Raw genomic sequence first — 144,179 nt, 5'->3', positions numbered from 1 at the left:
CTTCTGGGACTCAAAGAGGGATTTCTAGACCAGTGTTTCTCCACTTTCTCCTGGAGGCACTTCTAACCAGTTGGGTTTGTTTATTAGATATCCATAATTATTATATGTAAGAGAGAGATTTGCATAAAATGGGTATGGAAATCTATCTCATGCATATTCATTGTGGTAATCCTGAAAACCCAACTGACTGAGTATGCTTCTAGGAGAGTTGGGAAACACTGTTCTGCACCACTACTGATCATATGTCAGAGGTCATTTTTACAACAGATGCTGTAACAGCCATCAAACAGATGTTTTTTTTATGGCTTGTTTTAAGAGCATTTCAGTTTTTTTATTCTTAAAAACAGGTTTTCAACAAAACTATGCCTTGTGCTCCTTGCAAAGACAGTCCAAATGTGTGGGGAAATGGCAAACACCCTCACAGAGGATCAACCGATGGGGTGAGTTTTGTATTAGCATATATGTAAGGCAGTGTTTCTCAGTCCTCTGCTGGAGGCACACCTGTCCAGTTACGTTTTCAGGATTGCCACAATGAATATACATGACATAGATTTGAATACCCTGGGTCTCCAAAGTATGCAAATCTTTCTCATGTATATTCATTATGAATATTCTGAAAACCCAATTGGTTAGGTGTGCCCTGACTACTTAACCAATACTAAGGGACTTGGAGTATTTTTTTTAGACCATCCCTAAAAGTTCCTTCTCCCAAGGCTTAGTAGGGGTCAGCTCTGCCCAATAAATTAGGGTGGAGCATGTGCAAAGTGGTTGTCAGTGGTTGGTGGGTAGAGTTGTGGAGAAAACTCTAAAACATCCTTTCTACTGAAAAATGTTTGCTTGTTGTGCACTATTTATACCTTTGAGGCATATCAATGTCATCCTAGAACTCCAGATATCAAACATCAACCGTCTTAAACTCTAACTTTAGATGACACAAAGAATGCATAACTTAGATAAAAGCCACAAGTTGGAAACATATGGAAACTGCTAATTTCACTAATCACTTAAGATGGTGTTTAAGAAATGAGACATACATGTCCAACATAATGCATTGCTGATGGCTGTGAAAATATTAATTTTGTTCTGCAATACATAATCTGCTCAGAACAGAATGGTTATGCTTATGCTTTCCACAAACTGTGACTGCTGGAAGCTGAATATGTTTTTGTCTGATGGGTGGGTTAGTGCCATTATCCATCATTTACCATACACTTGCAGTAATCTCTCAGAACAGAGAGCAATGCTGAATTATCTTTTCCTCAGGCAGAGAAAGAAGAAAACAGCTACTTGTACTCAAACAGGATACCAGAGAAAAAGCAACAGAAACAGTAACAACCAGAACTGACATGACAGTGTGCTAAGGACAGCAATGGTACTTCAAAAGCAGGGGAAAACACAAAAACACTGCACTGAATCAGTTGTTTAATTACATCCTCATCAATGACTTGTGACAAGGACATGATATGAGAGAGAGCGAGAAAAACTGAATTCATTAAAGTCCTATTTTATTCCATAATGCTGTTCTATATATTTTCTCCAAATAACAACTCATAGAACTTAGTGCACAAGTTAACTGTCAAATATGGACAAAAATGTAAAACTTCTCCATACAATGTCTTGTTTTATCACTACCAATTTGTTAAAAAAATGTATTATTCACCTATAATAAATAAGTTTGCAAGCATCAACACAATATCTATCAGGACCAGATAATCAAGAGGAGAATATGCAGAGTATGCCTACTTGTTGTCCCACAATGCAGTAACCCCTTTCACAACTTGAAATAGCAACCATATACTGGAGGACAAATGGAAAATAATCAGATAGGCACCAGGCATCTGCCCATACATTGTTCTGTGGTTCAGATTTTTATTATTCATAAAACTTTGGAAGAGAGTGGAGGGATAAAAAGAAAAAAATAAATGCTAAAGTTAAAATCAATCCTTTATCATTCATCTACCATCTAGATGGATTATAATCCACCAAGAAGAAAGGTACATGTGCATATATTGGACGCTAGTGATTTCCACCCCCAAAATGTTCATTTTTATTCAGTTTTCATTTGTTTTGGTTTTCATTTTTATTCAGTTCGTTAAAATATCTTTCAGTTTGGTTTGTTTGCCAAAGTGAAACAAAACATTAAACAAACCACCTCCACCTTCCACCCAAACAAAAACAAACTGAACTGCTAATAAAAATAAAACCTGTCCCCTGGCAGAAACCTACCCTGAGCGGTGCTTGGCCCCACGGCCTAGCCCTGGGCTGGACTCGGTGCCAAGGCATAGATCCAGAGCCATGTTTTGGACATGTACAAGGGCAAGGGAGCTCCCACTATAGCCCCCTCTTACTTCCTGCCCAGCTCCAGCATTGGGGGCAACAGCACTGCCCAATCGGTCCAGCACATATTCTGGCAGTTGAAAGATGGCACCATACGCCTGGGGACACCTTCCTCTGGTGTGACAAGCGCCAATTTGTTGTAGGGCTGTACATTTCTATGCCAGTACAACAAAATGGCACCAGCTACATGTGAGAGAGTCTATAGGAAACTCCCTCAGACTACCTTAAGGGACTGGGCACAACTGTCTCGCCTGGTCAGCCTTAAGATCCAGACCCACAAGAAATCCTGGGTGAACGAAGAAGCCCCTCACCAGAGTATAAGAACTCTGGGCCTAGAAGGATTAAACAGGCCCCAGGAGCAGAGATGAAGCCATTCTATGAGAAGACATGTTATGTTTGATGTTTGACTGCTATTAGAACCACAAGGTGAGCTACATTTGCTTTCTGCTTTTGCTTTTACTGTAACTAAAAGTGCACATAAGCAAACAACCAGAGTCTGCCTTCTTTGTTCCCTGGCTATCTCCCAAGTCACTATCATCCAAGTTAGCACATATGGTAGCAGAAGTGGGATCTTCTGGGCTAAACGGGAAGCACAGGCAGAAGCCCACAGCCACAGCACAGAGAAAAGATTGCAGATGGTGCCCCTGAAGATGTAGCTTATACATCCTGTGCCATCCCAAAATAGAATTCCCTTTAGCCAGCATCTTCTGCACATCTTGTAAGAAAGAGGGCTCTACTGTAAAAGCCCCAAATGGCTAGCACAAAGTAGACAGATAGTGCCTGGCCCTCAAAAACACAAATAACTGCTTGGAAGGGATCTGATAAAAGTTTTGAATAGATTCAAAAGATAAACAAGTAAAGCGTCCCTCCTCGTATAGGTCAGAAATCCAAGCTATACCACGACTTTGCCAGTGATGGAAGATGGATGTCTATGCCACATCAGGTATCAAGTCCTTGTTCCCTAGTAGAGGTGTAAACAATGCCAAACCCCATGTCTTGCAAAGCCAGTGCCAAGCTAGTGCACAAGGTCATAACAGTTTATTTGCATTCACCACTTTCCCTAATTGTTTGTCAGCAGTGTGAATTAAATACGTAGGAGACCATGAGTAAACCATCCTATCCAGCAGACTTCTTTCACAATACACGTATTTGCCTAAGATCCACTCGCCGAAGAAGCACAGTTGGCATACTGCATTGTAATAGCGGAGGTCAAGGAAATCAATCCCCCAACCTCTCTCTTCCACACATTAATTTAGAGCAGCTAATCCTGGCTCCCCTCCCATTTCAAAGAAAAGAAACCAGAGCAGACCTAAGTCTTTTCAAATCTTTTACCGGAAGCTAGCAAGGAAGCATCTGCATTTATATAATATTTTGGGGAGGACTACCATTTCTACATGACCCTATCTTCCCAGAAAAGAGAGTGCTAAAGAGCTCCATGAGTGTAATTGCTCCTGATCGTTTGCAAAGACTTCTATAAAATTTGCATCATTCAGGGAAGAGAGGTTCCCTGGGATCCAAACTTCTAGATATTAATTGTTTGGTTAGACCAAACAAATGGGATCCATGAATCCACAGTGTCAAAGTTTAGAGCCAGTGCTTCTGATTTGGTGGTTTATTTTTAACCCCACAATTAAGTGAAACTGGGAAAAAATATCCTTGATTTCCCAACAAACAACAAGAAATCATCTGCAAACACAGCCAGTTTTAAAAGATGTTCCCCTATTATTAAGCCATGAGCACTTTTTTCTTTTCTCCACCATGTAGCTAATGGCTCAATCGCTAAAGTAAATAAGAGAAGAGATACAGGCACCCTTACCTGACCTCACACTACAGCCTAAACGGAGGAGATAGCTCACCATTTACAAGAATGTGTGTATTGGGGTTATTATACATCGCTCCCAGCCACTGTAACATGCTGCCTTCAACAACATTGTGATAAAGCCCAAAACATGAATTCCCATATCAAGGAGTCAAAAGCTTTTTCCGCATCCAAGCAGAGACTCATAGCATCTGAGAGTGATTGGTTGCTTAACTCTGCTATCAGGCATCAAATGTTCTTGACCCCATGGCGCCCTTTTACAAACCCCGTTTGATCCCCGTTTATTAGATGTGGAAGAATCATATTCATCCTTACCTGCCAGAACTGCAGCCATAGTTTTCATATCAACATTTATAAGCAAAATGGGTCTATATGACCCTACTTCTAATGGGTCCTTTCCCTTCTTAAGCAAGACTACAAATACAGACTGGTGAGATAACCCCTTGTTCTTTAACATCAGTGAAAAATGCAGCAAGGGTAGATATTATAATATTGTGAAGTGTAAGATTTTAAAAAATTCTGTACCTAACCCATCAATCCCTGCCGCCTTTCCCAATTTAAGATTTTGGATCACTCAAAAGATCTACCCATCACTTATAGGCCTATTTAACTTAGACACTTAGTCCTGCATAAATTTGGGCCAATGAAGATTCCTACAAAATTCTGCTTTGACTCCCTCAACCATTGTTTTATGACTATAGAGATCTTAGTAGAATTCTAAGAATCTATTAGTAATGTCCTCCAAGGAGTTCATTTGCACTCTCCTTTTATCCTTTATGCCTAGAATTAATGATCTAGGGCCTTTTATATGGATTAAATTAGCCAAGAATTTGCTAGGCTTGTTGCCATACCTATAAAGCTGATATTGGAAGTGGTGAAGTTACTTTGCAGCTCTTTCAAAAATCAGGTGGTTCAATGCTTCCCTTGCACAGTCAACCTCTCTCGTAGTCTGCTCTGATAGATCAGTAACATGCCTACTAGCTTGGGCATCCTTCAAAGTCCTTGTCATTGTTAATATGTCCACATTTCTAATTTTGTTCACTTTTGCAATGTATGCTATTATGTGCGCCCACAACACCATCTATCCAGCTTCCCAGCTTCCCAGAAACCTTACACAGAAACCTCATTATTAGAATGAATGGCCACATACTCAGCCCATTTGTGTTTTAAATATGCATGGAAGGCTTCATATAATGCTGGGCTTATTTGCCAGGAAAAAGCAGAATGCTTACATTCCCTAACTCCAGCCCTAGGGAAATAGAGATTGTGCCTATGGAGGAGCCTTGAACCCTAGAAAACAGACCCTCAGCAATCAAAATGTAGACCAAATGTGAGTAGGTTTTGTGAGTGTTAAAAAAAAAAAAAAGTGAAATCATGCTCCCTGGGGTCAAGGATTCTCTATATGTTCAGTAAACCTAGCTCCTCAAATACAAAATTCATGCCCATTCCCTCAGCCTTGGGCCTCAGAGATTTTGCAGGCTTACAATCCTCTGCACAGTTAGCAGCAACATTAAAATCCCCCCTCCCCTCCCCCACAATAAGCTTGTATTCTGGGAAGGCTAATAATTTAGCTACAATCTCTTTGAAAAAATGGCTGTGAAGTAGTATTTGGGGCATATAAATTACAAAGGGACAATTTCTGTTGGTATAATGTGCTAAGCACCATCATGTACCTCCCCTCAGCATCTTATAACTGATGCTTCACCTGAAAAGGCAGATGCCTATGAAGCAAAATAGCCACTCTTCGCTGCCGACTGGAAAAAGAAGAGTGTAAGCACTGCCCCACCCATTCTTGCTTAAGCTTTGCATGTTCTGCATCGTTCAAATGCGCCTCTTGTAAAACACAATCTGAGATTTTAAACGTTTAAATATAGTTAAGTAGCTTCTTGCGCTTCAATGGTGAGTGGATTCCATCAACATTTAAGGTGATGATGTTAACCCTCACGATGTTTATGTCTCTTGCACATCCACTGAAAATTGTGCTGAAAGCAAGATCACACACCAATCGTCCAGAGGGCCTCCCAGCTGAACCCCCCAGACATCCAGACTAACCACCCAGATTCTTGCCTTATTCAACAATTTATTTATTTATTTGTTTGTTTAATTTAATCTCTATACCGGTATTCTGGTACAATCAATAGGTCAGAACAAACAAGAACAATATTAAAAAATATGAAACAATCATTCACTAAAATATTAATAGGCTAAAACATTGCATAAAATCAATCCAATAAACATTAAAAGGATAAAATATTGCATAAAATAAATTCAATAAATCAATACATTAAGAATATAATATAAAATCATTAATGGTGACCAATAAGCCTCAGCTGACCTATCCCTGTTTTCTTAATATTAGCTGTCTCATCCATCTCCAAAAGCTTGTTTAAACAAATAAGTTTTGACTTTCTTTTTAAAACTTGGAAAGTTTGATTCTAGTCTGATCTCACTAGATAATTTATTCCACTGCACTGGGCCAGCCAGAGAAAAAGCTCTCTCCTGTGCTTTGCTTAAGTGTGCCAATTTAGGTGACGGGACAGCAAGCTGACCTTTATGATTCAATCTCAGATTGCATTGAGATGAGATGTAGCGCTCACCACACCCAAACACATAATACAGCATTCTTTCTGGTAATCACCCATACATACACATTCTCTCCCTCACTTACACTGTCCCCATTCCTATATCCCTCAATTTTTCCCCTCCCTTGTTGCTCCAAGGAACCACTACCCCTTCCCACCTCCTTTCCTTGCTAAGGGTACATCCTTGGACTACCAACCAGAATCCATAAAACACTAAGAATCTTGACTCGTCGTGATCCTTTATGGCATTCTAAAGCCAAGCCTGTCCGTAGAAAATCAGAACTTCTGTAGCGTTTTATAATGATGGCAAAAACTTTGTGCCATTTACCAACTTGAAGAAGGCTTGCTTAAGAAGATGGCTACCACCATTTACTTTCGTGCACGTGTTGCACTTCTCCTAATAAGTACTAAATATGATCCCTTTCCGAAACTGTAGGCTATCTCTAAGTTCCCTTAGTACCCTTGGATGTATCCCATCTGGCCCCATCACATTATCTACTTTGTTTAGTAATCTCCTCATGAACACAAATTCTTAAAATTGATTGAGGTTTACCTCACTTCCAATATTATTTATGTTTGTTTTGTGTGATCTTGCTCCACTCCTTTCCACAGTGAACACCAGAGCTGGTGGAAGGGTATCCAGCTGCCCTTAGGTGGTGATGACATCATGTGATCTCTTTCCCTCTCTGTCTCTCTCCATGACAAACGATCCCAGCTCCTCAAAGAAATACATACTCAAAACCGAAAATTGTCTTCCAGCTCCATGCCTCACCCACACCACTTCTCATCTGTCCTTTCAAAACTGATGCCTTTACTAGCTACTCTGCTGCCTTGCCTATTTCTGATGCCCTATGCCACCGTCTATCCCGTCTAATGCTTCTGCTGGCCCTGTAAGCATTGCACACACAACCTTTTCAAAACTTAGTAGAATTTACTATCTATAAGTTCTGATTCTTTTCCTGAGTTTGTCTTTTCCTTATGTTTTTCAGAGATTCAACACAGGATCCTCAGAATAGGTAAGTATGTGTTGACATAGTAATGATTCTTATGTGCTGTATACCAGAGTTCTGGAACTGAGTTTGAACAGTGGAGTACTCAAATATGAGGCAGTATAGGGATATATGAGCTCATGGATTTCTCCAGTAGTCCCTTGCAGGTTTTGCTCATCCTCTCTGGTACATTGAATTGGTCGTCACTGGGATGCATCCTCATGGTAACTGTTCTCCTGCCACTTGACTCTCGTTGTTGATCAGTAAAGTGACCTGTCTTCCTATTCTGAAATAAAATATTTTTTAAAAAACTGTTTACACTCTTATATTTTCATCCAAAAATCTTGAGACAGAGTGTTTCTTCACACCATAAGGATACCTTAGAGAAACTGTATTCTAAGAAAACAAATATAACAGAAGTGTTGCACTATTTCTGTTATGCTCAGGCTTGTGAACCCTTGGACCGATGGGAGGATAGTATACCTTAGGAAGTGGATCCGTAGGTTCTCCCATCGGGTGGAGAGGCAGAACAGAAGAAGTGACCAGCTGACCCTTGGCACTGGAGACTGAGGCGACTGTGGAGGCAGACGTAGAGTCGTGACGTTGAGGAGAGGAACTGTGTCTTTGCCACTGGAAGCCCGCGGTCCCCCCGGGAGGAGCCCGTAGGGACCCGGGCTGCTGGGACTTAGGTGGGCCCTTGGAGACAGTGGTCCAGAAGAAGTCCAAGGTCAAGTGCCGGAGGGTCATCGCTTACCAGTCCGAGGTCACACACCAAGGGATCGTCGCATGCCAGTCCGAAGTCACACACCAGGAATCACTGCTTGCCAGTCTGAAGTCACACAACAGGAATCACCGCTAGCCAGTCCGAAGTCACACACCAGGAATCACCGCTAGCCAATCCGAAGTCAGGAACCAGGAACACCAAGATGAGACAGGAACAAGGAACAAAGATCCAAAGTGCAAGAAGACTCACTGAAGCAAGCAGACTTAAACAGCGCTACAAGAGACGTTGCCAAGTCAAGGAATGAGCAGAGGAAGCCTCCTTTTATACTTCCTCCACTCAAGCTCATTGACAACAGCTGTAGGTAGTTAAAGGGGCCTGGCTCCTTTAAATCTAGAGAGGAGGCGCAGCCTCGCGCCTAAAGATGGCGGCGGCCATCTTGGATTTCATCCGCGGAGGAAAGACTTCCAGACGCCGCAAGGGAGGAGCAGGGATGGCTCCCCACCCGGTGGCCATCCTGGGGACCCGTGCTGGAGCAACGGGCACAGACTTAGGGGTTTCTCTAGAGGCTACCGCAGCGGGTTGCCGCCGCGGGCAAGGTAGGGGACCGCGGTCATGGTCGTCCACGGCCGCGGAACACAATTTCTATTCTGAATTTTCACAGCAAAGGTGAATTAATCCTCAGAGAGACACATTCCTGTATTTAGTTTAGTGTACACTCTCTCTCTGCCATTGTGCAAAATTTACAATTACTGTACATTTCTAGCAGCCTTAACTCCATTTTACTGCACAATTCTCCAATTCTCCTTCAACCTTTCTATCACATTTGGTGTTATATCCTTTGTTCAGAATCTTAGTCATGTGCTCAGAGAACAATGTCTTTTATTTTTCAACTCTCCCCAAATTTTTCACTTTTCTGCTTCCACTTAAAGAATGAAGTGTAAATGCACTTTCACTGGGCTTTCTATTTCACGCAGCAAATTCACTTTTCTTGGTTTAACTGATATCAGCACTTAACTTCCTGCCAAATTTCCACAGTTAGGAATTTTACTCAGCAATCTCTGCAAAGGAATCTCAGAATAGTTTTTCCTTCTTAAAATTTTTGAGCACCTGTCAGTAACTTAATTGCTATAGTATGAGCTTGCACAAGCTGCTTATCTGTCATCAACACATTAAATGACAAAGGGAATCTTCTTCTTAGTGTAAAGATTGTACTCACACTTTGCCTCTCAGTTGTTTCTTTTCCACAGCAGCTCTAAAAATAGGGCTGTTTCCCAATCAAAAGTTGGCTATCTTTCTCTCTCCCCTCCAAAAGCTCTGGTGTGTGTGTGTGCTCTCAGCTCTGCTTCCAGCTTGCTGCTAGCTACTCTTTTTCCCATTCATGAGCGGAGTCATCCCCCAGCTGTTTGCTTTGTCCCCATGCTGGCTGTACTGCTCTATTTACTGTTCCCTATTGCAACAATCCAGGGAGGGGGAACCTCTGTGCCAGCCTCAGTTTCCTCTTAGGGTCCATTTTAAACAGCAGCAGAAGCTGCCACCCTGAGAGAAGAGAGGGATATAAGTAATTATTAGCCCCAGACTACATTATCTTATGCTTTCTTGAATTCTGATATGCTTTTGCCTTTATCACATACAATCCTAAGCATGGGGTAACTTGAACAAAGCTGCAATTACGACCATATATAGCAGTGGTATAATTGGGGCATCAGGCTCCCAGGACAGCATTCAGGTAAATCTGCACAAAGTGATGGTTATAACCATAAATAGCAGTGTTACAACAGCATCGGGCTTCTAAGAAGGCTGGAGTGACCTGGATGAAGTAAGCATGGTTAAAACCAAAACTTCATTGAGCATGTATGTAGAGGCCGGATCCTTTTTTTTACCACAGCATCACTAATCTTGGTAACTATGGGGATTATTGTATGTTTATTATTTCTTGATGAATCACATAAGAACATAAGACTTGCCGTACTGGGTCAGACCAAAGGACCATCAAGCCCAGAATCCTGTTTCCAGCAGTGGCCAAGCCAGGCCACAAGTACCTGGCAGGATCCCAAGGAGTAGATAGATTCCAAGTTGTTTATCCCAAGAATAAGCAGTGGATTTCTGCAACTCCACCTTAATAATAGTTAATGGACTTTTCCTCCAAGAACTTGTCCAAATTTTTTTTAAACACAGCTATACTAATAGCTTTCACCACATCCTCTGGCAACGAATCCAAGTGCTTAATTATGCATTGAGCAAAAATAGGTTTTCTCATTATTTTTAAATGTAATAACTTTGGGGCATGTAACCTCGAAAACCAGCTCCAGCACGCACAGAGCCTATTTTGCATAGGCCCAGCGACGTGTGCAAGCCCTGGGATACGCGAAAGCGGCCCCTGTGCGTGCAATTGGGCTGCTCAAGACGTGACGTCACATGCCGTGACGCCAAACGTCGTGACGTCAAGCCTTGAGCGGCCCAATTGCACGCACAGGGGCCGTTTCCCCCTTGTGATGCGTCCATCTTCGCGGGCAGCTGGAGGCAGGGCAGCTGGAGGCAGGGGAGCCGCGATCATCTTCGCCGATGTCCGTGTCCGGAGGGGGGCTGCAAAAAAAGTAAGTCGCTTCGTTGCTTTACACTGCCAGTCCTCTCTTCCCTCCTCCCGAAGCAAGGCTGCTTTTCGCACCTTGCTTCGGGAGGAGGGGAGGGAGGACTGGCAATCCCGAGTGTAGGATTGCCCGTCCTCTCTCCCCTCTCTCTCTTGCTACTTATTTTTTTTCGCTTTTTTTTTTTTTTTTCGCTTTTTTCTGCATTCGTTGCTTTGGGGGGAGGGGAGAGGACTGGTGTTGCCCCGGAGACCAGCACCCATGGACGTGGCCAGGGCAGGTGAGCGGGGGCTGGGGGAAAGTTTGCCGCCTACCCTTACCCCTGTCTCTAATGCAGGGGTAAGGGTAGGCGGTAAGTTAGCAGGTTAAACGCGCGGTAAAACAGCAGGGTAAAAAAGCGATAGTCGGGGCGCGCGTTACTGTATGGGAGGGAATAGCTAATTCGATCGTTTACATGTAATATACATACCGCGGGCGGAAGGGGTTACCCGGTGATTTAAGGACGCGGTAAGAGTAGGTTAAAGGGGATAGTGTATCGTGGGTTGAACTAACACGGCCGAAAAGTGGGTAGAAAGCGGGTTAGGAGCAGGGTAACCGCGGCCGCAGTTTACTGTATTGACCTGAATGTTTTTCATCACACAAGTCTCCACAAATTTCTCACACGTCTGCTTATACTTAAAGAGCCCAATATTCAAAGCTACTTAGCCGGATAAGTATCGACTTATCCAGCTAAGTGGCAGCCACTGAATATCCAACTTTGTTCAGTGGTTACCACTTAGTCGATAAGTAACAATATTTGTACATGTCATTTAAGTTAACCGGATAAGTTAAGCCTGCCATAGAGCAGGTCTAACTTACCCCTAGATTTATCAAAATGCTATATTTATAGTGGAAATATCACCTGCGATAAAAAAGGCATATGATTAAGGTAATTAGCCTTCTCCTGCGTAGGCAATTTCTGCAAGATGTGTGAGTGAGAGAGAGAGTCAGTCTGACATTCTGTACCTCTGTAGAGGGGCACTTTGAATTGGGTTGGGTTTCGGAAAGTGGGGAGGGGATTTGGGGGGATGTTACAGAAACATTCTGGTGTATTCATAGTAAAATTGACATCACTAAAGATTTGTAGTCATTATAATGGATGAAAAGTACAACTAGAGGAATAGATTTGTATTGATCTTTGAATATTGGGATCAAATAATGCAATGTGAATAAAATTTCCCCGTGCTATCTATCACACACAGGACATTCCCTTTTCCTACATTAACAGATATTAGGACTTAAGGCATTGCCAAATTCCAGTTACAGAAATTTCCTCAGCCCTCTTTTCTCTGTTTCTCAGGGATACCCAAAAGCAGTTTTTCCTTACAATGTGCCTCTATGTATTTCTTTTGTAGCAGAAAGAGCTCTAAAATCAGCTCTGTTTTTCCTCAAATTCTGGCTGTCTCTCTCTCTCTCTCCAAATGATCAGTGTGTCTTCCCAGCTCAACCTCCTAATGCTTCTGCTTTTATGGGCTGAATCAGCTCCCTGCTGTTTGTTTACTTTTCTTCCCCCTGCTTTGTCCTCATGGCTTCTCTCTCCCCCCTGCCACCCCCTTGGCTCTGTGTTGCTTTCTTTTATTGTCCCCTGCCCCTGCAACAATCCATGGAGAGAAATCACTGCTGCTGCTGCCCCTCAGTATTCTTCTCAGGCAGCCCAGAAAGCTTCTAATTTAAGCTGCAGCAGCTACCGTACTACTCTGGGAGAAGGGGGTGGGAGGCTGAGTAAATAATTAGTCACCCTAGGCTACATAGCAGCCTAGTAACATGGAGGCCTTCCCCTTGAACAGCCTGCAGATTTGAAACTAGATCTGGGATTCTCTTAGTTTAATGTAATATATTTCAAACCACAGGCAGCTATAACACAATTATTATTTTTCTTGTTCCCATTATAAGCTTATCTGCAAGTGTGAGAAAATTGTAAAACTTTCCTGGTAGCATGGAGGCCTTCCCCCTTCAACAGCCTGCAGATCTGAAACTAGATCTTGGATTCTCAGAGGGAAACTAGCATTCGCGGTTTATCAAACTTTATTAAACGTAAACATTCTGTGGTCTTAAAGCTACCAGCTACTATTTACTGCCAGTAGAGAACTTGTGTGCAGCAATATAGCATGCTCTATTGTTAGTAACCTGGGTTGCACTTGCTCTGCTGCCTTACCTGTTTTTAACTTTGATTGCACCTTTGCAAACCTTCTCTAACCCCATCAGCCTGTCCGGACATTTGTCCTTTCCTTTCTGTTTACCTTTTGAATGCTAATCTTTTACCCTTACATTTCCCGTCACTTATTTTGAAAACCATGCTGCTTTTATTTCTCTTATTTTCCTAACAAAGATTTGTTGCCCTTGGAGAGAAGATAATCTTCAAAACTGGGGAACGTCTGCAGGTACATTTTACTCAGAGATTTTCCACTAATTTTGAAACCAAAAGACTGTGCATATATCCCAGATCTGCCCCAGCTTGGAATGTCTCTTTTGCATGCCCAAAAGTACCTCTGAAAGCAAGTTACGCACACAACTTTTGCATGGAATGACTGGTAGAGTTTCCAATGAGACATTTACACATGTGGAATACTTGTTTTATGTGTGTACTGTAAATGGCTTTGAAAATTACCCCTGCAATGGTATTTCCACCCTGAATGTTTCTCTCTAAGGTATCTCCCCACTTTAAGAGAGCTGGCACTCCCGAAATCCAGGAGGACAGAAAAGGTAGAATTAGGAATAACAGAACAAAATGTTTCTTCATGGAAAGGATAGTGGTCGCATGGAATAGCCTCCAAATGGAGTAGGTGGAGGCAAAAGTTGTATCAAGAGTTCAGAGCGGCATAGGGAAAACACAGATTATCTTTTGTGATGGGAAAGCAATGGTGAACATGGATTTTAAGTAGGGTTTGAGATATTGTAGTCAATCTCGGTTACTTGTAAGGGCACTGCCCAAAAGTTCTTGTTTTTTGTGAACCGATACGATGTGCGAACGGATATCGGTATAGAAGAGACTTTAAATAAATAAAAAAAAATAAAATAATCTATCTTTTATTTTCTTAAAATTCAGTTTATTATAAAGATTTTCCAGAAAAAAATAGATACTTCAAGAAAAATTTACATTGAGCATTAGAAGGACAATTTCCAAAGTGCTTTATGTATTGACTGAAAATTGCCATTCTTTTTCATCAATGCTGCAGGTGAGGATTAGAACTGGGGTCTTTTGTTGCACTGCACCCACCCTGTGGAATACCCTTCCTAAAGGAACTCATTTAGAAACAGATTAGCTATTCTTTAGCCTAGCCTTTGATACTTAAAAAGCCTTTTATAATAACGATGGCAGATAAAGATGAAAAGGTCCATCCAGTCTGCCCAGCAAGTTGCTTATGATAGAAACTGCTCTCCATGCAGGTTACCCCCATGCCTTCAGTTAAGGGTAATAGGCTCTTACTATGTTCTATTTGGTTCAAACAATGTATAATGAACAGTAGGGATGTGAATCAGGCTTCGGACAATTGAAAATATCGTTGATATTTTCAAAATCGTCAGAAATCGGGGGCTCCTCCGAAACGATAGGAAAACCCCACGATATTGATCGTGGGGGTTCTCTTATCGTTTTGGGGGAGGGCGGGAAAAACGGCACACAAAAATAACCCCTAAATCCAACCCGACCCTTTAAAACTAATCCCTTTGCTTCCCCCACCCTCCCGACCCCCCCAAAAACATTTTACAGGTACCTGGTGGTCCAGTGAGGGTCCCGGGAGCGATCTCCCGCTCCCGGGCCGTCGGCTGCCACTAATCAAAATGGCGCCGATGGCCCTTTGCCCTTATCATGTGACAGGGTATCCGTGCCATTGGATGGCCCCTGTCACATGGTAGGAGCACTGGATGGCCCGTGCCATTTTTAAAGGGCGCCGGCCATCCAGTGCTCCCTCCATGTGACAGGGGCCGGCCAATGGCACGGATACCCTGTCACATGGTAAGGGCAAAGGCCATCGGCGCCATTTTTATTAGTGGCAGCCGACGGCCCGAGAGCAGGAGATCACTCCTGTGACCCCCACTGGACCACCAGGTACCTGTAAAATGTTTTTTGGGGGGTCAGGAGGATTGGGGAAGCAAAGGGATTCGTTTTAAAGGGTTGGGGTGGGTTTTTTTGTTTATCGGCTCAGGCTCAGCCGATAAACAAAACTGCGATTGGCCCAATGAAAAAAAACCCACATGTGAATCGGAACTGGAATCTGAACCGATTCCGGTTCCGATTCGCATCTCTAATGAACAGTTACCAAATATTGTTTGTATGATAGGGTTGGATTGACTGTGGGGTTATTTTTAGGTTTAAATTATATATTTTATTTCATTTAGACTATGGTATTTTTCTTTTCTTTTATTGCTGTTTTATATGTGATTTTATCTTGTTTTGGTTCCCAAGAGACTCAACTAATTTACAATGGTTCTATGCATTTATGTTATACTTGGATGTTTGTTTTGTCTCTCTGCCTTGAGCTTTATAAGAAAGGTAATCTGTAAGTGTGATGTTTCATAGCTCTTAACTTACAAAGGTATGTGGTAAATTCATTTTTTTTAAGATTTGTGAACAGAAATATATCAGCTATCAAAAGAAGGGGATATTTGATTTCCAAAATTGGAGGATGGTCCTTCTAGCATTGAATAGGAGACAATACATACACATTTTGGGGTAGATTTTTAAAAACGGCGCGTTCGCGTACTTTTGTTCGCGCTCCAGGCGTAAACAAAAGTACGCTGGATTTTAGTAGATACGCGCGTAGCCGCTAAAATCCAGGATCGGTGCACGCAAGGCTGCCGATTTTGGGCAGCCGGCGCGCGCCGAGCCGCGCAGCCTGCCTCCGTTCCCTCCGAGGCCGCTCCGAAATCGGAGCGGCCTCGGAGGGAACTCTCTTTCGCCCTCCCCTCACCTTCCCCTCCCTTCCTCTACCTAACCCACCCCCGCGGCCCTATCTAAACCCCCCCTACCTTTGTCCGGGGATTTACGCCTCCCGGAGGGAGAAGTAAATCCCCGCGCGCCAGCGGGCCGCTGGCGTGCCGAGACGCGACCCGGGGGCGGTTCCGGAGGGCGTGGCCACGCCCCCGGACCGCCCCGGGCCAAAACCACGCCCCCGGACCCGCCCCCGAAACGCCGCGTCCCGCCCCCAAACGCCGCGTCGATTGGCCCCGCCCCCGACACGCCCCCGACAAAAAACCCCGGGACTTACGCGAGTCCCGGGGCTCTGCGCGCGCTGGCAGGCCTATGGAAAAAAGGCGCGCCGGCGCGCAAGGCCCTGCTCGCGTAAATCCAGGCGGATTTACGCGAGCAGGGCTTTTAAAATCCGCCCCTTTGTGTTTCATTTTAATTTTCATGTCTTGAATATGTCCTGTCCTCCCAACAAACATGACCAAGGTGAAAGTGAAATTGTAATCTTGAACATCTTATTAATATCTCTACATCTTTTCTGCCAGAAAGGATCAATCTGTGGACAATCTCAAAGCATTTGAATGACATTGCCAGCACAATGAAGTGTCCACTGATTTAGAAGAAAAAATGACATCGAAGTAAGATATATAATTGTTGAAATAGCTGATACTCCATTTTGTTTTTTCTGACATAAAGTCAATTTTTGAAATATTTACATGCTTAAATTGTCTGAAATTTTCTCTCCCTCAATATGGCATACATTTTTAGCATCATATAAGTGCAAGGCATTCCAGTGAGCATGAGGAGAGAAAAATAATATGCATAGATTCCACTTTCAACTTGAAACTATTTCCATGGAAAAGTACCCACACAAAAAGCAGGTACAAATCTTCAAGTGCCAGTGGTAAGTTTCAAAGTGAAAGCGCGTTCATACTTGCTCTTTGAAAATAGGTGGAAAGACAGTGATTAAAAAATACCTGTGGTCTTAGTTCCAACGTGGACAGATAGAGAATTGCTCTCAAAGCAACTTTATTGACCATGGATCAAACTAGTCCAGGGAAGCAATTGATATGTTTAAATCCTTGTTCCAATCCTTGTTCCAATCCTACAATAGTATGTAATTTTTAAAGTTAGCCTGGGAGCAATGATCCTATAGATATCTAACATCATTTGAGAGCATTCTGCCTCACCACTGTCCCTGTGAGCTTACAGATCCCGCAAGGGTTAGTATAACACAACTGTAAAATTGGAGGACCTAACAACATGTCTTAGCAGGAGGAGAGAAATCTGGTTTACCCCCCATATTGGAGCTGGAGGATTCAATTTTCAGGTATCCCTCTACAGATAAAGAACAACTCTAAACTGATTTGGCATTATAGACTGGGTAGAAAAGCTCTGCACACTGTTGGTTGAGTTTGTATATATACATAGGGGCGGATTTTAAAAGCCCTGCTCGTGTAAATCCGGGCGGATTTACGCGAGCAGGGCCTTGCGCGCCGGCGCGCCTATTTTCCATAGGCCTGCCGGCGCGCGCAGAGCCCCGGGACTCGCGTAAGTCCCAGGGTTTTATGTCGGGGGCGGGGCCGATCGACGCGGCGTTTTGGGGGCGGGACGCGGCGTTTTGGGGGCGGGCCCGGGGGCGTGGTTTCAGCCCGGGGCGGTCCGGGGGCGTGGCCGCGCAATCCAGAATCGCCCCCGGGTTGTGTCTCGGCACGCCAGCGGCCCGCTGACGCGCGGGGATTTACTTCTCCCTCCGGGAGGCGTAAATCCCCGGACAAAGGTAGGGGGGGGGGGTTTAGATAGGGCCGGGGGGGTGGGTTAGGTAGAGGAAGGGAGGGGAAGGTGAGGGGAGGGCGAAAGAGAGTTCCCTCCGAGGCCGCTCCGATTTCGGAGCGGCCTCGGAGGGAACGGAGGCAGGCTGCGCGGCTCGGCGCGCGCCGGCTGCCCAAAATCGGCAGCCTTGCGCGCACCGATCCTGGATTTTAGCGGCTACGCGCGTATCTACTAAAATCCAGCGTACTTTTGTTTGCGCCTGGAGCGCGAACAAAAGTACGTGAATGCGCCGTTTTTAAAAATCTACCCCATAGCTTTTTGCCCAGTCTATAAAGGCAAGTCAATTTGAGAATGTGTTGCATTTGACGGTTTGCGGGCTGACCCTGCGAGCCGACACTCTTACCTTTGTGGCCGGTACACTCTGGCTGGTCACTGCTGTCCCCAACGTGGCAGGATGCTGCCGATCCCTCTCATGGCAGGATGCTGCCAAACCCGCTATCTCCTCTCTCTGCTCACCCCCTTAGGAGCGTGCATGGCCAATGTTGGGACTCTTAAAGGGACTGCAGTGGGAAAGTCCTTGCAGCCCCTATTGATGACATCATTCCTTTCACCCTATATAAGGGTAGCTCTCCCGATGCACTCTGCCTCAGCAACAGGTCCAGCTTCATCTACATCTGCCCAGCCTGTTCCTGTCTTCATCTGTCCTGCCCATTTCTGCCTTGCCTACCTAATCTGCCTCTGCTCTGTCCATCCCACTTCTTCTCCCTCCATCGGATCCCTGGATTTGACCATTGCCTGGACTCGATATGCTTGAACGCTGCCTGCCTCTGACCATAGCCTGCCCTTGTACCACATCCTTGGTCACCAGCAGAGATCTTCACCTAAGTCCTGCTGGCCCTGAATCCCAAAGGCTCAACCCAAGGGGAATGTGGGCTGGTAAATTTGATGCTCCTGTTTTGTCTCTGCTTAACCTGGGACCGCCTGTTGGCAGTGAGAACATGCAGGTCTCCTCCCTGCAGGTAGAGCCAATCTCACCCCATCTCAAGGGACCACAGACATAACAGGGTGTTTCTTATCTGTAGGGGCCACGGAGTCAGCGGCATCAGACTGGCAGCTTTGAGCTGGAAGAAGAACGGCAGTGGCGGTGGAGATCCCCACCGCTATCAGGAGGCCCAGGGCTGGCTCGATCACCCTGGTGCAGTGTCGGGTGAATGAGGTTGGTCATGGTTTCCTGCGGCTGGCGAGTGTAACAGTTGCATAATGCATTCAAATAATGTGTAGGCAATTGAATGCAATTAAAATAACGTGGCTGAGTTAGAACTTCAACCACATTATTTTATCAAATTTCAGAGAGGTGTAGTTATGTGTTCTGAAAGACATCAGTTTGTTAACCTGCATCCCAATGTTCTTCGGGGGGGGGGGGGGGGGGGGGGGTCTATTAAAGAGACAAGCCACCAAGTAACACCACCAGCCAATAATACACAAATGTCTTCCGGGGGTCTTGGTAGACCCCACCAAGTCCAGGGCTGGTGGCCCCACAATAAAGAAAAATAAAGTAGAAATCATATGGCAACACCCCACCCACCTACCCAAGTATAAAACCACCCCTTCCAGAACCAAAGAGCCCCCGCCCCCCCACTGTAGTATGACATTGTGTTCTCCCAAGAACCTGCCTTTTCCAAAAAAAATAAGTCCCTGGTGGTCTAGGGTAGGCTCTCCCCCCTCCCTTGTGCTACAGTGTACAATCAATGATTTATTTTAAGTATGGGGAGATCCAGGGTGGGAAGAGGGACCAGGGTGCCCTAGATCACCAGGGAAGTTTGAAGCAAGGGAGGGGGAAGGGGAGGGGGCCTACTTTAGACCACCAGAGACTTTTTTAGGAAAGGGGTCAAGGGGAGTTTTGGGGGATCCAGAGTGACATACTACAGTGGGGAGGGGTCTATGGTTGAGGCAGGGTAAGATTTATGCTATGGAATGGCTTTTAAGTTGGGGGCGGGGGAGGCATCGTCATGCGATTTTTAAAGTTTTTTTTTTTACTTTTTTATTGCAGGGCTTCCTTGACAGGTGACTCCAAGGGGCAGGGGGACTGCCATCACGCACCTAGGTCCCCTTTTTGCCATGCGATACTTTTGTCACATATTTCCCCCACAATAAAAAGTCATGTGGCGAGACCACCATGATATTTTGTTATGGAGGAGCAAAATATTGCGGGAACACCTTCCACCCCCAAGATATTTGGGCCCCCTGTGATAAAATATCACGGCTTATTAAATTACCTCCTTAGATTGTAATTTCGCTGGGGATAAGGATATATGAATTACCTGAATGTAATATGCTTTGAAGTATCACAAAAGGCAGAATGTAAATAAAAAATTATTATTAAATACTAAATTATTATTTTCTGAATATCTCATTGATGGACTTTCAGAACATTCTCCTTGCAGATCTCATCTGTTGCCTCTGCTGGAATGTCCAATAATGGTTGTATTATTTATTAGAGATGTGGTTCGTTTATCATGAATTAGGCAATTTCAATGAAATTGCCTAATTCGTCGTGGGTCGGGGGCCCCAAACCCCGAAATGGATTTTCCCCGAACTTCGGGGAAAATCCGTTTTTCGGGTTTGTACGGGAAGAGGGGCACATTTTATTTTTTTTAATTAAAAACCATCCCAAGCATTACAATTAAATATAATACAACCCCCCCCCCCCCCACCATCCTGATCCCTCCCCAAGACTTACTAACATCCCTGGTGGTCCAGCAGGGTCCCGCGAGCAATTTGTCCCTCCGTGCCCGGTGTACCTGCCTCACTCAGAATGGCGCCGTTAGCCTCTGAATTACTGTGTCACAGGGGCTACCGGTGCCATTGATTAGCCTCTGTCACATGGCCATCGGCGCCATCTTGTGCTCCTACCATGTGACAGGCGGTGACCAATGGCGCCGGTAGCCCCTGTGACATAGTATGGGCAAAGGCTATTGGCGCCATTTTGATTACTGGCAGCCGACGACGAGATCGCTCCCCAAGACTTGCCAAAAGTCCCTGGGGGTCCAGTGGAGGTCTGGGAGTGATCTCGTCGTCGGCTGCCAGTAATCAAAATGACGCCGATAGCCTTTGCCCATACTATGTCACAGGGGCTACCGGCGCCATTGGTCAGCCCCTGTCACATGGTAAGAGCACAAGATGGCGCCGATGGCCATGTGACAGGGGCTGACCAATGGCGCCGGTAGCCCCTGTGACATAGTAATTCAGAGGCTATCGGCGCCATTCTGAGCGAGGCAGGCACGGCGGGCACGGAGGGACAAATCGCTTGCGGGACCCCGCTGGACCACCAGGGATGTTGGTAAGTGTTGGGGAGGGATCGGGATGGGTGGGGGGGGGTTATATTTAATGTTTTATAGTAAGTTTTAATGCTTGGGGTGGGTTTTTTTTAGCTTCGTTTTCCCGCTTTGTTTTTTGAACCGGTTTCGTTTTTCTCTCTTAGTTTTTTATTTGTTTGTGAAAAAAACTAACCGAGGAAAACCGAACTTTACCCCGAAGTGTCCGACTCAAAAAACGACCTGGTAGTAAAAAACGAAGCACATCTCTGTTATTTATGATAGTGGTATAACTAATGTTTTTTTGTATGACACAGGAGATGGTAGCACAAGGTGTTTCCTGTTATGCACCCCTTCTGTGCCTGGCCCACGCACGGGCCTGCTCACCTCTCTGGTTCCACAGAGGTCCCAGGTTGGCCTCCCTAGCGGTAGCTGCAAGCTCTTCCAGGCCTCGGCGTTTAGTGGCAGCGGTCACCGGACCTTCCATTATGCACCAGGCCTCACGCCAGAGCTCGGTGTCCTCAGTGGCGTTGGCCACACCCTTAAGCGCACGTGTGCGGACCGCCCAGCCTCTTGTAGGACCAGGGGTGGGTCCTAGCTCCACGGTGCGTCCTGATTGATTCCCTGATATAAGGAATTCCCTGCCTGTACTTCCTTACCTTGGCAATCGGGTTTGTTCTTTGCTAGATTGTCACTGCGTCTGAAACTTTTTCCAGTCATGTTCCAGTCTCGTTCCAGGATACTTCTGTTCCAGCCTTGTTCCTGCATCCTAGTATTCCAGCGACCTTCTGTTCCTGTGTTCGTCTGTCCGTCTCCCCAGGTAGTACCTCCAGACAGTTTCATTGGTACTGACCTTGGCTTGCTCCTTGACCTGACTGCCTGCTGCCTGCTTTCTGACCTCAGCCTGTTCCTAGACCCATCTGCCTGCTGCCTGCCTTCTGACCTCAGCCTGCCTGTGACCTTGTCTGACCTCCAGAACCTGACCCCTGCTTTGTTGACCACTCCTCGGACTGACCCCCGGATTCTGACCTCTGCCTGCTTGACCACGTCTCCAGATTCTGGCTCTGTTCCTAGCCTTGTCATCACCTACGCTGTTCTGGTCCTCCTTGCTCCATCTGACCTCCAATCTTGAACCTGACCGTGCTCCTCTCCTATCTGTGGGCACGCCTGTCTACCATCTTTCCAGGAGACCTTGCAAGGCCCACCTAAGTCCAAGCGGCCTGGGTCCCTACGGGCTCCTCCCGGGGGGGACCTCTGGCTTCCAGTGGTGAAGCTCTTCCTAGCCTCTGTCTCCTCCTGTGCTCTGCCCCCTGGGGGCAGGTGCTTCCTGGTCCCTACCAGGGAGCCATTCTCCACTGCTCCAGGACAAGGGTCCACCCCGGAGCGCAACATTTCCATCATGACTTCTGCCAGCAAATGTCATGGGACTATAAATAACAGTGGTATAAAGCTGTTTTCTTCAATTTCCTCCTTTCCCACCTCTGATTCGCTCTCTCATCCACTCTTCCAGCACTCTGTCCTCCCCATCTTCCTTCCCTTTCTCAGCCATCTGTCTCCCTTTTCTTTCTATCATTCACTGTAAGTGTTTTCCAACCTTTTCAAATCCAAGGCACAACTATATTAATAAAAATGTTGAGGGGCACACCATGCTCTCTCTGCTTCAGCGGTGGGGGTGAAAGAGGTTTTGGATTCAGATGACATCCAACACTGGGCCCTGAGTTTGACAGTCCAGGGTACTGATATGCAGACTGCCTGTATGGCCAAATCCAAAAGCAAAGCACATTTAAGCAGCATTGTTTGAATTATCAAGGTGTCTCACCCCATAAAAATGTTGATAATAGTATAACTACCCTTAACATAAGGCTTGGGGATAATCTGCATGGAGTGGCAGTTACTACCCTTAATAGAAACATGGGGTAACCTGCACAGAGCAGCAATTACTACCATAAGAAACTTGCTGAGCAGACTGGGTCGACCATTTGGTCTTTTTTCTGTCATCATTACTATGTTACGGAGCAGGCAGTGCGGGCATAGAGAGAACTCAAATGGCCAGAAGAACAGCTAGGGAAGCACGTAAAGCCCTAACAGTCTCCTTTCCATTTTAAAACAAAAGGAGATGGGGGTGAATACACACACAAACCCATCCCTTTTATATGCAAGTGCAGGAGAAGGGAAGACTTGGTATCATGTGGGCAGCCAGCTCTGTTAGTTACCTTGGCTGCTACATGTGGTTGCCAGACCTCCTCCACTGCTGCTGCTCCCTGCACTTAGAATGAATCACATCCAATGTGCCTTGTTTTCAGCACTTCAAAAGAGATAACATTTAGATGCTGTAGGTATTTCCCTAGCCTCAGAGGGCTTACAATTTAAGGGCCAGCTTCAATAAGGCTTTTCTCTGTAGTGAATTACCTACTAAGTTTGTACCTGAGGCAATGGAGAGTAAAGTGACTTGCCTAAAGTCACAAGGAGCAGCAGTGGGATTTGAAGCCTGGTTTCACTGGTTCATAGTCCATTGCTGTGACCAGTAGGCTAGTCCTCTGTTCTCTGCATCTCACAAAGCCTGGGGATAAGACGGAGGTTGGAAGGACTTAAAGGAGGAAGCTGAGGACAGAGAAGATGAGGAAGCGCTGATGGACTGTGTGTGCCGCACAAAACAGACCTCAGCTAATCCATACCCTGCATGCTGCTTGTTAATTCTCACACTCCAGGGCTCATGCTTTAGCTAGGAAGGAGAGGCATACATGACTATACATGTTCTCAGAAAGGAGCTCCCAGATGCTTAAGAATCACCCCTGATATCACTTGTTAGTGTGAGGTGCTGAGAACAAAGCCCAGGCACTGATCTAGATCTGAGCATCAGGCAGTGGTGACTTTTCCGTGGCACACCTGGTCAGGCCTGAAGGCACTCTGGTTGGGAAGCACTGCTGTGTACTATAGCTCCTCTTTTATCTCCCTTCCACTCTCGGACCTCTATTCTCCCCTTCTGCTCCATCTCCATTTTTGGGAATTTTCCAGATTTTGAACTTAAGGACTCTGGAAAAATTCCCAAGTTCTTCATTGCCTAAGCCTGTCCAAAAAAGAAAAAAGAAAAGAACAGGACATGGCAGTGCTTTTAAGAAGAGTTGTGGGAGCTGCTGTTTATATAACATGACGCTTCTCTTTCCCACTCCCTCCTAGTCATCATGAGATATGAGCTGCTAAAGAGATATAGATTCTCTCTTGCTTGTCTCTCTGCTGTTTAGGAGGTATGGGACATACTGGGAGAGGGAAGAAAAGCAGAGACACTGTCAGGCCGATTCAGTAAAAGTCGCGGGAGAGCGCCCACTCTCCTGGCGCGTGCACAGGCCACTCTCCTGTGTGCTCGATTCAGTATTTAAATGAGGGCCCGCGGTAAAAAGAGGCGCTAGGGACACTAGCGCGTCCCTAGCACCTTTATTTTGACAAGAGCGGCGGCTGTCAGCGACTTTGACAGCCGACGCTCAATTTTGCCGGTGTCGGTTCTCAAACCCGCTGACAGCTACGGGTTCAGAAACCGGACGCCAGCAAAATTGAGCGTCCAGTTTTCAAGCCACAGACCGATTTTACATTTTTTTTTAAATTATTTTTTTTTACTTTGGGACCTCCGAATTAATATCGCCATGATATTAAGTCGGAGGGTGTACAGAAAAGTAGTTTTTACTGCTTTTCTGTGCACTTTCCCGGCGCCGGCAGAAATTAACGCCTACCTTTGGGTAGGCACTAATTTCTGAAAGTAAAATGTGTGGTTTGGCTGCACATTTTACTTAGTGAATTGCATGGGAATAACTAATAGGGCCGTCAACATGCATTTGCATGTTGCGGGCGCTATTAGTTTCGGGGGGGTTGGACGCACGTCTTCGACCCCTTACTGAATAAGGGGTAAAGCTAGCGCATCGAAAACGCGCATCCAAACGCGGGTTAACAGTGCGCTACTGCGCTCTGCCGGAGCGCACTGTACTGTATCGGCCCGATTGGCAGGAAGAGGGCAGTGAGAAAGAAAGATGCACTGGGGGAAACAATTAAGGGCAGAGATATTTCAGAAGTGAGAGGAGATGCATTTTATTGTTGTATATCACTTTGGATGTTTTAATTTTAAATCAGGAAAGTGGTTTGTAAATTGTATCAAATGCATAAATAATAATGTACAGAAAGGCTTAGGGAATGGAGAAAACAGAAAAACATAGGAGAGGCAGACAAAGGAGCTCAGGGAGGGAAAGTTTGGACTCTGCATAGAAGACGAAGGAAGCGAAGCACAAATGGATCTGAGCGAGGTAAGAGAAACTGTAGAAGAGATTGAGAGTAGGGAAGGGGAGATGGCGGTAGGGAGAAATAAAAGCAGAAAAGGCAGGGAGAAAAATTATAGGACAGAGGAAAAATAGGGCATTAGTGTTTTCTGGTACTCGTGAGTGTGTCCAAAATTAGCATGAAGGTGCTAATGTACCTTTCCTTCAGATAGATGTATTAACATCCCCATAGGGATTTTTGATACTATCCTTTAGCTGAAAATGAGTGCATTGCATCTACTGCTTGTTAAATATCACAACAAAAACCCCCAAACGTTCTCTAAGTTCATTTCTCCTGTCCTTCAGTCCTTCATCATCTGTTTCTCATCCTCTCTCTGTCCTCCATGTTTCCCTCTTGTCTGACAATTCTTTCTCTGTCCCTTTTCATGATCTCTCCCCCTTCCCCAGCCCTCCCTCTCCTTTCCTACCCCTTCTTTCTATCTATCCCCCTCTTTCCCTCTCTTTCATTCCCCTTCAATTCCTTATCTTCCCACTCCTACCCCTACCCTATGTTGCTCTCCCTCCCTTAGTTCTTTCACCACCTCCCTGCATCTCTTTCGCTCACAGATTTCTGACCCTGTTCTCATGTCAGCCCTCCCTTTCTGTTTCTTCTACTAACTCGCAAATCCAGAACATCAGAATCTGCAGCAGGAGCAGCAGCATGGACTCCAGGGACAGAGATGCATATGCCTCGTGTCCCTGCTGCAGCTCTCACTCTTTTATCTCTGCACAGTAGAACTCCCTTTTTCAAACTGGAAGTACACTACCCATGGGGTGTTGAGGAAGTGGGGCTACTGTGGGGACACAGCGTGCTTACATACTCAGTCTCTATCCCCAAAGCATGCACTGTCTGTTCTGGGATACTGCAAAGATTGTCCAGGACGGGCTGCTGTTATAGGACTAGTGAGCTGGAGGCTACCTGAACAGTAAACAGACAGGGGCATGGGTATCAAAGGAATCTTCTAGACAGTTACTAATATTACTGCTGATCATTTCTAAAGTGCTACTAGATATACTTATTACTTAGCACTGTACTCATACATATAAAAAAACAGTCCATGCTCCATGGGGTTTACAAATGAGGCAAGGCAAACCTTCATACAAGATCTTAGAGACTTAGGCTGTCTACCATCATTCATTAATTAAATTTGATCATTAATGGCTAAAGCTAACCTCCATTTAGTGACCCTAGAGGTACAATAAAATACTCCATATTGAGTTCACAAGTCTTCTTGCAATGTGTGTATGTTTTTTTTTCCCATTTTATGGATACAGTTAGAGGCTCTCAACCAGTTCTCAAGCATTAGGTTTTCTTCTTGCTTCTCTAGGCATATTGGTACTTAAGATTATTGACTTATCTATCATTGAGATCAGGAGTTCACTGCCACTGAGTGACTATATATTGTTTTCCATTTTCTGTTTATTCAGTTTATGGTATTCAGTTTGATTGCAGAAGGTTCTCAGGTTCATTGATTTTGTCCATATTATAAATTAGTTTTTGCTTTCCATCACAGAGTAAGGTACAATAACATTTAGATGCATGCATTCATAAAGTTTTATTTATCAAGTGGAGCAAAGCAGTAAGAAGTCATTTTGTGCCAGAAATATGTCCATTTATTGAGTTTTCACTATGAGAATACTACTTCAGAGAAATGTCTGAGAAAATCTTTAGTCTGTAAGATAGAAATCTGTTATTTGTTGATGTAATGTAACAATAAATACTATACATGGAGGTTATAAGTCACTGTTTACAAGATACCAGGGTAAATACCTGCTTCTCCAGTGGTCACTTTGCTGAATTTTTGGTCTACAGGATTATAATACACTTGGATTCTTGCAATACTAGAAAGAAAAACGCTCAGACTTATGCTAATTCAACCCCTTTTATGTCTGTAATAGTAAGAATTAATATCCAGTTTGTAATAAGTGTATGTTCAAACAAATGATGGCCCATTGTAATTTATGTCTACATTACTAATGTATCAGAGGATATAATCCTTTTTTTCTTTAATTTCAGTACAAGTTGTTAAACATCTGAGATTCCCATGAAAAACCTGTCAATACTCCTGGGTACCTGCATGCATATGGCTTCATTACTTTCTGCGAAGTTGCCCACAGACTCACAAAATATCTGCAGCTTTTTAGTTGTGTAAAATACACTTTTAGGATAGTAGGAAAAATATGATCAAAGAAATGTTTGTCTATTTGCAAATTTTACAGAATGCAACTGCATTTTAACTATTACATTGATTTGGGCTCTACAACCATTAGATAAAATACTTTACTTCAGCAACCATTATGCAGGCACACAAGAAATAGTATATGCATTTCTTTATTTCTTGAGCATTAAGGACTATTTTAGAAGGGATCTCTGACCAGTCAGTTGTGATTGATATCACAGTGCTGACTGCTTTCAGGGAGGTTGATGATATTGCAAAGCTGTACTGCCAGTTGCAGCAAACTAGAGTAGCTTGAAATAAACTGCAAGTTATTTAACATGTTTAAGCACCATTCCATTCATAAATAGCAACAAAAGAATACTTAAGGCTTTCCATTAAAGGTAACAGGATACTCATTCCTTATTAATAATGGGAGTGGGCTTTTTTAAATATAACTAACCAATGGTTTTTCACCACTTAAAAGCTATATATATATGAGAATAAAACATTTATTTAATGGGTACAACCATTATGCATTCTCTTTATGCATGCGTATTTTGTCTTCTGCTGAAGGGCAATTTGTAATTGTCATTTTTCATGTCTTCTAGGTGCTCCCTTGTACTAAGTACAATCACTGTTGTATTTTTCTTTTCGTTTTTTCCTTCCTAATGAATGTAATGATTATGAAAGAGGTTGGATTGACAACGCTGGAGCCATAAATCCTCCATTTATGCAAGAATATATCACTTTTATGGTTTGTTATCGCAAACTGCATAAGAGTCTCCAAAAAGAACCCTGAGAATGATTGTTTCTGGCTGGAATTTATGGGTTGTTGGAAATGACAGAAGCCATATTACTGCCATAAAAATCTTTTCTTATCTAACAGTTGCCTGAAAGCAATTCATGTGTATTGCAATGAAAAATAACCATCTTTTCTCATTGTCTTAACTCCAAGTATCTATTGTATCCTGAATTATTCCACTAATTTGGAAGCATTCACCTGGAACTGATAAGTGAAGGTGTTGTACCAGGATAACATCATGTAGGTTTACTCATAGAAGCAAATAAACAGCTGTCATTGTATCATTAATGAATTCATCTTCTTTGTGCAGTTAATGAAGATATATTTTAGCATTTACAATCAGACTTCTGAAGCAGAACAGATATATATATTTTTCAATCAAGCTGGAAATATCTACATAATCAAGATGTAAGCTAGCTAGCAGGACAACCAACACTTTGATCTTTAAGGGAGAGAAAACCCTTAGAACTACCACGATTAAGTATAGGGAATGTCATGGCAAAACTGCACCCATTTCCTCTCAGCCACTACATCCCAGGAAATAAAGTGCTTGCTTCCCCTGCATTGAAAACATTTACATAAGAGGAATAAGGTTAATTGACCAATCAAATAGCTTCTAAAACTTAGGTCCACTATGCAGGAGACATTTGAGTCTAAGAAATCTGCATTGGGGCGCATTTTATATCATATACATCATTGTTTTGTTTTTTCTTTTTGACTACTTGGATTGAAGCAATTTCACTAACAGTAAAGAAAAAATGTTTTGCTTTGTTTTTTGCAACGTAACTTCACTATGTAGTTGCCAACAAATATATGTATATCACTTTTTATTCTTTTTTCCTTTTTGATTTTTACTTCTTAATAATTTATCAAAATGTAAGTAATATTATCATGTCTCTGCAGTTAAGTCAGAGACCGCCTGGTCATTTGCGGCTTTAGATGGTGTAAATCATACCTCCCCATAGTCTTTAAAAAAGAAATCGTAAGGCATTGAATATCTCATATCACAGTGGAGGAAAACTTAAAGAGTTGCATATCCAGGGAACTCGTCTAAGTTAGCTCGACGACGGCCGAAGTTTTGCGTTACCCACTTCATCAGGAGCCTAAGTATATCATCTTACAATTGGATATTCGTTTTACCTCCTTTCATGCTCCAACCTTCAGAAATAAATCAAAAACAAATTAATAACTTTGAAGAACTTAGCTTTTTTTGATGGCACAATGTTGTTGAATCCTTACATGGGACAATGTGTCTCCCGCTTATTTTTCAAAAAAGGAACAGAGGCCATTTTGCCAGTAGGCGTCAGTTTAAATCTTACCGTGCAAGTTAACGTAACTAATAGGACCTGATGATGTGTCTGACGTCATCCCGTGGCTCGTAACACAGACATACTTGTTTATAGAAAAACTTGTAAATCAAGACTAGCATTGAATCCATTCGGATATACTGTATTTAAATGATGTATCCATCTTTGCTCAGATCGTAACAGTTGGACATTTAAATCCCCACCACGCCAACAAGGACATATCTGTTCCAATACACATACCTGTAACTCATCAAAGACATGTGAAAAATCTTGACAATATGTTACCAGAGGGGCAGTAACTCGATTATGCACTAGACAAGAGCAGTGCTCTATAAGTTGCATCTTCAGGGACCGCTTTGTTTTGCCCACATAGAATTTATCACAAGGGCATTTAATAACATAAATCACCCCTGATGTCAAACAAGTAATGTGAGATTTTAAATTAGGTTTTTCAAAACTGGCATATTCTTCAGATTTATGATGAGTTTCACAAGACACCATGGTGTACTTACACACGAGGATCAAATTTGAAGGACCAACTTGTCTATTCTGACTCTACAATGGCACCTGTGCTCACCATTGGAGGCTCACATACAGCTTGTGGCACATGCTTAGTGTGCCACGTTATGATGAATATTTCCTCAATTTATTTTACAGCCATCTAGGAGACAGTGGGGCAGATTTTCAAAGGGTTACGTGCGTAACCCTAAGAAAGTGCCCCTGCATGCACCAAGCCTATTTTGCATAGGCTCGGTGACACACACAAGCCCCGGGACGCACGTATGTCCCGGGGTTTTCAAAAAAGGGCAGGAAGGGGGTGGGGGCGTGGGCAGGATACCGGTCAAGGGGCGGTCTGGGGGTGGGACCGAGGCCTCCGGCATGGTGGCTGTGCTGGGGGATCACACACCGGCAGCTGGCCGGTGCGCGCAAGTTATGCCTGCCAGAGGCAGGCATAAAAAGGACAACAAAGGTAGGGGGGGATTTAGGTAGGGCTGGGGGGGTGGGTTAGATAGGGGAAGGGAGAGGAAGGTGGAGGGGAGTGGAAGGAAAGTTCTGAAGCTGCTCCGATTTCAGAGTGGCCTCGGAGGGAATGGGGAAAGCCATCGGGGCTCCCCAGGGCTCGGCGCGCGCAAGGTGCACATGCTCCATGCCCCATCTCCTCCCTGTCGTGGCAGCCTGATTCAAATCGCTGCGATTTTTCTGAAAAAAAAGGAGCCATGGGACACCTGAAATGTCAAGATGCTGCGGAGTTGAAATCGCCAGCGGTCGCGTCGGGGAGCGGAAATACAGTCTGCTTCAGATTCAGCTTGGAGTGGCTGTGCGGCTAAAATGGCAGCTGTACACATTCTTGTCTACTTTTCTGCTCTCTGGTGCCTTCCCACTGCGGCAAATCTCTTCACCCTTACCATCGGGGACCTCCCTCGGCCCTAGGGTACTGAAAAATATTTTTTTTTTGAGCACCCAGTGCAGTGGACTGGCAGCTATTGTAGGTATGCACTGTCTTTCTGACACCCCTTTGTGCTGTATTCCTGTATACTAGTGTTAGACAAAGAATGCAGAGGACTTTGACTACATGCAGGAATGCAGCCAGCCAACACCCCAGACCCATTAGCTGATTGGTCTAATACATTCTCAAATCAGATGAACTGCACTTATCTAGAAACAACACTCTGAATATGCTCTGATTGGTCAGTATGAAGGGTATATAAGGTTATGCATATTACTAGAACATCGGGTGACTGGGTGATTATACCATTGTATAGACCTGTCACTCCCCGGAACAAACTAGCTCCTTGTGCTTTGTTTCGGTCCCTGTCCCTATCCCCTTTGTTTCTGTCTTTCTCTCGTTAAAGTTTTATATTACATATTGTGCATTGGTTTGTTTAGAATTAACATTTTTGGTAGCAGAAGGACAGGGTTTTCTTTTGCAGCTGTAATTTGACTCTCCTGATTGATCTGACCAGATGTTTGACCTCTTCACGGCATTTCAGGCTGGGGCTGTACCAAAATGGACATGTTAACGCCAGTGCTCTGAATTGGAATGTCCCAGGGACATCGTTTGGAGGAAATTGCCTAGAATCGGATGGCAGTCTGGGTGGGACTTCATCACGAGTGTAATTGTTTCATCTCCAGTTTGGTTCCCTTGAAGGGAGGAGGCTTATACTGGGGATCAGCTGCCAGAGTTTAGCTTTCACTGTTTTTTGTTTTTGTTTAAGCAGGCTGCCTCAGTCTCATTGCTTGATGCCCACCAATAACCGTTCCCTGCAACGGAGTTCACACACCTGAAGTACAGCTGGTGTGTATTTGGTAAAGGTAAGAAACAAGTCTCTTTCTTATAAGGGAGACTTATCAAATTTCTTCTTCTATTTACCCATTGGTAAATTGTTCTCATGTCTAAATTCTGGTCAGACAAATTGGGAGGTCAGAAACATGCTGTAGGGGTTAATTCAATAAGTCTGTTGGAATGTGTTCTCTTTGCAACATCCAGCTGTGCAGTTAGTTTGCCTCTGGTTTGCTATAAATCGCGTATGTTTAGAAAAGCTGCTTGTGTCTAATCGGTCACCGCCCTCATTCACTGTTGTGGGTGACCTACATTTTTCTCGCCGGTGTTTTCGGCAGGGTACCAAGCATTCACCATTAAAGGAGACCCTCTCACTTCCTTACTTTACCTGTTATCCCACACTCCCTAGTCCCCAACCCCCGGATGCCCCATAGCACCAGTTTTGTCCCCTTCTGTCCTCACTTTTTTTTAAACTCTGAATTGATTGAGTGTGTGGCTCACAGCTGCTCCTTTATCTCCCCAGAGGGTGCCCTACACTTTGTGTACTCAGTGGCCGCCCTTGATACAGCAGTAAAGACTGACGGAGTGTTTATGGCCACCTCTGCCATTTGTGCTTCTGCGGATACTGTTGCAAGAGGGGTCCTTATTTTTCTTGTTCTTCTATTTGGGGTAGATTTTCAAACAAGGCGCGTTGGCGTACTTTTGTTGGCGCTCCAGGCGCCAACAAAAGTACGCGGGATTTTAGTAGATACGCGCGGAGCCGAGCGTATCCGCTAAAATCCTGGATCGGCGCGCGCAAGGCTATCAATTACGTATAGCCGGCGCGCGCCGAGCCGCACAGCCTACCCCCGTTCCCTCCAAGGCCGCTCCGAAATCGGAGCGGCCTTGGAGGGAATCCTCTAACGCCCTCCCCTCACCTTCCCCTCCCTTCCCCTACCTAACCCACCCGCCCGGCCCTGTCTAAACCCCCCCCCTTACCTTTGTCGGGGGATTTACGCCTCCCGGAGGGAGACGTAAATCCCCGCGCGCCAGCGGGCCGGTTGCGCGCCGGGACGCGACCTGGGATCGGGTACGGAGGGCGCGGCCACGCCCCCGGACCGCCCCGGGCTGTAACCACACCCCCGGACCCGCCCCCAAAACGCTGCCGACACGCCCCCTAAATGCCGCGACGACCGGGCCCGCCCCCGACACGCCCCCCCTCGGAGAACCCCGGGACTTACGCGAGTCCCGGGGTTCTGCGCGCGCCGGTGAGCCTATGTAAAATAGGCTCACCGGCGCGCAGGGCCCTGCTCGCCTAAATCCGCCCGGATTTGGGCGGATTTAGGCGAGCAGGGCTCTTAAAATCCGCCCCTTTGTGTTTTTCTGTGTAGATTTTCTCTCTGCTTAGTTTTTATGTATCTTCTCGCTGTTCCATTTGCTAGATTCCGCTCGCCTAAGGCACCCATCTTTGTGGGGTGTGTCTTTCTACCACACGCTTGCTTCCGTGCTTCTCTTTTACTCTTTTGTGATTAGTTTTATTTGTTTTGGCTTCAGCTGTCTCAGCCTGTGCTCCGGCAGTTTCAAGTTACATGTTACTTTGCAGGGAGCTAGTGTGAACTTTCCTTACTTTCTTTTACAGCTGTTTGAATGTGTGCTTCGCACCCGTGGGTGAATTTGTAAGTTGTAATTTGTCTGATCTGCTGTTCCGGTTGTCATACGGGTGACCGTCGCCCGTATGACATAGTGAGGGCAAAGGTAGCGCCGGCGCCATTTTGAAGATTGGCAATGCGGCCCGCGTGCAGGAGGTCGCTCCTGGACCCCCGCTGGACTTTTGGCAAGTCTTGTGGGGGTCAGGAGGCCCCCCAAGCTGGCCAAAAGTCCCTGGGGGTCCATCGGGGGTCCGGGGGCGATCTCCTGCATGCGTGACGTCGGGACGTCGGGAGCCAGGAACCAAAATGGCGCCGGCGCTACCTTTGCCCTGTCACATGATAAGGGCAAAGGGCCACCGGCGCCATTTCTCTTAATGCAGCCGTGGCCAGAGAGAGGGAGATCGCGCCGGGACCTCCCCACTGGACCCCAGGTAATTTAAAACATTTTGGGGGGGTTCGGGAGGGTGGGGGATTTGTTTTAAAGGTTCGGGGTGGGTTTTAGGGTTTTTTTGGTGTGCCGGTTTTCCCTCCCCCTATTTAACGATACAATACAAATGCCCCTGACGATAAATCGGGGGCATTTGTATTGTATCGTGCACTCTAACGATTTTGGACGATTTTAAAATTATCTGACGATAATTTTAATCGTTCAAAAACGATTCACATCCCTACTTTCCACTATTTTTCCTGGCACTGAAGTCAGGCTAACCGGTCTGTAGTTTCCCGGATCGCCCCTGGAGCCCTTTTTAAATATTGGGCTTACATTTGCTATCCTCCAGTCTTCAGGTACAATGGATGATTTTAATGATAGGTTACAAATTTTTACTAATAGGTCTGAAATTTCATTTTTTAGTTCCTTCAGAACTCTGGGGTATATACCATCTGGTCCAGGTGATTTACTACTCTTCAGTTTGTCAGTCAGGCCTACCACATCTTCTAGGTTCACCGTGATTTGATTCAGTCCATCTGAATCATTAGCCATGAAAACCTTCTCCATTACAGGTACCTCCCCAACATCCTCTTCAGTAAACACCGAAGCAAAGAAATCATTTAATCTTTCCGCGATGGTCTTATCTTCTCTAAGTGCCCCTTTAACCCCTCAATCATCTAATGGTCCAACTGACTCACTCACAGGCTTTCTGCTTCGGATATATTTTTAAAAGTTTTTACTGTGAGTTTTGGCCTCTACAGCCAAATTCTTTTCAAATTCTCTCTTAGTCTGTCTTATCAATGTCTTACATTTAACTTGCCAACGTTTATGCTTTATCCTATTTTCTGCTGTTGGATCCTTCTTCCAATTTTTGAATGAAGATCTTTTGGCTAAAATAGTTTCTTTCACCTCCCCTTTTAACCATGCCGGTAATCGTTTTGCCTTCTTTCCACCTTTCTTAATGTGTGGAATACATCTAGACTGTGCTTCTAGAATGGTATTTTTTTTAACAATGACCACACCTCTTGGACAATTTTTACTTTTGTAGCTGCTCCTTTCAGTTTTTTTCTAACAATTTTTCTCATTTTATCAAAGTTTCCCTTTTGAAAGTTTAGCACAAGAGGCTTGGATTTGTACACTGTTCCTCTTCCAATCAAATACAAACAGTCTAACTTCAGTTAGTCAGCCAGAGTGACTCACTGCTCTCTTGATTAACAAATGTTGGTCCCTATTCAAACCCAATCACACTACCTCAACACCTTTCCAAGGTGAGTAACTGAGCTGAATTATTCAACTTTTTTACTTAGGTATACACTGCTCCTAGCTTATTTCTAGCTTCTGGCTACTTTTTGGGGTTGTTGTTTTTTTTTGTGGGTTTTTATTTTCAATACAAACACTCACTTTGTATTAAATACAAACACTCAGTTCTTTAAAAGTCTGCAGAACACTCAGTTCTGTAGTCTTTTAAAAAATAAGCACACTACCTACTGCTTACTAGCTACCTTATTGATTGACTATTTAAAAATACAAACAGTCTAACATGTTTATTCACTGCCTTTCTGACTATTAAAGGCACAAACACACAAACACACTAAATAATATTGACAAATAGTTAACTTTGCCCCAATACTTTTAAAAATAGACAATGTCCCAAGCCAAAAATGTACTGATTCCTTTCAGCCACCAGCAAGGTGATCCTCTCCTCTCAGTGTTCCCACTGGAATGTGGGTTACTGAGCTCTTCCCTTCTAATTTATAATGTGCTTCTAAGGTAAATTAGTACAAAACATTCCCTTTAGAGATTTACACTTCAGTTAGTTTTCCTGAGTGACTCACTGCTGTTCTGATTAACAAAGAATGGTACCTAATCAAATAAAACACACAACCTTAACACTTCCCTTGTAGTATATAATGTGCTTCTAAGGTAATTTAGTGCAAAACATTCCCTTAGGAGATGTACACTTCAGTTAGTTTTCCTGAGTGACTCACTGCTGTGCTGATTAACAAAGAATGGTACCTATTCACATCAAACACACAACCTTAACACTTAGTTAGTCAACCAGAGTGACTCACTACTGTCTTGATTAACAAATGTTGGTCCCTATTCAAACCCAATCATACTACCTCAACACCTTTCCAAGGTGAGTAACTGAGCTGAACTATTCAACTTTTTTACTTAGGTATTCACTGCTTCTAGCTTATTTCTAGCTTCTGGCTACTTTTTGGGATTTTTATTTTTTGTGGGGGTTTTTTTTTTCAATACAAACACTCAGTTTGTATTAAATACAAACACTCAGTTCTTTAAAAGCCTGCAGAACACTCAGTTCTGCAGACTTTAAAAAAATAAACACACTACCTACTAGAGATGTGCTTCGTTTTTTTCTGCCGGGTCGTTTTTTGACTCGGATACCTCGTGGTAAATTTCGGGTTTCTCGTTTCGTTTTTTTGAAAAACGAAACAAGGAAACCCGAAACCGGGCCAAAAAACGAAACGGCAAAGGAAGCTTAAAGAAAGCTTAAAGAAAACCCACACCAAGCATTTAAAATCAGTTTTCTATATAAATACAAACTACCCCCCATCCCGATCCCTCCCCAAGACTTACTAAGTACATCCCTGGTGGTCCAGCGGGGTCCCGGGTTCCATTTGCCCTCCGTGCCCGTGCCCGTGCTACTGCAAGCCGTGCTCTTTAAAATGGTGCCGAATAGCCTCTGAACTACCATGTCACAGGGGCTACCGGCGCCATTGGTCAGCCCCTGTCACATGGCCATCGGCGCCATCTTGTGCTCCTGTCATGTGACTGGAGCTGACCAATGGCGCCGAAAGCTTCTGTGACAAGATCCCCCTCCTGACCCCCCCAAGGCTTGCCAATAATCCCTGGGGGTCCAGCGGGGGTCCGAAAGCGATTTCGTTGTCGGTTGCCAGTAATCAAAATGGCGCCGATAGCCTTTGCCCATACTATGTCACAGAGGCTTTCGGCGCCATTGGTCAGCTCCAGTCACATGACAGGAGCACAAGATGGCGCCGATGGCATGTGACAGGGGCTGACCAATGGCGCCGGTAGCCCCTGTGACATGGTAGTTCAGAGGCTATTCGGCACCATTTTAAAGAGCACGGCTTGCAAGTAGCACGGGCACGGAGGGCAAATGGAACTCAGGACCCCACTGGACCACCAGGGATGTACTTAGTAAGTCTTGGGGAGGGATTGGGATCAGGGGGGGGGGGTGTTGTATTATAGTTTATTTAAATGTTTGGGGTGGGTTTTAATTAAAAAAAAAAAAAAGTGTCCCTCTCCCCATGCAAACCCGAAAAACGAAATTTACCCGAAAGTCGGGGAAAATTCTTTTCAGGTTTCGGGGCCTCTGAAACCACAACGAGTTAGGAAATTTCGTTGAATTTCCTAACTCGGGCGAAAAACGAACCACATCTCTACTACCTACTGCTTACTAGCTACCTTAAAGATGCCCAGCTTACTAGCTACCTTAAAGATGCCCAGCAACACCACATGCTAATGATGACGTGTGTACCCCTTTGAAGATCTGCCCCATAATGAGCAAAATGGATTTATAAGTGTAATTAAGTGTTGTGTCTGTTTTGGAAGTTTTCTTTTGTTTGCCATTCTGCTGAGGTAAGCAGCCATTTTCTTATGTTCTGTTACATAAATCTGTAAATAAACTGGTAAAAAGCAGACCAGACTCCAGCCTGGTCTGTTCTCCAGCCTACCCCAGTCCCAGACCGCTCCAAGGGCATCACATATGGTGTAAGAAATGGGATTACCTGCTCTAAGTGTCTGTACAGACAGGCACCCACACTAGCAGAAAAAAAAAATTTGTTTTGGAGCCTGGCTACAATGGCAGCCACACAGGAGTTTTTTTGTTTATTGGTACTGGCTAAGGAGAGAAGCTCTGCCAGAGAGAGGGGAACAAAAGAAGTGAGTCAGAGCTGGAGAAGCAGACTTTTCTTTTAATTGTTTATTTTCCTGAAAGAAGGGGAAAGGTTTCCGGCCTTGATGGGGCAGGAGCTCAGAATAGCCTTTGCAGGAACCTACCTGAGAAATGGAGCAGTTACTGCAAGCCCTGGTAGAGGGACAGTAACAGCTCCAGGCAGCCGCTCAGACTCAGTATGCACAGAACCAGCAGCTACAGCAATAATTGCAGAAATACATGGAAGCCCAAGCACAGCTTAACGTCCAATTACTATGAAGGACACCAGCGCTAGGAGTCACTGGGGTAGACACTGGCACAGAACAGAGTCCACCCCTACCAACACTGGAAATCCGGCTAACAAAGATGGGGCCCCAAGATGACCCGAAAGCATTCCTGGTCACCTTTGAGAGGGTAGCAAAGACCATGGCCTGGTCTAGGTCCCAGTGGACCATGAGATTGGCCCTACATTTAACCAGTGAGGCCCAGGCCGCATACCGTTCCCTTAACAACCAGTAAGCCCAAGACTATCTGGAGGTCAAGGCTGCCATACTTGATAGACTGGGACTGTCTAAAGAGTCTTATTGGAAAAGTTTCTAGGGCTTAACCTTTACCCCAGGAGAGAGGCCCCGGTGCTGGCAGTGGCTAAAACCCGATAATAAAAGGGGAGACGAAGTTGCGGAGGCTGTCATGGCGGAACAGTATGTGGACCTTCTCCCCTCCTGAGTTCATGAATGGGTGCAGAGACAGACAGCGGTGACCCTGAAGGATGTGGTTTCCCTAGTAGAGCGTTATTTGGATGCTGCAGACATAGGCCGTGGGTTTACTTCAGGAGAGAAGAATTCCCGAATAAAGGGCCTAGAGAAAGGAAGGAGAGAATTGAGGGGCAGAACCCTAAGCCGCTATATCAGCCGAGAAGTGGAGAGTCTCCCTACCCCCCAAGACCCTGATAACGCATCAGAGGGGCCTGAGGGCAGAAAGAGTAAAAACCCAGCAGCAGTGACGCCCAAAGGGACCTGCTTCAACTGTGGAGAGAGGGGCACTTTTCTCTTGACTGCTATCGAGTGGAGGATGAATTTATGGACGTCCATTTGGTGGCCCCTCACTCCTGCTCATTTGTGGACATTCCCCGCTTGGGGTTTGCAACCTTCTTGGTTCCGGTGGAGCTAGATGGCGACCCGACCCAAGCCCTAATAGACTCAGGAAGAGTAAAAACTCTCATTCGGAGGGAACTGGTCAAAAGAATACAGATTGATTATGAACAGACAGTGACCCTCACTTGAATACATGGTGACCCGAGACAATACCCGACTAGTCAAGTCCTGTTGAAGACTCCAGTGGGTCAAGCTACAGTAGATATGGGAGTGCTCCCCTGGATACCATATCCTGTGATACTGGGATGAGATTATCCAGACTTTGGGAATCTCTGAGCCCAGCTCATGAGGGGCCCAGATGACTCCAGCAAGGAAAAGACCTCAATTCCAGGGGTCTTTCCGTTAGAAGACCTGGACTTGTATATTAATAATCCTAAGACACCCAAGCCTCATAGACAACGTAGGCTAGAAAAGTATAATTATGTCCAATGTTTAGAGGCAGCCGTGGAGTTAGAAGGGGCTCCCAACCCCATAGGGGTCCCTCAGACTGGACAGGCGAGGGGAAACCCTGAGAATTTTAGGTGGGCCCATCAAGAAGATGGGACACTAAAAGGGGCCCGAGAGAATATACAGATGATAGATGGGGAAATAGTCTCTGGGGTGGAGGGTCAAAAGCCAGTGCCCCCCTTTTTTGTACTCAAGAAAAATCTAGTATACAGAGTAGCAAAGTGGAATCTAGAGGGCGAAATGGTTGAGCAGGTTTTGATTGAGCAAGTGTTACAGTTCACCCATAGTCATCTCTTGGGGGGCCACCTAGGGGAAGAGAAAACATGAAAAAAGTTTGTAGCCCAGTTCTATTGGCTTGACCTGTATTGACACGTTCAGGACTACTGTCAGTCCTCCCCTGCGCGTAGCTCCCCTAGTGCCCATGCCAACTTTAGAGACACCTTTTGAGAGGGTCGCTATGGACTTGGTAGGCCCCTTAGAAAGGTCTAGCCATGGAAACAAATATATCCTGGTCATTCTTGACTATGCAACCAGGTATCCAGAAGCTGTTCCTCTACGAGATATGAAGACTCAAACAATAGCCACGGCCTTTGTGGAGGCGATTTCCTGGGTTGGTTTACCCAAAGAGATATTAACCGACCAAAGTGATGAAGCAAGTTTGTGCATTATTGCAGGTTTGTGCATTATTGCAGGTAAAAACCCTGTGAACATCAGTTTACAATCCACAAAGTGATGGGCTCGTGGAGCGTTTTAACAAAACTCTCAAGTAGATATTGAGGAAGTTCATTGCAGAAGATGGCAAGAATTGGGCTTACTCTTGCCTTATATATTGTTCGCCATTCAGGAAACCCCTCAAAGTTTGACCGGGTTTTTCCCATTCGAATTATTGTATGGTAGAAGACCATGGGGAATCCTGGATGTAGAATGAGACACCTGGGAGGAAGAACTCAACTCTGGACAGAATTTGGCCGACTATGTGATCAAGATGCAGGAATGACTGTGGAGGGCAGGGGAGGCTGCCCGACTGTGCCTGGAAAAGGCCCAGGCTACCCAAGCCCGGCAATATAACCAGCTGTTCATTGGGTCTTCCAGCCGGGAGACCACGTACTATTGTTACTACCATCTTCAGAAAGTAAATTGCTGTCCTGTTGGCAAGGTCCGTATGAGGTACTGGAGAAGATGGGCCCGCTGCATTATAAAGTGGCCCAACCCGACAAGCGGAAGAAGGCCCAGATCTTCCATGTGAATCTACTAAAAACATGGGTTGCTCCGACTTGCAGTCTGGTCCAAGAAGAAGACTTTAGTCCAGACGTTTCACAAACTTCCGGGCCCCAGATGACCCCATATGGAAACCAACTCTCCACAATGCAGAAAGTAGACTAGATAAACTGGTGCCTCAGAATAAAGATGTCTTTTCGCCCAGGAGAACTCACTTAGCTTGTCACAACATTATTACAACCCCAGCAGTTATAGCTAAACAACGGCCCTACTGGATTCCCAAAGCCAGGAGGCAGGTTGTAGAAGCTGAGGTAAAAGAAATGCTTTGACTTGGGGTAATAGAGGAATCCAATAGCGATTGTTCCTCACCTATTGTACTGGTACCTAAACCGGATGGTAGTATCCACTTCTGCATTGACTTCCTGAAGGTCAATGAGGCTTCGAAGCTGGACGCATTGAATGCTTGGGAACTGCCTAGTTCATCTCCACACTTGATTTGACAAAGGGATACTGGCAAGTTCCTCTTACGCTAACTGCGAAGGAAAAGACGGATTTCTCAACACCGGGAGCACACTTCCAGTTCACGGTCCTGCCGTTCAGACTTCATGGGGCTCCAGCTACCTTCCAGCACTTGGTAGACCGCTTGCTATGCCCACATAAGGGTTATGCAGCGGCCTATCTTGACGACATTGTCATTCACAGTGGAGACTGGAGGACACACCTAAGGCAATTACAGGCAGTACTTACAAGTCTATGAAGGGCTGGACTGACAGCCAACCCCAAGAAATGTAAATTAGGGGTTTAAGAAGTACAATATCTGGGATACTCCCTTGGGAGAGGAAAAGTCCACCCGCAGGCATGTAAAATAGAAGCAATCACCTGAGCATCAATCCCACAGACAAAGAGTAAAGTGAGAGCCTTTATAGGTCTCATCGATTACTATTGACAGTTCATACCAAACTTTTCAGAAAAAGCAGAACCCCTCATACACCTATTATAAAAGAGAGCCCCAGAGAAGCTTAGATGGTCGGCAGAGGCAGAGGAAGCCTTCCAGGGTTTAAAGAAAGCCATATGCTCAGAACCTGTTCTGTTAAGCCCGGATTTTACTAAGCCCTTTATAGTACAGACAGACGCATCAGAGGTAGGGCTAGGAGCCATCCTCGCACAAGAGAAAGAAGACCAAGAACACCCAGTAGCCTTCATTAGCAGGAAGCTACTACCCCAAGAGAGCTGCTATTCTACGATAGATAAAGAGGCCTTAGCTGTCAAATGGACCTTGGAGGCTTTTCGCTACTACCTACTGGGCCGCCATTTCATGCTGGTAATGGATCACTAACCCCTTGTCTTGGTCGCTCGGAATAAAGAGTCCAATGGACGAGTGATGAGGTGATTTCTGGCACTCCAACCATTTGACTTTAAAGTCCGACACAGAGCAGGGAAAGTGAATGCAAATGCTGACTTCCTTTCTAGGGAAGTCTCCCTTGTACAGGCAGGTGCTCAACTAAGGAAGGTTGAGATGAGGGGGAGGGAATGTGATAGAGTACATGACAGAAAGCCTCAGACTGCCTTAAGGGACTGGCTCCAGCTATCTGGCCCGGTCTACCTTAAGATAAACAGGAAGGGGATCCTCGGATGGGGGCATTTCCCTGAGGTAAGGGATAAAAAGATGAGGCCCTGAGAGAGAGGAGAATGCCCCAAGAAGAAGGAAACTGTTATTAAGTGCTGTGTCTGTTTTGGAAATTTCTTTTGCTTGTCAGTCTGCTGAGATAAGCAGCCATTTTCTTCTGTCCTGTTACATAAATCTGAAAATAAACTGGTGAAAAGCAGAGCAGACTCCAGCCTGGTCTGTTCTCCACCTACCCCAGTCCCAGACCAAAGGGCATCACAGATGGAATGATTTGGCTTTGGATTTTCTTTTATTAGCATGCTACATCTACATTATAATGCACTGCATGCCAATTAATGAATGGTTGTTTCTCTGATTTCTTTTCTTTACACTGAAGAATCCATCAGGGCTGTATGTTATCACCCCTTCTTGTACTATAACCATTAGAAATTGCTATACAGCAGGGATACATTGGTTGGTGTATGCTATTTCCAGCTGGAGTGCAAATTGGTAGATGATCTTTTAGCATTTTTAGAGGTGAGCTCAGTTCCTAGATCATTGGCTGTTATAGAAGAGCTCTCTTCTATTTCTGGATGCAAAATTAATTGATCATAATAAGCAGCACTACCATTAAAACAAGATCACATTTTCCTCTGACATTACTGCCTATTCTTTCCAGTGGGCAGGCTCGGGGATGAAATATTTAGGAGTATGATTAGGCCATATCATCACTAGCACAATAGAACAAAATGTGTCCTTTTTATCATCTATGTTGTCTGATCTGGTGTCTCATTGGTCTCCTTTGTATTTGACTTGATGGGGCCTATTGAAGGCTATTAAAATGGTGATAGTTCACAAGCTAATATATATTCGTAGTTTGATTCCTTTGACCCTGGATTATCCAGTGTATCGTTGGCTTGAAAAGGCATTGGTTGGCAAAGTATATGGGTGAGTACACTTCCCAGATTTGGATTACTATCACATGGTATTCCTGTGGCAGCAAGGTCAACAGTGGCTATATCATACAAATATAAAGGTAGTGCTGGTCTGGCTATCTCTAGAAAAAGTTCTGGTTGTTCCTTTCCCAATTTCATCCCTGCCAGATATGGTATAACCCAAACATTTGTTGAACCACAGTGTATTGCAGGCTAGCCTGGAAGCCTTTTGCACATTGGGCTGGTGTCTGAGTATCCAAGGATAATTTGCCCCTCAAAACACCTTTATGGTCTAATACTAACTATCACATTAAGAAAACTGTTATTAATTGGGTTCCGTGGCAGTGATCTGGTATCTGGATCAGGTGTTAAAAGAGGGTAAGATATATTAGCATTTCCTGATCTTCAACAACTTTTCCCTATTCCTGTTAATCAACATTATAGGTGGTTACAATTAAGACATTGTATATCATTGAGAGGTATATTGCTGTTGGGTTAACAGATGAATCACATTTATATGAAAGTACAGTATGAGGGAGCATATTACACTAGTACTTTTTTGACCTGCACTGGCTTGCTGTGAAGAGGCCAGTTGAGTTCAAAATTACTTCATTAGTTCATATGATCCTGCCATCACTTTGGACCAATGCAATGCTTAGGATTTACAATCCAACTTGATCCTTCTGATCTTTACAAAGAGGTCTCCTAGACGTCCCTTCTGTACAACAGGCTCTCCTGACAGATATGAGAGAGCATACATTTTCAGTGGCAACTCCAATTTTTGGAACTCTTTGCCATATGAGCTCTTTATGGTCTCTTGTGATAAGATATTTAAGTGCATACTTAATACACATTTAATTCAGGATGGCTTTCTTGTGAAGTGGTATCTGTTTAGATGTTATGCTATGTAGGATGGCTTTGTGTGTAGGAGTTGATAGGATGGTTGTCTTGGTATGTGGCATATGTGTAGATTGTATGTCATGTATAGCAAATTGAAGTGATAGATTTTATTGTTATTGCATAGGAGTATTGTTTATTTAAATATGTATATTTTATTGTTCGACCCCTAGAGCCTGTGTAGGCAGCATATAAATCAGTAAATAAATAAATAAAAATGTGTGGTTCTATTTGGGCCTCCCTTTCTAAACAAAGCTGCTACTTTCTGTAAACTGATGAAAGCCAAATCAAGTCACCTTTGCTGAGGCACTGAGAAAGTATGGGAATATAAATTATCATTGAATATGGATGAGCATCGGTGGTCACTATTTTGGGACAAATCCTTACGAGATTCCCTATCTACCTCCATTTCCCAATCCCTTTTCTTTATAGTGTACTATGCAGTGTGGACCCCAGTTAAGGTGGGGAAATTCATTGGAGTGGGGGTGGGATAGTTTATGTTGGTCTTGTCAATCAGACAAGGGTACGTTATCTCATCTTTTGTTTCACTGTAAGAATTTGGATGACATTTGGTCTTCAGTTTTGGGAAGCATATGTGTGATATTCCCTGTTTCTGAGGCTATAACATTTCTGCTTATTTTGAAATCTCTGGTTCTTTCTCATCATTTGTCAAAATGGGAGAATACTTTATTTGATTTCCTACTTTCTGTTGCCTTTCATGTGATCATGCTGTATTGAAAAAGGAAGGTAATACTTTCTTACATTTAACATGTGGTAGAATATGGTACTGCAATGTTATAAATGTGAGATGGCAGCATCATAGTGCTTTGGTCATTTGAAATGGTCCTGTATCATGCTGATTGTATTTCACACTGTATGTCATCTTGTTGGGTTAGGTTATTCTTGTTGTCCCTCTTTCTCTCTGAATTCAGATGTGTTTGCAGATATATTTGGGAGTTAACAGAATCTGTATTTATTGATTGTAACCCACGTATTCCTAAAGCATTTATTTAAAGTAAGAAAAAAAATGTTCATTTTTAACATTTATTTAAGAATGGGAAAAAACAAAGGCAGCTACAATTATAGGAATAATTACAGGGTAAGGCTGCAGTTAAGTGCTATATTGTATATCAATGAGAATGATTAGGAAACAAAAGAGTGAAGAAAGAGAGAGAGAGAGAGAAAATAGTCTCACAATACAAATGGAATGTGAGGGGGAATTTTCTTCTCGAGTAATTACAGGTTTAATTTATAGCAGAAGTACAAGTTAAATTCTTCAAAATATCAATTTATCTAGTCCTTTACTGTGTCCCATTTGTGTTAGTCCCACTTGTCCTTAATGCTGGCTGGTTGTCATGCATCTTCCCTTCGATCCATGCTGTAGAAGCAGCCATGCACTTCTATTTCTTGCCTAGACTAACTCTGTGTACAAAGGGCAAAATTCTCTTCTATTACATTAAAATATGAATTTCCTCGAAACCCATAGCCTTTAGGAAAAAGTGCTCTGTTGCCTTCTCATAGGTTTACAAGAGGAAGTTTCCAGTATGGGCAGGTTCCATGGGTGAAGTGGTTATTTTGAAAGAATGTGCATGGAAAATTGCTTTGGTTTGGTTTGATTTAATTTGGCACACACACAAAAGAGTTTCCTTTATTCTTGTCATGTCAGGTCATTCATTCATTCATTTTTCATTAAAGTCAATGGGGAAAGCAATGCATCCCCTCTGGGCTCTAACATTGCGAATTTCTACCTAAATTTAATGAAACTTGCAGGCAGGTATTAGCAATAGAGGGAAGAGCATGTTAAGACATCAAGTATAGGGCAAAGTGGCACCAAACGTGGCATCAATAGTTTAAGGTTCTGTCATGGGGAAACGCAGGATGAACAGTGTCATGAACCGTGAGTGGGGCAAAGGAACAAATACAGTGACAAGAAAACCTCAATGCACCAAAAGAAGGATAAAGGACACTAACAACAGTGGAATGGAGAGCACAAAGAACCAAAAGAAGAGGAAAGCAGCACCAACAATGGCAAGGAGAGCCCAAGAGCAGCAAAGCACCACCAATAGTGGCAAGAACACCTCCAGTCAGTAAAAGCAGAATAAAGGGCACCATTCAAAGGGTCATGAAAAGCCCAAATCAGTAAAAGAGGGGCAAAAAGCACCAACAACAGTGGCAGGAACAGCCAAAACACCAAAAGGAGGGGCAAAGTGACATAATCATCCTAAGGTACCATGAAAGGTGCAGCAAGTGTGCAAAATATCAAATTGTCATGATAAGAGCAGATGTTAGTAAGCTCAGTGAACGAATTTGAAAAGAAATTTGAAGACAGCAGGAGCAGAGGCAAAACATCCAAAGGCAACAAGAGAGGAGCAAAACAGCAGGAGCACTGGTGTTAAAACAACAAACCAAAGGTATAAAAAGCAAGGCAAGATGCACAGTGGCATCAATATCCACGGACACTGAATGTGGGGTAAGGCAGGAAGAAGAGAGGCATCAAAATCCCACATCTTGGCATACAGAGTGAGGCAGCAAGCAAAGTAGTATCAACACGTTAAGGCAGAGAGTGACCAGCAAAGCACAGTGACATCAGAATCCCAAGACCTCATGAGAGGGCAAAGAGCACAAACTGCCCAAGACACTAACTGGTAAAATTTCAAATCAATGTGCGGGTGTCCATGTGTGCACAGTTCTCAGAACGCATGCACATGGACGCACCAATTTTATAACATGCGTGCCTTGCCGTGCGCATGTTATAAAATCGGCTACCTGCACACACATGCATGCCTGATTTTATATCGGCACGCACATGCGCACGGGTGCTGACTCAAGAGCAAGGGAGGGAATTTTATTTGCACGCACGCCGACGCAATTGGCCCTTTCCTTAGTTCCCTCCCAGTCCGGTCCAATAAAGGAGCAGACTGGGAGGGAACTTTCCTAACCCCCTACCTATCCTTCCTCCCTTTTCCTCTCTCCTCTCCTCTCCTCCCCGACCCCTAAAACCCACCTACCTACTCTAAATTTTTTTGTTTTATAACTTATCTGCCCCTCCAAGCAGACGTAAGTTGTGTGCACTGGCCGGCTGCCGGTGCATGCTTCACTGGGACAGTGCCTTATAATGGCGCTGTCCTGGCCGGCCCCCGCCTTGCCCCTGCCCCCAGCTCTTCCCTTTTTAAAAGCCCAGCACTTCTGCGCATACCGGGAGATATGCGCATGGCCGGGCAGCGCGTGCCGGGTTTTAAAATTGGCCCCTGGCCAGATGTGCATGGAACTGAGTGCAAATGATGAAGTTAATCTCTCTACTGAATGTTGTCCAGCAGGGCTCTTTATAATTGGAGCCACCCGGTGCAGCAGCTGCCTAAATCCTACATTCACCTTGAACTGCTGAGACTGGTAATTTAGGGCAGTGTTCCCCAATCCTCTCCTGGAGGCACACAAAACCAGTCAGGTTTTCAGGATCTCCATAATAAATATGGGGTATTTTACCACATCACTGTGCTGTCATAAGCAGGCAGCCTAAAAGGTGCTAACACGATGCAGCAAGGAAATGATTGCCCTAGATCAGTGTTTCCCAACCCTCCTGGAGGCACACTTAGCACTCAGGTTTTCAGGATTGCCACAATGAATATGCATGAGAGAGATTTGCACATCCTGTGTCTCCAATGTGTACAACTATATCTTATGAATCTGCTCCATAGTGGTTTGTCACTGACCTGAGTTTGCAGGCTGCTTGCCTGTTATCTCTCTGAAGGAATGGGCTGGGAGGAGGGGGGTCAGTTTTGGAGACAGACTTCCCCTTTTCTCTGGCTCTCCTGTTGCTGCTGCTTTGAGTGGTAGACAGATTGGATGCCTAGGTTAATACTGGCTGACTTCCCCGAATCAAACTCTTAATGCATGTTCTTTCTATATTGATTCTATATACACTGTTGTAAGATGGCCACTATTTTTCCTTTACTGATGGCATTACAACAGTGAATGCATTCTGCAAAACACTGGTTCTCCCTACATCTAAAGTGCTGCCACATCTCTTGCAGAATCTCTTCTCCTTCTCTGGATCTTTGCTGCTGCTGCTGCTGCTGCTGGGGTTGAGGGTGGACTGAGAGGGAAAAGGCCAGTGGCATCCCTCAAGGTCTCCACAATCTGCTCTTCCTGGGGGTTGCTCTTTGTCCTAGCATTATTGCTTTCTGCTTCCTGTGGCTTCTCACTAGAGGACAGCATATTTATTTATTTATTTGTTTGTTTGTTTGTTTGTTTATTTATTTATTTATTTACTTACTTACCACACAGTTTGAAGCAGGAAACAAGAGTAACAAAGTAAAAAGACTATGCTACTATAGTGCCAGAAGGAAAACTAGAACACTGGGCTGTTGGATCGGGCTGCTAATAAGTTACTAGGCTACTGGTGAATTACTGCACATGATGCACCCACTAGCCAAGAGAAATGTCAATGGAATGATAACACTGGAGCAGACATATTCTATAGCAGACATCAGTCAATATTCTGTTGCCAATGGAAAAACACCATAATTGTATGTGAGACAGCAGGAAATTGGCAACAAATTCAAAACTTCATAGTTGTTTAATAATACCTGGCCTGAACATGGGAATGCTGTGTCAGATAAAACATAAACCACTTCAATGACACATTGTACAAAAACAATTTCAGAAGGTCCCAGGCTCATTGTATTAATTCTCTAAGTCAAAGGCCTGTTTAAATGGAAATGTTTTCAGAGACTTTTTGAATGATTGAGTACAGATTGTAGTTACTAGTATCACTACTAACTAGACTCCTCAAATCCTCCTGAACTACTAAAACTTCAGTATGACTATTTTCTGAGTCTGAGAGATCTTCACATGATTCATAAGAATCAGTACTTTTCCCAAGTACCTGAGGCAGGCTGTTCAGGAGGAATCGGGGGGAGTGCTATGCTGCTTTTGTGTGCTCCGTGCCTCCACTGCTGTTGCCACCCTCCATTGCCGCCTTCTGCCCCATATCACAGAAACATAGATGAGAATTGGAGCATGTGGTAGATGCTCTTCCAGCTTGAGCTTCTTCTTGCCTGATCCTGCCTGCAATTTCCCCTGCTAAAAATAACCCCTCTTTATCTCGGATAGGGATCCTGGCCTTTTCACTGCTATCATCAGTAATGCTACTTCTATTCACGCTAGGTCTCTTTCTGGTATTGTTGTTGCTATTTGTGCCATGCCAGCCTTTTATTTCCTGAGGCATAATGAATTCTGAAACAATCGTTTGGTTACTAGTAGTAGCTACTGGGCTTTAGTATACTATAGTACTGTATACCCCAATACTAGTGAGGAGACACACAGACAGATATCAGAACAGATACCACACAGTCTTTTTTTTGTATAATCTTCTTTATTAGTTTTTCTATTTCCAACAACAATGAGTGACAAAACTAAGCCTTAGTACTTCTGCAAGCCAGTAAGTACTAGTGTTAAACAAAAAGCCAATGAAAGATCAGTGGCATTAGGCTATGAAACAAACATCACACCACAGCGATAGATTTCTTACACATTCTCAACCCTTTTTTGGATACATCCCGACCCCCTCCCCCATTTCTGTATTGGAGCGATCACTAAAAACCACATATAGGATGTAACATATGTAAGTAACAGCTAATAGTGGGCAGATTTGTCTCTTAACCAATCTTATCTCTCAATTCTGCAGGAAGCAAAGGGAAAAAAGGCCTCCAAATAGCATGAAAACCATTAAGAGAGTTAGAACATGAAGGATCCACAGAGCAGAATACCAATAATAGTAAATCCATCATAGCCATCTTCTAAACATTCAGAGATGGGCCCTTTTCATCAAGCCACTCCTTTAAAATACACTTCTTAGCCATAAGGCAACTTTTAAACAGAATTAGCTTCTGGTTTCTTCTCAAGGTACCAGTTTTCTCAATATGTCCCAAGATGCAAAAGTGTACCAACCACATAATGGTTTATATGTGCAGATAAATCAAAAAGTTTCTAATCAAATTCCAGAAGATTTGGATGCAAGGGCAGTCCCAAAGACAATGAAGAAAGGTTGCTTCCTTTTTATTACCTTTTGCACAAGCATTAGAAGTCAAAATTCCAGCTTTAAATGCCTTATGCAACTAGAAGTATATCCGATGTTTTATGTTATATTGCAACTCCCATAAGGCTATGCTTTGAGCAGGGTTGTGTGCTTGTGATGAACAGGCTGAAAGATCATGATCCGTAATTTCAATCACCAAATCTTTGCTCCATACATCAGCAAGAGAGATGAATATATGGTAATCTGTAACAGATAGCAAATATTTATGCAGCATTGAGAGACAGTCTTTCTTTATCTGATAAAAATGGCACAATCTTTGGAATGGACTAGAGGTATATTGAGCTTTGCAATTTGTGAACATTTTCTCTATGTAACTCTTTAATTGTAAATAATGAAAAATATCTGTATTTTGCAGCAAAACACATAAAACCAAATAAGGGAAAGAATGCATCTTGTCACACAGTCTTTTTTGTGATAAAGTTTGCAGCACACTATCTCTGCTTGCTAGCGATAGCTATGTAGAATTCCACTAGTAAATGATGTGGTGGAAACTGCTTTTTCCATGTACAGAAAGCAAAAAACAAGGAAAGGAAGGCTGGTGCTCTACCTGGTCACTGCATTTGTCACACAATGGTCAGAGAAACAGCAACTGTTATAATAAAAACCGATCTCTTTGTGCTGCAAGTGCATGCAGCAGTACTCTTATTCCTGCCTGTTCAATGATACAGTAACTCTGTAACAGTGAACAGACAGATTAAATTGCAGTGCTTTCTTTCACATAGCTACACAGTGACAAGGAGCAAGAATTCAGCCCATTTTGCTTTAGGTTTCTCCTTTCTTTCCTTTCCAAATTTGTATTTGTTTTTCTTTTGGCCTGATGAAGAGCTTCTGAAGCACCTTTCTGTGTTTTAATTATTGAAATGATTTATATCCTGTATATTTTCAATGTTCAAAACTGGTTACAATTAAAAAATATATACACGTCACAATTAAAAAACATAGACAATCACAATAAAACCAAAACCAATCAAAACTAAACAATACAATGGACATACCTGCATAAAACAAAAGATACTGGGACTGGGAACTCTATATAGGGAAGACCCTGATCGGCAAAAAAAAACCAAACAAAAAAACAATGCATCAAAACGAATTATATCCCTGCAGATATTATATAGCTCTGTCAACATAATAGTGGAGAGATCTGAATAGATGACAAAAAGCAGCAAATATTCATCCTGAGACTTGTATTACCTACGTTGACTGACAAGGTTAAAGCCTGCTCAAATCATAGGTGCCAGCTCTGTGGGTGTTTGAGCACCCCCAGTATTGTCTCCTGCACTTCTGTGAATCAGGAGCTGAGAGCTCCATTCCCAGAGCTGCAGGGGAAGTGGGAAGGAAGTGATTGTGCCTGCCTGTTTCTGCTTCTGCTCCTGCCTCCCCTTGCAGTCTATTGGTTGGCTATGGAACGTTTGAGAAATAAGCTCTCTATTTCAAAGGCCGCCCCACCCCTTTTCAGATGTTGTAAACTTTTCTCTGGCGCCCCTTAAGGAAATGACAGAGACTATTTATTTATTAATGTAGAGATTTTTATATACTGGTATTAGTTAAGGACATCATATCGGTTTACATTAAACAAATTAGGCTTGGAAATTGCATGATAACAGGGAAAAATGAACTGGGAGGGGGTAACAAGGAGCAGTTATGAAGAAAAGATTAATGAAACAACTGGTACCTCAATATGAGGAATGCATAAAACACCATGTAGAGACTAAAGAAGGAACAGTGTCCTCAGGGCAATCGACACACTTTGGACAAGAGCCGTGTGTCTAATATGCATGGCTTTGGCTTATAAGAGAAATTTAAAACCAAAGCTAAGGAGAAAAGAAAATCCTATGTGGCTATTTTATTTGCCAAGGGAGTGGAGGATCATTCTGAACCATCCCTGTGATAGGGGTGCCTCCAGCTCTGCTTTTGCTTTTCCCCCTCAAGGGAATGGGGTGGGGAAAGGACAGACATTGAAGGGAGGGTAGAGACACAGATTCCCCAAAGCGTAGAGAGGGTGTGGGGTGTGTGGGGGGTATGTATGGGGAGGGAGGCACCACTTGCACCCCACATTGCAGTGCCATCTGTTCGCCTACCACGGCTCGCCACATATATGGCATTCTTTCCTTCTTGGGGAGGGTGGGGGTCCTGGCTCCAAGGAAAGGGGTGGAAAGGGGGGATCGCCAACCTCAAAAGAAGGAGAGGGGAATAGGGACCTACCAAGGATTGGGGGGGGGGGGGGGGGGAAGGAGAGGGGTGAGGGGTTCTCCCCTATTCCATTCCTGTTACATGGAGAGATGGACCCCTGGGCTGAGACGATGTTGGTGCCACCTATAGAAGGCTTGCTATAGGTCCTCATCATTGGGAGGCAGACACAGTTGGTGGAGACCCAGCCAGACCTTCATCTATACCAGCCCTCGTTCCCTGCAGGTTGAGCCCTTGGGTGCTGGGGCTGGCAGGACTTAGGAGCAGGTCTTCTTGATGAAGAAGATCCTGAGGACAGAAGGCAGAAGCGAGGTCAGGCATACAAGAGGTCAGGGCCAGCAGCGAGCAGGAGAATCCAGGGATGGTCCAGAGGTCAGGGCAGGCTGCTAGCAGAAGAGATGGTGAGCAGGCAAGTGGTCGGGGCAGGCAGCAGACAATGCAGAATCCAGGGATGAGCCGAGTCAAGAACCAGAAGAGCAATCTGAGGGGATGAGGAGCAGGAAGAAGGACAGGACCACATGGAGCAGGAACAGGACCAGAGCAGGAATGCAGGGAGCAGGAGCAACCAGCAGCTCTGAAAAGAGTGAGAACTGTTGCTGATGCAAAGATGGGGCAGCAGGAGCTGCCCTAAATAGGACCCAAGGGTGGTGTCGACATCCGGGGACATGAGAGGCTTTTCCCGCTGTGGCCCCTTTAAATCTATCTGAAAGCCGCGCACACCTAACAGCAGCAAAGGCTGGTGGCAGGGCGGTGGCAGGATCAGCTCCCCGCCACGCTGGAGGGAGGTGACAGTGGCGACTCAGGGGGTCGTGTGGGCAGCAATTTCTCAGTTGGGGAGAGGGTTCACCCAAAAGTATAAAAAGAAAAATGAATATAAAAAAAAAAGAACTTTAATATTAAGAATTAATGCATAATGGGGAGGAGAGGGAGGGGAGCAGAGCACCTTGTCCACTGCTCATGGCGGGCAAAGTCCTCCACTCAGCCGGTAGACATGGCTCTGAAGTGCTCTGCTTTTACCAATAAGCTGCAGGGGACTAGAGAGAATCAGCAGTGTAGGACAGACTGGCCTCCTGCGATGCAGTGGAGATGGAAAGGGCTGCTGATTGGGGTCAGGGAAAGGGAAAAGGGACAGGGGAGCTATGATGGGGAGAGAGAGGGGCTGACAGAACTGTTGGGAGATGGGGAGAGAATGCTAGCTAGGATTGGAACTGTGAGGGGAAGAGGGGCTGATAGTGGAGCTGCAAACAAGGCAGGTGAGACTAAGTGGGGCTGGAAGAGGAGCTGAGAGGGCTGGAATAGGGATGGAGAAGAGGGTACATGGGCTGCAAACTGAGAGATGGGAGAAGGGATACAAGCTAGAAGGGCAGGATTATTGACAATGAATCCTATATACTGGATCACACTCTTCTATACCACCGACTAAGGAAAATTGGAATTGATGGCAGAGTACACAAATGGTTCTCTTCATTCCTATCTGACAGGTCAATCCAAGTAAAATTGGAAAATGACATATCTGACTTCTTCCCCATCAATACAGATGTCCCCCAGGGATCAGCACTATCAGCAATCCTATTCAATAGGGATGTGGATCGTGTGCCCGATCGTTTTAACGATCGGGTTCGACTGGGGGGGGGGGGGAATTTGATCATTAGAGATGTGAATTGGGATCGGTTCTGATCCCAATTCACATCACTAATTTCTTTAGTGAGGCCTGCGCCGATAAAAAAATAGTCCACCCCGACCTTTTAAAATTACCCCCTTAGCCTCACCCACTCTCCCGACCCCCCCAAAACTTTTTACCCATACCTGGTGGTCCAGGGGGGCCGTGAGGAGCCATCAGCTGTGCTAAAAAAAATGGCGCCGATGGCCCTTTGCCCTTACCATGTGACAGGGTATCCGTGCCATTGGCCGGCCCCTGTCACATGGTAGGAGCACTGGATGGCTGGCGCCATCTTTAAGGATATCATCCAATCCCCCTGGCCTATCAACCTTGTATGGGAAATAATAAATCTTAGATATAAGAGGAATTTCCTCATTTTTACAAGATAAATTTTCTTTAAGATATTTAACAAACATCTCATACGGAGATAAAAGCCTTGTAACTGATGTAACTGAGCCGACGATTTTAAAGTATTATCCACTATGATGCCTAGATCTCTTTCTTGGGTTGTAGCACCTAATATGGAACCCAACATTGTGTAATTATAGCATGGGTTATTTTTCCCTATATGCATCACCTTGCACTTATCCACATTAAATTTCATCTGCCATTTGGATGCCCAATTTTCCAGTCTCACAAGGTCTTCCTGCAATTTATCACAATCTGCTTGTGATTTAACTACTCTGAACAATTTTGTGTCATCTGCAAATTTGATTATCTCACTCGTCGTATTTCTTTCCAGATCATTTATAAATATATTGAACAGTAAGGGTCCCAATACAGATCCCTGAGGCACTCCACTGTCCACTCCCTTCCACTGAGAAAATTGCCCATTTAATCCTACTCTCTGTTTCCTGTCTTTTAGCCAGTTTGCAATCCACGAAAGGACATCGCCACCTATCCCATGACTTTTTACTTTTCCTAGAAGCCTCTCATGAGGAACTTTGTCAAACGCCTTCTGAAAATCCAAGTATACTATATCTACCGGTTCTCCTTTATCCACATGTTTATTAACTCCTTCAAAAAAGTGAAGCAGATTTGTGAGGCAAGACTTGCCCTGGGTAAAGCCATGCTGACTTTGTTCCATTAAACCATGTCTTTCTATATGTTCTGTGATTTTGATGTTTAGAACACTTTCCACTATTTTTCCTGGCACTGAAGTCAGGCTAACCAGTCTGTAGTTTCCCGGATCGCCCCTGGAGCCCTTTTTAAATATTGGGGTTACATTTGCTATCCTCCAGTCTTCAGGTACAATGGATGATTTTAATGATAAGTTACAAATTTTTACTAATAGGTCTGAAATTTCATTTTTTAGTTCCTTCAGAACTCTTGGGTGTATACCATCCGGTCCAGGTGATTTACTACTCTTCAGTTTGTCAATCAGGCCTACCACATCTTCTAGGTTCACCGTGATTTGATTCAGTCCATCTGAATCATTACCCATGAAAACCTTCTCCATTACGGGTACCTCCCCAACATCCTCTTCAGTAAACACCGAAGCAAAGAAATCATTTAATCTTTCCGCGATGGCCTTATCTTCTCTAAGTGCTCCTTTAACCTCTCGATCATCTAACGGTCCAACTGACTCCCTCACAGGCTTTCTGCTTCGGATATATTTAAAAAAGTTTTTACTGTGAGTTTTTGCCTCTACAGCCAACTTCTTTTCAAATTCTCTCTTAGCCTGTCTTATCAATGTCTTACATTTAACTTGCCAATGTTTATACTTTATCCTATTTTCTTCTGTTGGATCCTTCTTCCAATTTTTGAATGAAGATCTTTTGGCTAAAATAGCTTCTTTCACCTCCCCTTTTAACCATGCCGGTAATCGTTTTGCCTTCTTTCCACCTTTCTTAATGTGTGGAATACATCTGGACTGTGCTTCTAGAATGGTATTTTTTAACAATGACCACGCCTCTTGGACATTTTTTACCTTTGTAGCTGCTCCTTTCAGTTTTTTTCTAACAATTTTTCTCATTTTATCAAAGTTTCCCTTTTGAAAGTTTAGCACGAGAGCCTTGGATTTGCACACTGTTCCTTTTCCAGTCATTAAATCAAATTTGATCATATTATGATCACTATTGCCAAGCGGCCCCACCACCGTTACCTCTCTCACCAAGTCCTGTGCTCCACTGAGAATTAGATCTAAAATTGCTCACTCTCTCGTCAGTTCCTGAACCAATTGCTCCATAAAGCTATCATTTATTCCATCCAGGAACGTTATCTCTCTAGCGTGACCCGATGATACATTTACCCAGTCTATATTGGGGTAATTGAAGTCTCCCATTATTACTGCACTACCAATTTGGTTAGCTTCCCTAATTTCTCTTAGCATTTCACTGTCCATCTCACCATCTTGACCAGGTGGACGGTAGTATACCCCTATCACTGTAGTCTTCCCTGACACACAAGGGATTTCTACCCATAAAGATTCAATTTTGTATTTAGTCTCATGCAGGATGTTTATCCTGTTGGACTCTATGCCATCCCGGACATAAAGCGCCACACCTCCTCCCGACTGCTCCTCTCTGTCATTACGATATAATTTGTACCCCGGTATAGCACTGTCCCATTGGTTATCCTCTTTCCACCATGTCTCTGAGATGCCAATTAAGTCTATGTCATCATTTACTGCTATACATTCTAATTCTCCCATCTTACTTCTTAGACTTCTGGCATTAGCATACAAACATTTCAAAGTTTGTTTTTTGTTTGTATTTTTATTCTACTTTTTAATTGAAAGGGATAAGTTAGACTTTTTTAGGTCAGGTGAGTTTTTAGTTACAGGTACTTGGACTACTTTCCTAATTATTGGAACCTCACTGTTGGGATGCCCTAATTCTAATGCATCATTAGTATCCTTTAAAGATACCTCTCTCCAAACCATGCGCTGCTGAGCGACTGTCGGCTTTCCCCTTTGTTCTAGTTTAAAAGCTGCTCTATCTCCTTTTTAAAGGTTAGCGCCAGCAGTCTGGTTCCACCCTGGTTAAGGTGGAGCCCATCCCTTCGGAAGAGACTCCCCCTTCCCCAAAAGGTTCCCCAGTTCCTAACAAAACTGAATCCCTCTTCCTTGCACCATCGTCTCATCCACGCATTGAGACTCCGGAGCTCTGCCTGCCTCTGGTGACCTGCGCGTGGAACAGGGAGCATTTCAGAGAATGCTACCCTGGAGGTTCTGGATTTAATCTTTCTACCTAAGAGCCTAAATTTGGCTTCCAGAACCTCCCTCCCACATTTTCCTATGTCGTTGGTGCCCACGTGTACCACGACAGCCGGCTCCTCCCCAGCACTGTCTAAAATCCTATCTAGGTGACGCGTGAGGTCCGCCACCTTCGCACCAGGTAGGCATGTTACCAGGCGATCCTCACGCCCACCAGCCACCCAGCTATCTACATTCCTAATAATCGAATCACCAACTATGACGGCCGACCTAACCCTTCCCTCCTGGGCAGTAGGCCTTGGGGAGATATCCTCAGTGCGAAAGGACAATGCATCACCTAGAGAGCAGGTCCTTGCTACAGGATCCTTTCCTGCTACACCTGGTTGGTGCTCTCCCATTATGAGACCTTCTTCCTCCAAGGCAGCACCAGGGCTGCCAGTCTGAAGTTGGGACTTGACTACTATGTCCCTGAAGGTCTCATCTATATACCTCTCTGTCTGCCTCAGCTCCTCCAGGTCTGCCACTCTAGCCTCCAGAGATCGGACTCGTTCTCTGAGAGCCAGGAGCTCTTTGCATCGCATGCACATGTACAACTTTTCACCGGTGGGTAAAAAATCATACATGTGACACTCGATGCAAAAGACTGGGAAGCCCCCCTAGCCATTGCAACACAAGCAAAATATCCACAGGATTTACTAAAATGCAGTATTCCAGAACTACAGTTTTGTAAATCCTGTGTGAATTTCCTCATGGTAAAACAGTACAGACGTGCACTGTTTTACCACAGCTTTAAAACCAACCCTTATTATGGCCACTAGGGATGTGAATCGTGTCCTCGATCGTCTTAACGATCGATTTCGGCTGGGAGGGGGAGGGAATCGTATTGTTGCCGTTTGGGGGGGTAAAATATCGTGAAAAATCGTGAAAAATCGTGAAAAATCTAAAAATCACAAAACTGGCACATTAAAACCCCCTAAAACCCACCCCCGACCCTTTAAATTAAATCCCCCGCCCTCCCGAACCCCCCCCAAATGAGTTAAATAACCTGCGGGTCCAGCGGCGGTCCGGAACGGCAACGGTCCAGAACGGGCTCCTGCTCCTGAATCTTGTTGTCTTCAGCCGGCGCCATTTTCCAAAATGGCGCCGAAAAATGGCAGCGGCCATAGACGAACACGATTGGACGGCAGGAGGTCCTTCCGGACCCCCGCTGGACTTTTGGCAAGTCTCGTGGGGGTCAGGAGGCCCCCCACAAGCTGGCCAAAAGTTCCTGGAGGTCCAGCGGGGGTCAGGGAGCGATTTCCCGCCGCGAATCGTTTTCGTACGGAAAATGGCGCCGGCCATACGCGTATGGCCGGCGCCATTCGCCGGCAGGAGTTCGACTGCAGGAGGTCGTTCAGCGAGGGTTCCGGCGCCTCGCTGAACGACCTCCTGCAGTCGATCTCCTGCCGGCGCCATTTTCCGTACGAAAACGATTCGTGGCGGGAAATCGCTCCCTGACCCCCGCTGGACCTCCAGGAACTTTTGGCCAGCTTGTGGGGGGCCTCCTGACCCCCACGAGACTTGCCAAAAGTCCAGCGGGGGTCCGGAAGGACCTCCTGCCGTCCAATCGTGTTCGTCTATGGCCGCCGCCATTTTTCGGCGCCATTTTGGAAAATGGCGCCGGCTGAAGACAACAAGATTCAGGAGCAGGAGCCCGTTCCGGACCGCTGCCGTTCCGGACCGCCGCTGGACCCGCAGGTTATTTAACTCATTTGGGGGGGGTTTGGGAGGGTGGGGGATTTAATTTAAAGGGTCGGGGGTGGGTTTTAGGGGGTTTTAGTGTGCCGGCTCACGATTCTAACGATTTATAACGATAAATCGTTAGAATCTCTATTGTATTGTGTTCCATAACGGTTTAAGACGATATTAAAATTATCGGACGATAATTTTAATCGTCCTAAAACGATTCACATCCCTAATGGCCACATGGTTTTTTTTTTTGTTCTCCTTCCCAGAGATTTCTGTTCTCTTTTGCATGCTGTATTCTTGCTGTATCAATATGATGCTTGTCACTGTACTGATTTATTTAATTTCTTACTGGTTGGTAGGTATGAATAAAAAGAAGCAACTTGAAGATAAATTCATTCAAAGTTTCTAAAGCTCCTTATATTTAGAAACATTATCAACTGAAAATCTAATTAAATAGGAATGGTGCTGGGTTAATCCTTAGCAAAAACGCTATACAGAAAACAGATTAATAAATGTAAAATATGAATATGGCAAAAAATACTGAAATGTGAACTAAAGGAGCTTTTCATAAGCGGGGACTGTGTATATTTAAAATATATATATATATATTTATATTTAATATTTTAACAAAAAAAGAAGGGCAACCTAGGGACAGACCCAACAGTCTAGCCACAGATGGCCACCAACATGGGCCCAGACTTCTATGGTCTGGGTGCTGATACGCAGATATAAAGGATAAAGCACAGGACTGCTTCTACGACCAAGTCCAAAAGCAAAGCACGTCAAGCAGCATTGTCTGAATTTTCAAGAAAGGCTCCTCACCCAGTAAAATGTTGCTAGCCAGTCATTTTTTTTATGGGTTTGACAGTTGTTTTATTTTGATTGTAAATGTTACTACCCTTATCATAAGGCTTGGGGATAACTGCACGAATCGGTAGTTACTACCTTTAAGAGAAACATGGGAGTAACCTGCATGTTGCAGCAGTTTCTATCATAAGAAGCTTGCTGGGCAGTCTTGATTGGCCATTTGATCCTTTTCTGTCGTCATTACTATTTTACTATATTACCAAAAGAGACTACAGGCAATTTGATATTTTGCTCCTCTGACATTTTCCCTTCAATTCTCAAGTTCTTTCTTTTATTTTGCTAATGCAGAATATATATATATATTTTTTTAGCAGATCACTTAAAAGCCAGTATTATAACATACACAGTTACCAAGTGCAAGAGAAAACAATATGCATCTCAGCTCCATGTTTTCTAATGATTTTATTTTTTTTTTTGGTCTGTTCTTACTGTTGATATTATTGCCTCGGAGTAAAATGAAGAAAAAAACCAACTTGTTCCAAACTACTGGCTTTCATGACAACAGAGCTATTGAAAAGATTCATGGAGGTGCCTATGAACTAAACCTCAATAAAATTGGTTAGATTTTCATGTATTTTGTGGCAAAAATCAATGATGTTTTCTCAGTAAGTACCATGAATTAGGTTTGTAGACTTATCACAACTAAGGGATTGAGGTACTAAAATGTAGCAATATGTTCATTGTGCAGTAAATGTGTTTTCTACAAAACACTTTGCCCTGTTTACTAATAATTTATTATTACATCTAGTCATGTAAGATAAGTGTTTTTTTTGGGTTTTTTTTTGCAGTATCTATAAAATTTGTTGTGGATGAATATATTTATATACTAATATGTATGCTACTGATGAATAATGATTTGGTAAGTCATTCCCATAGTGAGATAAATTAAAAAAAAAATCATTCACCCAGGTAAATGGCCTTTATACAATTATTTACCCTATATTATGTGAGTAAAAGTATGGGCATTGTGCACTGTTACCCACATTGTAGAGAGGAGGTGTTCCAGGGTGGGGTTTGGCTGAAGGAGAAAACAATGCACTAGAGTTTAGAATTTTCAAAACTATGCACAATATGTTGATTGGAAAAGGTATCTGCCAAAAAAGAAGGGTCAAATCTCTGTGGGTACTTTTCCTTTGGGCAATTTTCAGAAAGAAAGTACACTGTCTTTCTAAAAATTATCGCACAAGCCATGGGTAAAAGTGCCTGTGGACTTTGCATCTGCCTGCACTGTTATAAAAATTGTTTTTGGTATATAGTAAGCTATGATTTAAAAAAAACAAAAAAAACCCAAACAAACCCAACCATAGTTATTGCATCTTTTTAATGGTATTTTCAACTCGACACCTACATGATGGAATTATCTGAGAAAGTCCCATCAGTATAAGAGGCCAAATTTCAAACACTCAGGTCTTGGGCCAAAATGGTGGCAGTAGACATAAGGGACTTCAACTCTTCAATAGGCAACTAGGCAAAAAACAGCAAGAGATAGACATGAAAAGAGACAGCCTCCTGGTCTGGATACACAGGGAGATGGATTTGCAATAAATATGGAGACCTAGACACTGCAAGACAAGGGGTTTCAGGGACAAGACAATGCTGCTGGACTAGGACCTTGCCTATAAGTATATTATGGAGATGAATCAGAGCTGTCTGGATGATTTTTAGTCTTAAAGACAGGCTTTGGATTTTGGGGTCTTCTTTTGCATGGAATCCAACAGCTGCAAATCATCTTCTATTTCGTCCCAGGTCTCTCACATCTTCAAGAAAGGAGGTGAGTTTGTGTAAGTTCCCAGCTGCACAATAAGAAGGAGGAAGGCCTGAGTTTTGGGATCACAAAGTGGGGCTGACGGGACAAGGTACAGCCGCACTTCCCAAAGAAAAAAATGAGATAGAGTGAGTGTCAATGCTTTTTAGAGGTTTGGATGGACATATAGAGAAAGAAGGATAGCAGGTAAATCTACATGAAACAAAGGCCAGATGACATGAAGTCATGGGGAATGGAGAGGTAGCTACCAGAATTAATTTGCAAACCAAGGGTCTAATCTTTATGTTTTAACACTTACATATAATAGTGACTCTTACTCAATATAGAAAATAAATTTAGGTGATTGCTCTTTTTTGCTTTACTGGGATCTTCAAAGATTATATACAAGCAGAAAACATGACTTATGGATTATTCTACAGATAATGCTGCTTAGAAAGCAGAACAGTGAAGAGCTGAGTGTTTTTCTGTCATTGAATGTCCCTCAGTCCAAAGGATTCTATTGCCAATCCAGCAATTGGTTGAAGGATGAATGGATGCCCTGGTACCATAACCAGGAGGAGAAAGGAAGAAAAGAGCCACTATATTGGTGCTCCCATAGAGCCCACATGCTACAGAGGTGCCCACAAGATACATGAAATAAGAGAGAAGAGAATTGAAAAGTTCAAGATCAAACGGTGGAGGTTTCATATGAAGAAATAAAGACAACTGCTAGTCAACAGGTACCATGTTGTATTACCCAGCAAACAACACATATGATTAAAGTAACAGAGATAGGAAATAGAAAACTGTGAAATATAACAATCAGCCACATGCTGGCATCACTCTATAAGTTAACATCTGTACCATCTCTTTTCTTTGTTCAATATGGGCCATATTTTAATACCTACGTGTGGGCGTAGGTTTGTGCGTGCAACCCGGCACACACAAATCTACGCCTGATTTTATGACATACACGCACAGCCACGCGCATGTTATAAAATCCAGGGTCAGCGCGTGCAAGGGGGTGCACACTTATGCACCTTGCATGCGCCGAGCCCTAGGGGAGCCCCAAATGGCTTTCCCTGTTCCCTCCAAGGCCGCTTCAAAATCAGAGCGGCCTCGGAGGGAACTTTCCTTCTGCCCCCCCCCACCTTCCCCTCCCTTCCCCTACCTAACTCGCCCCCCAGCCCTACCTAAAACCCCCTAACCTTTATTATGCAAGTTGCGCCTGCCTCCGGGCAGGCTTAGGTTGTGTGCGTCGGCCGAGTGGCCCTTCAAAGGCCTCTGGCCCCGCCCCTTTTTTCAAGCCCTGGGACATACGCACATCCCGGGGCTTGTGTGTGTCGCTGGGCCTATGCAAAATAGGCTCGGCGCGCTTAGGGCTTTTAAAATCTGCCCCTATATGCACAACTTTCTATTGTAAAATGTCCTGCACATTGTCTCTGAGGAAACGTTGCACATCAATCACTGTGAGTATAGATGAGGCTTATCTGCATATAGCTGCTAAATCTCCATCAGTGGGATATTATCTCATCTTACTAACATGCTTGGCCCCAAACTTCTAACAAGTATGCCTGCTTGTTCAGGGTCCTATCAACACTGTTCCACACAGATCCTCTACTCTCCATGCTTGGGCATGTATTTGTGCAGGAGGGATTGCTTAGCCCTTCAGCTGAGCTGTGAGTGTGTGCTGTCCACAGCAACCTTGTGAAGCCGTCTGCTCAGCCACTCACAGAGCTACATGATTTTGATTATAGCGATAGACAGTTCCTGCAACAATCAACAAGATATGAGTGGGTCAATTTTTTGCATGCAATCTCCAGCATCCAATGGCTCATTCGAATTTCCTTGTAATAGTTTCATGTGAATTGGCTGACCAATATTCAACTCAGGCAAATCCCTATCAGATATGTCATAGCTAGACTTAAAGACTTGATTCTTTTGTTTCAGCCTTTCTGATATACTAAGTATCACACAGGGCTCAAGTAATTTACTCGCTACTGGCAATGATACTTTTAATCTTCTTGACATCAGGTCAACCATCAGGTCACCCCCATATTGAGAAGTATGGGGGTGACCTGTATAGCACGACAGATACTACCATAAGTTTACTGGGCAGACTGGATGGACCATTTGGTCCTTTTCTGCCCTATGTTTCTATGTTTCTGTACTATCTATGTTTTCTGTTGGTGTATTTCTTGAATGGATTTTAACTCTCCACGAGTCTTTGCCATCACTTTTTTGCCTTGTTGCACATGTTTTCACTATCTTCACAGTTGATTCAACTTTTTCATTAGCTTGTAGTGATGTAGTGACATGCTCAAACTCCCAATCAGGAGCAAACCATTTAAATTGCGTGCATGTAAATTTAAGCTTATTATCCAAAATCACTCAAATTGGTTGATCATAATGAGCAAACTGTATCTTGCAGCACTGTGTCTTCAGCAGATATGTCTGTAAGAGTTCAAGTTCCCAGAAGTCTGAATAGCAATCAACTATCAATAGAAACTCTTTCCCAGCAAAGTTAAATAAGTCCATGTTGATGATCTGCTAAGGCCGCGCTGGTATATCAAATGATGATATATTTTCTTTCTGCTGTTTGTTTAAATATTTGTTGCAGATAGAATAATTGCTGACAATGTCTTTGATCTCAACTTGCATGTTAAGCCAGTATAGGGTTTTGCTTGCCTGCCTGTAACATGTTTCTTTAATAATGTGGCTAGAAGTAGTTTATGAGTACACAACTTGAGAACTTTGTTTTGACAGGGGCCAAGCCCACTTCTGGGTTAAGCCCCACCACTATGTTGACATCCATCATAGCCCTGTCTACACCCTGCCCATTTTCTCCCTTTTTGATGATGTCACTTCGGGACATGCTCCCTGTCTGGTCCTTGTAGATGATGCAGACTGGAATTAGAAATACATTTTTCAAGATGATGATGGGTGCCTGGAGACAGGAAATGATGTGCATCCAAGATGGCAACTATTGTGGAGGAGCCAGAAATGACAGCAATGTTGTGCATGCATAGTAAAACCAAAACAAAGAGTGATGCTGTGAACCATGCTGCAGGCAGCCATCTTGGAATGATGTCACTGGCCATGACATCATCCCTGAGCATGCTGAGATGTTTTGTTTATAAGGAGAGAACACAGAGGGAAGCCATGTTCAAAGGAATGACATCACCAGAGCATGCTAAATAAGGAGCCAGGGTTTGAAAGAATAGTTGATATGTCATTAAAATAAAAAGAAAATCCGTCTGTTTTCTTTTGCCACAAGCTCCACCCCTTTGGATGTCAATAAAGGGGCAGGGCCAGGGCAGGGAAAAGGCAGGGCTTAATCCAGAAGTAGACGGGGCCACCAGGCAAAGCAAAGTTTGACAAGATGTGTACCCTTAAACTGTTGCTGGAATATATATGTGTTAGCATCTCTGATCCAGCAATTTGGATAGAATGACTCTTGTTCCTTTGTATAAAATGTCATTTTGTATTTTGATTTCATGCTTGAATAACTAGTATTTCCTTATGGTAGCTGGTATTTGCTCCGCCTTCTCTGGCCAATTTGTTCAGGACCAAAAACTTCAATGATTACAAGCTCTCATCTCCAGCAGTGTGCTGTATGATCTGATGCAGTCTCTGGTTAGTGACATTTCATTTGTTCCTGTTACACCCAGCAAACCCTGAGATATTCAGGCTCTGCACACGACTGCTGATCCTGTTCTGCTGTAGCTCTGCTAAGTACATCACTAATATACAACCCAGGGCCTTATTTATAAACAACATCAAGGTTTTAATGCTAGAATATAAGAAGCATGCTTTGAACATGCTTGGGAGAAACAACAGGGGCTTCTTGATGATTGCTATCATTAGTTTGTGGTCAGTTTCTGTTGTATTTATATTGCAGCCGAGGAGGTAATGATGAAAACATTGTCAGGCAAACAATTCCTTTTCAATTTGTGTAGAATTCTTCTCAGTTGGTGTAAGACCTTAAAAGCAAATGCCACCAGCTGACCTTTCATCAAACAACATTCAAGTCAATTTTTACTAGTGTCACACTGTATAACAGCAAGCTTGGTAACATCATAATACTTCATTATAGGTGCATCTACAACTGATTGCTTTATTTCCTGCACCACCTATCCATATTCTGGAAATCTGTGCCAAATGGCTTCTTAATCCAGAAATCTTCTCAAAGGCTCACATATTTTTGGCAGGCGTGGCATGAATATTATTAGGTAGGACACATACTCAATAAAGTATTGCACAGATATTACATTCATAAACTGTGGCACATCCTGTATGACTCCCGTCTTACAGAGATCCAATTTCATTCCTGTGAGGACACGAAGTGCCCATAGAAGTGGACTTTGTTCACCTTGAATTGCTTCACAGGAAGCATTAGTATCACCTGCCTGTACGGCCAAGAAATTGTCATTATGGTTGTGGTCTGCTTAACATATGAATATAAGAAGTGCCATGTTGAATTAGACCAAGGTCCATAGAGCCCAGCATCTTGTCTCCGACAGTGGTCAATCTTGGTTACAAGTACCTGGAAGATTCCAAATAGTTGATCTATTTCACTCCTAGGGATAAGTTTTCTCAATAACTCATAACTGTTTATGGACTTTTCCTTTAGGAACTTCTCCAAATCTCTTTGAACCCCATTTGACCACATTCTCTGGCACAATGCAAATAATAGCCAGAGCCCAGCCACTGACTCCCATAACCTTAATTACTAGACTGAAGTCGACTAACCTTTCTTATAATGGCAATGATTCACTAGTAATTTCAGACTGCTTCCTCTGTCTGCATTTCTTCTTATGGTCTGGTATCTGGTAGCTTCTCCACCTCAGGATCCATGGGCAAGAATTCCATTTCCTGTTCTTCTGGTTTCCTCCCCTTTTTATCTGTCACTCCAGTCTGCTCCTGGATACCTGAAGCCACGCCTTCTGGGCTGGTGATTTTAGTGAGTGGGTCTGACTCCATTGGTTCCTCTTTCCTCTGGAATACACCCTTTTCCCTGTTCCACTATTTATTCCCCTATTGTGGGTTGACAATCTACTTTTTTCCCTTACATTCTTCCTTCTTCACTAGAAACCAGGGGCTATTTCATCACACACACACACACATACTTTTTTTTTTTTGTCAAGCCCAATTTATTTCTTCCTTTCTTTATTGCCTGCCTCTTGAGACAAAATTCTGCTTTAGTGTAGTCTTTCTCAGCTCAATGGATATTTGGAAATTGTCCTCTTATAACATTAAATACCACCTTAACAGGTTTGTGCTCTTTTCTAGATTGTTTCAGCTCCCCTGAAGCAGGCACAGCAAGTGAGCCCATATTTGTTTTATTCATGGTCTCCTGAAACTAATGGATGGGTGTCATAAATGAAATGAATAAAATTAATTTCATTTGTTTGTTTCCCACTCAAGTCTATTGCCCATTGAAGTACATGACTGTGCTCTAAATAAATAAACAGGTGCAGGCAATCCAGCAAACAACTCTTGCCTATGTGACCTCAACTTTGTAAGAGCCAAAGTAGTACAAGTTGGCAAGGAAACCATATAGAAGACAAATCTCAGTGAAGCATCTTTCTTATCCAGCCTATACCTGCTATCTGGATCAATTGACACTAACGTCCTCCCACTGTAAAATGTAAGCATTTGCAAGAAGCTTTATATTTTCTCTCTACCTCTTGACAGAGAAGGATGTGCTAGTGCTCTTAATTTTAAAAAAAGCTTTGAAACTTGGATTTGGCACTGGTAAAGGGCTGCTTCTGTTCTTCTCTGTGTTTCAGTGCTCTCACACACTCATTGTGCCAGGAAAAGAGGCAGTTTATTGCTGCTGATTTTCATTTTTCTCTTTACTGTGGGAGAGTCAAGGTGGGAAAGAATAGACAATGTGGATATTGCAGTAACAACAGTGCTAGTAATTTTTTTGTCTGGACAGAAGAGAGGTGAGCAGTGTACTACATATTCAGAGACTGAAGAGTCTTACCAGGCTGCCAGTCTTTTTTGTCTGTTAGTGTTTAACAGGTTTTTTTGTGTGTGGAGTCCATTAACACCAGTGAATACAGCACAGCACACATGCATGATATTTATGTGTGTGAATGCATGTGAAAGACAGTTCTCCATACAGCGAGTGGTACTGTGAGTGGGGGTATAGTTACAGGCCATGCATGGGGAAGAGGGACTATTGAGTGTGGTAAGCTACTCACATCTGAACAAGTAATAGTCAATATTTATTTATTTTATTTTATTTAACATTTTTATATACCGCAATTCATGTAGCAAAGTTACATATCATTTCGGTTTACATTAAAACAATAATAAGCATATAAGAATGCAATTACATTACAACAGGGGAGTGAACTAGGATAAGAGGGGAAAACATCTGATGTATGTTGAAATGAGGAAACAAATAGTTGTTTAGATTTTAATCAAATGCTTGGTCGAATAGCCAGGTTTTTAGTCTCTTTTTGAAAGTGTTCGGGCATTGTTCTTGCCTTAGTTCTGGTGGTATGGAGTTCCATTCAATAGTAACATACTAGTATGGCACTCATAGTGACAGCAACCATGCCTCATATTTTTTTGCCCTATAAATTGAGGACTTGAAGAAGAAGGCCTGAGAGCTATGCCTGAAGCAGAGATGCTGGCTGGACCAGCTGCACGCTCAGTGGGATGGAGGTGGACGTAAGATATTCCTCATGTCAACTTGGAATTGTTAACAAGTTCTATCTATGTCTTCTCTCTGTCAAGTACCATATTAATTGCCCTTTCCTCTGTCACACTTGTTGCATAGGAGGTGGACTCTTGGGCTGAAATGGGGTTGCACAACCCGCAGGCGAGGGCCTATGGGTCCCCACTGTCAGCAGGCGGAGTGGGCTGAAGCTAGAGGCCACTGGAGCTTCATCTATACCAGCTCACGTTCCCCTTGGGTTGAGCCTTTGGGTGCTGGGGCCAGCAGGACTTAGGCGGGCCTCACGTTTAGCTGGAGGTAAGAGATGATTAAGCCCAGTGGCGGCAGCCGGTGGATGGCGTAGTTCTATCCTGGATGGGATTCAATATGCGAACTCGGGCACCAAGGAGCAAAGAGAGACTGAAGGTGCCCGAGCAGTGAAAGGCCTGAGCCTTAGGAGTCCACATCCTAAGGATAGGGACGGAGGCATCACTGGTTGGCATGAATCAAGACTGGCGGCAAGTGGAAGTTGTAGCAAGCAACGGAGAACTCTGGACTCAAGGAAGTCTATAGCATAGTCGTTCATAGCAATGGTCAGGGCATGGAGAAGGCAGGCATGGTCAGGCAAATCCACTAGGAGCTTAGTAGAGAAACTGGCAAAGGACGTTTCTACAGAGGCGGTCAGCAGAAATAAGGGTGAGGCCATGTTGAGGCCTAGGACAATCATCTCAATGGTCTCATGATGTGGGACCGCACCCTTCCTTGGGTACTGGGGTAACAGATGGCCTGAATTCCCACAATAGAGACAAAGTCCGAGTTGACGGCGATGAGATCTCTCCTCATCCGGAAGATCGGAAACCATGGCTGGGAGCTTACCAGGTTCCTCAAATACTTGTTTGAAGGCAGATACAAATTGTGGGAGATTAGAAAGCATGGGGTTGGAATGATCCCATGAAGGGGAGGCCCATGCCTTACCATCCAAAAGAGATAAGATAAAGGTTGTCTTGACCAAATCGTTTGGGAACAATGTCGCTTGGAGAGTAAAATGCATGTGGTATTGATTTAAAAATCCCCGACACTGTTTGGGATCACCTGCGTAAAGCGGCGGGACCGGCAAAGGAATGACCACCCGACCAAGGTTCTGGAGCTTCACAACGATCCCGAGAATGGACTTTAACACCGCTTGGTCCACGGGATAGGAATCGAGTCGGGTGTGCAGATGATCCAGGGAGGAGGCCAGAGCCTCAAGAAATCACTGCTGCTCCTGTACCTGGAGGCCAGGCCAGAAATAGCCTGGAGGGCACACGGCTCCAATGAGGCCATGGACTTTGCAATCTGTTGCGTAGGAGGTGGACCCTTGGGCTGAGATGGGGTTAAAGCAACCTGCAGGCGAGGGCCTATGGGTCCCCACCGTCAGCAGGCAGAGTGGGCTGAAGCTAGAGGCCTGTGGACCTTCATCTATACCAGCCCACATTCCCCTCAGGTTGAGCCTTTGGGTGCTGGGGTCAGCAGGGCCGGGGTCGGCAGGACTTAGGCGGTCCTCACGGTTAGCTGGAGGTAAGAGGTGATTCAGCCCAGAGGCAGCAGCCAGTAGATGGCGTAGTTCTATCCTGGATGGGATTCGATATGGGAACTCGGGCACCAAGGAACAAAGAGAGACTGAAGGTGCCCGAGCAATGAAAGGCCTGAGCCTTAGCAGTCCACGTCCTAAGGATAGGGACGGAGGTGTTACTGGTTGGCAAGAATCAAGGCTGGTGGCAAGTGGAAGTTGTAGCAAGCAACAGAGAACTCTGGACTCAAGGAAGTCTATAGCATAGTTGTTCATAGCAATGGTCAGGACATGGAGAAGGCAGGCATGGTCAGGCGAATCAATGGTCAGGGTACGGAGAAAGCAGGCATAGTCAAGCGAAGCAATGTTCAGGGCTTAGAGAAGGTAGACAGTGTCAAGCGATGCAGAGAAAGTCCGAGGAAGCAATCCAAAGGTAGAGGGATTCAGGAACTTGAAGAATTGCCAGGAGGCAATAGGGAATGACTAGGTCCTGGTGGATGATGTCACAAGGATGGGCCAGGAGCCTCAGCATGCCGCAGCCCCTTTAAATCTTGTTGGGGAGTGCGCACGCCTAGAGATCCCAGAAGGAGGAAGCAGCTGGCGGTGGTGTGTCTGCTGCGAGGCAAGGTCGTGAAGAGAATGGCAATGGCGTCTCCACCATGCCACAATGTCCAGGACCACCGAGAGGAGGGCAGCACAGGAGGCGCTCCCTCCACATTGCAGAGAGACCCGCGCTTATTCCTGAGACGGCGGCAGGAGGTGAGGAAGGCCGGCCATGGGTTCCGTGGCTGGCCAAAGTAACAACACTTGGTCTCAGCCTTCACTTTATACTAATCTTACTTCACATATCTTTGTGTCACAGGCTCCATTCTTCTGAAAGTGTTTAGGAAAGACACCCTGTAGCCTATCAGGCATGTTTTCAGGGACTTTACTCCCACTCCAATATGGATTTCCCTGTAACCAACATGGCTCTGGGACAGTACAGCAATGTGTAGCATCACAACTCTACATGCCTCGCTACATACACCTCTACTAGTGAGTTTAACTCCTGTCATACATTTCTTTGCCTCACCCCCGAGCACATAGCCTTTATCAATGTACATCATGTTCCATCATTGAGCAGAATGTCCAATCACCTACGAAAACTGAAAGCAGCATCTGGATGATTAGGTTGTCCTATACCTAACAGCACTTCCTTTTGTCTTCACCTTTCCCTCCAAGGGCAAGACCTCTAAGGGGCCTATGCAAGATTTGTGTGTAGAAAATGGGCAATCAGCCTTGTGTGCCCATTTTCCTAATGAACACCCAGCCATCTCTCCTAGACACGTGATGTAATATTTAAATTAGGAGTTGCACAAAAAAGGAGGCGTTAGGGAAAATGTATGCATCCCTAGCACCTGCTTGACATTGAGTACACAGGAGAGGCAGTTGTCAAGTGTGTTGGGAAACCTGACACTCACTCTACATCCGCCCATTTTCTTTGCTACCAGCATAGATACGCACAAGATACACAGCCTGGACCGTGTATCTTGTGTGTGTCTATTGGGTGACCAGAATTTTTTTTTTTAACTTTTCTTTTTTAACAAATCTGCTTTATTTAATTCCTCCTACTTAGTATTGCTATGATACTATTAGGAGGAATCATAGAAAACAAGATTTTTCTTTATTTTTCAATGCATCCTTGAGCGTGGCATACCTTTACGCCAGCCCTCGGCTTGTGTAAAATTTGCTGTATTGCAATGGGTGCATTGGCCATGTGGGAAATATTTTTTGCATCATGGGGATTAGCATCGCAAAAATTATTGAAAAAGCAGTGCTTACCCAATTAGAAACCCATCTAGAAGACGTGGATGAGACGATAGTGCAAGGAAGAGGGATTCAGTTTTGTAAGGAACTGGGGAACCTTTTGGGGAAGGGGGAGTCTTTTCTGAAGGGATGGGCTTCACCTTAACCAGGATGGAATCAGACTGCTGGTGCTAAACTTTAAAAAGGAGATAGAGCAGCTTTTAAACTAGAGCAAAGGGGAAAGCCGACAGTCACTCAGCAGCGCAAGGTTCGGAGGGAGGTATGTTTAAAGGATACTAATGATGCATTAGAATTAGAGCATCCCAACAGTGAGGTTCCAATAATAAGAAAAGTAGTCTAAATACCTGTAACTAAAAACTCGCCTGAGCTAAAAAATTCAAATGTATCCCTATCAATTAAAAAGCAGAATGAAAATACAAACAAAAAAACACACTTTGAAATGTCTGTATGCTAATGCCAGATGTCTAAGAAGTAGGATCGGTGAATTAGAATATATAGCAGTGAATAATGACATAGACTTATTTATTTATTTATTTATTTATTTATTTATTTATTTATTTTATTTATTTTATTTTTATTTATTATTTTATTTATTAACTTTTATTTACCGACATTCGTGAAGTACATCATGCCGGTTTACAATGAACTCAGGTGGGAGATACAGTATAACAATATTGGCATCTCAGAGATAATTGGCATCTCAGAGATATGGTGGAATTGGCATCTCAGAGATATGGTGGAAGGAGGATAACCAATGGGACAGTGCTTTACCACGGTACAAATTATATCGCAATGGCAGAGAAAAGCATCTAGGAGGCGGTGTGGCACGTTATGTCTGGGATGGCATAGAGTCCAAATGGATAAATGTCCTGAATGAGACTAAATGCACAATTGAATCTTTATGGGTAGAAATCCCTTGTGTGTTGGGGAAGAGTGTAGTGATAGGAGTATACTACCGTCCACCTGGCCAAGATGGTGAGATGGACAGTGAATTGCTAAGAGAAATTAGGGAAGCTAACCAAATTGGTAGTGCAGTAGTAATGGGAGATTTCAATTACCCCAATATTGACAAGGTAAATGTATCATCAGGACATGCTAGAGAGATAAAATTCCTGGATGGAATAAATGACAGTTTCATGGAGCAATTGGTTCAGGAACCGATGACAGAGGGAGCAATTTTAGATCTAATTCTCAGTGGAGCACAGGATTTGGTGAGAGAGGAAATGGTGGTGGGGCCACTTGGCAATATTGATTATAATATAATCAAATTTGAATTAATGACTGGAAGGGGGACAGTAAGCAAATCCACGGCTCTAGTGCTAAACTTTCAAAAGGGAAACTTTGTTAAAAAAAGAAAAATAGAAAAAAAACTGAAAGGAGCAGCTACAAAGGTAAAATGTATGCAAGAGGCATGGACATTGTTAAAAAATACCATCCTAGAAGCCCAGACCAGATGTATTCCACACATTAAGAAAGGTGGAATGAAGGCAAAACAATTACTGGCATGGTTAAAAGGGAAGGTGCAAGAGGCTATTTTAGCCAAAAGATCTTCATTCAAAAATTGGAAGAAGGGTCCAATAGAAGAAAATTGTATAAAGCATAAGCAATGGCAAGTGAAATGTAACACATTAATAAGACAGGCTAAAGAGAGAATTTGAAAAGAAGTTCGCCGCAGAGGCAAAAATTCACAGTATAAACTTTTTAAAATATATCCAAAGCAGAAATCCTGCGAGGGAGTCAGTTGGACTATTAGATGATCGAGGGGTTCAAGGGGCACTTAGAGAAGATAAGGCCATAGTGGAAAGATTAAACAATTTCTTTGCTTTGGTGTTTACTGAAGAAGATGGGGAGATACCCATTCCGGAGAAGGTTTTCATGGGTAATGATTCAGATGGACTGAACCAAATGACGGTGAGCCTAGAAGATGTGGTACACCTGATTGACAAACTGAAGAGTAATAAATCACCTGGACTGGATGGAAGGAATTAAAAAATGAAATTTCATACCTATTAGTAAAAATTTGTAAACTATCATTAAAATTATCCATTGTACCTGAAGATTGGAGGGTAGCTAATGTATCCCCAATATTTAAAAAGGGCTCCAGGGGTGTTCAGGGTAACAAAGACCAGTTAGCCTGACTTCAGTGCCAGGAAAAATAATGGAAAGTATTCTAAACATCAAAATCACAGAATATATAGAAAGACATGGTTTAATGGAAAATAGTCAGCATGGTTTTACCCAAGGCAAGTCTTGCCTCACAAATCTGCTTCACTTTTTTGAAGGAGTTAATAAACATGTGGATAAAGGTGAACCGATAGTTGTAGTGTATTTAGATTTTCCGAAGGCATTTGACAAAGTTCCCCTTGAGAGGCTTCTAGGAAAAGTAAAAATTCATGGGATAGGTGGCGATGTCCTTTCGTGGATTACAAACTGGCTAAAAGACAGGAAACAGAGAGTAGGATTAAATGGACAATTTTCTCAGTGGAAGGGAGTGGGCAGTGGAGTGCCTCAGAGATCTGTACTGGGACCCGTGCTTTTCAATATATTTATAAATGATCTGGAAAGGAATATATATTGGCGCCGTGCTTGGGCCTAGGCTATGGCCCCTACTTTGGGTCTCAGTCTATGCCCTAGGCGAGACCCCGGCTTCAGATTTAAGCCTTGTCCTAGGCTGAGGCACTAGTGTTGAACTAGGGCTTAGGGAAGGCCCCGGCTTCAGGCCTAGACTTAGGCTGAATGCATTCATTTCAAACAAATGCCCCAAACACCAATAAAATATTTCAAAACAGCTCCAAACTTTGGAGGAGGAGGTATATAAGAACATTTAAATAAATAAATAGATAAATGTTAAAAATTCACGCTCTCCATACCTGAGAACTTTTGATTTGCATATGTCCTGAAATTGTCATGGATTATAAGGCAGAGAGTAACTGGGGTAGTTGTATACACACATGCTCCTTCTCATATACACACATTCTTTCTCTCACTCCCCCACATGCATGCACACATGCGCTCTCTCTTACTCTTCATAAGAACATAAGAACATGCCATACTGGGTCAGAACAAGGGTCCAAGAAGCCCAGCATCCTGTTTCCAACAGTGGCCAATCCAGGCCATAAGAACCTGGCAAGTACCCAAAAACTAAGTCTATCCCATGCTACTGATGCTAGTGATAGCAGTGGCTATTTTCTAATTCAACTTAATTAATAGCAGGTAATGGACTTCTCCTCCAAGAACTTATCCAATCCTTTTTTAAACACAGCTACACTACATTGTTAACCTATCACAATTTCTGGAGGATTCATCTGATGTTTATAATGGAACAAGAACTGAATGATACAATGAGGAGATACTTTAAAAAATCTCAAATTTCTATGCACAAACTATACGAGTTTTCCCTGACTTCGCTTGGGTGACGCAGCTTAGGAGGCGTGATTTTTTTGGCTTTGAGAGAGCTCAAGTGATTGCAGTGAGTTTTACCTTTACCCTTAAATATCCCTGTAAGTGTGTAATAAAGAGGTCAGAATGATTCCTATATCTTTTTCTTCCCTGAGCAATTAAAATCCTCTCTAAATTCCAGGAATGCTATTATAATGCCATCTTTTCCTGATCAATAGAGATCCCGGAAATGATCTACTGGAGGAATTCTCTACCATTTCACGTTAAGTCAATTTCATTTCATTATAATGTTTTCCTTCGTTCTCCCTTTATATGCCGGCCCCTCTAATTCTTTTTCCTATGAGAGAATGCTGTTAAAAGAAGTTGTTATTACGATTGATTTGTTTCCCTGTAAAATATCATATTAATTATAATATGAGCTATATTGTTAACACCATTCTATTTACACAGGTAAAATGTTTAGTGTCTTGCTTTTGAGTTGAAAATAATAAAAATAAAATTTAAAAAACCCCACAAAAACCCAGTTACACTAACTGCCACATCCCTTGGCAAAAAATTCCAGAGTTTAATTGTACGTTGAGTGAAAAAGAACTTTCTCCGATTAGTTTTAAATGTGCTACATGCTAACTTCCTGGATTGCCCCCGAGTCCTTCTATTATGCAAAAGAGTAAATAACCAGTTCACTTTTACCCGTTCTAGACCTCTCATGATTTTAAACATCTATATCATATCCCCACTCAGCCGTCTCTTCTCCAAGCTGAAAAGTCCTAACCTCTTTAGCCTTTCCTCATAGGGGAGCTGTTCCATTCCCCTTTATCATTTTGGTCGCCCTTCTCTGTACCTTCTCCATTGCAACTATATCTTTTTTGAGATGAGGTGACCACAATTGTACATAGTATTCAAGGTGCAGTCTCACCATGGAGCGATTCAGAGGCATTATGACATTTTCCATTTTATTCACCATTCCCTTCCTAATAATTCTTAACATTCTGTTTGCTTTTTAGACTGATGCAGAACACTGAGCTGATGATTTCAATGCATAATCCAATATGATGCCTAGATCTTTTTCCTGGGTGGTAGCTCCTATTATGGAATCTAACATCATGTAATTACAATATGGGTTATTTATCCCTATATGCTTCACCTTGCACTTCTCCACATTAAATTTCATCCTTCTGCAATTTGTCACAATCCGCATGTGATTTAACTACTAGCGTCATCTGCAAATTTTATCACCTCACTTGTCATATCTCTTTTCAGATCATTTATACAAATATTGAAAAGCATCAGTCCAAATACAGATCCCTGAGGCACTGTACTGTTTACCTTTTTCCACTGAGAAAACTGATCATTTAATCCTACTCTCCAATCCTGTTTTTTAACCAGTTTGCAATCCATGAAAGGATATTGCCTCCTATACCTCTCATAAGAGACTTTGTCAAACGCCTTCTGAAAATCTGAATACAGGTTCACCTTTGTCCACTTGTTTATTAACCCCTTCAAAAAAAGTAGCAAATTTGTGAGGCAAGACTTCCCTTGGGTAAATCCCTATTGGCTTTGTTCCATTAAATCATGTCTTTCTATATGTTCAGTAATTTTGATCTTTAGAATAGTTTCCACTATTTTTCCCAGCTCTGAAATCAGGCTCACTGGTCTATAGTTTCCTGGATCACCCCTGGAGCCCTTTTTAAATATTGAGGTTACGTTGATCACCCTCCAGTCTTCAGATACAATGGATGATTTTAATGACAGGCTACAAATTTTAACTAATAGATCTGAAATTTCATTTTTTAGTTCTTTCAGAACCCTGGTTGCATACCATCCAGTCTAGGTGATTTGCTCTTCTTTAGTTTGTCAATTTGGCCTACTACTTCTTCCAGATTCACTGGATTTGGTTCAGTTCATCTGAATCATCACCCTTGAAAACCGTCTCTGGAACTGGTATCTCCCCAACATCCTCATTTGTAAACACAGAAGCAAAGAATTCAATTAGTCATTCTGTGATGGCCTTATCTTTCCTAAGAGCCCCTTTGATCCCTCAATCATCTAACAGTCCAACCAATTCCCTCGCATATTTACTGCTTCATATATAATTTTAAAAGTTTTTATTATGTCTTTTTGCCTCTACGGCCAACTTCTTTTCAAATTCTGTCTTAGCCTGCCTTATTTTATACTTAACTTGGCAATGCTTATGCTTTTTCCTATTTTATTCAGATGGATCCTTTTTCCAATTTTTGAAGGACTTTTTTTTTGGCTAAAATAGCCTCTTTCACCTTACCTTTTATCCATGCTGGTAATCATTCGACCTGCCACCTTTCTTAATGAATGGAATGCTGCACTTCTAAGATGGTATTTTTAAACAATATCCACACCTGTTATGCATTATGGCTTTTAAAATATGCACTGGTTGGGCATGGCTCACATAGCATATGTGGGCATTTTTGTGTGAGCAATGCTTTTAAAATTAAGAACATAAGAACATAAGAAATTGCCATGCTGGGTCAGACCAAGGGTCCATCAAGCCCAGCATCCTTTCTCCAACAGAGGCCAAACCAGGCCACAAGAACCTGGCAATTATCCAAACACAAAAAAGATCCCATGCTACTGATGCAATTAATAGCAGTGGCTATTCCCTAAGTAAACGTGATTAATAGCCATTAATGGACTTCTCCTCCAAGAACTTATCCAAACCTTTTTTGAACCCAGCTACACTAACTGCACTAACCACATCCTCTGGCAACAAATTCCAGAGCTTTACTGTGCGTTGAGTGAAAAAGAATTTTCTCCGATTAGTCTTAAATGTGCTACTTGCTAACTTCATGGAATGCCCCCTAGTCCTTCTATTATTCGAAAGTGTAAATAACCGAGTCACATCTACTCGTTCAAGACCTCTCACGATCTTAAAGACCTCTATCATATCCTCCCTCAGCCGTCTCTTCTCCAAGCTGAACAGCCCTAACCTCTTCAGCCTTTCCTCATAGGGGAGCTGTTCCATCCCTTTTATCATCTTGGTTGCCCTTCTCTGTACCTTCTCCATCGCAACTATATCTTTTTTGAGATGCGGCGACCAGAACTGTATACAATATTCAAGGTGTGGTCTCACCATGCAGCGATATAGAGGCATTATGACATTTTACGTTTTACTAACCATTCCCTTCCTAATAATTCCTAACATTCTGTTTGCTTTTTTGACTGCTGCAGCACACTGAGCCGACGATTTTAAGGTATTATCCACTATGATACCTAGATACCTAGATCTTTTTCCTGGGTGGTAGCTCCTAATATGTCTTGTTTGTGTTGGATTGGCTGGCCACGGAACCTGTGACCGGCCATCCTTACTCTTGACGCCGTCCTGCATGGAACCGGCCTCGGACTCTCCACGCCGCGGAGGGAGCGCCTTCTGTGCTGCCCTTCTCTCTATGGCCTTGTTTCCCGCTGGTGGTCTTCGGGCGCAGCAGAGATGCTGCCATCACTCCCCAGCATGTTCAGCTCCCTAGGCGCACACGCGCACCTCTTCAGACTTTTTAAAGGGTCCAAGACGCTTTAGGCAGCCGGCCCTTTTCTGATGATGTCACTGGGTCCCAGTATATAAGGCCGGGCCCAGTCAACACTTCTTTGCTTTTGCAACAGGTCGTGTACTTCATTGCCTCCTGGTGATTCTCCTGTGTTCCTGGTTCCTGATCCTTGCGAGTTCCTGTTCTTCTTCGTTCCTGCATTTCTGGTTCCCTCTTCTTCTTTGGATTGACTTCTCCTGGACCTGACCTCTGCTTTGTCTGACCACACCATTGATCTTCTCCTGGACCCAACCTCTGTTTTGTCTGACCACACCATTGATTTTTTCCTGGACCCGACCTTTGCTTCATCTGACTACGCTACTGATTATCTCCTAGTCCAGACCTCCGCTTTGCCTGACTACGCTACTGAGCATCTCCTAATTCTGACCTCAGCCTTGCCTTGCCACTGCTCCTTGATTGCCGCTGGCCCTGATTCCAGATTGTTCTACGATGCCTCTGCTGTCTACATCCTGGACTTGGTCTACTCAGGCTTCGGCCTGTTCTTGCTCGGGTTCCCCCTGTCAGACTTTGGTTTCCTTTGGTGCCCGGGTCTTCGGGACTTTGCCTCGTCCAGCACAGACTCCTCAGTTCTACAGTTGCTATCTCTGGGCTCACCTCTTCATCCACTCCTTGATGACTGCATACAGAGGCCCACCTAACTCCAGCCAGCTTCAGCACTCAAAGGCTCAACCTGCGAGAAATGAGGGCTGGTATTGGTGAAGCTCCAGCCATCCTCCATCCGTCTGCCCACTCTGCCTGCTGACGATGGGGACCCGTAGGATCCTTCCTAGGGGTAGTGCCAACCCCACCTCGGCCCAAGGGTGCACGTCCTACGTAACAGTTTGCTTGAGGTAATACCTTGTTTGCTAAGACACTGGGCACTTTCTAAAGGAACTACCTATATATTAAAATGCTTACATTGTAAAAAAAAGAGTCACAAAATGACCTAATTACAGGCTTTATCTAACAAAGGTAAAAACCATCAAGAATCATTAAACAAGAAGGCAAATATTAACTTGAAGTAAACATGCTTTTATCTCTTATCTCATCCTTTTTTCTCTTGATTATATCACTGTTCACTGAAACATCTCAGATTGTAAAAAAGGGACATTCACAGACAGAACCATCCCAACCTTTCTCACTTCTAACTCTCTTAGTATACCTTCCCCCTTCTATTTCTTTCTCTGTCTCTTTCCATATTGCAGCTGCACCAGACTTTATAATATAAACTTGTAACAAGCTTGTATTATATAGAAAATATTGTTATTATACGAATATCTGCGTTTGTGACTGTCTTCTGCTGTACCAACTGCCCTAGGAAAGTGAACTTGGGACCTTGCATGAACATTACTACTATAAATAAGATTACAGAAGCCAACAGAGAAAACCGAGGAAGACATCCACCTGACAAAACACCATTGTATAAAGCCGCAAGCCTTGGAGCAAGGGTCTCAGAAAACATCTTAGTACAATAGTAAGGAAAAAACATTTTCCCCTGGATATTTGCCATTACTCAGAGCTTGGATAGCATTCTAAACCTTGGTAACAGGAAAAGGAACTACAATGTTCACAAAAGCAGTATCTGGAACCGTAGGAAGAGTTATATTGCTTAAATAAGCAATAATCTCACCCTCATTTGCAAAAGAGTTCAGAGGTGTACAGAATAATAAATTCTAAAAACCTTACAAATTTCTCCAGCATCACAAGTAAACCCACTCAAGGTAGTTTTAATAGCAATAAATAGAAAAGGCAAAAGTCTTCAGTTTGTGTGGGCTAACAATGTTTACGCTTTATTCCCTTTATCTTAAAATAACTGCTTAACCTTACAAATAGTTTTCCTCACTTTTTGTGTGATAAATGGATTTAAAGAAACCATGCTTATGAAGTACAACTTTCTGGAGGTAACTTGGCTTTATTTGAATCATCTCTTGATCTTTTCTAATGCCCTCTAGCCCTACAAATTCTGGCCACTTTTAAAACAATCAACTTTACTCTCAAGGTGGCCTTATCAGCCTCCCAAAGAACATCTTCAGAAACTTCTCAAGTATTGTTGTTCTCAAAGTATTCTTCAGGGCCACCTCAATAGCAGAACAAATTCACTGGTCCTTTAATAAACAGTCATCCAGTTTCCAACTTTGGAAGTCTGAACCTAGATATCCAGATCACATTTAAGCAGGATGGAAGCATGGTCTGAACATTCAGTAAGGCTAATTTCCACCATAGCCACCAAACTCAACTTATCCTTTTCTACGAAAATAAAGTCAATCCTAGAATAGTAATTGTGAGGGGTTGAATAAAAAGGAAAATCTTTCTTAATCGGATTAAGATACTATATCTCCAAGGATCTACCAGTCCATTGGTCAACAGCTGTTCAAAAAAGAGGGCATTAAACATCTGGTCCTTAGAAACTGGACCAGTCTTATCTAACAGAGGTGAAATAATCAAATTAAAATCTCTGTCCTCAGCAAAGGACAAAAGGTCAGAGAAACACTAAGAAATAAATTCAGTCTAGTAAACATTAAAGGCCGGATTTTAAAACTCTGGCGTGCATAAATTCCTGGTTTTACGCATGTGAACGGGGCTTGCGCGCACCGGGCCTATTTTCAAATGGGCCCGGCCATGTGCGTAAACCCCGGGACATGTGTAAGTGCTGGGGCCTTAAAAGGGGGCAGTCCTGGGGGCGGAAACAATGAAAATTAAGCAAGACGTTGAAGTACTATGTACAATCACTGTCCCTGCATTCCACTATGTTTCACTGTTAAATTGTTAACCTGTGTTTCACTGTTAAACTGTTCCTATGCATGTTTTAATGTTACAATGTAAAAATGGTACGACTTCCGTCATGCTATTATCCTGTTATAATGTGAACCGATGTGATGTACCCCAACGAATGTCGGTATATAAAAGCAAATAAATAAATAAATAAACAAGTAAGTAAAAAGGGGTGAAAATAATTATAAGAAAGATGGAAGAATATGAAAATATGCAACACCAATTCTCTATGGAAGCAAATGTGAAAGAAAAGGACATGCAAAATATAAAAGAGAAAAGTAGAAGCATACATATAAGTGTAATAGATAACAGAGGATTCCCACAGCTATGTAGCCCTGATCCTACCAGGGACATCCAGTTAAGTGTATATAACGCAATGCAAATCAATAGCCTAGGACATATAAAGGTCAAAAAACACCAAAACAAAAAGCAGACATAAAAAGAAAACCATACATTAGCATCAAAGAAAATAATCATTCAGGTATGGATTGGTCCATTTCTCACATTGAGTGATCTGGGGAGGACTACCATAACTTCTTCTTGTAGTTATGATGATGACGTCTTCTAGAAGAGACTTCTGACCACTCCAATGCTGAAGTAGATGAGTGACCTCTACAGGATTTCATTCTGCCAGCCAACTAATCCATTACTTCCCTACATTCTTCCAGATCCACAACGTAATAGTCTTTATCATGATATGAGAATTCTAGGTTAAATAGGAAGCCACAATGATATCTGATGCCTTTGCCTCTAAGTAATGCAAGATGCCCTGGAAAATTTAGATTTTTAAGAACATAAGAACATAAGAAAATGCCATACTGGGTCAGACCAAGGGTCCATCAAGCCCAGCATCCTGTTTCCAACAGTGGCCAATCCAGGCCATAAGAACCTGGCAAGTACCCAAAAACTATGCAACTTGAACAATTTTTTCTTAGTTCTCACTATGCTGAAAAGAGCTTGCTTGTCATCAGAGTAGTGTTGACAAACAACAATGTTTCTAGGAAATGTACAATCTTCCTCCTGAAGTCTTCCAATCCTGTGAGCTCTATCAAATTTCACAAGATGGTTTGCAAAACCTGGACACAAACTCAAAACAGATTATTAAGCAGTTTGGCAGAATCTTCCTTAGCCTCCCATTCTGGGACACCAAGAACCAATATTATTCCTTCTCTGGCAATTCTTCAGATCATCGTGGTGTTCCTTGAGTTCCCTTGTAACTTTCTCGACCATCTTCATTCTTCTGTAAAAATTTGCAGTCAAGTCAATCTGTTCCCCAATATGGACTTCATTCAGGGAAACTCTCTCTTTCAGACATTTAATCTCTTTCTTAAGATCTGAGATAGCACTTTTAAAATCAGATCTTAGGAGCTTAATTTTCTTCACTAATTCAGTGATCACAGATTCAGCAACCATGATGTCTGAGCCCTATATTGACTCCACCACTGCTTTAGAGCTAGCCATCTAAACAGGGTCTTCAGGTAGAACAGGGGGCACTTTAGAAGATCAGCTATACTTTGCTACCATAGCTGCGTAGGAGAGCTTTAATTCCATTAACAAGAAAGAAGAAAAAATACAGAAATATTAAAAGCAGAGATGTTCAAGGGGATAAAACCTTCAGATTTCTTGAAAAAGAAGGGCCTAAACAGTGCAGCCAGATAAAAAAGTCCAAAGTCTCAAGAAGCACATCAGATATGAGTTCAGATCACAGTGCACTCAAGGAGAAAATAGATAAGCACATGTAGCACTGCTACATGCAGAACAAGAGAAGAGAGATGAAAAACCAATCCTGCATAAAAATACCCTATCATAAAAAGAGACAAGGGAATAGGGCGTGACTTTGACCCAGGGAAATTGCGCATGACAACAAAATAATATAATAATTTTGTTTGCATTAATTGCTTATTGAATTTTGAGATGAATTTTGTATATTGTTATGATTCCTTTAAGTAATAGGTCACATGATTTTTTTGAATCAAATTTTTCCTTTTGTAACAAAATAATATAGGCCAACCACAAACAGGTCCCAAAGGAGATATCAGAAATAAAAAAATATTTTCAATATCAGCAGGGAAAATTATGCTGCGCAGATTAAAAGAGAAACTGTTAGGGAGAACAATACATTATACAGTACTTGTGGCCCTGTGATACAGTGTTCCTTCAGCACATAGATACCTCTCAGAATTATTACACTGGATGCAGGCCTAAAACACCGGGTCTGAGCTGGAGCTCCGTGGAAAATACAGCCCTGATTGAGTGCCTCTGGATGGGAGGGTGTTTCATGCATCAGAGCAGGTGGTTTACTAATAAATAGAACTCTGGTGGATGTGGGCCCCACATGTGTTCATCTCAGCCAGGAAAGGCCATGTGGCTTGCCGCAGCATATCAGAGGAAAAGAAGGGTGAACAGACTGGTATCGCAAACATGAAGGCCTCCAAGAAAATTTGAAATTGTGGGCACATAAAATGCATTTCAATGCCCCATCATAATTGAGAGAGAAAAAGGAAAAAAAAACTGGTCACAGGAGGAGAAATGGGATCATGCAGCTATCTTTTAGTTACACGCTAGTGTCCCTCATAAAAAGCTATTTTGCCAAATGTTAAATTTATGGTTTTAGAAACAGCCGAGAATACAAAATAAGTCATCAATTTCTTCTGATAAAATTGTTAAAAAGACTCTATCAAAAGTCAAAGTTGTCATATGATTCATTAGTGAATCTTTTCCTATCCATAGCAAATTAATCTTTTGTACATTTAAAGGTAACCCATTATTCTTAATACTTTTTTGGTTCTTATTTTTGTTCTACCCCTCTATACTACCAGTCTAGTTCTCTTACCCTGCTTCTTTTTTGGTTATACTGGAGTGTTTTGTCTATAGAAAAAAAAATTGAAAAAAATACAAGATTCTCCTCCCACCCCCACCCATTTTCTCATTTTATGTCTTGCTGTCAAGGCCTGTCTGATCTTTGTGCTGTTTGCTATTTACCACATTCTGTGCTTTGGGGGTTATGACAGCTTTGTGCTTTTTGTGATGACCACACTCCAGACCATGGGGGTTTAGAAACCTTTTTGCTGATCAAGATGGCATGCACACTATGCCTTGGGGGTTTTGATGGCTTTATGCTGTTTGCAATTTCTGTACTGTACGCCTTGGGGGTTTTGATGACTATGTGCTATTTGTGATTCCTCACATTGTACACCTTCAGGGGTTTGATGACTTTGTGCTATTTGTAATTCCCAACACTATAATTTGGGGTGAATGCTCATTGTCATGTATTAGCTGGAAACATAAATGATTTAGTGAACCATTCGCTGTTTCACTGTACTAGACATGCATACATAAGACATACATGACTCAATCTTTATAGTTTGACAAAAGAACATGCTTACTATTGGTAGGATCAACCACATTACTCCTACTGAGATGGCATCCCCCACTTTGGCGGGCTCTGGGATGGGCAGAGGGCGGGATCAGTCTTGCAGGCATTGTAAAGCCTACTCTTCTATTCTGATAGGGGAGAGAGAATGCTCCTCCTCCCTTATTAGTCCGGCTGCCCGGGTCCCTCTCCTCACCTCCAGCAGCTCCAGCCAGTGTTGGTTTGGACAGGTATCCACTCACCTCTCTCTGGCACTGCAGTGGGAAGGCTCTGGGGCGGGCAGAGGGCAGGATCAGTCCCACAGGTGCTGGCAAGCCTGCTCTTCTCTTCCGGTGGGGGAGAGGGAACACTCCTTCTCCCGTGCTTGTCTGGCCACCCGGGTCCCTCTCCTCACCTCCACCCAGTGTTGGTCAGTCAGGTATTCCTGAGCCTCTCTCTGATGCTGCTTCTAATAAAATATGTAATTAGCTCTGCAAGCAAAATTCTTTACTGCATGTTTCCTGATATTCTTTTGATTATGTTTCTGCTGGAAATGAAAAAGTAGTGCAGTGGATAGCATAGTAACATAAAGGTCAATATTCAAATTGGTTTCATTCTTATCTTATCAAGAGAGAACACAGAGGGTTCAGATTGGATCCACTTGTTCCACGTGGAGGACCTTGAAGTGGGGTGTCCCTCCGGGATCAGCCCTGTCATCAGCATTATTTAATATTTATCTGGCTCCAATAGGAGAGATATTTCAATCACTTAATATTAAATATTTTATATATGCTGATGACATTCAGTTCTTTCTTCCATGTAATTCATCTGGGGACATCCCCAAAACTAGACTGCAAAAGCCTCCTTCATCAATGGTTTCTTGATCATCGACTATTTCTCAATATGAAGAAAACCCAGATTCTTGGGGTGGGCAATGGGTTTGATTTTACAAGGTTAAAGGAGGCAATGATCTCATAGTCTTTATCAATACCAATTAAATTGGAAATCAAAATACTGAGCATTTTTCTAGATGCTGAGCTATCTTTAAAGCAACAAATTGCTTGTGTAGCTAAGACAGCTTTTTATAAACTTAAGTTGGTTCACCCATTGAAAATGTTATTTCTGTATTTATTTATTTATAAATTTTTCTATACCGATATTAGTGGTGACATCATATCGGTTTACAGCAAAATGGAAGGTGGAAAATACAATAAACAGGTATCAGTGGGGGAGGGGGGATTGAATAGGAACAGAGAGATTAGCAAAGAAATGTAACCATTAACCAGTAAACATCAACTACATGTATAACAGATATGACAAAGCTATGTACAATGATACATCTAAAAGCTGGCCTGACAGGAAGAGGGAGAAGCAGGGGGTTGGGGGGTTATTGAGGGTACACTTGTTTGAAGAGCCAGGTCTTTAAGTTAGCTCTGAATACAGGACAAGTTTCGAGCCGGAGGTTAGTAGGTAAGGAGTTCCAGTGTGTAGGTCCAGCAATGGAAATGGCGTGTTCCCTCATGGAGGTGAGGTGAGCTTTTTTTAGGGTGGGCACATGAAGGGTCCCATTATTGGAAGCTCTAGTGAGGCACTTTGAGCATATGGGATGGAATGGCTCCTCAAGCCATTTGGAATTATGAGTGTGTATGGCTTTGTGGATTATGGTAAGGGTTTTATAGATGATACGGGAGGAGATCGGGAGCCAGTGCAAGTCTTTGAGGATGGGAGTGATGTGGTCATATTTACGGGCATTAGAAATAGTTCTCGCTATAGCATTTTGAAGCATTTGTAGGGTTTTTAGAGTGGAAAAAGGGGAGGCCTAGGAAGAGTGAGTTACAGTAGTCAAGTTTTGTAGAGAGGGAGGCTTGGATGATGGTGCGGAAGTCTCTGGTGTGTAGTAAGGGTTTTAATTTTTTCATCACATTGAGTTTATAGAAGCCTTCTTTGAGGATTTTGTTGATATGTTTTTTTAGGTTCAGTTGTTGGTCAATTTGAACCCCTAGGTTTTGTGCGCAAGGCTGCATTAGGTAGGCATTATAGGCAGGATCATTCGCAAGGGCGGGTTTGGGGGGAATATGTTGTGAGATGAGGAGAAGTTCTGTTTTGGAGGAGTTTAAGGCGAGATGGAGATTAGAGAGGAGGGTATTAATGGAGGCAAGGCAGTTCTTCCAGAATTCAAGGGTGTTGGATAAGGTATCATGAACGGGAATAATGATTTGCACATCATCGGCATAGAGGTAGAATTTGAGGCCAAGATCTGATAGAAGATGACAGAGCGGGGTGAGGTAGATTTTGAAGAGGGTGGATGAGAGGGTGGATGAGAGAGAGGAGCCTTGGGGAACTCCTTGGGAGAGAGCATGGTGGGTAGATTCAGCATTGCCTATTTTAACAGAGTATTGCCTATTAGAAAGGTAGGAGGTGAACCATTGAAGTGCAGCGCCTGAGAGGCCAATGTCGGTTAGGCGGGAAAGGAGTTGGGTATGGCTTACTGTATCAAATGCAGCAGAAATGTCCAAGAGTGCAAGGATGAAGCAGTGTCCTTGGTCCATGCCTCTGATGAGATAATCAGAGAGGGAGAGTAGGAGGGTTTCTGTATTGAGATGCTTACAAAATCCGAATTGTGAGGAGTGGAGTATGTTATTTTCTTCAAGGTAGTCCGTTAGCTGGGAATTGACCACCTTTTCCATGATTTTTAAGATGAAAGGGAGAATAGAAATAGGGCGATAGTTGGCTGGGTCTTGTGGGTCTAGGGAAGGTTTTTTGAGGAGAGGTTTGATCACAGCATGCTTGAGGGTGTCCGGAACAATGCCTGAGGAGAGGGAGCAGTTAATGATATTAGCTAATGGTTTGGCTATGGTGTCAGGTATCATGAGTAGGGCTTTGGTGGGAATGGTGTCTGAGGGATGGGTTGCAGGTTTAATCTTTTTGAGGATAGATGCAATTTTGATAGAAGAGTTGAGATCAAGGGAGTTGAGAGTAGCAGGTGTAGAGCGTGTGCCCAGGGAGGGACATTGGGGGTCGGGAGGGAATCTAAGGAGGATATTTGTTATTTTGTTGTGGAAGTAGAGGGCCAGTACTTCACTTTTGTTCTTTGCTTCATTATTGGGGATGGGGGAGGATCAGACTTGGTGAGTTTGGGGACATATGAGAAGAGTGCTTTCGGATTGTAGACGTAGTCGTGTATTTTTGTGGAGTAGTAATCACGTTTGGCATTCAGGGTGGAGGATCTGTAACTGTGTAGGGCAGATTTGAAGATGGTGGCTTTCTGGGGAGAGGGGTCTTTACGCCAGGCTCTCTCTTTTTGTCTGAGATCATTTTTCATTTGTTTCAGTTCAGCGGTATACCAAGGTTTTAGGTTCTTAGCCGCAGGATTCAGCTTACGTCTGATGGTCGGGCAAAGTTTGTCTGCAATATCTAGGGTGAGTTTGTTCCAGGATTCGATTACGGCATCGGGATTGGTGCAGTCGAGTTTGGATAGGGAACCAGAGAAGGCAGAGATAAGATCCTCACTGGGGCAGGGTTTTCTGTAAGTGATAGTGTTGTTGGGATCAGGAAGGTCCAGTGTGGGTGTCTTTATTGAGAGAATGGTTTTGATGAGAGAATGGTCTGACTTCATGCTTCCAGATGGTTGTTCAAAGTCTGGTGCTTTCCCATCTAGATTATTGTGCCTTTCTTTATGTGGGCCTTCTGGATAAGCTGATATATGGATTGCAGATGATACAAAACGTGTCCACCTGAGTAATATCAGGATGGTCATGAAGAGATCATATAACGCGTTCTCAAAGATCTGCATTGGCTTCCAGTAAAATGGAGGTGCAGATTCAGGATAATAATTATTGTATTCAAACTATTGAGGCTCACTCCCTTGTGTATATTGAAGAATCACCTTAAGTGGTACACTCCTGGTCGTGTTTTACGATCACAGGATGCCTTACTATTAGCAACCAACATGGCTAAGAAATTTAGGTTGGTAGATAGCTGGAAGCATGTGTTCTCTTCTGCTGCTGCATTAGAGTGGAACATGCTTCCTGCTATGCTCAAGCAACAGGACTTCAAATGTTTCAGGAAAATGGTGAAGGTGATGCTGTTTCATGAGGCATTCAGCAGTATAGGTAATCCATGTAATTCATATGCTAATGTTTTGTAATTTTTGTAAGACATAATCAGTTTTATCATGTGATGTTCTGTTTACAATTTTTTTATGAATGGTTTTATGTAATCCGCACAGAACAGATGTCTGGAGGTTGCGGAATATAAGATCTTAAATAAAAAATAAATAGCTATTTAGAAACATAACTCACAAAATATTCCTCTAAATGGCAAGTGTTTGAATACTGAGCCACTAATCTGGCAAGCTTTGGGGGGTCAGAAGGGTGGGGGGTTGTAATTAACTAAATTTGAAGGGTTTGGGTTGGTTTGGGTTTTTTTTTTTTAAATAAATGTGCCCCTCCCCCCGCGCTAACCCGATCAACAAATTTTCCCCAAAGTTGAGGGAAAATCCATCTCGGGATTTGGGTCCTCTGACCCATGCCGAATTGGACAATTTCTTTGAAATTTTCCAATTTGGCAAAAATGAATGCACATCCCTGGTGTTATGATCAGGCTTGTGGACCCTTGGACCAACGGGAGGATGGTACACCTTAGGAGGTGGATCCTGAGGTTTCCCTGTCAGGAGGTGGGGTGGAACAGAAGATGTGACCGACTGACCCTTGGCACTGAAGACTGAGGCGACTGTGGAGAAGGCGAAGAATTGAGACTTTGGAGAAGCCAACTGGGTCTTCGCCACTGGAAGCCCGCGGTCCCCCCGGGAGGCGCCTGTAGGGACCCGGGCTGCTGGGACTTAGGTGGACCTTTGAGAGGTCGAGGAGTCATGAGGTCGGTGCAAGGGCTGACTGGAGCTTCCCACTGGAAGCCCGCGGTCCCCCCGGGAGGAGCTCGTAGGGACCCGGACCACTGGGACTTAGGTGGGCCCTTGGAGACGATGGCCCAGAAGAAGTCCAAGGTCGAGTGCCAGAGGGTCGTCGCTTACCAGTCCGGGGCCACACACCGATTGATCGCCGCTTGCCAGTCCGAAGTCACACACCAGGAATCTTCGCTTGCCAATCCGAAGTCACATACCAGGAATCACCGCTTGCCGATCCGAAGTCAGATACCAGGAAACACAGAGACGAAACAGGAACCAGGAAGCAAGGATCCAAAGCACAAGAAGACGCACTGAAGCAAGCAGACTCGAACAACCAAGGAAGTTGCCAAGACAAGAAATGAGCAGAGGAAGTTCCCTTATATACTTCCCCAGGTCTGGTTCATAGGAAACAGGTGTAGGCAATTAAAGGGACGAGGTCCCTTTAAATTCAGAAAGGAGGCGCGGCCTCATGCCTAAGATGGTGGCGGCCATCTTGGATTCCCGGCTGCGGAGGAAGGCTGCCTGACACCGCAAGGGAGGAGCAGGGATGGCTCCCAGCTCGGTGACCAACCCGGGGGCCCGCGCAGCGCGCGGGGACGATGGGCACGACTCCTGCAGCTTCCCCCAACGCCATCAGAGTTCAAGTAGGGAGCCGTGACTACGGCCATCCGCGGCCATGGAACACAACACCTAGACTATTTTAAATAAAATCCCACTAATAAATAATTTACTTGAAGATTTAAACCTGACCATCTTCTGCATTACTGAAACCTGACTGAATAATAAAGATAATGTACTCTTAAATCGAATTGAACCTTCCAAATATGATGTCCTTCACTCCCCCAGACCTAAACATAAAGGTGGGGGATTATTAATTATTAGTAAAAAAGAGCTCAAACTTATTTCATATAAAGTAGAAATTAATTCTCCATATGAAGTGGCAATACTTAAATCACCACAAATAAACATCAGAATGGTCTATTGCACCCCTAGGAATACTTCAAAAAGATGGCTCACCACTAATTGGAATATTCACTAAAGTGTTTCTTCCACCCTCATAGTAGGTGACTTTAATCTACATATTGATAGAACAACCAAATCCTCTGCTGTGAAACCTTCTTAGAAACAACGGAAGCAATGGGATGGTCACAATTTGTAACTAAACCCACACACAAAGCAGGACATATTCTAGATCTTATTTTTCCTAATCATAACAATTGTATGATAAATATCTCTTACTTTATACTGCCTTGGTCTGATTACCAATTACTAAAGTGGACAGAACCTTCCTCAACCCAACAAAAAAAAACAAAAACACAAATAATAACCAGACATTCACCTTCATAAAAAAGATAGAGCCAGATTTACTTGCAGAACCTTTAAAAATAAGCTAATCGATTTCAACTATGCCAATGCCTCTGTATCATTTGATGCAAGGGATATCATGGTTAAATAAATAGCTGATAGCCTAAGCCCAATCCAAACAAAAACAATCACATTTGAACAATGTACATCTAAACAAAAGAAACTATGGTACAATGAAGAATTAAGATGCTCTAAACAATCATTGAGAAAATCCAAGAAACTGGCAGAAAAGCCCAACTTCAGAATCACTTGGAGAATACAGATCACTCCTTTCTCAATACTGGGTATTAATCAACAAAACCAAAAAAGAATACTATGCCAAACAGATTCATGGGGTAATTTTTAACTCTAAAGTACTCTTCAATGTTGTTAAACACCTAATCAAGGACTTGTCTTCCTCAATCTCGAGCAACAACTCCTTGTAAAAGAATGCCTACAATGAATACACCAATCATTTGTTAGAAAAAATAATTAGACTAAACATTCAGTTCTCTTCCTGCTGAGCAACCATAGAACATGAAGAAAAACATGAACCAGCTAAATGGATCACTTTCAACAGAGTATCTAAACTACAAATCACTCAAATCATTACTAAAATAAAACCTGCAAATCACACACATGACCCCATTCCAGCTAGCTTCTTAAAACTTATACATAGCATTATCACGCAACAATCACATCCTTAATCAATCAATCACTCTCGGAAGGTTTAGTCCCAGATAGGGCTAAACAAGCAGTGATAAAACCTATACTAAAAAATAATACTTGCAGTTCTGACAACTGGGAAAATTATCAACCAATATCCAAGCTGCCCTTTCTCTCAAAAATTCTTGAAAAAGCATTAGTATCGCAACTAGAAGACTATTAAATCCAAACCAATTTGGGTTAAGAAAAAATGGATCAACTGATAGTTTACTTGTATCCTTAATGGACCCCATATTTCATGGATTTAACAATGAAGAATTCTATTTCCTGGTACTAATTGACCTAAGAGCAACCTTTGACCCTATTGACCAACCCCAACTATGCCATCAGATGAGAAAAATTGAAATTCACGGCAGTGTATTTGAGTGGTTCACCTCATTCCTTTCAAAAAGGACATTCCAAGTCAAACCAGGCAACCATATGTTTGACACCTTCTCGATCGATACAGCACTCTTGGCAACTCTATTCAACTGCTTCCTCTATGTAAATTACTATCTGATCTAGGAATCACCTTCTACCTATACACCGACAACATTCAGTTCTACATACTATACACCAAATCCTTTGAAAATGCAAGACTGACTCTCATAACACACATGAAGGTTATACAAAATGAACAAGTCAAACTCAAACTAACTCTAAACACAAAAATAACTGAAATCATTCTGTTAAAAAGAAACTCAGACCAAGTACGGGACTAATACATACAGATTGATGAGAACCTAACAATGGAAAAGCATGTAAATAAATTAATCAAATCAAGCTATGCTAAACTGTGCTTACTACATAGATTGAAACCATTGTTGACTCAAGTAGACTTCCGCACAGCCTGCAGACCCTCATCTTCTCAAACTTAGACTACTGTAACTCCCTTCTATTCGGAGTACCTAACTATCTTCTAAAAAACTGCAACTATTGCAAAATGCCACAGCTAGACTCTTAACAGGACTAGCTGTGCCATCATTATAAAATACTCATCTAACAAAAATAAGAGACCGTGTGTTCTTCAAAGCAGGCCCAATACTATGGAAATCTCTACCTGAAACCCTACAACTAACTCCAGAAATAAAGAAATTCAAATGTGACCTAAAATCTTGGTTATTTGAAAATGTCTATAAACTAACTTAAAATTATCTGAACACAGAGCACGCACCCACAAAGACAAACCTGTTAAGAACCTAACTATTGAACTAAATACCTCATCACATCCCAATCTCGTCCAAATAAATAAAGCTGAAACATATTTTATATACCACCAACCTTATATCCCTCCGGTGCCTTGAGTTAGAAGTGCTAGTATATCCCTGCAAATCTATTTCACCCCTGATTACATTAGTCAAAGTATGTGTCAATCTTTAAAATGTATGTTACATGATCTCATTAAGTCAATGTACTCGTTGATCTATAATATGTATGTAATGTTGTAAACCGTTGTGATCTTCATTTGGAACGTTGGTATATAAAATGGCTAAATAAATAAATAAAAATAAACTGCATGAATGAGATCTGTTACATGTATAAAACTTTGAAGCATAACTGGAACAAAATGCATTGTAATCCAGTATCCCCTGCATTGTAATGCAGCATCCCCTGTATTTTTTTTGCAGGACAGTATGTGAAGGTGTCTGAAGCAGATCACATTTACCAAATTCCTGTGAACAAATCCATGCATCAGTACAGTGAACTGTAATGTTTTCCCCCTTAAACTCAGTCTTCCTTCAATTAATTTATGCTTCATTATTAAGATGAATTGTAATGATATTTAGAACCCCAGAGGCAAACTGACTTCAACTGATTTCTGCTGCTGGCTGAGGTAAAAAAAATACTATTAGCATTTGCAAATGTATACTGTGCTTCCATACTTAAATTTTTAATGTGTTGTTCAAACTTAAATTGATTTGCTTCTTTCTTTTAAAATCTGTGTAAATAGGAGTTTAGTTTTCACTGTTGGGTCTGGAGATATGATGACGGGATCTACATGTTCTTGAAAGGTTATGCACTACAATATCATGTTGGTTGAGCCAATTAAAGGTATTACAACCATCAAAGTGCTCTATGTCCTATAAACACCCAATTTTCAGGACATGTCGGTGAGGGTGGTCATGATGGTTCTGACAGGGGTATTTTTATTCCATCCACAAACCTGTGAAATTTTGAGTTCTCCTCATCATGAACTTAATTATTATTTTGATCTGTATACCTGCAACCTTTGGAATTCTGCTCCTCTTCCACCAGCAGCGGATATAGGCTTTGGCATAGGATGCACTCACCATGCTCCTCGTCCCTTCCTTCAGTGGAACTTCTGCTTGCCATGCAACCTGTCTCCCATGCTCTGCCTCAGGTCAGGAAACAGCTGCCTGACCCTTCCAATGACAGCCCAAATGAGGATCAGGATAGAAGACAATATGAGTCCTTCCCGCCGCACTGTAGTCAATGTGAAAAAATAGCAGGCGAGCACGTCGGTCTTATGCAGGGTAAGGAAAAAAAAACATGGCATCGGGTGGCAGCGGTGGCGGCGGCAGTGGGCGGTGGTAGCGGCAGCGGTGGCGGCGGCAGCGGCGGTGGCAGCGGGCGGTAGCGGGTGGCAGTAGCGGCGGTAGCGGCGGCGGACGGTGGCAGCGGGTGGTGGCGGGCGGCGGCAGCGGCCAGTAGCGAGGGAGGGACGGACTGAGTGGGAGGGAGTGGGAGGGACGGAGAGAGGGAGTGGGAGGGAGTGACTTAGTGAGAGGGAGGGACTGAGGGAGGGAGGGAGGGATTGAGTGAGAGAGAGGGACAGAGGGAGGGAGGGAGGGATTGAGTGAGGGGAGGGACTGGGAGGGAGGGACTGAGGGAGGGAGCGAGGGATTGAGTGAGGGGGAGGGAGGGAGGGAGGGATTGAGTGAGGGGGAGGGACTGAGGGAGAGAGAGGGAGGGAGGGACTGAGGGAGAGAGAGAGAGGGAGGGAGGGAGTGAGAGGGAGGGACTGAGTGAGAGGGAGGGAGGAGTGGGTGAGTGTGTGGGAGGGAGGTAGGTCGTGGGTGGGGAAAGAGTGAGGGGAAGAGGGAGAATGAGGGAGAGGTGAGAGACAGGGATGTGAGTAAGTGGAAGGGGGAGAGGGAGAATGAGGGGAGAGGTGAGAGACAGGGATGTGAGTAAGTGGAAGGGTAAGAAGTTGTGGAGCAGAGAAAAAGGGAGTGGAGGAGGGCTGAGGGGGAGGGGATGGGATTGAGAGAGGGTGGGGAGTGACTGAGGGAAGGGGAGAGAGGTGGGAGTGACTGAGGGAAGGGGAGGGAGGTGAGAGTGAGGGGAAGAAGGCAGTGGGAGACAGAGGGTGAGTAAGACTGAGTGGAGGAAAGGGGAGGAGTGAATGAGGGGAAGGGGGAGAGAGGGAGAAAAAGTGTAGAAGGGTGCTGTGTTAGAAAATGGACTGAAAACAAAATGTAATGTAGCCCGTTTTAACGGGCTTAACGGCTTGTTACTAAATAAAAAGTCAATAACAGAATAAAAAGAGAATATAATGTATAAATAAAAATTAGAAGAAAAAACTGAACTGGAAATTGCAACAAGGCTCATTTTGTATACAGTGCAACAACAGAAACATCACCATTCATCATAAAACAATAACATCAAGAAATATAAAACATCAATCATAATAGTAAAACCATATTAATAATGAAAATAAATATTTCAAGACAGCTGAAGAATAAACATCAAATAATTAAAACCACATATCAATTGTTTTTAAAATTTCCCAAACACCAGTATAATATTTCAAAACAGCAGTCATCAAATAACACCCAATAATTAAAACTAATAAGGATAAAAATAAAATATCCTGTTCTTCATACCTGGGAACGTTTGGTTTCCAGTCACTTTGAGATTGTTGTGAATTAGTGGGGGAGGGAGGGCCCACAAACTTTCTCCTCTCTTTCTGTCATATATGCACACACACTTTCTTTATCTCATACATACTCATGTTCACACACTCATGCTTCCAATCTCAGTTGCACACAGCTCCTCTATCCCACGTGTGCACGCACACACACACACGTATGCACGCACACACACGTATGCACATGCTCCCTCTCACACATACATTTGCACACATAGATGGATGCTGTTTCTCACTCACACACGCCACACATTCATACTACCTCTTTCACATTTTTCTTCTGTCTCACACACACACATGCACTCCCTTTCTCATACACACACATACGTGCTCCTTCTCAAACATACACATGCTCTCTCACACACAGGGGCTTCATCTTCTTTCCTTCCACTTGCTCCCTTGGAAGCCTTAGGCCCACCTCTTCACTTTGGCCTCCATCGGGTTGGGATAACAAGTGGCCTCCATTCCATTTTGGCTGCTGGTGAGATGGGGTTCACTGGCAGCCTGCAGTCTTTTCTCTGCTTAGGCTACCAGTGGATGGGATAGGGTCTAGGTCTACTGGATGATCTGTGGCCTCACTACCTTAGCTCTTTCTCTCACTTCTCATCCCCTTTCCTCACTACCTCAGTTCTTCTTCCCCTTTCCCCTCACTATCTTGTTCTTTCTCCCACTTTTCATCCCCCTTCTTCCAGATATTTTATTTTATTTTTATTTTCTCTTTTTTCGATACCACCTATCATCAATCTAGGCAGTTTATACATTTTACATACATAAAATTTTAACAATATATAAAATGGAATAACAATATGGAATAATAAAAACCATACAATATGAATAAGCAACTCTTGACCTTCCCTTCCAAGTCCCCTTGCTGCTTAACTCTTCAGCCCTGTCTCTTTACCTTTAGATATCATTATAAGTCTCCTTAAAAAGCCAGGTTTTTAGCATTTCCCTAAATAGCTTATTTGTCTCATTAGCTGCAACTCCTCCAGCATTGAATTCCTGCCACTTTAATCTCACCTTCATGCACCATGTTTAAACTAGTTTCCTTCACTGAGGCTTTCACTAAAAGTCCTTTATTAACAGACTGTAGTCCCCTTCTCACACTACCTCAGTTCTTCCCCATCCCAGTCCCTATAGAGATACTTCTCCCCTCTTAGTGAGTCACTATCACAACTTTTTTCCCCTTCATGCCCTCTCCCTTCTTCTATAGGCTCCGCCCTCCCCTCTTGTCACGTCTTCCTATGCTTTCCTTACTTTCTTCCTGCCCCCTCCCTATGCCCTTCCCCTATCTTCTCACCCATCACTCCCAGCCTCTTAGCCCTCCCCAAGCTCTTCCTCCTCCCACTCCCTGATGCAGTTTATTGCAGCCAGGATTCCTTTCCGCGTGAGCAGGCATCAGGAGCAGCAAGGTGACGAAAGTAAAGAAAAGGCCGGCAGACCGCCCGCTGCATAGGAGCCGCTAATGGAGGCTTGCCAGGTCAGATTTAGTTATCAGATTGGGCAAAGGTAACCCAAACTCCTGCTTGATCTGAAACATCAACACCCAGATCTCCCGAACGAGCAGGCAATAGGAGTATCAGTATCGGCATTTGAATGACGTCATGTCCTGCTGCTGTAGGGCCAGTCTCGCAAGAGGAGAAGTGATCTTGCAGCTCTTTTCGCAAGACAACCCTGTAGCAGTAGGACATGATGTCATTCAAATGCTGCTGCTCCTGCTGCCCGCTGGCACGGGAGATGTAGGTGTTGATGCATCCGTCTGGGCAGGGGTTTGGGTTACCTCTGTCCAATCCAATATCTAAATCTCAGCTGGCAAGCCTCTTTAGTGGCTCCTATGCCACGGGTGGCCTGCTGGCCTTCTCTTTACTTCAGCCGCTGGTGGGATGGACTGCGCCGGATGGCCTTGCAGCCTCCATTCCATTTTGGATATGGGTGGCCCAGTCCACCGATCCCCCCCCCCCCCCCCCCCCGAGCTACCTCGCTGTGCAAGTGCACGGTTTACACGTTGGATTACACCAGTCTTGACTACCTACATCTACTCTAGATCAGAGTTACGCAACCTGGCTCTGCCCCTGTCTGCTGCCTCTCATGTCAATGGCTTTGGGTTTGGTGGGGGAGAAGGGAAAATGAAAACCCTGCCCAGGCAGGCTGATAGCAGTGGCAGTTGAACTAGCAGCACTGCAGCAGAAGATGCTCAGCCTGATTTGGGCAACACTGATTACAGCCAGCTGGGAAAGGAGAAGGAAATGATGAAAGTGACAACCACACAGAGCTCCTTTCAGCCTGGTTAGCACTATTACCAGTTTATAGATTTTGTAGCTAAATCTGGATACTTTTTGAACCAAATAGAGATTTTAGAACTGTGAATGAGACAGGGAGCTGGTTTAGCTGTTTTTGGACAATTTAGCTACAAACCTAGTGACTTTCCACAGCTCTAAAATTTCCATCAGGCTCACCGCTTATGGAGCATATCTGGAAGCAAAAAGTGCAGGAGAGTGAGACCTCCTTTGGCTAGAGTGACCCAGGAATAAGCAAGAGAGTGAGCTGACTTCTGGCTAGAGTGCCCCAGGAATGTGCAAGAGAGTGATATATTTTTCTCTGGCTAGAATGGGACAGGAAAGTACAAGAGAGTGAAACCAGCTTTGTCTAAAGTGCCACGCTGGATGGTTCTGCTCTCTTTCCCCTTGCCACAGCACCTCAATCCTCAGAACAGGCTCTACTGGTTCAGTCTCTCCCCTATCCCCTATCTCTCCCCCCCCCCCCCCCCACTCCAAACCACTGGAGAAACTGATGACATCATGTCCAAATGTTTTCTGCAGAAAGGAGAAAGAACACATTTCAGAGAAAAAAAAATAAAAGCAGGAACTGGAGCATTATCACTTTATGACAGGCTTACAGCAGCAGAAGAAGAGAAAACAAAGATGAAAGCTATGTTTTATCCTCAGTAATTTTTTTGTTTTTGTTTTTTTTTTGTACTGCTGGGAGTTAGTGGAAGTTTTCTGCCATTCTAATCAGTCCTCAGTGTGAGCTGGCTGGGCTAATTTCAGAGAAGGTCAGTGCAGTGGACCATGGAGACAGTGAATAATATCTTGAAGAAGGAGGAGGAAGTGTAAAAGTAGTTGCTGCAGGCTGGGTAAAGGCTGGCAGCAAGTGCAGAACTTTACATGATGAAGCTGTAGTACCCTTGGTTATCCAGAACAGGGGAGGGGACACTTACTGACAGGGTAATTTTAAAAGGAATGCGTGTGCACCTATAAATGCACGTATTGGCGTGCAAGCTTATTCGGCTAGGTCTTTAGTAGCTTTTATGCATGTATGCAGGTGGATTTTAAAACATGCTCTCGGGAAGGAAAAAACAGTTTTTCCAAGTAGATCACCAGTTTGCCCAGTTCACATCAAGGTCTTTACCCCCCCCCCCCGCCCGTTCTTCATTCTGCAAATACTCCACACCCTCAGGCTGTGCTAAATGCCCTAAAACTCTACATCTCCAGACTTGCTCCTCAAGTTACGCGGATAATAAGCCGATGTTCGCCATGGTCAGCTTATTTAAAAAGCGGCCTTATGTGCATAAGTCTTGGCACTGCCCTGGAACACCCATACCCCTCCCCTTTTCAGCTCCCTTCTTCTTGATGCACATATGGGTATGTAATATGTATGTGCATATTTTGCGGCTTCTTCAAATGCACTTTGTTCGCCCAAGGCCAGCATATGCACATTTGTGGCCAGTTTTGCATGAGCAACACTTTTAAAATCAACCCATAAGTGAGCATATAAGCAGTAGTAGCAGAAGTGTATGTGTGTCTGAGAAAGAGTGTGTGGCTCAGAGAATGTGTCAGTGTCTGATCATGTCTAATATTCAAAAAGGACTTAAAAACAATAATGTTCCGCAAGTTCCTCACTGACTTTCAATCATCTAATCATCCCAACCTCCAACTGAACTCCCAATTGTTTACCGCATAATTCACCCCTTCTCCCTTTTCCTCCTTCCCTCCCCCTCTATCCCAATTTTAAATCATTTTGGACTTGATATCCATTTCTCTGATATTGTTTAATAGTTCAAATGGTTTTGTACTGCTACCCATCTGTTAAGAATCTGTTTACTGTTTCTTACTAATGCTCTGTTACAAGATAATGTACACTCTTGTAAACCGTTATGATGGCTCAACCGAATAACTGTATATAAAACTCATCAAATAAATAAATAATAAAGTATGCAAGGCTTAGAGAATGTGAATGTGTGTGTGAGCCACCCCTCTTTCCCCACTAGTCTTAGCCTCACCAGCTATGCTGATGCCATTGCACAACAACATGCTCTTAGCCACTTTTTACCCAATCTGGAGATTTTTCACAGTGGATCTAGTTACTTATTTTTTACATAGGTGTTGGCAACATTGCCCGGAGCCCCTAGGCATCTGCTTCCTCCGTCTATGGCAATACATAATATTTTAAACTAAATAAATAAAACTATATTAAAATATTCATCTAATTGATTTAAGATCTGGGTTTATAATCAGCAAACATATTGATGTATTCCCATGTTTGACTGAAAATCAAAAATCTTGTTTTATGAGTTGGTGCACTGCTTGCCACTCAGACAAGAAAATGGCATTCATTCACCATAAATGTCTGCAACTGCTATGTGTGCTCCAGAAAATGTCAGCTCTATATTGTTATTTTATTAAGGGCACAGAAATGAGAGGCACGGAGCTCTCTCAAGCAGTGATGATGCATGGGAGTGCAGCCAGGCATCCTGGCCTAATGCTTGCAGTGTGACACTTTGGTTGGATTTACAGCCATATAACAATATTTTCTGTTTCGGGTGTCAGGGCATTAGCTGCACTTTCATGCTAAAGCTTCTGAAGCCTGGGCAAACCCTGTTAAAGTCCCAGGTCTGCTTGTGCTGGCCTAATTATTAGCAAATTGCTCTTCTTTGATTGATGAGCAAATGCTTTCAAGTCTAGCCTGAGTTAAAGAAATTATTCTGAATGCTCTGGTGTTTTCAGTTTTACGGTGCAATTGGTTTTCAGTATGGTGCTGGGGCATACTTTTTCTTTTTCTTTGAAATACAGTAAAACATGAATGCTTTGCACAAACTCACAGCCTTGAAGTAGTTTCTATAAATCCTGTTGTAGCTGATGAACAAATTGCCCCTCCAGCAGTATTTCTCCTAAATACTTCCTCATGGAACCCATCTCTAATCTTTTATTTGTCATTATGTGTAGAAGTAAAGGTCTTATGCCAGTTTCTTCTTTCTGTTTTAAATTTGCTTCTTAGTAGTTTCTGCTTCAGATTAGGTGGATGCTGAAAGACTAGAAGTAGATAATCAAACCATAGGTGGTCTAGGCAAAGCCTGCAGGTAGGTTTTACCTGCGGGGTTTGCTAAAATTTAAAAAAAAATCAAATAATCTTTAATCAAATAATTGTGAAATAATCTTTATTGCTCCATGAAAAATACCTGAAGAAATGCCTGCTTTTGTGCGGATACCTTTAAGTCAAACTATGCAGATAGTTCTGCTCAATAAAAAAGTAACCGGGTTGCATGCCTCCTCCAATCTAATCCCTCCCCAGGATGCTTCCAAAGACATGGGGGTAAAAGCACCAGCATTGCTGACATACGTGAGTACTTTTTCCCTGCATAGAGGGTGGACAATAAGCAAAAAGCCAATTTCCAGGAGTAAACAAGTGTTTTCCCCCTGTAGAAAGGGCTGTCATTATTGCCCTTACCAGGAGCAGGGAATACTTCTTTTGCTACCCCTTGTAATAACACACACCCCAAAGCTAGGTGTTAGGATCTGTGGTGAGAGTTGGTACCGCCCACAGGGAGGAGCCCCACAGGTCCTCACCGTTGGGAGGCGAGGCCAACTACAGAAGGAACACAGTTCAGAGATAGTACATAGTAAAATAGGCTGGGTGGTAGATGCAGGTGCCAGAGCTGGGGCTTCCTTCAGAGAAGCACAGAACAGGTACCGAGGAGCAGGGAGTGTGGAACAGAGCTCTGAAGGAGTGCAGCAGAGACAGCCCAAGGGGTGGAGCAATGTGACAAGGAAGGCTCTGATGTAATAGCATAGGCTGCCCCGAGGAGCGGGGGAAGTCCGAGTCGAGCCTCTGCGGTGGGGACGTCGGCTGCCCCAAGGAGCAGGGTTGTGCACGATGGAATCTCTGGCTAGGATCGTAGGCACTACCCCAAGGAGCGGTGAGACACACAGCCCAGTCACAAATGTGGAATGAAGGCACTGCCCTGGGAGCAGCTTTCCACAGGTGCGAGTTTGCCCGGAGAGGAAGGCACAACAGCACATGATGTGAGTTGGAGCAGTCGCAGCTGTCTGCGACCGATGGTCATAACAGTACCCCCTCTCTTAAAACCCCCTCCTGGGGGTTTGAGCTTTCCAAGATATGTGGCATGGAACTGCCTAATTAGGTCTTTGTCAAGGATGTTGGCCATAGGCTCCCAACTATTCTCTTCAGGCCCAAAGCCCTCCCACGAGAAGAGATATTCCCACCTCGTTCCATGCTTCCTTACGTCCAGGACAAATCTTGGACTTGGTAGGTGATGTCCGCTTCAGATGACAACAGTTGGGGCTCTGGTGGCTTTTTGGAGAAGCCGCACAGTACTAAAGGTTTTAGTAGAGATATGTGGAAGGCGTTGTGGATTTTGAGAGATGAGGGCAGTCGAAGACTATAGGTAACTGGACCCAGGTGGCGAAGTACAGGAAAGGGACCAATGTACCTGGGAGCGAAGTGAGCCATAGGCAGCTTAAGTCGGATAAACGATGCAACTCCTGAGCGTTGGCATGTGCCACTAGTGAAAGCACCGACAGAGGCAGTGGGAGAGGTGGCAGCGGCTGACGTCCATAAACCACTTGGAAGGGCGACGAACTGGTAGATGCGGACTGATGGGAATTCAGAGCAAACTCTGCTCAAGGGAGGAGGTTGTCCCAATCATTCTGTTGTGAATTCACGTAGGCTCGGAGAAACTGTTTCAAGGTCCTATTAGTTCTCTCCATTTGACCATTGGCTTGGAGATGGTAAGCCGAAGTGAGGTCCAATGAAATGTTGAATTTTTTGCAGAGAGATCTCCAAAAGCAGGCAGTGAATTAGACTCCAGAGGATTTATGCATGTAGGGGGGGTTATGCGCACCGGGCCTATTTTATAAAGGCCTGGCAACGTGTGTAAAGCCCTGGGACAAGTCTAAGTTCTGGGGCTTTAAAAAAGGGGCGGTCCGGGGGAGGGGTTGCGCAGGCCCGCGCAAAAGGTAAGATAGAGGTCGGGAAGGGTTTAGAATAGGGCTAGGGGGTGGGAAGGTTAGGGGAAGGGGTAGGAAGGATAACGTAGGGGAAACGGGTGAAGGCCTTGGGCGTCAGCGCGCGCAGGGTGCACAATTGTGCACCCCCTTGTGCGCGCCAACCCCCGATTTTATTGCATGCACACACCTGCGCGCGCATGTTATAAAATCAGATATCCATGTATGTGCACCGGGTAGAGTGCGCACATGTACGCCCGCACGCTTCTTTGAAAATCTACTCCAGAGATTGTAATTGACAGCGCCAGGGGCCCCAGAAGAGAGATCTTCTTCCCTATACGGACTTTAACCTGGATGCATGGCACCCTTAGTCTCGGATAAAGCACCGAAACAGGGGACTCGCTACACTAAAATGAACAGGTACTTAAAAAAAAAAAAAAAAAGAAAAACATAAAAGGACTTAACAGCCATCAAGGGTGTGCATAAGAAACATTTCCTTTATATCATTTAATTTAATTTTGCACTCCTTTATTTTCATTGCATTTTTTTTGTTTTGTTTTGTGCTCAAGTGCATAAAATTAATTTTATGCATGTATGTACAATTTTAAAAGCGTAAAATATTTACGTGCATAAAATAATGAAACAAAACAAATGCACATCCCTATTAAGAGGGGCATGGGCTTTCTAACTCACTGCCAGACATAATTCTGCTGTATCTGTCTATGTTCTCACCACTGTGCTAACCCATCACCTCCTTTTCCCTCCTTCCTATCATCATTGTGATGCAATCCGCGTTTCATTTCTATATTCAGATAAAATTTGCCTTGAATTGCTCATTCTGTTTTGAACTGATAAAAGGGTATAGTCAAAAAATGTATTAAGTTAGTCTGATAGAAAGATATAACTACTACTTTTTTTATTGACCTTTATTTCCACACATTCAAGTGGATTAATATGGCAATAACCTTAATTGATCATCATGGAAACTTACCTTTTATTTTTCTGATTTTCTGACTTTTGACTTTGTGACTGCTCTTTCTGGATTGGTATTGGAAAATTCAAGCTGGAGTAGTCTTCCCTAGAGCCTAAACCCTTCTCAATAGACTTTTTCAACCTTTACTTTCATTGCAGATTATTAAATGTACTAAATTCCTCTGTATTGCCAGTCATGAATTATTTACAGAGAAATGTTTCTTTCTCAGTCTAGGTGAGCTAATCAAATGTGTTTTCTAGGTACACAATGAATGGATGAAAACTACCTGTAACTCATTCCTTCCCCAGGGTGTCTCTTCTCATAGCAGGCAGGGCCCTGGTGGTCACTTATAAGCCAGAAATGCAGATGATTAAGACTATATAAATCTTCAGGGCTAAACACCAAGGTTTTTACTTAAGATTCTCAAATAAAAAAATAATCATTGCAGACTTTAGCAAGAAAGATAGTCAACCCATCGATGTAGTATTCAGAAATTAAGCTCTATAGAAATTAGATAAGGGATTTGCCAGGTCTGGTTCTTCCATTCGGCAAACTAAGCAGTTGTCTAGAGGGCCACAATTTTAGGGGGGGGGGGGGGGGCGCAAAAACCTTGGAAACCTCCAGGTTCCACCTATCCCCTTTTAAGGTATGGCACCACAGAAGAAAAGGGAATGCCTGCTGAGTAGATATGTGTGTGTATGTGTGTGTGTGTGTGTATGTGTGTATGTGTGTGTGTGTGTGTGTGTGTGTATGTGTGTGTGTGTGTGGGAGGGGGGGGTTATTAAATAAATAAAGAACACTGGATTTGTGGGGGAATTGTGAAGAGTTGGGTGCTGGACAGTTGGAGAGAGAGAGAAAGGGCAGGTGATGGGTGGAGATAAAGAGAGTATTCTGGGCAGATAGGGATGGACTGACGATGCTGGGTGCTATAAAAAGGGGCAAAGAAATTGGAATGATGCTGGTGGGCTGAGCAAGGAGTGAAGGGAAAAAATACTGGTGGGGGAGGTAGAAGAAGAGAGGAGAGATGCTGGACAAAGGGATTGAAAGAAGGATAGCTGGGCCTTGTGGACAGGGGGAAATGAGATGCGGATGCAAGACTTGGCAGAGAGTGAGAGGACAGTGAGAGTTGGACGCTTATGAGGTGAGAGGGTAAAATGCCATATCAGAGCTGCTGCTGATAGGTGTGTTAAGTGGGAGGGAGCAAGATTGAAGGTTCACATAGAGTGCAGTATATCCTTGCACTGGCCCTGAGATTTGCATCAGCTTAGGAAAAACTTCATTTCTTCTAGTGTTTTTAAAATACAGAGCATCAGGGTTAGGATAGTTGGTGTACTCAATTATCTTGTGTAAGTCCAGCCATTCATATGTGTAAATTCAACTCTTAGAATTTTGACCTTCAGGAATAAAATAGCAGCCAAATATTGCATTTTCCTATTATCTACTGTGATAGATGAGGCCATAAATGTACTGTGATCAGTTTTGGAGAACATACCTTCAAGAGCAGTGAAAGGGTGGAAGCAATTCAGAAAAGGGCTACTAAAATTTCGATGCTATCTTTATTTGATGTATTCAGGCATGGCTTCAACTTTGGTACCAAATTTTTTTTGGTCCTTTTAGATCTTTCAGCTGCTTTTGATACTCTTGATCACAGGATTTTGCTGAATCATCTAAGGGAACTTGGGATAGGTAACATAGTTCTAAAATGGTTTACTTCATTTCTTGAAGACTGAAGTTATCATGTTATTTCGTCTGGAAAATATGTGAGTCCTTTTAAACTTAAGACAGGTGTACCACAAGGTTCTTCATAATCTGTGGTGTTGTTTAATGTCTATTTGGCCCTGATTGGCTATATTTTTGCCGACTTGGATGTGCAATATCGAATATTTGCAGACGATATCCAGTTTTTCATATCTATCATGGGGACCTATAGTGAAGCTTTACAAAAAGTTTCTACATGCTTGATCCATTTGAAACAATGGTTAATGTCGAATAAACTTGTTTAAATATGTCAAAAACTGAGGTTTTGTATTTGGTAAGATACCCTCAAACTATCCCAAAGAAAATAGAAGTTGATAGATTCTCAATTAACATCAGGGAAGAAGTAAAATATCTGGGCTTTATTATGGATTCTGGGTTGTTACTTTGCCCATAGATTTAAAAAAGTAGTACAATCCTCCTACTACAATTGCATTTGTTCAGGAGAAATCAGCCCTTTTTAAATGATTCTGACCTAAAAACTGTAATTCACTCTTCAGTAGTATCTACTATTGATTATTGCAGTTCTCTTTACCTGGGTCTTCCAAAGAATACCATGAGAGCTTTACAATACATACAAAACTCTGCCATGAGAATAATAGAACAAATTTTGATCCATAGCCATATCATTCCTTATTTGATAAAACAACATTGGCTCCCTGTAGATGGTGGGTAAAGTTCAGGCCATTTATGATAGTACACAAGGTCTTGAAAGTTATAACTCTTCATGGTATAAATGCTGCCCTTAAGCTATACTACCCAGCTAGATCCCATCATTATGGATCTCAACTATATTTAAACATCCCTTCTTCAAGCTTATATACTTAGATGAGTCTAGAGATCGTTTATTTTATGTTCAAGGGCCCACTCTGTGGAATACTCTACTACAACAATTAAAAAATGAAGTAGTGCTGACATAATTTAGAAACATGCTGAAAGCCTTTTTGTTTGCACAGGCCTATAATCTATAAGCCAAAGATTGTTGCTCTCAATGAAGTATTGACTAATCTGTTAAGTTTCTTTGCGTTTTTACTGTTTTTATTAATTTATTTTTATTAGTTTGTGTATTTACTGTTATTTTTGAACTGTGAATTTGTTTTGTAAATCACCTAGAAATGTTGATGGGCACTAAATAAATTTATAAATAAATAAAATTGCACAGATTCTGCATCATAAACCCTATCAAGAAAGACTTAAAACACTCCAAATGTACTCACTGAATGAAAAATGCATGGAATGGGATAAGATAGAAACATTCAAACTTTTAGCAGCTTTCATCATAGTGCAGGAAGGTACAATTTGTTAGATAAAAATTAAAGTGCAAGTGGTAATTATTTGGAAACATAGAAAATGTCAGCAGAGAAGGACCAGTTGAGCCACCCAATCTGATTATTTTGTGCCTGCCTATGGTGTTGTGACAGGTCTTATATGACCTATGGTCTTCTCTCTCCCTCTACTACTAAGATCCTTTCCTGTTTATCCCACACATACTTGAATTCTGCCACTATTTGCTCCTATTACCTTCAATGGAAGTCTGTTCCAGGTGTCCACCTCATTTTCAATGAAAAAGTATTTTCTTTCTCGTATTCTTTCTGAGCATCTCTCCTTCAGTTTCAGATGTTGACCCCTTGTCCCTCAACTTTTCATTCTATGAAAAATGCTATCTTCTATACTTTATTGACTGTTTATATCATATGTATCCTTTACCTTCTTTCTTATAAAATTATACATCTTTAGCTTCTTCAGTCTCTTTATGGCTTATAGTACAGGCCATGCACCTTGATGGTGACCCTCCTTTGAATTGCCTCTGCTCTGGCAATGTCATTTTGTAGATGTGGTCTACAAAAGTGACTACACAGAATTCAAAGTAATATCTCACCAGAGAGACAGAATCTGTAATGATATCTCTATTTATGCACCCAAGTATACTATCAGTTTTACCAACTGTGTTACTATATTGATTGGCTCTCTTGAGGTCATCACAGATGATAATCCCATAAGACTCTTCCTTGTTTGGTGTCTGCTGCTACTTTTTTCCCCATCCAAAGAGTTATTTGCCATCTTGGAATGATGAATCCACAGTGCTTGATTTAGCAATTTTAAAAATGAAAAAGTAGTTTTTTTTACTTTTGTCCATTCTCCACATTTTGAAAGTCAGCTTTCATTTTATAAACCCTTCTGATATGTCCCTTCATTGCAAATTTTTATATTATCTGCAAGAAAGCATATTTTCTCTTTTATCTATTCCTCAATTTAACTGTGAGGGAGTTTACAGAAAACTCCCTCAGATTACCTTAAAGAACTGGGCACAGCTGTCTCACCCAGTCCTCCTTAAGATTGAGCCCTATAGGGAATCCTGGGAGAAGAGAGCAGCCTTCACCAGAGTATAAGAGTTCAGGGCCTAGAATGGTTACATGGGCTCTGGGGAAGAGAGACCCACCATATGACAAGACTTGCTATGTTTAAGGTTGAGAGTGACAGTAATTTAAAAATCTGCTTTGTTTAGGATTGGGACGTGCCTGAAGCCAAGGTGAGCTGCCTACATTGTTTGCTTTACGTTGCACTGCACTATGTTAATTGAGCGAGTCCTGAACTTCAAGGCGAGCTGCCTGTTTCATTTGTTTTTCTGTGCACTTTTCTCACTTTCACTGTAAATAAATTGCATTCAAGGAACAGCCAGAGTCTGCCTCCTTTTAACTGTGGCAGTTCCCAAGCCACTGCTGCTCAAGTTACTAGAGGCACTTATAAAGATATTGAATAGATCTGTAGCAACTATTAAGCCTTGTGGCACTGTATTGATCACTTTGCCTTCACCAGAATGGACCACAAGAACTACAACCCTCTGAGGCAGTTTCTCAGTGAGCATCTCAAATAGTTTATAATTTTTCTTTCAGCTTTCAGACTGGAAGGCTAGTTTGCTCACTGATTTGCTATGTGGAACAGTGTCAAAAGACCACTGAAATACAAATAGGTCACATCAAGTGCACCCCCCACCCCTTGATCTACTACTCTGGCAATATCATCAAAGAGATCAATCAAGTTTGGCAAGATTTTCATCTTGTGTACCCATTTTGCATATGACCCTTTAACCCACTAGGTTCAAGTATTGTGTATGTTTTATTGCACTCTATGAGGGATCCATAAAATTTAGTGAATCAAACAAAACAGAACATATTGGGCCGGATTTTAAGAGATACGCGCGGGCGTACATTTGTACAAATGCATGCCCAATTTTATAACATGCGCGCGCAGCCACACACATGTTATAAAATCCAGGGTCGGCGTGCACAAGGGGGTGCACAATTGTGCACACCGAGCTGCGCAGCCTTCCTCCGTTCCCTCCAAGGCCGCTCCGAAATCAGAGCGACCTCGGAGGGAACTTTCCTTCCTCCCCCCAACTTCCCCTCCCTTCCCCTACCTAACCTGCCCCCCAGCCCTACCTAACCCCCCCCCCCTTACCTTTAACTTAGAAGTTGTGCCTGCCTCTGGGCAGGCGTAGGTTGCGTGCACTGGCCGATGGCAGGCCCACGATCCTGGGCACAGCGGCAAATGGCCGCTGTGCCTGGAGGCTCATTCCCCGCCCCCGTGCTGCCTCTGGACCGCCTTGCCCCCTTTTTCAAGCCCCGGGACATACACATGTCCCAGGGCTTGCGCGCGTCGCTGGGCCTATGCAAAATAGGCTCGGCGTGCGCAGGAGCGGGTTTAAAATCTGCCCCATTGTTTCTTTGAAATGGAAAATAGAAAGGAAACTAGGACATATCTTTATCCATGTAAAAACCCTTGCTGAATAATTGCCAACCCTGCTTCAGATAAAAGTATCTTTGCTGGTCACAGCATGGGAAATTTTACCCACCTAAAAAGCAGATGCAAATATATCTGCTCAAGTTCAAGCCTAATTCTGCAACTGGCCTTATTTTCACAATTTAAAAAATTTCCATTCACACTTTAACAATTGCCTCCTTTATGGCCAAAAAAACCCAGAGCATTCTAAAATTAGAAATATAGTTTTAATTTCCAGTTCTGCTGTTATTCCAGCACATAAGTGACTGAGGGTAGCTTTTGCTGTAATTTCCAATTGGAAATTTTTCAAAAAAATCTGTTAAATCTAAGCTGTCTGCTGAGATCTCATTTCTTGCAGACTTTCCCTCCTGAATTTCACCAGACAGTAAATAAAACACCTTGGTGACCAGTGGGACTGACTCTGCTGGCACGTGCATGTTATAAAATCTGTTGGCCATGCGCACATGCCCGCTGGCCTTTATAATCCGCGAGTGCATGTGCAGGCGGCAGGCGCAAGGGGAGGGGTGAATGTTTGCAAAGTACGCACGATGAAGCAATCGGGCCTTCCCCAGTTCCTCCCAGTCCGCTCCAATTAAGAAGCGGATTTGGAGGGAAATTCCCTAAACCCCTGCCTAACCTTTCTTCCCCTTCCCCTCTCCTCCCTGCCCTCTAAACCTAATCTATCTTGCCTCTATTTTTTTTATTTTATTACTTACTGCTGCTCGGGAGAAGTAATTTATACACGCCAGCTGGCTGCTGGCGCCTGCTTCCCCGGGACAGAGGCTAATGGCTGCCGTCTAGGCTGGCCTCCGTCCTGCCCCGCCCCTTCCCACCCAGAACACGCCCCCAGCCCGCACCTTTCTCGGGGCCCAGCACTTGTGCACGTATCGCCACTTATGCGCGTGGCCGGGCCCTTTTGAAAATGTGAGCGTCATGCGCAGGGCCCGGCCACGCGTTGTAAGTGGCAATTTTTATGCGCGTAGCTGATTTAAAATTCGGCTGCAAGAGCCTTATTCAGTAAAGACTTTTTCCAAAAGCACAAAAAGGGAAATAGGCAAAAGAGCACCAACACACAGCACTATTCTAAGAATGTGCAGTAAAATGGTCTATGAACTCTATATCACAATAAACATAATTGTAACACTATGAATATGAATTTTACCCGTGAACAGTACCTTATAGGTACACCTGGTCATGACCTACTTCACTAAACAATTGATTGCCTTTAATGATATATTGTAACTGAACCTTTGGTGGCACCTGTTAGAATGTACTATAGTATGCATTCACCTACATTAATTTATGTGCCTACATGTAAACCATTGCGATGGTATATAACTTAGCGACGGTATAGAAAAGATTTTAAATAAATAAATACATAAATAAATAAAAGTATTGCCCTAAATTGACAACAAATACATTATAGCATCTCTTGTTCCTGTGCATTATTTATAGTTTTGGCAGGAGCAAAAATTTAAATCAAAATCAAAATCTGAAGTGTAGCAACTCTAAGACATGGCCATTTTTGCCTAATGATTTCCTAAAGAAAAGAAAATAAGAAATAGTCTGACTGGGAATGACTGTCAATGCAAACACACTATGATAAAAATGTAAGTGTGAAATTGTATTTCTACAAAAATATTATCTCTTTCCCCAGCTTCTGTCTGAGATGCTGCCTTACCATCCACCCACGGCATCGCAAACGAGTTACACATAAAAGCAGCAATTAATAAGCTCCCTTAGATAATCCTTCTCCCCATATCCCTACTATATAATAGTAAAAACATTTGTATATATACAAAATGGGGTCAATTTTAAGACCCATGGATGCGCTGATTTTAAAAGATGCGCATGCTGGCATGTGCATGTTATAAAATCCGATGGCCTCGTGCACATGTGCACCAGATTTTAAAATTTACTTGAATATTTTTACTATTTGTGAGATTCACTGCCTAGCTTATATTCACACCTGATCGTATGAGACACAACTCCAGAACTGAGCCATGCATACATTGGATTGTTGACTGTCAGTTTACGGCATGACCTAGTTGGGCTCTGATTATCTAAGCCTCCCCTCTCCCTCTTCCTCTGAGCTGGCATAGGGTCTGGAATCAATAGAAAAGTATGGAAACAGCTTATCTACTGATTGCAATTATTAATGAAGAGGCAGTAGGATCAATGGCTATCATAAAGAAACACCTTAATGTATCATTTGTATAAATTTTAACTTATCAATACTTATTTGTATAAGGGTCACATGACTGTTGGTTTGTGCCACATTTGTTCACATTAAGGTGTTCATTTATTTTAATTTTGTTTTTCTGTAGATGATTAATAAAGATTTATGTTTTAATTAATACCAAATCAACAATACTAGTACTCTTTTGACCATTCTTTTTGGCTAGCTAGATATTTATTTATTTCTCAAATGTCTATGCCTCCTTGTCAAAAAGCTAAAAAAAACAATAACAAAATACTACTATAATATGTAAGGGCCTCCAGGTCCTTACTGCTAAAGATTGTTGTTTTAAGGAATATGCATGTGTTTTGAATGCGAAGTAACAGCATATATCATTTGTATAATCCATTCCCTCCTGGGAGGGAATAGGGTTTCCACAGCTTATTATTTGAACCCTTCAGAGGGAAAAGTCTCAGAAGGAGGGAAAGTTGGAGTTTAATTGAAAGAAGCCATCTGAGTGTTGCCCTGGTCTTTAGAGGTATTCTCCATTTCTCATATTTTCAAAAGAAAGGTCCCTTGTCTTTCCATACAGACATAGTGGGGGTCTGTTCCTTTGCTTTTTTTTTTCTGTTAAATTTGGGAAGGAGAGAGTTTCTTCATTTTGCAAAGGATAAAAAAAAAAACAAACAAAACTCAAACTTCTCTTACATTTTTCTTTGGAAATGTTTCCTTGATGATGTTTTGGTTTTATGGAATGGTACCATTGATCAGTTACAATCTTTTTCTAGTTGGCTGAACATATGTGATGAGAGCATTCAATTTACAATGAATTACAGTAAAATGGAAATCAATGTTTTGGATAGTTTGATAAGTTTTGACGCTCTTAAGAACATTAAGACATTATTGTTTAAAAAGAAAAATGACAGGAACTCAATTTTTCATTATGAAAGTGCACATTCTAAAGGTTTGAAAGATAGCCTTCCTATCTCTCAGTTCTTTTGATATTACAAGATTTGTTCAGGTGTTAGAGACTAAAAAGAGAAATCCAAGTCTTTATCTCTTAATTTGATGAAGCGAGGTTAACCACAGTGTTTGCAATGCTTATAAGAGAGCTTTATAAGCACAAAGATTATTGTTACTCAGTTGAAAGAGATCGGATCTAATAATTGATGATGTCATTACATGAGTTTTTCAGTATATCAGTATGACTACTAAGTTTTAACAAAACATTGGATTATTATGAAAGCACATCCTTTGTTTGCATCTACCCATCTAAGGATCACTCACAGTCAGGGGAAAACTAAAAAGAGTGGTTAAGTCCATTTTATTTTCTGAAGTATAGACTGGGATTTGATCTGTTTAATAACAATTTAGCAAGGCATTATAAAAATGGACATTGTACATCCTGTGGGGTCACCCTGCAATTTAAAGATTTTATACATTCATTGCTCAAAACACAGTATAATAAAATACATTTCTGACCACTTGCGCATCCACATTTGTTATTATGATTTGTTCTTTCAAAAAAACCTTATGTGGGGAAAACTACAAGAACATTAAGGACTCCCTTTTCTGAACATCCAAGTTGTTATAACAGAGAACGGATGGAAGCCCCATTTACAGAACACCGTATAGATTGCCATCATACTTTAGAGTCTAAGATTTTTTGCAATTGATCAAATTATGAAAAATCTATGGGGAAGAGATCAAGACAGGAAATTGAGCTGCAGAGAACAGATGTGAGTGTTCTGATTACATGCTAAGGAACCGGATGGACTTAATTGCAAGATAGACTGTTTTTTCTTTTTTGAGACTAATTTATTTTGGTTTTCTGTCTTCTTTAGAAGATTAAAAGCACATTTGACATCTTTTTGTATGAAATGATTTTTGTATAGAGAGGTGGATAATGCTATAATTTAAGATTCATTCTGGCCCTGCTATTGGTGACAGCTATCATGTGATTGTGACTAAATAGGTGATTGTTGGAAATAAATAAATAAATATTTAATTCATATTGTATCTTAAATTGCTGATATAATCCACTGAGAGATATTTATCAATTGCCCCTTGATTTTGAAACAACTGAACAAAACACTAAGATAAGTTCTTTTATTTGCACATAAAAATCCCCTCAAAATATATTTTGCTGGGAATTACTTAACATATACCAAATGATTATTAATAAGGCAATAAAGGTTATGCAACCAGTAGTGCCTATTATGAAGGCAATAATGTGGAACAAAAAATAATTGGGGAGAAGATTTGGAGGTGATTCATGGTGTTTCTTCTCCTTTCTTTATCACCTTTGTATATTTGAGTTTGTAAATAAGTCTACCATGCGGTTTTTAAGTTTTAGTTTCCTTTAAGGAATATGTAGATGTGGTGAGCGAGGAACAATGTTTGTTTCCTGGCTCCAGGTGCTATCTCTCTAAGGCTTGGATTTATCAAAATGCACTAAATATCGCATGTGATAGGAAAAAGGGCATGTTTGAGCTAGCCAGCCTAGGGGGGAGAGAGAGAGAGAGAGAGAGACTGACTAGCCGTAGTGATAACTTGATGGACTCTCTACCTGGTAACATCAAACCAGGTTGAGAGATCATTGCCCAAATTTCATCTTTAGGTGAGTTTCTTCATGCTGAAGGTCATCAAATCTTCACAAGAGAGCACTGTTCCGTTCGGACATCTCATTTTGAATGTCAAAGTTGCCCCTAACCCCTACACTAATACCTATACCTCACCTCGAGTTACTAGGTGGGCCTCCTATAGAGATATAAATACTTACCTAGGATGAGACATTATGGCTAGTCAGTCTCTCTCTCTCTCTCCCCTGATAGCTAGGCTGGCTCCAGGAGCTAAAAACAGCATCTGCAAAAAAAAATCACAAAGTGCAATAAAGCCCTATCACATAGCTTAACACTAATGAAAAAGGTGCCATACAGCTTCACAAAATTGTTAACTCAGTCACAAATCACACCCCAAACTCCTCCCTTTTTTCTTATTTACATCTCACCATGCATTATGGTGCTTTCTCAGGCGTTAAGGCTTTTTTGCATGCGTTAAAGGGGGTTAACGCATGCAAAAACACCTTATAGCAATTTGATAAATGACCCTGTAAGTACTTAAAATTCCCTGATGTAATAGATCTTAATTGAGCACACAATTTAAGTTTTGGTGAGCTGGGTGGCATATGGATAGATTCATGCAAAAATCATCAGTGGCGATGCCTATTTAGATAGAAAATATGAAGAGTGCAGAAGCTAAGATGGCTGCCAGAAAAGACAGTGGAGTGTCAGGCCCATTAGATGAAGTGATAGTAGCAAAGTTGACGGCTGCAGTGGTCACTAATCTAAATAACAAATTGGACGCTATTGCCTTATCAAATTGATGAGGTAAAAATTCACTGGCAGCAATGAACCCCAACTTGATGCAATAGAAGGATGCATTACTATGGTGGAAGATGAGATCAGACAACAAAGAACATAAAATTAGAGAAATTGCTGACAATGCAAGAGGATAAGATTGACGACCTAGAGACAGGTCCAGGCATAATAACTCGTGCTTTATGGGTCTGCCTGAGAACAAATAAAGGCTAATCTAGCAGGTATTTTGGAGACATGAATTCCAGCTGAACTAGGTATAGAAGGCTTACAAGGCCAGCTAGTGATAGAGAGAGCACATTGGCTGGGAAGGAGATAAGATGGCACCACAAGACTGCATGTGGTGATTGCCAGATATCTGAATTAGGTGCATAAACAATCTATTTTATTTATCTGATTTTTATATTCTGATTTTTAGCAAAGCAGATTACATTCAGGTACTGTAGTTATTTCTCTGTCCCCAGAAGGCTCACAATCTAAGGCCTAGATTTATCAAAATTCTAAAAATATAGTGGAAATAGCACCCATGATAAAAAAGGGGTGTGATTAGGATAATTTCCCTGTTCCCGCATCACATAGGTAATTTCTGCAAGCAGTTCCTAGCATCTAATGTGATAGAGTAATGCACAGCAACTTGGGTTTTAACACCGGAAATAACTGCACCTTTTTTCTGTGGTTTGTGCCCGCGTTATTTATTTATTTATTTATTTATTTAAGGTTTTTATATACCGGCATTCATGATAAAATCACATCATGCTGGTTTACATTAAAACAGTGGTGCATAGAAAGAAAAAACAAACTGGAACTGTAGTGCGGAAGAAAGCAGTTACAAAAAACAGGGATGCTTAAACTGGGAGAGGAAGGAAAAAGAAAAGGTTAATAGCATTTTAAATATTTACAACGAACAGTTAAATGAGCTGGTTGTGTTATAGAACTTGAAGTTGAAGGACATTAGCTGGAGTCCGGGAAAGCTTGTTTGAAGAGCCAAGTCTTAAGTCTCTTCCTGAAGGTTGGGAGGCAGGGTTCCTGTCTTAGGTCTGGGGGGATGGAATTCCATAAAGGGGGACCGGCGGTAGAGAGGGCCCGATCTCTCAAGGTAATATGTCTAGTGGCTTTGGTTGGAGGAACCTGGAGTGAACCTCTATATGCATCTCTGGTAGGTCTTGAAGAATTGTGTAAGAGGAGAGGAATTTGCAGGTCGATAGAAGTATGTTGATGAATGATTTTGTAGATAACGGAGATGGATTTGTAGAGAATTCTGAAGTGCACTGGCAGCCAGTGAAGGCTTTTTAGGATGGGGAGATGTGATCTCTTCTTCTGGTGTTAGTTAATATTCGTGCTGCCGCATTTTGTACCATCTGAAGCGGTTTGGTATAGGAGGAAGGGAGACCTAGTAGGATAGAATTGCAATAGTCTAACTTTGAGAAAACTTATGCCTGAAGGATTGTTCTAAAGTCCTGCAAGTGAAAGAGAGGTCTTATCCTTTTCAAGACTTGGAGTTTGTGAAAACAGTCTTTGGTAGTTTTGTTGATAGAAGCTTTCAAATTCATCCGATTGTCAATTAAAACTCCAATTATCTTCGTGATACTGACTGAAAAGGTTTTTATCGCACATGCCATTGAAAGAAAAAGAGAGAGCCTCTGTAGAGACTAATATGTAACTTTGCTATTTATCCAGAAAACAAATTGTTTTCTGTGTAGCAAAAAAAAGTGGAGATCAGTGTGTAAAAAAGACCTTTATTGAAATTTGCCCGATCCTGGCCGAGTTTCGCTCTTTGTCAAAAGCTGCCTCAGGGACTACTAAAAATTAAATTCAAATGAAATCTAAAATTAAAACACATATATATGAAAACAAATAAAAATTAAATAAACAACAAACATGGATGTTACAACATCACAAATAACTTAAATCATAAAACTATACCACTGATATAGAGACATATTTTATTTATTTATTTATTTGTCTCTTTGTACCTATAATTGGATATTATTCTCACACATAGTTTTGTCTTAAGGTGCTGATGAAAACGGTGGAAAGGCCAGATGATGGTGAGGAGGAAGCACCAGCCCCAGCACAAGCAGCAGCCACCACTGGGGGTGGGGAGCAGAATTCACCTCCCTCCCTTGTCACCACCTATGGAGGAAGTGGCGGTGATGGAACCACCCCTCCGAGAAGAGGTGCACCCCAGGCCTCCAGCTGGTCCTGACCCTTTTCCTTTTCCCGTAGGGCCTCCTCCATGTTTTGTCCCGGGAGTTAGGGATGAAGAGACCTACTTTTGCTGGCCGAGGTAGGTATACATGGCCCTCTGCTTCGTTCACTACCCTCCCCCAGCTCAGCAGCTTAGAGGCTCATGATCAGGAGTGAATGATGAGTCTCTCACCAGGTGAGAATTTGCGGCTTTCCTGGAGGGGATGGTGGTGGAGCAGATAGCTTTGCATGCCTACCAAAGGAGGGTGCTCGAGACGTTGGATGCCCACCTATAGGCCTTGTAACTCCTCAGGGCAGTAATAAGAATCCTGGGCAACAGGATGCCACTGTCCTGATCACCCTCCTACCTCCTTCTCTAACTCCTGGAGATTTTTTTTTTGTTGTTGTTTTACAGTTTTGTACAATCATTAGTCCATAGATGTTCCCTCCCCTGTTCATTTGTTTTTGCCAGTTTTAGTTTACATGTAAATACATTTTGAAACTTTTAAGAAAGAAATATTTGTGGAAAATTCATGTGCCTGTGTTTATTGAGTACCTAGTGAGAGGAGAAACGGGAAGTGGGGAGAAGGTGGGTTGGGACAGGGAGTAGCTAGTGATAGGAGGAAGGGGGAGTGGGAGAATGGGGTTTGGGAGAGGGAGTTAAGTATTGAGAAACAAATATGTAGAAAATGAAGAACAGACCATAAAAAGAACAACTCCAGATATGTATTATCAGTTCATATAGTTTATTTCACCTTAAATAAATGTCCCAACAATTGAGAAAGGAGAGACGGCAAAGAGATGAGGCATGCAGGCGTGAGATTCTTCTGCTCTGGAAGAAAGTGCAGGAGTGCAATCATCATCTCCACATACAGCAGCGATGAGCCATGACATTGACATCGATATGAAAAAAGAAAATGAAATGAAATTAATCTGTACTGCAACCTTCATGCATTGTTATTCAGAATATCGGTATACAAAACAATATAAATAAATAATAAATAAATATCCGGGGACCCAGAAAGAATGGCACCATTTAAAATTAGGAATGCAGATTCTCATGTATAGAGAAGAGATGAGTGAAGATGCACGATGGGACAGGCTATAGGCGAGGTCAGGTGGGAGGGTGAGGCATCTGCAAAGAGACGAGGTGTGAATGTTTTGGTATCCTTTCTTCAGTAGCAATTAGGGCCTAATTTGTGGGCAAATGGCCAGTAATGCTGTTCCACAACTTCTTAGCAGGTTTAAGAAGATAATCTGCACAGTTGTTCTTCTCTAGGCTCTCCAGCCTTCATCCCCTTTCCCCATTGCTCTCACCATGTATTGCTGGGAGAAGAACAGAAAGGGGTCATAGTGTGGCTTACACAGCAGAACACACCCACAAAGGGAGGGCTTTTGCATTAGTCAGAAACTGTTGGGCTCTTGAATGCCACTCTGGGCCACTGCTTTACACACTCCTGGGTTAGGGTTGCTAAGTTTCAACTGTAAAATCTCTGAACACTTGGCCGAATGGAGTAAAATTTCACCTTTTTCCTTCTACATGACTATTTATTTAAAAAGCAAAAAAAAAAGTATTACTTGCATTATTACTAGAAAATTGTGTACAAAGCAAGGTACAACCAAATGATCCCAAATATAAAAATGCCAATAATGTTCCATTAGAACAGTTAGGAATATTACATTTACTAAACAACCGCAGTCCCCACCATTAGGAAAACATGCACTTGATCTGAAGAAGAATTAGAAATACTTGTCATTTATCTGGCCACACAAACTTTTTAATCACTCATTAAATCTATTTTGCCCCATTACCCTGCCCTTGTGCCAGTGATTGGTCTCATAGTAAGATACGGATGATGGCAGATAAAGCCCAAACTGGTGCAACCAGTCTGCCCAGTTAAGATTCCTCTGCTTTGGGTAGTTGAGCATGCATATTCCCACATGCAACCCAACACCAGCTTCCCCCACTATCTCATCTTTTTCACCCATCACACCCGTTTATCCACCACTGCCATCACAGGGCTGGTGCAAGGGCATTAGGTGCCCTAGGTCAGGACACACCTGACAGATAGTGCTCATATGCATGTCACACTGATCACATAACCACCATGGGGCTAAATGTAAGCATATACTCTGCATCCACAGGAACCCTCCAACCTCCCAACAATGGGTGCACAGCATAACTAGAGTATTTCCTATACAACTTGCTAAACAAAAAAGATATTCTAATTCTAGTGTCATCTCAGAAACAGGAACACAGACTCCCTCTCCTACCAGATTAATTGTAAAATACAAAACCTGAAAAAAAGCAAAAACACTCAGCACATGTGTTGCAAACCTGCCAGCTCATAGTAGCACTAACTCCGAGGATCAAGAGGCAATAGCACTACAGGCAGCAGTGCACCACCAATACATGTCCCATTGAGAAAACAATGACTGATACAAATGCCTACATGCTAGTAAAATACCTCACCTTGGTGACACACAAAACCAACCTTCTCCAAATATAGAATAAAAGACCACAATTTGCAAATGTGGAGACAAGCACTGGAATGGAAACCCCAAAAAGCCGCTGTGCATGCAGTGCAAAACTGGAGAACTAGAAACAGAAATACATTTCTTCCTGCACTAAGAAAAGTACAAAGATAGAAGAAATGCACATCCCAAAACTGTCATATTTTGGTTCTTGAACTCAGTCATTCCTTTCATGCCCCCATCATCCCTCACTTCTCCCAATTACTCCCTTTTTTTATCATTCTTTCATCGCTCTCATCCTTGCCCAGCATTCCCGACATCTCCTCCCCCGCATCCTCTTCCCTGTGCGCCTTCGTTTCCCTGCCCCTTCCTCCCCTCTCCCTTCCCTGCTCAGATACCCCTGACTCTCTCTTTCCCACCCCTTCCTGCTCAGCAGCCACCACACTCTCTCATCCCAATCTCCTTCCCCCACCACCCTCCCCCCATAGGGTGAAGAAAGCATCAGCCGCATCACTTCCAGGCCCAGCAGGGGAAAATAAAGTTGGTGTCCCCTCGGGTTCAGAAGAGCAGGAGTTGGTGATGTCTCGCTCTGATCTGCATGAAGGAGGAAACAGCCTCCCATCGGGCCAGAAAGATTAGAAGGAAGCGAGAGTAACCTCCTGTCAGGTCTGATAAGGGAGAAGTCAGCTGACTCCCACCCAGGCTGATGAGAAGACAGCAGCTTCTTGTTGGCCCTGTGACATCACCCAGGACCTCGCAGTACACTGTTGTGTCCTAACACACCTACTGAGAACCTTTACACCTAGCAAGGCTTGCAGCCTTGGGCGACCCCCTCCCTCACACACAGTTAAAAATTATGCACTTAAAACAGATTTTTACATGGAAAAGGACATTCAAAGTAGTCTTCTGAGGTAAAAATATTACATAAAATATATATATTATATTTACATGTACTGCTATGGTACTTACCAGAAAACGCTGCAAAAAAGGCACTTGGAACTCGTAAGGCAATAAGCATATTTTAATATGTGTTGTGTACGGGCTTGGCCACCAGAAAGCCACGAGTAAAGTGAATTACAATTGCAATACAGTAAACCTCCCAAACCAAAACAGCTCTAACTGTCAGCATGCAAACAGTAAAAAACTTACGTAAGAAAAGACAGCACTGCAAATGTTACCCCAGGCCCCAAAACACCAATACACCTTTTAGGAAAACAGTACAAGCCAGGCTGCTATAGATTCCTACAAAGAAACTACAAGCTTGCAGAATATCCTCACCTTGATCACACATGCAGAAACAGTCAGAGCCTCACCAAATACGGAAAAAGGTGACCATAAAGTATAAATAGAAACGTGCAGCAGGAAACCACAACAAGCCAAACTATATATAATTAAGGACTTTCATTTTTTATTTTTACCCATAAATTCCCTGATTTTTACAAAGGTGAAAAATTGATTTAAACCGATTTTCACCCTAATTGTCAGGCATTGGAAGGGGGGGGGGGGCTGAAGGGCCATGGCAACAGGAACGGCAAAAGTAAAGCTTTTGGCCGGGTGCTATCTCCCTCCCTCTGTGGTCGCCGCTGCAGCAGCTCTGACGCAATCCCAGTCACCCACTCAGTGCTGGTATGGAAGTGCCCTGGCCTCTCTTCTTGCTCTGTGGCTGTCAGTGCCTGATGACATCATCAGCTACCGGCGGCTGCGGAGCAGAAAGAGACCTGAGTCCTTGCAAGGCCATGATTTTTTAGGAAGTGGCCAGGTGGGTAAGTGACTGACTGATGGATGGCTTCATAGCAGTACCAGGGGGAATGGGGGAGGATTAGGAGAAAAGGATGTGGGTGAGGAAATTAAGATGGAGTCTGATGGTGATAGCGTTAGGCTGCTCATTTGCACTCCTGCTGCACTTCACCAGGCATGGCCAGCAGAGGATCAGAAATGAAGACAGGAGGACATGGATGATGAGAGATAGACTTTGTGTGAGAGGGAGGGAGTAAAGGGATTGTGGGGGTGGGATTGAAGGTGGAGGGTGTCAGTGTGAAGGAATAAGGGGATTGTGGGGGTGTGAAAGAGAGTGAGTAAGGGGGAAGGGAGGTGGAGTGAGGGGAGAAATCAAGGTTGGGAAGTAGATGGATGGGGCAGAGGAAGAGAGCAAGTGGGTGTGGGGTTAAGGGAAAGAGAGGAGGGGCTGAAGGAGAAGAGGGGACAGGGAGAGATGTGGGATCCTGGAGGGGGGTGGTGGGATGAAGAAAGTGGAGGGGGCTGAGAAGAGAGGCCTGATCATCATTTTTGTTGGGGGGCTCCCTTCTATATCTCCTCTCTGTTCTGCACTTCCTCTTCTTGCTCTCTTCTCTGTCCTGCCACCACTCCTATCTGTATCGATACCCCTACCCTCCACAAGAAAAACAACAAAGGCTCAGTAGGTCCAACATAGTGCCATTAATTATGTTGGGACCCCAGAGCCTTCATTGCTTTTCTTGGCAACAGACCTCCCCTTTTTCTCTCCTGACTCCCCTTCTGATCCCTCTTTCTCTTCAGCATCCCACATCTATCCATATTCCCCTCTCTAAGCATCCCACCTTTCTCCCTATCCTCACTCCTTCTTCTCACCCTTCATAACTTTTTCCCTGACCACATTTCTGTCCACCATGGCCTGGATTTATCAAAATGCGGTAAGTATTGCATGTGATAGCAAAAGGGGCATGGTTTATGCAAATATTCATTTTATCACAATTAGCTACGATAACATTAACAGACTTTGTGATAGAAGCCAGACCTGTTGTATTTCCCACCTATAACCACTGGGGGACCATGTTTTTAAAGAGAGAGAGAGAGAGAGACTGGCCATGATGTCATCTCCCTAGATAGGTATTTGTATCCCTATGGTAGGCCCACCTAGTAACTCGAGGTGAGGGTTAGGTATCAGTTTGGTGGGTTAGGGGCCCCTTTGACATTCAATGTTAGATGTACGAACAGAACAGTGGTCTCTTGTGAACATTTGGTGACCCTCAGAGTGAGGAAACTCACTCCAAGATGAGATTTGGGCAATGTTCTCTCAACCTAGCTTGATGTTACCCAGGTAGAGAGGGAGATGACATCATGGCCAGTCTCTCTCTCTCTCTCTCTCTCTCTCTCCATCAAATAGGCCTTGCAGGAGACATCACACATGGCAATAATAAAAAACAAAAATGAAGGTCCATAAATATAATGGAAGAACAGAAACATCATCATTCCTCACAAAACAAACAATAAAACCAAGAATTATAAAACATTTTAATAGTATAATAATATTTCAATATAGTTCATAAAAGTTTCAATAAAGTTCATAAATATTTCAAAAGAGCCCATGAATAGAACAACATTCAATTAATAACTCATACTCAAAATTTTTAAAAAAATTACCAAACATATATTGCAAAGGAGCAGATATATCAAAGTCCAATAATTCAAACAAATAGGGTTAAATAATATCCCCCACTCTCCATACCTGGGAACTTTTGATTTCCAGTCACCCTTACATTTCAAGGATTAGTTAGGGAGAGGGAGGCTGTACATTTTATCTTTTCTCTCATACATAAGCACACACTTCCTAACACGTTCATTCTTTCTTTCACAAATATACTCTCACGCACACTCCTTTTCCACACACAAACATACAGGCTCTCACACATGCAAACAATCTCTGGTCCTCAAGTACAAACAGGTTCTCTCACACTCACAGACTCTTCCCCTCCCCCAAGCTCTCTCACACGCACAGCCCCTTCTTTCCCCAAGCTCTCTCACACTCACAGTCTCTTCCCACCAAGCTCTCTCATACTCGCAGCCTCTTCTCCCAAGTTCTCTTACACTCACAGCCTCTTCCCTCCCCAGGCTCTCTCATTCACACAGGCTCTCTCTCCCTCACCCCCAGGCTCTCTCTCACACTCACAGGCTCCCCCCAGCTCTAAATATATATACACACACCGGGTCTCAGCTTCATACCTATGGCCCCCTGTGCCTCTTGTTGTGCCGCACGGCTGGAGAGGAGGTGCTGGTTGCATTTATTTGTGTACCGCAAGAGGAAGGAGAAAACCAGATGCCCTGTTCTTTGTACCAAGGGTGGGAGGTGAGAGTCGGTGGCTCCGAATTTGGAAGCAGGTAGGAGGAGAAGTGCTGAGCGCTACACTGAATTTCTGTTTGTTGTACCGCAGATGGGAGAGAAGATGTCAGCAGCTCCTTGGCTTTTTTTTCTTCTCTTAGTCGGCCAGCGGTTGGATGGATACTGGCGACCCTGCTTATTGAATTTGGGCCTGGGCAGGAGGATTACAAGGAGAAGTGGTATTCCTGCCTCTGCAGGTAACTTTCTTGACCTGTAGCGCCACCATTGGCTGTGGAGTTAAACCACAGTATTTTCAAGTTGTGTATGGAGAAGAGAATGCAAAATTAGCTTGGCTTGATGAAGGATTAAAATCCAGACAATTTACAGACATTTTAGCCCTCCATCTTGCTTCTGGACAGTGGCTTGAAATTCTGTACTGTCCAGAGAAAATTCATTCAGTTGGCAACCCTATCCTGGGTGTGTTGCCTTTCAGCTTCTCAGGCTATCACCCCAGGCCTTGATGCCTCTGTGGCTGATGATCATACAAATTAGGGCAGAAGGGGGAAGAGAGTAAATCAGAGGATGGGGGAAGAAGAATGATGATGGAGGATCAGAGTAGGGATGTGCAGAGGGACACCATACATTACATTCGGGATTTGGATTCGTTGGGGGGCAGATACGTTGCATTTGGCCGTATGGCGCCCTGATCCATTAATACGTCGATTTCTATTTGTTCCCCTGCTAAAATTAAATTAACTACAACCCCCCACCCTCCTGACCCCCCCCAAGACTTACCAAAACTCCCTGGTGGTCCAGCGGGGGGTCCGGGAGCTATCCCCTGCACTCACACCTTCGGTCCCGGTTTCAAAATGGCGTCAATAGCCTTTGACTTACTATGTCACAGGGGCTACCGGTGCCATTGGTCAGCCCCTGTTACATGGCCATCGGCGCCATCTTGTGCTCCTACCATGTGACAGGGGCTGACCAATGGCACCGGTAGCCCCTGTGACATAGTATGGGCAAAGGCTATCAGCACCATTTTGCTTACTGGCAGCCGACGGTCTGAGTGCAGGAGGTCGCTTCTGGACCCCCGCTGGACCACCAGGGACTTTTGGCAAGTCTTGGGGGACCCTCCTGACCCCCACAAGACTTGCCAAAAGTCCAGCAGGGGTCCGGGAGCGACCTCCTGCACTCTGGCCTTCGGATGCCAGTACTCAAAATGGCGCTGATCGCATTTGCCCTCACTATGTCACAGGGGTCGATCCAGGTAACTATAGACCAGTGAGCCTGACTTAAGTGCAGGGAAAAATAGTGGAAACTATTCTCAAGATCAAAATCGTAGAGCATATAGAAAGACATGGTTTAATGAAACACAGTCAACATGGATTTACCCAAGGGAAGTCTTGCCTAACAAATCTGCTTCATGTTTTTGAAGGGGTTAATAAACATGTGGATAAAGGTGAACCGATATATATAGTGTGTTTGGATTTTGAGAAGGCGTTTGACAAAGTCCCTCATGAGAGGCTTCTAAGAAAACTAAAAAGTCATGGGATAGGAGGCAATGTCCTTTCGTGGATTACAAACTGGTTAAAAGACAGGAAACAGAGATTAGGATTAAATGGTCAATTTTCTCATTGGAAAGGGGTAAACAGTGGAGTGCCTCAGGGACCTGTAGTTGGACCTGTGCTTTTCAATATACAGTGATACCTCGGTTCTCGAACATAATTCGTTCCAGGAGGACGGTCGAGAACCAAATTGTTCGAGAACCGAAGCAATGAAACCCAATAGGAAATAATGGAAACTGGATTAATTCGTTCCAAGCCCCAGAAAATGCCTATTTACTGGCCTAATTTGTATATAATATGTAGAAAAACATGAGTCTCAACAAGAAATAAAAGTGTACAGTATGTATTAAAAAAAATAAAATAAAATGTACTGTAAAGTACAGTAAATTGTGTTTCATTGATGCTGTCACCTGCTAACTCTTTTTCTTTAATGAAAATAAGGAGCAGCTTCTCCATTTCCTCCATTATCTGAGGCCTTTGCTTATTTATCAGCGTTACACCTTTGGCAACATTGGCAGCCTTTATAACAGCTTTATTCTTAAGGAAAGTAGAGATGGTTGATTTTGGCACGCCATACTCAGCAGACAGATCCGAAACACGTGTGCCCTGTTCATATTTGGCAATGATTTCTTTCTTCAGCTCAATAGTTGTTCTCACAGCTTTCCGCTTACCTTTGTCTGCATTACCACTTCTGGCTTTCTTTGGACCCATGTCTAAGGGTTAAATTCAGTGTAAAGCGTGACTCTCTCCACAAAGCGTGACTCTCTCTCTGCACTCACACTGATGACGCAAGCAAGGCGCGCTGGGCCGAATGAACGCCATTCGGCTCAACTCGGCTCATCTCGGAAGTTCGAGTTCCAAATATTTGTTCGGATTCCAAGACAAAAGTTTCTCGAATCTCCTGGTCGAATACCGATTTGGTCGAAAGTCAAGGCGTTCGAGAACCGAGGTATCACTGTATATATAAATGATCTGGAAAGGAATACGATGAGTGAGGTTATCAAATTTACGGATGATACAAAATTATTCAGAGTAGTTAAATCACAAGTGGATTGTGATACATTATAGGAGGACCTTGCAAGACTGGAAGATTTGGCATCCAAATGGCAGATGAAATTTAATGTGCACAAGTGCAAGGTGTTTCATATAGGGAAAAATAACCCTTGCTGTAGTTACACGATGTTAGGTTCCATATTAGGAGCTACCACCCAGGAAAAAGATCTAGGCATCATAGTGAATAATACTTTAAAATCGTTGGCTCAGTGTGCTGCAGCAGTCAACCCCTTCTGAAAATCCAAACATACTACATATATCGGTTCACCAAACAGAATGTTAGGAATTATTAGGAAAGGAACGGTTAATAACATTGAAAATGTCATAACGCCTCTATATTGCTCCATGGTGAGACCGCACCTTGAATTCTGTGTACAATTCTGGTCGCCACATCTCAAAAAAGATATAGTTGTGATGGAGAAGGTATAGAAAAGGGCAACCAAAATGATAAAGGGGATGGAACAGCTCCCCTATGAGGAAAGGCTGAAGAGGTTAGGGCTGTTTAGCTTGGAGAAGAGAAGGCTGAGGGGGGAATATGATAGAGGTCTTTAAGATCATGAGAGGTCTTGAATGAGTAGATGTGAATTGGTTATTTACACTTTCAAATAACAGAAGGACTAGGGGGCATTCCATGAAGTTAGCATGTAGCACATTTAAGACTAATCGAAGAAAATTCTTTTTCACTCAACGCACATTAAAGCACTGGAATTTGTTGCCAGAGGATGTGGTTAGTGCAGTTAGTGTAGCTGTGTTCAAAAAAGGTTTGGATAAGTTCTTGGAGGAGAAGTCCATTAACTGCTATTAATCAAGTTTACTTTAGGCATTAGCCACTGCTATTAATTGCATCAGTAGCAAGGGATCTTCTTAGTGTTTGGGTAATTGCCAGGTTCTCGTGGCCTGGTTTGGCCTCTGTTGGAAACAGGATGCTGGGCTTGATGGACCCTTGGTCTGACCCAGCAGGACAATTTCTTATGTCCTTATGTTCTTAAAGCCTCTGAATCACTCCATGGTGAGACTGCACCTTGAAAACTGTGTGCAGTTCTGGTTGCTGCATCTTAAAAAAGATATAGTTGCACTGGAGAAAGTACAGAAAAGGGTAACCAAAATGATAAAGGGGTTGGAAAGGCTCCCCTATCAGGGAAGCTAAGGAGGTTAGTGATGTTCATCTTGGAGAAGAGACAGCTGAGGGGGGGATATGATAAGGGTCTACAATATCATGAAAGGTCTTAAACGGCTAAATGTGAATTGGTTGTTTACTCTTTAGGGTAATACAAGAAATAGGGGGCACTCCATGAAGTTAGCAAATAGCTTATTTAAAACAAATCAGATGAAATTATTTTTCATTCAACGCATAATTAAGCTCTGTAATTCATTGCCAGAGGATGTGGTTACAGCAGTTAGTGTAACTGGGTTTAAAAAAGGTTTGGTTAAGTTCCTAGAGCAGAAGTCCATTAACTGCTATTAATCAATAAGGATTAGCAGCATGTGATCTATTCATTTAATATTTGGGTATTTGCCTAGGTACTTGTGACTTGTTTGGCCACTGTTGGGCACAGGATACTGGGCTTGATGGACCCTTGGTCTGACCCTGTATGGTATATCTTATGTTCTTATCTCTGTAATTTTTTTATATGTCACTCATGTGACATGCATTATTTATTATGGTTAATGTTTTATACAGGACTGTGCTAATGTTGCATATTTCAATATTATTCCTCTTGTTCATTTAAAAAGAAGATTGTATGTCCATTTACATCATTTCATCTCTAACATTTTTGCATATATTTTTAAACTATTTTTGTTCTCTGCAGCTATGAGGGGCACTTGTAACATGAACTCACATCACAGTTAAGCTTCGGGTAATAGCCTATGCAAGTGGAGGAGCCTGAGCTGTGGAAAACAGCTTTTAAAATCTTGCTGCACTCTGACTCATGGCAGTGTTTTTTTATCTGGTTAAAAAAGATGAACCTTTACTGACTTTTTCCTTTGCATTTCCTCCAGTTTCAAAGCTTTAGACCTGACACTGACAATGCTTTTGTGTTTGAGAGTGGTGTCTTAGAGACTTAATGGTTTAGTACAGTACCTGAGTCTTTCAAATTCCTTTGTCTACTACTGTGAAGCCTGTTTTAGTCACATCACATAGCCGTGGGAAGAGTAAAGGATGCCTGCAATGGAAGATTTCATTTTTTGTTTTCAAAGCAACGTATAAATCCATTAGTTTAAAGCCTGTGCGACCCTTTCAGTACCTTTCTATTTTCCTGAGTTTGTCCATGGGTCACAGCTTGTGGGACCGAGGCCTGGCCATCCATGTTCACGCATCATTGGAGATATACTGTTAAAACCTGATTGGTAACCTTTTTGATGTACAAATAGTGTGCCTCTAAAACTAGAAAAAGAGGCATAAGAATGCAGTAGGATATTTTACAAGTAGCAGAACAAAAAAAAAACCAATGATTCCAAACTGAAAACAATGGATTAAATTAAAATGAGTAACAGTGACAGAGTGAAAAAAACAAAACAAAACCTACACCTCAGCAAATCTTCACTTAGCTTTCTGCTCCTTCCATGTCTGGATATGTGGGAGAGCATGTACTGCATCTTGACTAGGGGGGGACAATGGAACAAGGCTTGTAGAAAATTGATTGATTGAGCTCAGTCTTGAAGCTAAAACTCAGGCTCCAGTTAAGTTGCTTGATAAGAACTCTCCTCCCTCTCCTCTGATTATGGGGAGAGAGGAAAAAAGGAACAATATGTAGGGAACCAGCAGATAAAGTTGAACAAAAGCATAAATTACAAGACTTGTCTAAGTGTTTCTTTTATGAAAGGGGCTTTTTTCCCCTCTTCTATTTCATTTTTATTCATGACTGGCAAAAAAAATCTGCATCAGAAAGTACATTCACACACAGGGCTGACAGTAAAACCCGATGAATTTTCACAGTCACTTGTTTGCAAATTTCAGTTGTTTTCCTCAAAAGGGCCCTTTATTTTTAAAATGCTAATTAGCAATGAGTGCTACATATAGAAAATAACTTTCTAACAACTCCAAAAGGCCCCATATATGTATGTATGTATATGAGCTCAAGAAGATCTACTATTGTATTTTATAACCTGCAGGTATCTAGTTCACACAGATTATAAAATATGCTTATATCCACCCCCTCAAAATTTGCATGTATGTTTCATTACCTACTAATATCAGCAATGCATTGAAAGCATGTTCTTTTTCGTCCTGTTATATAAACATTCGTATGAAAAAAATGTATCTTATTTACATAAAACCCTGATTTATAGGCTTAAGTATATTTTTAAAAAATCCAGATTTAATTAAAAACACCAGTTTGTCAATACCTTCACCAGTTCACCCAGTCCATCTCCAGTTTATTGAGACCCTCCTAGTACTTCACACTGAACTGCCCTATTCCACCCAGACCTCTTGCCCAACAAAAGCGGAACACAGGTGAATCTAGATAATACAGGTGGGCTAGATAATAAGCAGGTGTAACATTGTGTGAATAAGTTTCCTAATATATTTGTGTAAATCTGGAGCACCTCTAGACTGCTCCTTTTTTGCACAAGTAAATGTACACGTGAAATAAAAAATATACATATACTTTTGATTTTTATAAAATAGTATGTACATGAGTACAAGCTACTTGTTACGCACCCCGTCCGCACCCATCCCGCGCACGGGCCTGCTCACTTTCATGGTTCCTCGGCAGGTACCGGGTCGGCCTCCCTAGCAGCAGCTGCTAGCACTTCCAGGCCCTGGCATCCTGCGGCGGCGGTCGCTGGGCCTTCCACTGCGCACCAAGCCTCATTGCGGAGTTCAGCATCTTTGGTGCTGTTGGCCACGCCCCTACGCGCACGCACGCGGACCGCCCGGCCTCTTGTAGGGCCAAGGGCGGGTCTTAGCTCTGCGGCGCGCCCTGATTGATTCTCCGTTATAAGGAAGTCCCTACCTGCATTTCCTTGCCTTGGCAATCGGGTCGGCTTATGCTAGATTGCCTCTGCGCTTGTACTTGCTCCAGTCTTGTTCCAAGTCTCGTTCCAGGATCCTTCTGTTCCAGTTCTGTTCCTGCCTTATTCCTGCTTCCTAGTTCCAGCGTCCTTCTCTTCCTGTTCATCTGTTCGTCCCAAGTAGTACCTCCGGACTGACTCTCTGGTACTGACCTCGGCTTGCTACTTTACCCGTCTGCCTGCCTGTTTTCTGACTCCAGTCTGTTCCTCGACCGGCCTGCCTACCGCCTGCCTCCTGACTTCAGTCCGTTTCTCGACCTGCCTGCCTGCCACCTGCCTTCTGACTCCAGCCTGTTCCTTGACTCGCCTGCCTGCTGCCTGCCTTCTGACGTCCGCCTGCTACTTGACTCGCCTGCCTGCTGCCTGCCTCTTGACTTCAGCCTACCGATGACCTCATCTGACCTCTGGTACCTGACCTCTGCTTTGTTGACCATTCTTTGGACTGACTCCTGGAATTTGGCCTTTTCCTGTTTGACCTCATCTCTAGATTCTGGCTCTGTTCCTAGCCTTGTTATCACCTACGCTATTCTGGTTCTCATTGTTCCACCTGACCTCCAGTCTCGAACCTGACCGCGCTCCCCTCCAGTCTGTGGGCACGCCAGACTTCCACTCTCCCAGGAGCCCCTGTGAGGCCCACCTAAGTCCAAGTGGCCCAGGTCCCTACAGGCTCCTCTCGGTGGGACCTCCGGCTTCCAGTGGTGAAGCTCTTCCTAGCCTCTGTCCCCGGCCATGCTCCACCGCCTGGGGGCAGTTGCCTCCTGGTCCCTACCAGGAGATGGATTTCTACTGCTACAGGACAAGGCCATGGACTTGGCGGAGTCTCCCGCCTCCAGAGCCCTACCGGGTTTGGCTGCTACAGTGAAAAAGCATCATCAAGCGTTGGAAACGTTAGCTGCTTCGGTGGAAGAACTTCGTTCCCAATTACAATGCATTTGAGAAACTCTGGTAAGATCTGGATAAATCCATATCCTTTGTCCATAGAACAAAGCCAAGCGATTATGAAAAAAGAATTTTAGAACATTATTTCTATTGGAGTGGAAAGTAAATGTTACCAAGAGAGTTCCTCTTTGTGAAATCTCCAGAGCTTGTGATGTTTCCAAAATAGTTGAGAGAAGTAAAGTATGATCTTGAACTTGCAATTGAGCACCATCTACTCCTTCATTAGATGATGGTAGTTAAATGCTTTGGTTATTACTGGCATTGCATCACTAGGAATTTTCAGAACTTGAGAAATATAATTGTTAAGAAGTTCAATAGGTGAAATCAGTCTTAAAATAGGAAAATTCAACATGCTGGACTTTTCAGCTTGGAGAAGAGATGGCTGAGGGGAGATATGATAGAGGTGTTTAAAATCATGAGAGGTCTAGAATGGTTTAATGTGAATCAGTTATTTACTCTTTCGGATAATAGAAAGACTAGGGGGCACTCCATGAAGTTAGCATGTGGCACATTTAAAACTAATCGGAGAAAATTCTTTTTCACTCAATGCACAATTAAACTCTGGAATTTGTTGCCAGAGGATGTGGTTAGTGCAGTTAGTGTAGCTGTGTTTAAAAAATGATTGGATAAGTTCTTGGAGGAGAAGTTCATTATCTGCTATTAATTAAGCTGACTTAGAAAATAGCCACTGCTATTACTAGCAACGGTAACATGGAATAGACTTAGTTTTTGGGTACTTGCCAGGTTCTTATGGCCTGGATTGGCTATTGTTGGAAACAGGATGCTGGGCTTGATGGACTCTTGGTCTGACCCAGTATGGCATTTTCTTATGTTCTTAAGCACCCATAGATTCCTCTACCTCTTTCTCTCTCAGTGTCCTGCCTGGCAGCCTGCTTCACAGCCCAAGTGCTCCAAGATCTTTGGCTATATATCATTCACCTTCTCTCTAAGGCACCAGCTCTGGCCAAAAAGCACATTCATTTAAAGCATAGACCAGCTCCACAATTTAAGCTTGGAGATCTTGTGTGGCTAAGCATGCAGAATTGCACCTCCTAGTCCCTTTTTGTCAATTGGCATCCAGATTTATAGGGCCTTTTCTGGTCCTGTGACAGTTGTGACCCGTGACATACCAGGTCAAGTTTCCAGCCATGGTGAAAATGCATCACGTGTTCCATGTTTCATTACTGAAACCCCTGATCTTGGCTCACACAACAGCCACCCAAACCTGCAGAGATCACATCCAAAGTAGACTTCAATTATGTGGTACAAGAAATCTTGGACTCTCGCAGATGACATAATAAGTTTGAATATCTCATTGCCTGGACAAACTACGGTCCAGAAGAGAACTCCTGAGAGCCAGCAGTCAACCTTCAAGCACCTTTGTTGGTAAAGAAATTCCACCATAGCTTCCCCCAGAAGCCACAACCCAGGACTTTGAGGAGGGGGCTTAAGAGGGGGAATACTGTTACATTTTGCAGCTTGTAGGACACACAGACAAACCACCACACTCACAACACAGTGCCTGCCAGGCTTCCTGTCAGTGCTTGGACCCCACCAGACTCTGCCAGGACCACTGGCCCTGGTTCCTATCCTAGATGCGCTTGCACCCATCATGTTATTTAAAGGGCCCATGGCAGGAAAAGGCCATGGCACCCACTGAAGACATCACCAGCACTAGCCCTATTTAAGCGCTGCCCAGATGTCTCTACTTTGCCTCAGCAATGGGTCTCCTAAATTCTTGGTGCAGTGCGTGATGCTTTTTCTACGGTCCTGTGTTCCTGCTGCCTTGCCTTGTCTCTCCTGTCCAGCCATGTCTCATCTTTCCAGTTTAGCCTGGCCTTATTTCTTCATTCCAGCCTTGCCTCATCTCTTCAGTTCACCCGTGCTTTGTCTTTCCAGCTTGCATTTTCACATCCAGCCCAGCCTAACCTCATCTTGTCTAGCTCCCTAGCCTTCCTGCCCATCCTCTTGTGTCACTTCTTCTTCTCGTCTCCTTGCCTCTACTTCGAACTGAATTCTAGATCTGACTCTTGCCTGAACATTGACCATCCTTGTTTGCCACCTGCCACTGACCCTTGCCTGGACATTGATCATCCCTGTTTATCGCCTGCCTCTGACCTTTGCCTAGCCCTGGATCACCATGTATGTCTTTCCTATAGAGACCCTCGCCTAAGACCTGCCAGCCCCTGGAACCCAAGAGCTCAACCCAAGGGAAAAGAGGGTTGGTATAGGGGAAGCCTTAGTTCAGTCTCTTATCAGTGAGGGTCCACCAGTTGTTGGTGAGGGCCTATGGGTTTCACCTCATAGACTTTCTCATCCTCACCACAGCAACAAGGGTCCACATACATTAGTAGCTGAGAAGATAGAAAATACCAGCAGAAGAAACAATTTGTACTTGATCAACTTTCCCAAAATTCCCAATATCTCTCCATGGGAGATGTTTAAGCAGTATCTACATGAAGCTTTGTGCTTTTCCTAAGATGTAATGCAACTTGTAATTAATGCTTATTATCTTCATATAGACAAACACTACAATCAACTCAGGTAGAGTGTCATTCAACAGTTTGAAACTAACCTAGTTTCTGGAATCTTTTTGGGATGTTAGGGCAACTAAATCTACCTTGCTGGTGGTACTCTCTTTGAAGTCAGGTAAGGAACTGATTCTGAAACTTTTTTTCAGTCATAGAGTTAATAATGTCTTAGGATTTAGGGATGAGTTTTCAAGATATCTACGTGCATAAAATTAGCATATACATGTGTAAGTAGCTGGTACTTACAAACATGCTATTTTAAAAACCTCAAAAGTATGTACATACTTTTAGTCTCGCTTGGACATATGTGTGCAAAAAGAGGTGCATTCCGGGGTAGGGGCTGAGAACTACACTTGCAAGTTGCTATTTTATAAGATACTTCAATGCATATATTTGTCAACTTATTGGGGTAATTTTACACCGACTAATTATCTTGTGCAATTGATATCAGACTTGTCTATTGTTGGTTGAGTGTGATTTCTGGGTAAACTGGGGGGAATTCAGAACAAAGAACTAGGAGGGTCTCCTGAATGACCTAGAGAAGGATTGGGTGAACTGGTAGAGGTTTCGACAAACTGGTGATTTCAGTTTTGCACGCGTGTTTTAAAAAATACGGACTTCTCTGCATAATCAGGATTTTATACAAGCAAGTCATGATTTTTATTTTATGTGTAAAATATATGCACATGTTTTAAAAGTAGGATGGAGAACTATGCGCTCCCAGTGCTTTGTAGATATTATGAGGGTAGACATACACGTATTGTATAATCTGCACATACATGATATGCCCAGGTTATAAAATACTGAAGTAGATCACGCATAGGGGTTGTGCGGAGTTGTTTGAAAGTGTTTAAATTTTTTTGGATATGTGTCAGACAACTGAAACTAGACAAAATTTTGGGCCTTGTGACAGAAGATATCATTTGGCAAGAAGTTATTTCTTAAATTTCTCTGCAAGAGCCTTATTGCACTGTAAAGAAGCAGTTATTGTTGCGCATCCCGTCTGTGCTCAGCCCGCACCCGGGCCTGCTCACCGCTCTAAGACCTCCGCGGGTCCCGGGTCAGCCTCCCCAGCAGCGGCAGCGAGTCCAGCCAGGCCTCAGCGTCCTGCGGCGGCAGTCACCGGGCCTTCCTCTTCCAGCCAGGTCTCATGGCGGGGCTCGACGTCCTCCATGGCATCGGCCCCGCCCTTAGGCGTGCACTTGCGGACCGCCCAGCCCCTTAAAGGGCCAGGGGTGGATCCCAGCTCCACGGTGCGCCCTGTTTAGTCTCAGCATAAAAGGAAGTTCCTGCCATCACTTCCTTGCCTTGGCAATCAGGTTGATCACCTCGTGATTTCTAGTTTGCCTCTGTGTTCCAGTCTGTGTTCCAGTCTTGTTCCAGCTTTGTTTCAGTCCTGTTCCAGCATCTTCCTGTTCCAGCGTCCTTCTGTTCCAGCATCCTTCTGTCTCCTCGTCTCCCCAGGTAGTACCTCTCGGACTGTCTTCTCGGTACTGACCTTGGCCTGTTCTTAACTACGTTGATCGCTGCCTGCCTCTGACCTTCTGCCTAATTTCTACAACCACGTCTGCACGCTGCCTGGAACTGACCTCTGCCTGAACTCGAATACATCTGACTGCTTCCTGGAACCTGACCTCTGCTTTGGCTGACTACCCACGGACTGACTTTTGGTATTTGACCCCTGCTTTAACTGACTATCCACGGATTGATCAATGGCACTGACCCTTGCATTGTCTGACCACGGTACCTTGACTCTGGCCTTGATCCTTGCCATACATTCAGAGACTCTTTTTTGGCCTTCTCAGGCATCCCGGACTTCTGGCCTGATCATCGACTGCGCACTCTTGATCATGGTGGGCACATCTCTGAACTTTCTCTCAAGGAGATCCTGCGAGGCCTACCTAAGACCAGGTAGCCTGGGTAACCAAGGGCTCAACCCAAGGGAACCCTGGGTTGCTAGTGGTGAAGCTCCAGCTAGCCTCTGTCTCCTCTTATGCTCCGCCTCCTGGTGGCAGGCGCTCTCTGGGTCCGACCAGGGAGTCTACCAATCCTACACTAGGCCAAGAGTCCACCTCCCGGCGCAATAGTTATTGATTTGTGGATACTGTCTAGCTAATTCTTTTTTTGAAAGGAAGGATTGTTCTTGTTGTTGAGTCTTCTCCCTAGATGTTTGAGCCAATTGTGAATTAGAGATGGGGAGAATTGTTTCTAAGGATTTTAGGATTTAGCTCATAATTATAATTTTGTTTATGGGTTGGGTTTACAAATTATTTGCCATTCGTTTCATATTATTTTATTTGTTAGTTTTTCTAGATTGAGCCTCCTCAAGTTTGAGGTCTTTGAAATGTAAAATGGTGCTAATTATTTTCTTATTATTTCTAGGGATGGATATATATATATATTTTTTTTTGTGACAGTGTTTAAAAAAAAATTTAAATTTGTAAAAGTTAAGACACCTACAGCTTTCTTTTGGGCATATTTTGACTTGTCAGAGTTAAGACTTCAGAGTTTTGGACAGAGGCATTTCTTTAAGCTTAAAAAGCTAGGCAGTACTGGAACTCCTGATGTGAAATTTTAGCTTGTTATGAAAGGAGAACTCAGTGTAATACATATTATCAGTTATCTCTACTTTTGCAAGCAATTTCATTGTTCTCTTCTCCAATTACTGGCGAGAGTACAGTATATGACTGAACATCACCAAAGGAACTATATCAGCCTGCTTATAAAAGCTGAAAACTGAATATAGTAAAGACACTTTATCTTGCAATCCCCTCTTCCCAGCTCATTTACGAATGGATAATACTTTGCTGTGCTTAACTTTCATTCTTCATCTCATGCATTCATTTCCTTCTATGAGGCTGGAACTGCTAGTAAAGTTCCCACTGGGATTAATTGCATAAATGAACATAAGAGAAGGCCTTCCCAGAGGCATGTTTAAAATGGGGAGGAAAATAATATGCACAGATTATACATTGTTTTTTTGTTTTTGGTTTTTTTTTTTTTAAATCTACACATATTATTTTCCACTGATGATCACCAGCACAAAAAGCTGCCTGCCAGATACTAATCTGAGTTACTGAGGAATCTGAGTTACTGAGGCTGGGACTTCTCTCGCCGGTTCAGCAGAGGACTCATTCTTAGACAGCAGGGTTAACACAAAAGGTATATGGGTTATCTTCACCTTCATGGATATAAATATAAACAATACGCTCCTTGCAATACAATCCCTGGTAACAAGTACAAATACGACAAGGCAGAATCAGTTCACAGCACATTCAACAAATCTGGTTTCAAGGTCAAGGGATCCAGGTTCACTTCCACAGTAAGTCAATAGTTTCACATAGTACTTTCCTGCTACTTTCTTCAAAGAGTCACAAATCTCATCAAGTTGCTGGGAACAAGGTGCCACTTGCAAAGATCCCCTTTTCAAGTCCCAGGGTTCAATCTGGTTCCTTCATGGTGAAGCTCCCAGTTCTTACATCAACCTTAATGCCAGGTCTCTTTCTTTGTAAGATTTAGCTTTACAGAATCATCTTTTGCCCAGCAGGCAGCTGATGCAATACCTAATAGAGCTGTTTTGCATTTACAGTAAACAATTTTCAAATGGAAAGTATGTGACTACTTTACCTTTGAAAACTATGTACAACTTTGTGTAGCCCCCCTTTCGGTGTTTAATTGGGAAGGCAAGGGTCACACTCAGTTCTAGAGTTAAGTTTTCACTCAATCTTTTACAGCCTTGGAGTAGATTCTCTAATAAAGAAGGAGGTTAGATCTCCTGGGCCCAAGGTGGAGAGACTGTACGTTTTCAATAGGTGGTCTCCAAAATGTAAGATGGGTGGATGCGAGTCCCAGATAACCAGGTTGGACATTTCAGATGGGTATTCCAAAATTAATTTTACCCCAGGAGATCTTCCATTGTAATTAACTGGCACCATACACATTTATGTATTGTTAAATCAATGTCCAAACTTATTTTATTAGCTCTCTTTATCTGTACACATCTCTTTCAGTATCTGGGTCCTGAGGTGTCCTACCCTCCAAGGCATGGAACACTAAATATCCTTGGATGGGTTAGGGTCTTCTAAATGTGGTAACACTCCCTTCTCAAAAACTACTCATGGTACAGATATTCTCCATTACTACACTTCTCCCACTCTTATTTATTTATTTATTTATTTGACAGATTTGTACCCCGCTAATCCAGTGAAATAAACGAGCGACGGGGAGTGCACTGGAGAGATTGACCTTCCGCTGGAGGAATCAGCCAGAGGGACTGCTAAAAACCCCATTCAGCTGTGGCAGGTGTGCAGACAGAGCGTCCTGAGCCCCGCCCCTGGTGAGGTCATTTGACCACGACTCTAGAGCAGTTAAAGCCCAGGAGGCTGCGGCACACAGCTGCCGGCACGCTGCCAAAGGGGTGTACCCCTTGTCGTGTTCATCACATGTGTGGATTAGCTCCGTTTGAAAGCTCCATGGGCAGGAAAAGGAAAATTAAGGTATTAGCTTCAGCGTCAACTTCTTCAATGATAAGAGGACCCTTGGACACACACCTTATATGAAGAGTGAGTTATACTACCCAGAATTCCACACTGGATGTTTCTTTTTCTTTGGGGTCTATTCAGAGGCCAGGCCTAAACCCATCACCTCACACTCAGGGGTCTATTGAAGATAATCTGCTGAATATTTTAAATTTGTCATTCCCGGTAGTGGATATTCCCCAATGCGACAAGAAGCAAATGGGTGACGTAACAGTAGCTTATGGAGAGCCTGGAAGTCCCCCAGTAGTAGGTCCATCTATGTCAGAATGTCCTAATTTAAGGATTCTTGACTTTAAAAATGTGACTCTTTTCGACATATGGAGGGCAGTCACCAACATGGAGAAACTTTTAACACAATCTATGGCTCAATTTGGGACTTTTACCACTGAAACTAAGAACATTCTTCAGGGACTATGGGGTTTCTTTACACAATTTAGAAACTAATTCTTCTTCTGTAACCTCTCAAATTGCCTCATTACATTCAGTGAACACTTCTTATTTTAAAGACATCCTGGCAGCACAGAAACAGCTTGAAAATTTAGAAAATGATATGAGATCTAAGAATCTTCGTCTCTTAAATTTTCCTGTTACTAGGTTGTTATCAGCAACAGAATTATTTAGAAAATATTTAGGAGAAGTGCTGTAAATTTCCTCAAGTAAAGATACATTAATTTTTAACATATATTATATTCCTATGTTTAGAATTAGTTTTGTGGGTCAGGAAGATGAATTAGATGTGATACAAGGAAATAGTCATAATTTGACCTCCTTTTTGGAGGTATCAATTGATGATATTCCTACTAGGACTACTCTTTTAGTAACCTTTTATAGTGAACAAGATAAGAATTTAGTCCTACAAAAATACTTTAAAAATAAGGATATTCCTTTTTGTGATAAAAAAAAATTCAGATATTTACTGATGTTGCTAAAAGTACCCAATTGAGGAGAAAGCAATTCTTGATATTAAAAGCTAGGGTTCTATCTTTAGGAGCATTATTTTTCCTTAAATTTCCATGTAAGTGTTGTAGTACATATCGTAAGAACACATTTATTTTTTATGACCCCCTCTCATCCTGAGACTTTTCTTTTAAATAAAGAATCTACAACTTGACTATTTTTTGAGGTTTAGATGGTATATAAAAAATTGATGTCTCTAATATTAATTTTCTCTTTCTTCAAGAAATGATTACCTGTGTAAGTACTCCCCTAATTAGCCATTATGGGGACTTTAAGCAAGGTGTAATTGTTGATATTAATTATCTATATCTGTATTGTATGGAATTTTTTCTTGTTACCCTTGTTTTTGATTATGACATTATTAATGTAAATGTTAATAATTCAATAAAGTATTAATTGAAAAAAAAAGAAGTAAATGAGTGACAAGGTAACATACATAAAACCAAATGACATACAAAGGTAAAAATGTAATAAAAATTTAATAGCAAAGCATGAATAATCAATTAAAGGTGAATTTTAAAAGACTGATGCATGCATTAATTTGGGTATGAGTGAATATGTCGGGCTTGCATGTGGCAAGCAGATTTTAAAAGCTGCCCAAATACATGCGTGTCTCCTACAGACAGAACTTCTCAAAAGGGGGTGGGACATGGGCATGGTCTGGGTGGGGAATGGGCATTCGAGACTTGAACCAGAAATTTGCATGTAAATACTTATGTGATCTGATGCATGCTGAGGTCCCCTACTGCGTAACTTTACATCTGCTCTGGATGGCTTTTAAGAAAAAAATACCTAATGAGCAATTTTGGAAGGGTGTAAAGGATCTGGGGTAACTGGCGGGTGTACAAGCTATGAAACCAGGGGGTTTTGGGCAAACTGGGGAAGAACTGGTAAAACTGGCAATGGCTCCGGCACTCGTCCCTTTTAAAACTTCCCCACTTATGCAGTAGAAGCGGCTTTTGCGTGCACAGGTGCACGTCAGTTTAAAATTTGGCACACTGGCGCGCATGGACAGGCTACTTTATAACATGTGCGCATATATGTACGTAAGTTATAAAATAGCTGCGACCTTGGGTGCTGGCTGAAGAATGTGCGTACATGTGCGCCTACATGCTGCTTTGAAAGTTATAACTTTAATAATTACAGAAACAATAAAATTGCTGTAGGCTTCTTTTCTCCTTACAGGGGAGAGACTCCTCACTCCACTGAGGTCTCCAGATAAAAATCTGCTTGATCTCAATTCTCCTCTCAGATGGTACAGTTGATCTTTTGGACTAAAATCTCTGAGATATACAGCAAGGAAAGAAACTTCTCTTCTTTCCCCACTCCTGGGCAGCAAGGTCAGGCACAACCTTTCTCCCACACCACAAAAGCAAAACGACACAAAACTACTCAAAACAGATTCTCTCAGCACAGAATCAGCATTAATATCTAACCATTGGAAGTGAGATGGCATCAGCCTGTCTTCTCTCCTTCTATTCTTCCCAGGGCAGGTGATTTTCCTCCCTAACCCCAGAATAAGTGCTCCAGGCAAACTTTCAAAATAAAATCCAAACTTCTTTGTAACTAAAAAAACTAAGACATCTTCACAAGCCAGATCTTGTACTAGCAAGGCACATGACTCCTTCTTATCCCCTGCAGCCAGGGATGTAAGGCTCAGCCTACTAAGAATATGCAAATCAACAAACAACAGTGCCTCCTCTTTCAACGTCTAACTAAAAATCTCACACAGATATCTAACCCCAGGCTAATGGTTTGCTCCACTCCTACATTCTTCTGCCCCAGGTCTTTGATTAGAACCAACTAGTGGAGATCCTAAGTAGTCTGTATACTTGGATCTAGGTAGGTATGTTTAAAACTGGTATTCTGTAAGTAGCTGTCTAGATTTTTCTTAAAAAATTAGAGGCTAATTCAAATACCCGCAACTGGTCCTTGTCACCTGAACAAAGAGGATATAGGCACTAGGGATGTGCAGAGCAAAATTTTATGTTCATATTTTTTATGTCCGAAAGGGGGTCCCACTTGCGGCCAATATGGACATAAAAAAAATCCAATGAGTTGGGTATATGTACATATGTGCAAAAAAAAAATTTAAACCCCCTCACCCTCCTTAATCCCCCCCCCAGACTTACCACAACTCCCTGGTGATCGAGCGAGGAGTGAGGACGTCATTTCTGCAATCCTTGGCGAGAAGCATGTGACGTCGGTGGCACGTCGAGTGACGCGGCGTCACGTGATTCCCGGCTCGTTCACGCCGGACGGCTCGTTCGGCCCAAAAAGAACTTTTGGCCAGCTTGGGGGGGCCTCCTGACCCCCTCAAGCTGGCCAAAAGTTCTTTTTGGGCCGAACGAGCCGTCCGGCGCGAACTTGCCGGGAATCACGTGACGTCGCGTCTGAGTGACGCGGCGCCACGTGATTCCCGGTGAGTTCGCGCCAGACGGCTCGTTCGGCCCAAAAAGAACTTTTGGCCAGCTTGGGGGGGTCAGGAGGCCCCCCCAAGCTGGCCAAAAGTTCTTTTTGGGCCGAACGAGCCGTCCGGCGCGAACGAGCCGGGAATCACGTGACGCCGGCGTCACTCGACGTGCCGCCGACGTCACATGCTTCTCGCCAAGGATTGCAGAAATGGCGTCCTCACTCCTCGCTCCATCACCAGGGAGTTGTGGTAAGTCGTGGGGGGATTAAGGAGGGTGAGGGGGTTTATATTTTTATTTTGGCTCAACAATCGCGATTTCCCACATATCGAACATATCTATGTTCGATATGTGGGAAATCCGATCGTTTATGTCGAATCAATTTTTTAAGTAAAAAAAAAATATGAGTTGCGTTTTACTAATGCGGTCAATCCAAATGCACACCCCTAATAGGCACCATAAAAGGCAGAAAAAGCCAATATGGTCTGTCAAATTGACCTTTTTAGGTTCATATTTTTCTTTACAGGAGGTGCACACTGACTATGGGCATTTGAATTCACCTAATAATGTATTAAGAACTAACACACTCAGCTATTGCACTGAGTACTTTAAAATAAGTACAACAATTTTTTTGAAGTTGAAATTAACTCATATTTGAAATTACTGATATATAAAAAGATTTTTCCACATCTTGTATCTAGGGGGGAAAATAAGTTTAGGGGACAAGAGAACAATTTTCAAAGATTTTTATATGGGTAAACATATCTTTAATCAAGTAAAACAGAATTTTGAAAGTTGCTTCTCCCTTCTTCCCATGAATGCGGATAAAAGTGCAGATACTCTGACAGTGCAGGTATTTTTATTCGCAATAAAAAAAGGGCAGGGAAAAGGAAGCGGGTCAGGAGCATGGAAAGTACAGTATGTGTGTTTTGTGTGGGGGGTTTCATTTTGAAAGCCCACACATATTTTTTACACATGTACTTTACATTTTCTACAAAGCAGGTGTGAGTATGCAGTTACAAAAGTGCCTGTGCTCCTTGGCAACCATGAATTTTCAAAGGGAATCTCTGTGGATCTTCCCTTTGACAATGAGCTTACAAGTGCATGGGCATACAGTACCTGTGGATGTACAAGTTGCCTGAGGTTTTTGAAAATTGTTCGGGCGGGCGGTGCAATTTTCAATTTGCCTGTGGAGCTTGCAAGCCCATGAGTACTTTATACTCCCCGTGGAGTTTCTCTTTGAAAATGTCTTGCCCAGGGGAAAATGAGAGTACTCATGGTTGTAAGGCCATTAGTGTACAGTGGTGCATAGGCATCACCAGCTTAAAAATAATGTGTGCTGTGCCCTACCAATCAAAGATCCTGGAGTCTAGCGCTGAAAAATGATGTTGAGCAGGTGGAGGTGTGAGGAAGGGGTGGAGAATGGGAGAAGGAGTTTTGCAGGCTTTCACTCTTTGTCTCTGCTGCTACCACTTTTCCACAGCCTCTGTTGCAGAGGCTGAGCGCTGCAAACTCCTCCCTCCCCTCTCTTCCCTGCACTTCCCTGAACTTGAGCTGGGTGATCGTTAGATAAAGCACAAAGGGGTGAATGTCCAACATAAAGGTTTGTTTAGGTCAGACAGAATCCATCTTTCGTATATAGGCTACGATATATTCAACAACTCCCTGCAGCAGGCACTGGAGGGATGGTTATTGGGGATTGAAGTCGGCCGCAGCTAGATGTTGGTGGGGGGCATGAGGCATGGGCACACCCTATCTCATGCCTATGGCGGTTACCTGGGCCATAGGGGCATTTCGGACATGGTTCAGGAGGCGTCACGGTGCAGGTCGGCAATGGACTGGCACCTTGGGTGGCACAGGGCAGTGTGTTACGTACGCCTCAGGTCAGTGGCTTAGGGAGAAGGTGGTGGCCCCGGGTTCGATGCTGCCTTGCTTGGTGGTTACGGCAGGCCTGCAGAGGTGTTGGCATAGCCTGTTCTTTAACAACTGCCAGTGTTTCTAGGAGTTTATATACATATATGATTAATAAAGCTGCGGCCCTTTTTTAATCAGATATCTGAGTGTATTGTTATTCTTTTCTATTAAAGAATGTATCCATGTATGGCTATGGGCCAATCAGAGGCAACTGGGGCAGTGGGGGTATGGGAGAGATGTAGACGGTATGACACTACAGTTGCGGCTGCTAGAGTTAATAAGTGAGCCCACGCTCCCATGCCCGGAGCCCAGTTGTAACCATGCAACACATGTGGCAGCCCAGTTGCGCCCGGACGGTGGGACTCCGGCATTGCGGCAAGCAGGGCTGCAGCACGGCTCCCTTTCCTCCTCCTTCCCCGGTCCTTGCTTAACGGTGACACAGCAGGATGAGGGGAGGAGGGAGGATTGTCGCAGGCTGATGATGTCACAGCCTGTTTAAAGGGCCACGACCGAGGCGCATCCAGCCTCTTCGCTCCCAGCCAGAATTATCACCCACCCACCTCGCTCAACTCGTTAAGCAGGAAATTTCAGGTCGATTAATGTTAGAAGTTTTATGTTAGTTGATTGTATAGATTATTTGGCTAATCTGTATTTTTACAGCCAGCATA

Source organism: Rhinatrema bivittatum, chromosome 1, assembly GCF_901001135.1.
Source record: "Rhinatrema bivittatum chromosome 1, aRhiBiv1.1, whole genome shotgun sequence".
Lineage (NCBI taxonomy): Eukaryota > Metazoa > Chordata > Amphibia > Gymnophiona > Rhinatrematidae > Rhinatrema > Rhinatrema bivittatum.
This window is presented reverse-complemented; position numbering follows the sequence as displayed.